This window comes from Megalobrama amblycephala, linkage group LG15, assembly GCF_018812025.1.
Source record: "Megalobrama amblycephala isolate DHTTF-2021 linkage group LG15, ASM1881202v1, whole genome shotgun sequence".
Classification (NCBI taxonomy): Eukaryota; Metazoa; Chordata; class Actinopteri; order Cypriniformes; family Xenocyprididae; genus Megalobrama; species Megalobrama amblycephala.
In genome coordinates this window covers 8,056,261-8,176,171 of record NC_063058.1, presented here as the reverse complement: position 1 = coordinate 8,176,171, position 119,911 = coordinate 8,056,261, and the positions used below count along the sequence as shown (strand labels likewise).

General features: G+C 35.1%; 1 protein-coding gene across 1 annotated transcript; it reads left to right on the top strand.

Annotated features, from left to right (window-relative positions):
* Window positions 1–1,260: 1,260 nt before the first annotated feature.
* Window positions 1,261–60,841, top strand: nup160 (nucleoporin 160). Its single transcript, XM_048159164.1, has 35 exons — window positions 1,261–1,411; window positions 2,344–2,452; window positions 14,893–15,103; window positions 18,144–18,369; window positions 19,535–19,610; window positions 19,709–19,823; window positions 19,998–20,237; window positions 20,324–20,421; window positions 22,797–22,881; window positions 23,042–23,110; window positions 23,520–23,603; window positions 23,693–23,863; window positions 25,089–25,188; window positions 27,574–27,736; window positions 27,821–27,945; window positions 33,603–33,763; window positions 38,089–38,225; window positions 40,492–40,562; window positions 40,650–40,809; window positions 41,450–41,519; window positions 42,509–42,607; window positions 43,367–43,486; window positions 43,577–43,672; window positions 44,068–44,162; window positions 44,240–44,336; window positions 48,135–48,240; window positions 48,325–48,485; window positions 49,175–49,235; window positions 49,908–50,018; window positions 52,251–52,374; window positions 52,469–52,570; window positions 52,658–52,799; window positions 55,151–55,276; window positions 59,705–59,800; window positions 60,458–60,841. Exons 1-35 carry the CDS (start codon window positions 1,321–1,323, stop codon window positions 60,539–60,541), a joined length of 4,182 nt encoding a protein of 1,393 aa, XP_048015121.1. The 5' UTR covers window positions 1,261–1,320; the 3' UTR covers window positions 60,542–60,841.
* Window positions 60,842–119,911: the final 59,070 nt, after the last annotated feature.

Here is a 119,911-nt window from a genome sequence, read left to right as displayed (position 1 = left end):
AGACCAGTAGTTTTTTTTTGTTGTAGTTGTTGTTGTTGTTGTTGTTGTTTTGTAATCATCAGTATTTGTAACTGATGTGTAATCTTACAGGTAGTGAGCATAGTGATGATAAAATTGGTCTAATATTATTAGTTTTTTTGGACACTGCTGCATTGTAAACCAAGCCAGCCATTAATGTATTACAGTAATCTAGTCTTGAAGCCATCAGTGTATGAACTTTTCTGTTTCAGGAACAGACAGCATACTTCATAATTTAGCAGTATTATTTTTTTTTTACTAAAGAAACATTGCCACAGTAAAGAAAAAAGTTTTAAATCTCCTGCAAAAATAGAGCATGATGGAAAATTTCAGGTTCAATCCATTTTTTATCATGCTCTGCACTGCATTTGCAGTTGCTCTGCAACTGCCATTTAGTGGTAAGTACATCTGCCAAAATCCTCAATGCTTTTTGAATTGTTCTATAAGCAAATAGTGTAAACAGCTTTTTTAGAATGATGCCTATATTTTGCTTGTTGTCTGAGTGAAAGTTTAGGCAGGCTGAGGCTAAATAGTTTAACACACACAGAAAAAGAAAATATTTTCTTCACACTCTGTATCATTGATTTTATTCTGTGGAACACAAAAGTAAAAATTTTGAATTATGTACTGGAGTTTGATGGTATGTTTATAAAAGAAAAAACGTCTTAGTCCAGCTCCACCTCTCTGAATCTGATGGGTGGCGGTGCAGCCTGTTCACTCTCCACCCATGGCTCGGAAGCGCTAGTGAGCAGCCTCTCAAAAAAAAGTGCTTAAAAACACTACAAGCATGGCGGATGTGCGAGCCAACCGGTTTATTCAATGTTATCCACACTATATTTCATCTGCAACCGCATTATGAACTTTTTAAAGATAGGTTTGGCCAATAACTTTTAAATCCATCATTATTGACAACACAGGAGTTATGGCTATGTTAATATTGCTCATCACTGTACATCATGATCTTATGCATGCATGAACAGAAAAGTGATTTTATTTAAAAGCTTTGTTGGTAAGTATTGTAGATAACGATCCGATCAAAATCCATATGAATTTAATAAAAAAAATAGCGACAGTTCTGTAGCTGCAGGTCTGAAACATGAATAAAAAAAAATGATGTGCACGCAACAGGTAAATCTTTTTTTTTAAAATAAATACTGCAATCTTCCATAAAAAAATAATTGTCAATTTTGATTTAATAGCGACTTAAACGTTAGGATTTGCAGAGATATTATAGTTTACTGGCCCTTTAAGTTTTTGAAAGGCGGAAGCGCGGAGCTCAGTCCCAACGTGCAGCGCGTGAAGATGGCGGGTGTTCTGGAAAGGAGTTACATAGAGATCTGTGGATTTGAAAGAGAGACTGTTTCACGATTCAGACAGATTACACTGAATCTGGGTAACTTCTTTTAATGTTAAACTGTTTTAGACACGGCGTTTTCAGTCAGATGTGCGTTAAAATAGGCTGAGCGATTAAATGGTGACTTTAGTGTTAGCAGCTCGTGTGTGACGCGATGGCAGACTCAGAACTGGCGTTGTGGGTCATACTGTATAACGCTCATATAAATGCGTAACGTTATATCTATTAAATATCTTTGTGATTTTTTTTTTTTTTATCTGACGCTATGATTTTTGCTGTCAGTATCCGAAATTACGTTTTTTTTAAGGGTGTTGTTACGTCACAAAAAGTCACAACGTGTTTGTTCCAAACCCGCACTAAATTGTTAGATATCAGGAAATTATATATTTATTTATTTATTTATATTATATTATATTTCAGTTTCAGATTTTTATTTATGTATTTGTGTATTTATTTATATATATATATATATATATATATATATGTGTGTGTGTGTGTATATATATATACACACATATATAAATAAATACACATATATATATATATATATATATATATATATATATATATATATATATATATATATATATATATATATATATATACATACATACATATCACATCTGGTTTTCTTCAGTTATTTCTTGCAGTCTAGACTAGGAAAAGGCTTATGTTGTTGTTTTTTAAAGTAATATGCCACTAGTCAAATGTTTGACCACACACCTACTCTATATTATGATTTTCCCAAAAAATATATAGTGAACTCATCAATACTATAACATAACATGCACGTAGAAGCAAAATGTAGATTACATATCTTTGTGTTCTGTAAACTAACTTCATGAGACACATTTTAAAAATACATTTGTCCGCAGGCACAATTCATATGCATAAGTGTTTTTAAAACCATGAGAAATATAAATTCACTCAAGTGTGTAACTCATTGAAGAATGTTTTGTTGTGTCCAACAGGTGTTGGAATTAACTCTGGGGGTGTGAAGTATGCAGACAGTGCTGGTGGATTCTCATATGAGGACAGTGGTAAACTCCTCTCAGTCACCAGCAACCGATTCATCCACTGGTGAGAGCTTATCACTCATTTGAATGCTGTTGAGGTTTATGTAACTCTTTTCAGCCTCCCTTCTGATACAGTTGTAACTTAATGTGTTTGTATATGTTATAGTTTCTCCAAACAGGGCTCCAGACTGCAACTAACAGGTCACATTTTGCGACCATTTTCCCTGTCGGTGTGATCAAAATTTGTTAGCAGTCGCGTTGCCGCGGCCACCATAACGATGCCCCTAACATCAAATGGCAAACGTAATGAAAGCAGAACGAAACTGCTCCACTCATTTGTGCTTCAAGGACCGTTTATCAGTTTGGAACAATGTCAGTGCAGCTTGAGGCGCGAGCTACTGACGAACTGATTTTGATCATGCGAGATCCAGTAAAGAAAGCATTTGAATTTACCACAGAATTAATAACATCGCTGTGAGATCTAGTGAAAAGCATTCACATTCTTACAGTCAAGTTCTCTGTTATTAACCATAGATATAAGATCAAACAACACTGACATGGAAACCAGGAGAAACATTGTGCCATGAATGAACAAGTTATAGAGGGCTTTCAGTCCACAAATGAACAACATTCGGCACGGACTTAATGTTGTAACACTAACATGGAATTTCGGCAGGAATAGTAAAATGCTTTCAAGTACTTCACACATCTTTTTCCAGCACTTCAAAACTCTAATATTACCATATTTAAATGCTATTTTTAATGTGATGACCAAAACATTATTTGTTCTTCCTTCATAGATTACCCCCATTTATAAAAGTTTCAACATGTAGGAAAACTCACACTAATTTAAAATTAAAAAGACATTAAATTACCATTGTAACCAATAGGTGGCTGCCATTTCCACTCCCTAATAAATATTTTCAATCGTTTGGCTTTTGAATTATTATTTACACATGAATGATAATGCTGCCCTCAAATGTTAATCTGGATCCTTGCAAACTTAAAATAAAACTGCACATTGTAATTTATGTAAGTTAAATCTATTTATTACCAGAGCATTTGTAAGTAATACAGTTGAAATGGGGGGAAATGTCAATAACTGCACTGAAGGTCGATTTAAGGTGTGCCCCTTAATTTTCTGCTTGTGCTCCTAAAATATTCAGTAAGGGACTACAGTGTTCCTAGTAGTGGTTCAGCGGATCACAAAACTCACGGTTCGGATCATATCACGGTTATTAAGTCACGGATCGGATCATTTTTCAGATCAGCACAAAAAAATTGGGGGGTTGGGCGTAACTTTGCATTTATTACTTAGCCCACTTTAACTACTCCGATACCACAGCAGAAACTTCTAGCCTAACTAATACATTATTAAAGGCAAGTGAACAGACTGTAAAAAGAACAAATACTGTACACCGATTACAAGCATAGATAAATACATCATAAAGTTACAAATAAAGTATAAGGTCTAACTAGTATTAATTTTCATGTACAGAAATGTAATAATTAAAGAGAAAATGACACTGTTCACTGTATAAATTTAATATAGATTATTCTTTGTTAAAGCTGTGTTTTGTTGTTTGATTTACATGACAGAAAACAGCAGGTATTTATAGGTTGCTGTCACTTTTAAGAGTAAGACCCCATACACGCACGCATCCGATAGATACACATCCAAATTCTCACCTCGTTCAAAAAAGACATAACCGAAAGTATTTATGAGAATACTTGCCGAGAGGGGTATTTTGGCTGACATAATGCGTGTATGTATCCGTCCAAGTGCATTAAATCCTCTTTTGCCTCTTCTAGCATTGGAATGGTTTATATCTATTTAATGTGTAAACTAGCAAGACAAAACACGTGCAAATGATAACCTTTTACTCTATTGCAGTGAAATTTGCAATTGATCCGCGAATCACATGCGTGCCGAACCATGGGGCTTGGACCGTACATTTAACAGATTAACAGCGATCCATTTAACCACTAGCTCCTAGTAAAAGATGTTAGTCTGGAGCCCTGCATTGGCTGACACTCATCTATTACCATCTATTTCAGCAAATCAGTTTAAGCGAGCGCTGACAATGTGATATTCATAATATTTATAATGTAATATTCATGAACTGGCACATTAGAGCCACATTAATCGTACAGCGTGCTGTAAGGACCACTTTTTATTCATATTCAGTGAACTGTGAGCAGGTGCGCGTGCCAGAAGGGAGCGCAAGATTCAGTTAACTGCGAACTGCGATTCAGTGAATTGCGAATATGTGCGCGTGCCAGAAGGGAGCGCGAGTGCGTGGAAATATTAACGCGAAGGTCCTTGCATCACCAGTGCAGACCACCATCAGAAGCTGAAAGCACGCCTGGCCTCGGCGATTTACCTGACTGAATTTGGTGAGTGATGGTTTCAGGCCCGGTTTGGCTAATCGGGAGCACCGGGAGAATTCCTGGTGACACCTCTGTGCACGTGCAGTCCTCAAATCAAGCAACAGCAAAAGAAGAAGAGTTCGACCAATCATAGCGCTAGGTTCTTCCCCCAAATAGCAAGTTGGGGATGATTGACAGATGCGTAAAGCCTATCATTAAAAAGAGACTGAAAATCAACACCAATAAAGATTCACGCTCGATCCCCCTTCATAATACTTCGTAAGGAGGCCATAATAATTTTTGACTCATGGCTGAAGCTAAGTTTCTCCAGCTCTCCCCAGGTTGGCAAAATAAGCATCTCAGAATGCATCAGATTGATGCTTTAAAATATGGAATATTTAAATTTTTCTTACGGGGGACCATGCCCCCGGACCCCCCTAGAGGGGTAATATCCTTCTCACCCTTTTCACCCCTGCTGATAGAAAGGTGTCAGAATACACAGTGCATCGCAGTTAGCGTATGGGGCTGCATAACCGCAGACCAGTCAGGGTGCCCATGCTGACCCCTGTCCACCGCCGAAAGCGGCAACAGTGGGCGTGTGATCATCAGAACTGAGCTTGCCTCATTTATAAAATATTATGCAGAAACCGTCCTAAATTTGGTTTTACGATCATTTCTCCGATGTGCGTACATGTGATTGATAGAATGAACGTACATACAGAAAACGAGCATACACCTCTCTTTCAGATGTGAAATCTATAAATCACAGATCTTGAACAGCTGAATGGTTTCAGTTCTCCACATTTTAAACGACACCTAATTAATGTAATTTACATATAAAACATCACCAGTCATCATCCAAATCCTTGGTGAGCTGCTAGAATAGCTTAGATTTCCAAAAACCTGCAGTAATCTGACCAGGAAAGTGCGTACATCTGCTCAGACCCTGACGTGGCGCTAAGCACTTTTCCACGTCAAAAAAACGTTTTTATAAATATGAGTGTTGGCGTGGATTTAAGCGTACGCACACTCTCAGATCAAATCTGTGCGTATGCACGCTTAATAAATGAGGCCCCTTGTGAATCGGAATCGATTCGATTTGTGAAATCTGTGTCAATACCCAGCCCTAGTCTTTGTTTTATTACAATATTCAATTTCTGCCAAAAACAGGTTGTAAATAGAAAACTGACACAATGGGAGTAGATGTAAATAGTGTTGTAATGTACAATTTGAATCAATCACTGCAGCCATAATTGTAATCTTGATATTTTTGATATTTAACTGATTGTGCAGCCCTGATGTAAAGGATAATATACAATGTTTTCTACCCTGCTTTAACTTTATTCTAACAATGTTACATTGTTAAATGAATTTGTGCATGTTAGGGATGTAACGATATTATCAATATTGTGGTATCGTGATAGCAAAATTGTCTTGATATTATCATGGTCACATGACTGTATGAAACGATACACGTCTTCCGAGCAAAAAGTGTAGTTTGTTTTTTGTTTTTTTAAGCCCGGTTCCGAAAATGGTTCTGGGGTGATGGATGAGCAAATTGCGAGGGTCGTATCCTTTAATAGAGACATCTCACCTCATGAATATTATAGCAACGAATGTACTGAAAAGCCCTTGCGGCTCACGCTACTCATATACATCAGATATCAGTGCGGAGAGAGAGAGCGTGCACGTAAGAGAGAGGTGCACAAAGGCAAGCTGCACGATTATTAATCTTTAAAAGATAGCGTTCTCGATTTTATCACCCACATGATCTAATTCCTAAATGACGATTCGCTCATGTACAGTATCTCACAGAAGTGAGTACACCCCTCACATTTTTGTAAATATTTTATTATATCTTTTCATGTGACAGCACTGAAGAAATGAAACTTTGCTACAGTGTAAAGTAGTGAGTGTACAGCTTGTATAACAGAGTAAATTTTCTGTCCCCTCAAAATAACTCAACACACAGCCATTGTCTAAACCGCTGGCCACAATAGTGAGTACACCCCTAAGTGAAAGTGTCCAAATTGGGCCCAAAGTGTCAATATTTTGTGTGGCCACCATTATTTTCCAGCACTGCCTTAACCCTCTTGGGCATGGAGTTCACCAGAGCTTCACAGGTTGCCACTGGAGTCCTCTTCCACTCCTCCATGACGACATCACGGAGCTGGTGGATGTTAGAGACCTTGCGCTCCTCCACCATCCGTTTGAGGATGCCCCACATATGCTCAATAGGGTTCAGGTCTGGAGACATGCTTAGCCAGTCCATCACCTTTACCTTCAGCTTCTTTAGCAAGACAGTGGTCGTGTTGGAGGTGTGTTTGAGGTTGTTATCATGTTGGAATACTGCCCTGCGGCCCAGTCTCCAAAGGGAGGGGATCATGCTCTGCTCATACATGGTTCCCTCAATGAACTGTAGCTCCCCAGTGCCGGCAGCACTCATGCAGCCCCAGACCATTGACACTCCTACCACCATGCTTGACTGTAGGTAAGACACACTTGTCTTTGTACTCCTCACCTGGTTGCCACCACACACGCTTGACACCATCTGAACCAAATAAGTTTATCTTGGTCTCATCAGACCACAGGACATGGTTCCAGTAATCCATGTCCTTAGTCTGCTTGTCTTCAGCAAACTGTTTGCAGGCTTTCTTGTGCATCATCTTTAGAAGAGGCTTCCTTCTGGAACGACAGCCATGCAGACCAATTTGATGCAGTGTGCGGCGTATGGTCTGAGCAGTGACAGGTTGACCCCCCCACCCCTTCAACCTCTGTAGCAATGCCGACAGCACTCATACGTCTATTTCCCAAACACAACCTCTGGATATGACGCTGAGCACGTGCACTCAACTTCTTTGGTCGACCATGGCGAGGCCTGTTCTGAGTGGAACCTGTCCTGTTAAACCACTGTATGGTCTTGGCCACCGTGCTGCAGCTCAGTTTCAGGGTCTTGGCAATCTTCTTATAGCCTACGCCATCTTTATGTAGAGCAACAATTCTTTTTTTCAGATCCTCAGAGAGTTCTTTGCCATAAGGTGCCATGTTGAACTTCCAGTGACCAGTATATGAGAGTGAGAGCGATAACACCAAATTTAACACACCTGCTCCCCATTCACACCTGACACCTTGTAACACTAACAAGTCACATGACACCGGGGAGTTATTTTGAGGGAACAGCAAATTTACACTGTTATACAAGCTGTACACTCACTACTTTACATTGTAGCAAAGTGTCATTTCTTCAGTGTTATCACATGAAAAGATATAATAAAATATTTACAAAAATGTGAGAGCTGTACTCACTTCTGTGAGATACTGTATATTAGACCTTGTTTAGATATAAACAGCTTCACAAAAAATCTTGTCAAACACAGTACCATTATTTCTGTTACAAATATTCCAATTATCACAGAAGCGTACAAAAGTGTATTATTCAGACACGCTGATATCTACTTTACCGATCAAAATAGAATAAATCACTGTATCGATTGCATTGTTACACCACTAGGCAGCAACAAATTACTGTTAAAAATGTATCCATCACTGAATCATTCTTTTAGAAACAAGTCTTTAGTCTTTATGAATCCAACTTACAAAATATTGTTACACCTTGTCTGGATCTTACATGTGTTCAAGCATCTTATTTGTGTTGAATTTGTGGTTACACTTAGGTTCATTTGTTAACATTAGTTAATGTATTAACTAACATGAACTAACCATGAGCAATAAATTTGTTACTGTATTTGTTCATCTTTGTTCATGTTAGTTATTAAAAATACAGCTGTTCATAGTTTGTTCATTTTACTTCACAGTGCATTTACTAATGTTAACAAATACAACTCTTGAGAATGTTAGAAAAAATAATAGATGTTACCTTTGTCAAGGTCCAGCTGGTGCAATTATTTTATTTTATAAAAGGAATTTTAGGTCATTTAACTAATCTCATACTATACCTAACCTCATACCTCTAAGCAACAGTTATGATTAAAGGATAAAGAAAAGAGGACAGGATGTGACATGGTTAATTTGTACTTCATTGTAATGTTCAATCATTGTTTAACACTTATGGCACTTTTTTCCAAGTCTTAATTTGGCTCTTCTTTTTTTAAAAATGAAATATCGTATCGTGGAGTTTATATCCAGGTATTATCGTATCGTGAGATTTTGATATAATTATATCCATAGTAGGGCTGCAACTAACGATTATTTCAATAATCGATTAATCTGTCAATTATTTTTGCGATTAATCGATGAATCGGAAAAAAACCCCATTAATTTCCAAACTTTTATTCAAAAACAGAACTGACAGTGCAAATTCACAGTGCAAAAAATCCTCAGAACGTGCAAAAACAGGTTGCTCTTTTAACATCCCTGAGCTGTTAAAGTAATAAAAAACAAAGAACAAATGAACTAACACAAAAAACATACACATGTATGCTTTACATCTGCCAAATATATAGGGGTTTTTTTTAAATAAAGTGCACAAAAAGATGTATATTTTTGTTTAAAGGGACATGAGCTGTCAGAACAATACATCTTTTTTTTTTTTAAATAAAGAAAAAAATCAAATCAGAAAACTTAACAGGATTTGTTTGAAAGGTAGAACTTCTTCTCTACACTACACTCATTCACTCAATCACTCCCAAATATATTTGTCAACAATAACCGATATGGGACAAAGCACAGAATAAATACATGACAACAGATCAGTGTTAATTTTGACAGCAAATTTTTATTTAGTTTTAGTCATAGTCTTTTGACTAAAATGCCATTCAGTTTTAATCATGTTTTAGTCATTTGAATTGTTTTAGTAGCTGACTAAATATCACAAGATTTTAGTTGACTAAATCTAACGGGTTTAGTTAAATTGTAATGCATTAAGAATTTCTCAAAAATTTCCAAACCCATTATATACTCCTGGAGAAAACATAAACTGTATTAACCTAGTAATATGAATAATATTAAAATTTGAACATGCAATACAGACACAGATTTAACTGCTGTGACATAAAAGATATTATCTTATAATTTAAATAAAACCACTCCTCCTAAAGAAGAACACAATGTCTTCTTTTCAATGAATGATATATGCATTCTTTATAACAACTTGCATCCAACATTCCTTATGGATTAAATATAATTAGTATATAATAAATCCTAAAGCTAAAGAGCAGTGAGTGATTTTCTTTGTCTTTTGTTGTTTGATTAATATTCACCCTTTCGAGCGTGAGTTTAAAATATTCTGAGTTTTTTTTAAGGCGACCGTTATTTTAGAACGTTTGCCTTTAATGTTTCCATAGCGACGCGTCTTGCGTGTCACGAGCGCTGAACGCAGCCACAATGACACTGTATGACAGATGGATTGCTATTATTTAGTTTTTCCTTGTTTATTTAAAATATTCACAAACTTGCTTACTCTCCGATGGTCTTTCCTCTACCTCCGCTCTGCTATTTATCTATTTATTTTTGCTCCGCTCTGCTTCGCGCTCAACCGCGCTTTTTTATACTCAAACATCTCTGCGTCTTATTGAGGCGTAATAGTCGCGCGACACAGCGAATCGATAATGAAATTCGTTGCCAACTCTTTTAATAATCGAATTTTAGCGATTTTATTGATTCGTTGTTGCAGCCCTAATCCATAGTGCATGTTTATTAGGGGTTGGAGAAAAATCAATGCATTGTGATTCTCTCTTCAATGGCTATGTGTACATGCACCGATTTTCATCAATCCAAATGAATTGAATCTGATTGCAGATCTGTTTACATGTACTCTAAACATTGTAATCTTATTCAAATATCCGTTTATATGTGTTTTATATACACTCCGATTAAAACTTTTGCGCACGCGCTCTGCATGTGTGAAGCCATATCAATCACACTTGCGGTAACGCTGGTTGCGTCAACAGACAATGATCATGTATCGACAATAGCCAGAGATATTGTCAAAAGCATCGAATCTTGTTAAGAGGATTTGGCATTTCCAATTAATATAGGCCTGTTACACTCTTCTAGTCTATTATTATAACTATTAGGTTTGTCGTCTTTTATTATTAAATTAATATTTGTGCTGAGAGGATAATAAAAGATTAGGCTAATTAGCTATCTTTGAAAATGTTTTAAACAGATTTTTAGGTCTATTATACAATGAATTATAGGCCTAATTAAAATTAAGAATGTAGGCTATAATATTTCCTAAAACTACGGTCATCAATGAAAATTAAGCGCAGCTTTACTTTAAGCGCTGACTTTAGAAAAAAACCTGTTTAACACAAAATACTATTGTTCTCATTTGTTTCACCAGCCTATTTGTACGGCCACAAGAGAAATAATGGGATAAAATAAGACAGTTATATACCGTTATCAGCATATTATGTTGAAATTAGTCTCTGAGAGAATATGCTCCGTTAATGCAGCGTCAGACAGCTATGTCACTTTTTACTTTCAATTTCTGTAGTGAATACTGACCGAGGTTGAGACTTTTTCACCGGCATAACTCAAAGTTTGTACGTGGCTTCTTGTGTGATATCCATTTGCTCCCCTTCTTGTTTTAAAACAGAAAGATTTCCAATATTATGACTAGGGCTGGGTACCGAACTCGATACTTTTTAGGTACCGATCGAATTACCTCGGTACTATCGAGTATCGAAAAGTGTCTTGTCATTTGGTACCAAATTTCGGTACCTCAGAATGGAGCCGGGGAGAGGGGGCGGAGAAATGCTTTCGCTGTCTCGTTGATGAGCAAGTAACATTGCACTACATTGTTATTTATATCTAAATATATAAAACTATGCGCGCGAGAGAGACCCTATGTGCGAGAGGGCGAGTGAATCAACGGTTTCGTTTTCAGTTTATCTCCGAATTGGACGGGTGAGAAACGGCTGTTTATGTGAGCAGCCGGTTCACTACAGATACTGTTAACAGAAAACAGAAGTGTCGCACTGCCTGCAGAAACAGCGGAACGCGCAATGTTTTTTAGACTAGTTATGGAGGGACGATACACATCAGCGTTCGTCCCTCAAGTCTATGGAAACACACGACCAGTTCGTGACAGGCTCTAGTTCGCCTGCACAAGCACAGGCTCTGGCTCCAGAACGCGAACAATTCTGCTGGAAAAGAGGTATCAGCATCCTCCTGATACTGTCATACTGCGGATAATCTGCGGGTCGGGCCAAGTAATAAAAAAATAACATTCCAATTAATTGCGTGGTGGATGAGAGATGAATCATTAATGTGTTGATTTTAATAAAGACACAGAACTCTCATATCACGGTGAGACGCAACGAACGTGCGTCACTCTTACTTTAGCTTTTTGTTAATAATAATTAATTTTTTGAAGAACAACAACAATTGCTGAGTGATTTAAAAAGATCTGCAGTGAGCCTCACATACTGAATTTTTGCATTGAAAACTAAATTTTATTAAAACTATTTGCACTGATTTGTTGTGTTGGTTAAATTTTGTTAATTTGTGCTTTTTTATTCCTTGAAGTGGCTCAGAAGATGAGTCTTTGAGTCTGAAAAAAAAGTCAACAAATTTAAAATATAAAACCAAAGATTTTTTTGAGGTAATGTAATCTTGTTAAAACAGATTTTATAAAATTGGTATCGAAAAAGGTATCGTTCAGGTATCGGTATCGAAGTCAAGGTATCGGTATCGTCTCGGTATCTAAATTTTTTTTAACGATACCCAGCCCTAATTACGTCGCATGTCAACATTGCACTGCGCATGTGCCCCAGAGACTTCTGAGTACGATTGAGAAAGTAGTTGGATTCAAGCGATTATATGGTAATTTTTTGCTGTTGGATCGGATTAGAAAAGAAATAAACCACCCCTTTCAATCCAATCGAAATTTCATTCAGATCGAGCTCAGTCAGATCGATTAAGGTGTTTACATGAACGTTTTTCAATCCGATTACAAATGGATTATTTGGGTGCATGTAAAAGTAGCCAATGAACTGAATACACTCGCTCCGCGCCAGTGGACACGCATCGTCAGAAACAACCGTATTGTGCTTGTTTCCATTTCCTCTCATACACACACTATTCAAATCTTCTATAAAATAATCTTTCATACAGTTCGGAAAAGCTAGAGTGAAATAGAGAATTTCGCTGTGAGAGAAACGCGCTTGCAGCTTGCATTCTTGCCCACTGGTAGGCCTATTTTCAAATGCTCTATGAAGGCATCGTTTATGTTGTTTGGAGTGCTGTGGGCTTATATTTTATAAATATGAAACTCACTGACAGAAGGCTGCTTTCAATTTCCATGCGCGCTTTGTGAAGGGCGTTCGCGCAAGTGGCTGTGTGTGACTCCGTTTAAGTGTTTAAATGTAGCCTACTTGCATATCAAAATGCTTTTATTTTGCGAAATTAATGTAAACACAGTCAGTTAGATGTCTTAAGGGATTAAATAGACAGGACAAAAACATCTTATATTTCAAAATATATCTGTGCATTATTGTGAATGCAGTTTATTCTTCCGCTGTCTATGATGACATCAGTAATAATCAAACAACCGTAAAGCTGAGAAAGATAAAAAATAATCCCTCACAGCTTTTGAATGAAAAACGTTCAGATACTCTTAAATACAGAAAGAACTCTTTGTTTATTGTTGTAATGTTTCATTGTTCCTCTTTATTATTTATTAGTAGGGCTGTCAAATGATTAATCGCGATTAATCGCATACAAAATAAAAGTTTGAGTTTGCCTAATATATGTGTGAGTACTGTGTGTAACTATTATGTATATATAAATACAAACACATTCATGTATATATTTGAGAAATACTTACAAGTATATGTATTTATTTATATTTTTATATAATTTTATTATATATAAATAAAAATATTTTGTACATAAATAACAAATTTCTCTTAAATATATACATAAATTTGTGTGTATTTATATATACATAATAATTACACACAGTACTCACACATATATTAGGCAAACTCAAACTTTTATTTTGTATGCGATTAATCGCGATTAATCATTTGACAGCCCTATTTATTAGACTATTTGCTTTTATGTTTTGAAGCTGTTTATAGCCTATATATAAAAATCTTAACATGTAATTTTATTTTTTTTTAAACTAGTAATTATTTAAAAAGTACTTACAGTACAGTTCAAAAGTTTGGAACCACTAAGATTTTTAATGTTTTTAAAAGAAGTTTCGTCTGCTCACCAAGGCTACATTTATTTAATTAAAAATACAGTAAAAAACAGTAATATTGTGAAATATTATTACAATTTAAAATAACTGTACTATTTAAATATATTTGACAAAGTAATTTATTCCTGTGATGCAAAGCTGAATTTTCAGCATCGTTTCTCCAGTCTTCAGTGTCACATGATCCTTCAGAAATCATTCTAATATGCTGATTTGCTGCTCAATAAACATTTATGATTATTTTCAATGTTGAAAACAGTTGTGTACTTTTTTTTCAGGATTCCTTGATGAATAGAAAGTTCAAAAGAACAGCATTTATCTGAAATACAAAGCTTCTGTAGCATTATACACTACCGTTCAAAAGTTTGGGGTCAGTAAGAATTTTTATTTTTTTGAAAAGAAATTAAAGAAATTAATACTTTTATTCAGCAAGGATGCATTAAATCAATCAAAAGTGGCAGTAAAGACATTTATAATGTTACAAAAGATTAGATTTCAGATAAACACTGTTCTTTTGAACTTTCTATTCATCAAATAATCCTGAAAAAAAATATTGTACACAAATATTTTGTACAATTGTACACATTAAATGTTTCTTGAGCAGCAGATCAGCATATTAGAATGATTTCTGAAGGACCATGTGACACTGAAGACTGGAGTAATGATGCTGAAAATTCAGCTTTGCCATCACAGGAATAAATTACTTTGTGAAATATATTCAAATAGAAAACAGTTATTTTAAATTGTAATAATATTTCACAATATTACTGTATTTTTAATTAAATAAATGTAGCCTTGGTGAGCAGACGAAACTTCTTTTAAAAACATTAAAAAACTTAGTGGTTCCAAACTTTTGAACTGTACTGTATATTTACAGTCCCAAAATGAATGACTTATCACTGTTGTAATAATTACATTTGTTTATCCTTCAGTATATACACATTAGGATGTCTCCTGTCTTCCAGGTCCACTTCAGATGACACCGTTCAGTTTGTTGAGCAGTCTCTGGACACTAATCTTCTGAATAATGCTGTCCGCTTGCGTATCCCACACTGCCTTTTGCTGCCTGGAGGAGTTTTTATACAAGAGACCCTTAACAACGTCATTATTCTGATCGTGACCAGCCAATCAGTCCATCGCCTGGTGCTGCCACACCCAACCCGCATGTACCGCAGTGTAAGTGACAGAATCTTTACTTTCATAGGCAGTTTTTTTCTGGAGATGCAGCTAGATTTTATTATTTCAGTTATTTTATAAAATGCAGTTGCCAGCCTTGTAAAGTTGCCATGACCTCCAAGAATAATTGAAGAAAGAATTGAGATGACATTTTTTTTTTCTTTCTGCTTCCACTAAATGTGGTTTATTTAGCTTAGCTTTTACTGTCCAGTATTGCTGTTGTCAATGTTGTCCTTTCTCAATTTATGAGGATACAATTTGTAATTATCAGGGTTCCAACAAGTCCTGGACAATCTGCAATTGTGCAGTGCAGTTTTCCAGTCATAGAATAAGTCAGGGGTCTTCAACGATTTTCAGAGCAGGGACCCCAGATACAAAATGTGTCAAACAAAGCTACATGTTAAGCATATAGCCTTCAATATTAAAAGAAACAACCATATTATGATAGTTACGTAAAGACAGTAAATTACAACTATGCACGCTATTGTTCTTGCACATGCATCATTTTCTGTATGTTACTTTTCATTATTAAAATGTAGATTTATGCATCATTAAAACAAACATGTTGCAATAAAATCACAATTCATTAGTTGTTTACAGTGTTACATCCCAGGCTTAAGGTTTGTCTTAGGGAAAGGGAGTAACAGTGAAAAGAAAAGATTGAGATGTTGGGGTGAGTGAAGCTCAAAATGTTTATTAACAAAAGATATTTTAGACAAAGTAAATCAAAGTAAATCAAAAAGGAAGCAAAACAGACTTCAGGAGGGGGTAATGCCAAAATAACAAAAAGTACGCTCTGACTAGTTAAGGAGTAAAACTACTTAAACTAGCAAAAGAAAACAAATAAGCAGCAGAAATGTACGCTAACTCCCTAACTAGCCAAAAACAGGAGAGAAGTTGATACAAAAATTAAATAGACACCCACCTCCCTACAGCTTCCAACATGTTTGAGCATGAAGATGATAACAACAACGAGTAGATGGTAAAACTCATTAGGCTACAATAAGCCTATTAACTTTGTAGAAAAAGTACACCGTCTCACACAATTATTTACACACACAGAACAACAAACAGAGCAGGTGAGGGACACAACACTCTGGAAGACAAGTTCAGTTTGAATGACTCTGGGAGCTTCTTTTGAGCATGCAGCCACAATGAGCATCAGGTGTGAACAATCTTGAATACCTGGTCAATTTCATTAATGTAATGTATATGGCAGATTGGCACTGTACATCTTGCGCTTAACTGGATTTGAAAGTGTTCACTTTGATCATGAAAATAAATAGTTTCACTTTATTTCTTTGGTCTGGGCAAAAATTATTTTTCAGAAACAAAAGAAATATATTTTTAAAAGTCATGGCATTTATCATTTACCTGATTGATCGTCGCTCTCACGTACTTGTGCACATCCCATAAGAAGTAGTAGTAATAACTTGCGATGTTCCAGGAAATCCCTTATATGGACAAAGGCATCCAGAGTTTGCTGCGACTTAATAAAAAGCAAAGACATTTTGACTGATGATGATAAATGCATGATTGCGTCAAGATAGGGCAAATGGATTCAAAACATTGCATTTGGACTGTAGTATGCATTTACACTACAAGGCTTAATGCACAGATGTAATTTGATAGAATATTTATGTTCCTTCTGTTTACATTAATTTAAAATGTTTCATCTTTTTACATACATTTAAAATATATTAAATTAACTGTGCATACATTTAGAGTTTCGCAGTTAAGTTAAAAATCAGAATTGTCAATTATTTCAATTTTATCTATTTATCTATTAGTTGCATTTGACTATGCCATTTCAGTGCTGATGTCCTGAAGTTTTAAATTTTTTGCATAGAAGAAATCACTTAATGTAATACATATATGTATATGATCTATAATCTGTATTAGGGCTGTAACAAACTATTATTTTGATAATCGATTAATCTGCCGATTATTGGAACGATTAATCGACTAATCATCGATTATTATACTGGTTAATCAGTATGCTTTGTTTGATTATTCCACTAGCAATTCATTAAAATACTGAGTTATACTTTTACTTATAATTAAAACAAGGAAATCACTTCAGCTTTTGAAAGTATATTTTTAATGAATTTGTTAAAAATACTGTTAAAATTATGTACTTTGTTTTTATTAAGTCTGGGAATTGTAATAATTTTTTAATAAGAGTAAAAATATCAACGTAATATTGTGCAAAAATTTCTGAAAAATGCTCCTCTGATGACTTTTTTTTTTTTTTTACTAACTATCAAGTTTATGGTCACTGAATGACTTTCCTGAGGTAAATGTAACATTTTGTGACATATTTGTTTGCAAGCTGTTTTATTGTCTTTCTGCGGTTGAAGCTGAAGATTAAGTGCTTACATTAGAGCTGGATTCATTTCAGTAAATTGTACTGTATCTTTCAATATACTTTTTAATATTCATTCATGTATATTTCGTGCTGTAATAGCAGAAAAGAGGAAGAGATAATGGGTTCATGTGCCGCTTGACCTGAGGCGCTACAGCGATCTGTCACTATGCATTAAAGAGCGCCAAAACCACATGTATTGTTTGAATCCCTTAGTAAAATTGCCAGAATTTAAAAGTTAAGACTTTGTTTTATATCAAAAGAAACCTGATCTGTCTTATCTTTCGGCGTGCTGTCTGTGTCCTCTATGCTTTGCTATGTGTTTGAATGAGAGTTGGTGGCCCTGCATGACTGCATTTTTTGTAGTTATGCTAAACGTCATGTTTGTTTTATGCTATGTTAAACTCCCACATTTTACGGGTTCCACTTCATTTGCACTATGCACTCCGAAGCACCGTGTCTTCTTCTGTTGGATTCGATCTAGGAGGGCTACATTACAGTATTGCACTACAGCGTCCCACTGGTCAAACCACGTTTTTGCAGGCCCTTCAAAGAGATCATATGAGATCAAAAAACTGTTCGACAACAAAAATATTTGTCAACATTTTTTTTTTTATTGTCGATAATGTCGACTAAGCGTTTCAGCCCTAATCTGTATGACTTTTTCTCTTATAGGATCTGGTCACTGAACTCCAGATGCAGTCCATTTTCACAGACATTGGGAAGCTGAATTTAAATGAACCAGCCCACAGTTATGTGCTCCCATTTGCACAAGGAACACAGTTGACTGCACCGTCCACATCTGCCGCCTGGATCAGTCATCAGGGGGAAGCACTATTTGCTCTTGCCTCACCATCAGGCAGCATTATTATAGTCACATTACCTCCTCATGATCAAGATGGTTTGTATCTATACAGTAATCTTTATCTGTCTAAATCTGCGTTCACACTTCCAGCGACATGATACAAGTCTTCTGAACATAATTTGTTAAAAAAAAAAAAAAAAAAATAGAATATTTCTAAATATAGTAAAGAGTATTCATGTTTGTGAAGGTCTTAAATTTTGCCCTCATAAAAATGTAGCATGTTAATCCAAAAATGCTTTGTTATAACGCCATTTAGTAAAGAACTACTTACTTTTAACCAGATTTTTTTCAGTATTTTAGTTCTTTTGTAAAGAAATTTATTCTTGCTTTTTAAAAAAAAAAAAAAATTACAGAATATTGAATTTCATCAAAAAGTTAATGTCAGTAAGATTGATAGTTCATACAACTTCATTGTGTTGTTTTAAAGGAATAGTTCACCCAAAAAATTGCTGTGTTTCCACCCAAAGTTGTGAATTTAACTTATGCAAATAAAGCACAGTGCCCATCCCATGTATTAAAGTGAATATAATCGTCACTTCCTGAGAAATTGGTACAAAATATCTGTAATAAAAATGGAAGTTGCTCCATCATAAACTACTTGTCTCAGAGCACGCAGACGAAATGCAATGTTAACTTGCGTTCAGTTGCTGTTGTTTGGGAATGCAATCATGTGAGAGAATCATCCTTCTGGGAGGGAGACTTTGGCTCAACCCTTCAACAGAATGTTAGTCTTTGGGTGAACTATCCCTTTAATTAAGCCTTTTATTCATATATATAAACATTGATCAATATAAATTCTTAGATCATCAAGCATGGTATACGCTTTGGAATCTCAACCATGCTTGCTTGGCTCGCTAGAACCAATGAGGTTTGTTGTCGCATGGTTGCTTCTCTGTTTACCATATTTGATGAGCTCTAAGTGTGTTGATCAAATTTCTCTTCAGAAGACTTGGATTAAACTGCTTGATTCATATGGAGGACACGTCTTTTTGCACTTTTTTTTTACTTTTTACAAAAATAGAGAATATTAAAAATATTTTCATTTGTGTTCTGAAGGATGAGGATGAGTAAATGACTATTTTAATTAAGTGAGTTAACCCTTTATGTCTTAAAATAATGTGCAGATTCTTTTTTTTTGTTGTTTTTTTGTTTGTTTTTTTGTTTTCTACAAAATCATGATTCCACTTTCTGTTTCAAAAAGGGACTGTGTCAATTTTGGAGTTAAAGCAGAGTTCAATGATGCAGCGGTTGGCCGGCTGGATGCCCACTGCTATCAGGTACATTATTTCTTTTGCATAAAATTTAAATGTTAATTGAATCACACACAACCTAAAACAGAGCAGAAACTGTTTAAACATTAAAATCCCATTCACAGGGGAGATCAGAGCACGTCTGATTTAGCCATCAGTCTGGCTGTCCACCAGTTGGAGGATGACACTTTTGTATTCGCCCTGTGTCAAGATCATAAGCTGCGGATGTGGTCATTTAAGGTCAGTTTAACTCCAGATTATCCATGCATCCAATTTAATTGACGTATCAAGATGTAATTGCCTTGACTTTAAATGTCAGCAACTAGGTACAGCATATGTCATCTTGTGTGCGCATTTGGCTCCAGTAGTAGTTTCATGCCAGTCACATTGATGTATAAATTGTTTGTCTCTCAGCATCAGATGTGTCTGTTGGTGACTGATATGCTGGAGTATATGCCTGTGGGTCGTGGGGATGTGAAGGCTTCTCCAGCACAAGCTCATAAGCTCCGACTCTTCTTTTCCTCATCCACCGGTCTGTGTCTCGCCATCTACCTTGCAGTGCCCAAACGCAGTCAGTTCTGTGTTCTGCAGCTTGTGGCCAATGAGAACAATCGCTACAGCCTGGATCACATCTCAACACTATTTTCAACACAGGTAGGGTTCAGTACAGTAAACATTGAATCCTTCATATGATTAGTGATGGAAGTGTACTGAAAAGTAAATGTGTTTGTGTGAAACAGGAGACACTAGTGGATTTTGTCTTGACGGCGACTGATATTTGGGCTATTTGGCTGGATAATGACAACCAGACTGTGGTGAAGTACATCAGTTTTGAGCAGTGAGTAATGCAGAGTTTGATAGAATTTGATTTTTAACTAGGGATGCGCACCACAACTAATTTCATTAAAATATTTTTTAACTGATTAGTCTAACAAACCCCCAGAAGACAGTCACAAAACAGTCTATATTCCATTTAAAATAACCTACTTAATCTATGAACTAAAGTGGAAATGAAGCAGTCAGTCAAGTTAATATTATTTAGTAAATGGATTTCCAGTCTAATCAAAAATTATATAACAAACACGATAAATGTGAGATAAAAACGAATAAAGACAGACAGTGGAGGATAGATAGTAAAAGATAAAGACAGAGACAGTGAAAAATGGAAAACACAGGGCATCAGAAGACAAAAAAAGTACCACTATTGCATTGCTCCTGGATGTACAAATGAGTTTTATAGTGTTAAAGCAAAGTCCATTTTCAAAAACTGCTGCTGAAACGGAGAACTGCACTGCTTCAAATGATACACATTCAAACACAAGTCCCACTGCCTCAAGATTTTTGTAGTTATACTTGGCTATACAATATGCTGCCAAAATGACTGTCAGAAATTAAAATGAACCACAACCGTTATGTCTGTCATTCCACAACATACAGAGATCAAAGCTGATGCAATTATAAATGTGAATTCTTTATATTTTGTGCAAATATAGCATTGAACTGACCTAGGGCTCGACGATTATGGCCTAAAATCAAAACCTTGATTAACTGAACATTTTACCTCGATTATGATTAATGAACGATTATTTTGTTTGTTTGTTTTTTTGCCCTCATAGTTCCCTGACAAGGTTTGTACTGTAAATATGATTGACTATTAAAGGTGGGATATTTTTCCTGTTGAAAGAGTGATCTGACATGACACATCTCACTATCAGCAGTTATTTTATCTATGGTTCGTAACATTTCTTACAGATTTCTGCTCGTTGTAAATCAGATAAAGATTGTATTATTAGTACATTACCAGTACGAGTGATTGCATGTGTGAATTAGTCATACCGTCTCTCTATTAATTGTGAAGCTGTGGGTTGTAAATATTTCCTTCAAAAGTAGAAAAATATATGCTATAATTAGTTTTGAGCTTCTAAGCTACTTTAGTGATAAATCACAGGACAACGCTGACAACTAGTTTCTGCGTTCCTCTCTGTGCACACTTATCTTTACGTTTTGCGCAGCTACTGTTTGTATGAGTGTTCGTGCCACAATGCAGCTGCTCGAGCACGGTAGCTCGAAATAGTATACATCCAGTCGTCTAAAATCACTTGAATGTCCAAACTGGCAAACCTTAAAACAAATAACAACTGACAAAGTTTAGTGAAGACGCAAGGCTCACCGCTCGCGCGCCATCACTGTGTGTTGATCCGGCCTTCACCTCCGTGTTGCTTTTATGACACTGAATGGACAGGGCAGAGTCATGTGGCTACACACATGGTAGTATGTTTTTTAGGGGGAAGTATTGACAGGATTAAAAAAACGAAATAACCGACATGGGAAAATGAAACCTCGGTTAGAGGTTCTGAATTTCAGTTTTGATTACTTTTCGATTAATCGTCCAGCCCTAGAACTGACCCTCGTTTGCAAAGCAGTCCGGTGTAAAATTATTTGCACAAACATACGAATTTAGCTAATTTCTTGGGCACATTACCCTTCATAAATGTGATGTCACAGTAGGAGAAAACTGGAACAGCTTGTTTTGAGACACTGTTTCTGATTTGTGGGGATTATAAAAAAGGAGACCATTATAGGGTGGTTTACACACACTGATGACAAACATTCATGTTCAAACACCACGTAAAAGTGAATTTTGCAAAATAGGTCCCCTTTAAAACAATTAAAAATATTTTGCCTTTGAAAATGAATGAGAAAAATACAATTTTCTGAAACTGTAGCATCTTATACTTATACAGTAAATGTTTTTTAGTAATGTAATGTTGCCATGGGTGGCATTGTTATCTGTATTACAGTTTAAAGTGGTTGTATAACATGGATGGTAATATGTGGAAATTCTATGCAGATGAGGTTATGCGGAACTAGATATTGTAAGCTCCATATATTGTTATGTCAGGGAGGAGACTGGGTGGAGATGAATGTATGGACAGTCTTCCATTGAGTGATTTATAAGGAGATTTTTTTTTGCAGGTTTTGTGCAGGCTATAGTGTGTATATATGTGGTTTTATAAATCTGAAAGCTTATCTGTGCAAAGTTTTATACATTTTATACAATATTTCATTAAAGTGGTTTGATTAATAGAGATGAGAGTAGTTCAATTTTAAGTCTTTTTAGAAAATAAAATAAAAAACGCAAGTCCCCACAATATATATCAATAAATATTTGCTAATTTTGTCTGACTTTGCCACTTATGCTTTAAAATGTAGTAACACAACAGGCATGTGGAACCAGGTGTTTGTCCAGCCGTCACCAGAGGAAGAAGTTCACATTGGTGAAGACCAAGACCCACGGGTAAGTGTATTTTACATAGATTCAAGCTGGCATGCGGAGCATGCCCCCGCCCAACGCAATGTTCTCACCTTTTTTTTTTTCCCCCTTGATGTGAACGCTGAAACTGCTGTCATAAATTGTGCCATTTTTGCGTTCCTTAAACAATGTTATTTTTAAACAGGAAATCTATCTTGATGTACTTTTTTCACCGCTGCGCTTCACAGCCTCAGCCATCATTAAAGCTTTACAGGTAAAAATCTCAATTTACTTTAATTCACTCTTAATGGGTCGTAGAGCGGGGGGTATTCAATGAAAGTTCCCAGAGGCCATTTCCTTTAAATATTCTTCCCAGAAAATATCAGAAAAATCAAGGTTCCCAAATACTGTTTCAGGAGTTAAATGATTAAATTAGCAGTTTAGCAGTTTCCTGCATTACAGGAAAGGTTATTGTAGATTGTACAGTTTTTAACCACAAATGACACTTCAGAGAGTACAGTTGGAGTGTACTGTTGAAGCCTGAGCATCATTTTCATCTGATCACCTCCAAAACAGTGTAGCAACTTTACATGCTGATCCAAACCTCTATTCTGCCATATGAACAGAAAAACTGCTATGTTTATACTTGCATTCATAAAGAAGAGTTGTTTATTTTCTGTTAGATTTACAAACGAGGCACAGAGCGATATTCCGACTTATCATGGGAGGAGCTGAAGAAAGAGGTTACTGTCGCAGTGGAAAATGAGGTAAGGTAGTGCTGTTTTCCCCATTGTTACCATTATTACAACAACATTTCTTGTTACCATTTAAAAATGTAATCAAACATTGTGTTCAGCTTCAGTCCAGTGTGACGGAGTACGAGTTCTGTCAGGAAGACTACCGCCTGCTGCAGGTGGAGTTCTGGTCCAAGTTTTACGCATGTTGCCTACAGTACCAGGATGTTTTGTCCACGCCACTCGCCCTGCATGTGAGCCCTTCCACAGCCATGGTCTGCGTCCTCAAGAAGGTACCAGATCTCAGCCTCACTTAATTTTGTTTAAGTGAAGTAAGTGTGTCTGTGTGTATAGGTCAAATTATATCAAAATTGTCCCTTTTTACTTTAATATACATGCTTTTCTTAATTTGTCTACTCTTTACCGCTCCATAGCGCCCCATGTTTTTCTTAATTTGAATGCTTCATTAATACACGGCTCTGTTTGATTGTCTGATCAGCCTGACATTGAAACATTGGCTCAACCAAATGCAACTTTTTTCTGAAGCCTGCTTAAGGTCATGCTTGCAATTCCTTTTATTCTGTACTCAGTACAGAGTATTGATCAGAATTGTAAAATTATGAGATTAATAAATCAAATGAAACCTAATCATTTATTTATTTAAACAATCTGTATTTGAATATGGATTACATGAGATTCTTCAGCCAGTGCAGGGCACTCCCTGACTGGTGCTAAATTACTTAAAAATGCTCTGTCAGATATAATAATGTAGAAATATTACTTTTGTTTTTGGTTTTTGGGAACTGATTCTTTGACCTTTTATACTTTCTAATAATCCCACTAATCTTAGAACATACTGAAATTTATCCAAGTAAGCACTGCAACCAGCAGTGCATTTAGTAGTCTGGTAAGTCTGTGCATACGGGGAATCACATTTTGGTCATACTACAGTTACATATACAGTATGCATAAAAGGGCATTCATTTGACATGGTTACTAATTGTATATAGTACATCAGTGTGCTAGGATTAAAGTTATTCTCTCTCATGCCTCAAATGGCATCAAAAATCTCCTGAATAATGTGCGAGCAGTCACTTAACAATTGTAAGTCCAGAGAGATACAGAATAAACATATTTTTAATGCGAGCTGATACAACGTATAATTCAGAAGCTCTTATAGCTGGAATGTGCAATTACATCTTTTAGATATTTGAAGACTTGTTTAAAGACTTGTTTAAATACAATCTATTTTTGCTGTGTGATTTATTAGACTGAACAGAAAAAAAAAATGTGAGCTCAAAATTTGGGACTTGAGAGTGAATTAAACATCATGAGCTTGTGTGCATCTGTGTTCCACTGTGGTTCTCAGTACTGTCAAAATAAAAGTCCCATTTTTAACACTTACCAGTCAAACAGAGCAAAAATCTGCAGGCTGACGGCGATAATTAAAAAATGTCTAATATTGGCTTTGGCGATATATATTGGTTGATCGCTAATCTTTTTACTCTACTTTTCCAGGGCTTTGTGTCTTTCCTGTTACCCTGCTTTGCTGTCGACCATCTTTATCTGTCCTCAGATGAATACCTGTTTTCTGAAGAGGAAACTCCAATTGCTGAGGGTAAGAGGCAGTGTTTGAGAGACTATCATTTCATAAAGTCATCTTTACTGTATGATGATTAAAATCGCAAAATGGCCTTTAACCCTCAGGGGTCTGGGGATTTTTGGGGCCCTGGAGAAGTTTTGACATGCCCTGACATTTGTGCTTTTTTCAGTTGTTCATAAACATATTAATGACAAAAGTGTCATTACACTGTATTCAGCACAAACTAGGCTACAATAATATGTGAGGAACATGTATGTACATGTTTGTGTTTTTGAAGGAATAACGTTTATGCGTGGTTATTGAAAAAACAAAAAACTTAAGTCACTGAAATAAGGCCAAAAAATATATATTAAAACTGTGTTCACAAGGATTCTGGGTATTGGAGGTTGTAGACTAGAGTTTTTGCTTCAGAATGAAGTAAAAATTATCCTTCCTACTCCTTCATATAACACAATAGAGAGATTTAAATTTTCTAAGACACTTTTTGTCAAGAAACACAGTATGTGTGGAGGCGTGAATCATCATGAATAATGGGTGATTCTCACCTGAGAAGACAAAAGAATTGCATAATAATGACCTGAAATGACTTGCATATTAATGAGGCCTTTCAGTCAGGTAGGCTGTGAAAAAACCCTCTGTGATCATGCTGATAACAGGATTAAAGTCCACTCAGGACAAAAAAAAAAATGATTTTTGTGATCTCATGCATGCACGTATTATTGCACATGATATGAAGAAAATTTTGTATAGGCCTATGTTAAATTACAGTACCAGTCAAAAGATTGAACACATTGCCATTATAATGTTTTTAAAAGAAGTCTCAAGTCTCTAACCAAATAATGGTTTTCTATTTTAATATACTTTAAAATGTAATGTATTTCTGTGATGCAAAGCGTCTGAACATTCCTACCTCTAGGGCATTTCATATAGGCTACTATATTTGTTATATTATAGAGCCTAAATGTTGATGTGCAGTTGACAAACTATACATCATTAAAAAGATCTAAGACTCAAGCTTCACATTTTGACTCTTAAAATCTTATATTGACCATAATTTCTTAATATGCTTAAAAGCATACACATTTGGAGAAATATTGATGGATTCTCATATGTTTATATCAATTTTCTATACAGAGGAGTAATATTTATTATTCTATATTTATTGTCATCATTATGAGCACTGGATGCTGTGTTTTTAATTCATACTTGCAGCCGGAGGGCGCTCTGCCCCTTTTGTCCACAAATGCCTCAGTAAAAGAAGAGGCATATCATGTGACAATCAAGGAACTAACCGAGGCAAGAGATCGCTAAATATGGCTATTCAAAACACTTTTGAAGACAATAAATACACGATTGAGATGATGTATGCATGTATTGACTGAATTTGCGTCTGAATAGCGCTGGCTCCGTGGGCGTGGCCGCATTAGCGGATAATGAGCTGAATCACAGACTTCTGACATGGCTCTCTTTTCATACAGATTACATAAACACAGAAGGTTTGTTTTCGATTTGACTTACATGTTTTAAAACCTGACATCTTAATGTTTTTTTAGACATGAGTGTAATTTTTCTGTGATTAGTATTCACTAAGTTATAGTTCATTTTCTGAGAACTATCAGATTGGACTTCGTTCAGAGGGAGACGAGAGATCATGCATCATGTTAGTTTTCTTTATTTTACAAAAAGCACAACATTTTCTTTTTGCTCTGAGTGTACACAAATGAAAGAAGATATTCCACAGATTAAAATGGTGTATAACTCTTAATTGTATGTGCAACATTGACAGAGTATTTTGAGTCTCTTTCACACTGATAAGAAAAAAACCACGGTGGTATCGCCGGCGATACCCTCAGACCTCAGAGTGTTAATGGCCTAAAAATTACTAAATAAACTTCAAAATGTTATGTTTTCTAATGTATTTCATGGACGAATTGCTTCTGACAGCTCAGCATGGTAACTTTTTAATGAATTTTGACATTGCATTGTGACAATGTGAGACAGCTTAGTACGATCATCAAATTGCTCCGGTTGTGATGTAATTATATACATTTATATATAATAATACATTTTTAAAAAAAATGCAGCATCTGACGCACTGCATTTTTCAGAGTAAAGCATAGCAGTTTCAATTTACAGTAAATGCTACTCTGCAAGTGCTGTATGTGCGATTTAGTCACTTATAATATGGGTCAACCATCTTCCCAAATTCGTAATTAGAATCGTTTATAAATCGCAATTTATAACCAAGAGAAGCATTCAGGTCTCCCTGTAGTTACCTGCCAAAATAAAAGCTCAGTGGTGTAACGGTTGAAAGCAGGGGGTGAGATGGGGCGGATTGGGGGTCAGGTTTTCCTTCTTGTTGTCTTTAGCTGATCACGTGTCTGGGTGGTCTTTTATTAGACTTGGATGTGAGCCGTGACGTCCTGCAACTCGTTCAGTGTCTGCGCCTGGTGAACGAGTCTCTTCCGGAGGACATGGCCTATGAGATGGAGAAAGCCCTTGATGACCTACTGTCTCCAGAGAAAGTGTCAGAGAAAATACTGGACGGTCTTTTGGCCAAAGAGTCAGTATCAATTGAATCACTGATTTAATGCAATCACATTAGTAATTGATCAGTTAGATGTCTAAAGTGAAATGTTCTCTTCAGAGTGAATGTGATTCAGGATATTGCAAACAAACTGCAAGACATCTTTAACCCCATTGTTGCCATGAACATGCTGCTCAGAGAACTGGACCTGGAGGCTGATGCAGAGACGGACACCAGACCCACTGGTACCATTAAATAAACCTTTTTGAAGGTTCTGTGGTAAATTATCTTGTTGACTGTGATGTTTAAAGGTGCCGTAGAACGTCTTTTTAAAAGATGTCATATAAGTCTAAGGTGTCCCCTGAATGTGTCTAATGAAGTTTCAGCTCAAAATACCCCATAGATTTTTTTTTTATAAATTTTTTTAACTGCCTATTTTGGGGCATCATTAAATATGAGCCAATTTAGGCTGCGGCCCCTTTAAATGCTCACGCTCCCCGACCACGGAACTCGCGCTTGCCTTTAACAGCATAAACAAAGTTCACACAGCTAATATAACCCTCAAAATTGTTCTTTACAAAGTGTTCGTCATGCATCATGTCTAATCGCGCAAGTATGGTATTTATTTGGATGTTTACATTTGATTCTGAATTAGTTTGATAGTGCTCCGTGGCTAAAGCTAACAGTACACACTGTTGGAGATTTATAAAGAATGAAGTTGTTTATGAATTATACAGACTGCAAGTGTTTAAAAAATGAAAATAACGACAGTCTTGTCTCCGTGAATACAGTAAGAAATGATGGTAACTTTAACCACATTTAACAGTACATTAGCAACATGCTAATGAAACATTTAGAAAGACAATTTACAAATATCACTAAAAATATCATGATATCATGGATCATGTCAGTTATTATTGCTCCATCTGCCATTTTTCGCTGTTGTCCTTGCTTGCTTACCTAGTCTGATGATTCAGCTGTGCACATCCAGACGTCCTGCCCTTGTCTAATGCTTGAACATGAGCTGGCATATGCAAATATTGGGGGGCGTACATATTAATGAGCCCGACTGTTACGCAACAGTCTGTGTTATGTTGAGATTCGCCTGTTCGTCGGAGGTCTTTTAAACAAATGAGATTTATATAAGAAGGAGGAAACAACGGTGTTTGAGACTCACTGTATGTCATTTCCATGTACTGAACTCTTATTTACCTATGCCAAGATAAATTGAATTTTTAATTCTAGGGTACCTTTAAAGGAATACTTTGCCCAAAAAAAAAATTGTCATTGATGGACTTATTTCTAATTCTGTCATTTACTTGACTTTGTGTCATTGCAAACATGTATGACTTCTTAAATGGGGCACAAAAAGTGATAGCATAATATCCAAGCCACTTTTTCACCAGGCAATGAAAGTGACCGGGCCCTTTCAAAAAAGCACCATAAAAGAAACAGTGGTAGTCCATAAAAACCTTGCAAACCTGTACTGCTACCTGGGTGTACTGGAATTGAGAAAAATCACAGCTCAATAATAGAAACATACTGAGTCTGGCGGTACATCTGATAGTGAAAAGGTTCAGCGCAAACTTTGGTTGCATTAATTGAGTTTTAACTAAAGCTGCAGTCCATAACATGTTTTGGTTAAAAATTATCCAAAATAAATTTGAGCAAGTACATAACCAGCCAATGTTCAAAACTATCTCCTTACTAGTGTTGTTTTTGGCGGCCTGTTTTAATTTTAGTTTTAGTCTAGTCTTTGTGTCAAGCGGTAATTTTAGTTTTTATTAGTTTTAGACATGTTCATACTTTTAAGTCTAGTCAAGTTTCAGTCGACTAAAAGTCTGAGCATTTTAGTCTTATTTTAGTCAGAATTATCCATGACTAATGGATAATTAATTTTAGTCAACGGATGTCTAATTTTAGTCAATGAAAAATGTATGTTAGTCTCTTTTTAGTAATGCAATTCTATTTAACCCAGTCAATATAGTATAAGTACCTAGTAGTATAGACGAAAACAAAATTTTCTTTTAGCCAAACCCATTTCAAACAAGGTTATCTTATTATATTATTGGTAACTTATAGATAATACCTTATAATGCCTTGAGATGTCTCTTAACCCTTTAAGACCTGAAGGTTTTTTTAGAGGTTTTTTTTTTTCTGAGCAACACACAAAAAAGTAAAGACTCTTAACACGAAAACTGTAAGGAGAGTCAAAAGGTAGGAATCATTTGATAGAACACTTTTTAATTTTTTAGAAAATATAAATTACATTACATTTGGACATTTCCATGCTGAAAACTGCTGATAAAAGACAAAAAAAAAATTATATATATTTTTATAATTTTTTTATTTTTTTGTTTGACATGGAATAACTCAGGAAGGCAATAAGATCAAAGAAAAAAATATTTTTTGGTGATGCTCTCCTACATGTGAGCTGCATCTGGTTCAAAATTTGTGGCATAAAGTATAGTTAAAGTGTTATTCATTTTTTCGCTGCTAGATGGTGACCACGGACGGTAAACTCAGGTTTAAAAGGCACTTCTCAGCACTCGTTAGGAGTTTTTCAAAATGGTTTAATGCATTAAAAAGCTGAGTTTCTAAGCTTTAAGATGATACCTATTTTGTGTTATTCCACGTTGGAAAATGAACATGGATGGGTCCGGGATCATTGGATACACTCTGCATCCCGGAAAGAGACACGTTTTTAGCTAAGTATGTTAAATCATTTCCTGTGTAATATCTTGTGAACAACGCAATATATTTTGTTGATTTTGGATTCATTTCGTTAGAATCGTAAGAATCTGCTTTAAATAATGATGTGCATTTTCTATGATCTGTGCGTTTTTCATGAAGTTTTGTGCACGTGAAATCTACATATTTCCCTACATATCGGTCCCGTTCTCTGTGTCAGACTTAACTTTGTTTGTTGTCATTTCTGCTAACTCACTGCAGCTGCTTCATCTAAATAATGCAGCGAGTGGGGCTTGAGAAAGTGACGTCATCTGTGTCTGCGCAGTGTGACCTGATGCAGCCCCTGAAATGAGACACAGGGAACAGAAATACTGCAAAATAATAATAATAACTTACTTAAACGAGACGAAATAACATAATAACATTTCGTCTCGTCTCATTTTGGTCAACGAAAATTAAGAGACATTTTAGCATAGTTTTTATTTTGTAAACCACATTTAGTCTCGTTTTTATTCGTCAACAATATTGCATTATACGTTTAATTATAGTCATCGTCACATGACCAGCATTTACGTTTCATCTCATCTCGTTTTCGTCACGTGATAAAGGTTCGTTGACGACGATATTTAGTCATAATTTTCGTTGACGAAAGCAACACTACTCCTTACCTTGGCTTGATTCACAATGGTAAGCTTGTAATGATGTTTTATAACTAGAGTGGTACTGGTGGGTTTCCGTGGGAAATTCAATCACGCAGCCATTCGTCTTTGCGGCATTACGTCACGTCTGTAAACAGAAAGGAAGGAGTCCCAGCTAGTAGCTATATCATGTGAGAATCATTTATAGCCTTTTCTTACAGCAGCTGAAATAATTAAACTTCTCAGGTTGATAGTGGATTGTAATCCAGAAAGATCCAAATGACAATCATCAATGACAACTGGAGATTCACACGTATTCAAAAGCAAAAGATGTCGGACAGCGGAGTGTCAGTGTACAGAAATTAAAATCTAGAGGTAACGCTAATACACACTAAATACACACGGTCACGCAATGCTGATGTTGTTAACATTAACAATTTGAGAACAAAGTATAACCGTAATAATAATTTGCATAGTTTGGCATGATCCAAGCTAAGTGATCGTTATTTAATCATTTAATCACCATTGGCAGCGCGATTTATTGTAAGCATAATGCTTTTTTTCTCAGTTGGTAAGAACTAAATTGGCAGACATGTTACTTACTTGTTCAGATGACATTTTCTGGTGAAAATTCTTATTTTGGTCATACTTCCAAGACGTAGAATCTGTATTTCCGAAGTACAGTATCCACACCGATGTGGTGACTGACAGCAAACATTAGATTAATCTGCACTGAGTCATGCCGATGCACAATGCACGTAATGATAATAATTTCGCATAAAACTGCAATTGCAGGTTTCAAACAGAAATGGCGACAAAGAGGCAAATCTTATGGACGGCAGCTTTAAATTAAGTCACAAAATGACAGAAGCCTAATTAAACTGAAATTTGTTCATTTAATTTCTCAACCAATGACATTTTTTCCCCTGTGGCCACTGAAGCTCTTTTATTCAGTGGATGTTGCTATTTATACTGTCAATGTGTTTATGGCTATACCACCAATAGTACAGCATTTCACATTATTCTGAATGTGTTCTTATCACTTAATTATAGCAGTTATCTTTGCAGACAAAAAGTGAAAATTCTATCATTATTTACCCACTCTTGTGTCTTTCCCAACTGTATAAATTTCTTTCTTCTGTGTAACAAAAATAAATTATTTAATATATATATAATATAATAAATTATTAAAAAATATATATTTTGTTCCACAGATGAAAGAAAGTCATATAGTTTTGGATCGACATGATAAACGTCATTTATTCACCCTCATGAACACTCACTTTTTATTGAAATCGGAGAGATTTCTATCGTTTCATTGACTGTCTATGCAACTTCCACTTTGACAATTCAAAAAGTTCATAAAGAGATTGTAAAACTAATCCATATGAATCGAGCGATTTAGTCCAAATTTTCTAAACAGACTTGATCACTTTATATGATGAACAGATTGAATTTATGCTTTCATCCACATATAAACATTGTTCAGCAAACATAAACAAAAAGATTAAAGGTGATCTTTGTACGTTTTTTAATGTACTAAAGCATAAAAATACCATAATATGTTTGCAGATATTTATTAAACATGCTGAGTTCACATACTCGTTTCTCTGAAAACCATTGCTACAGCCAGTTATTTTACTTTGAAATTTGCATTCCGTGTCGGAATTTCTGTTTTTGTTTCCGTCTGTGCAAGACCGCACGTTGTCAATTTACCCAATAGTATTTCGCCACCCCGGGTTGCCAGTTGGCGGAAAACACATGCAGCGAATTGCAGCCATGGAAGTCAGCGAACAAACTGGGTCAGAGATCGCAGATTCTACCCGATCTAAAAAGCCTCAGCATCCATCTAAAAATCTCTATGAACAGGAGCATATTAAAACGCAATATCAACTCATCATAAATCAATAAATCAACTAATTATCTTACAGTGTACAAGTCTCCTCGCCTTCCAATGTCCATTGAGCTCGCTCCTGTTGCGTGTCTTCAAACTGGCAACCTGCGCGAGCGTTGAGTCTGAGGAGGAGGGGGCGGGTCAAACAATATTTTGAATTTGGACTGCGGTACCCATTTCAACAACTAGCTGTCATTCTTACATAGAGCACCTTTGTCTGCTTGATGTGCGGGAGCAAACCTCTTGGGGAAGTTCAAACGTGCTGCGTAACACAGGAGAATGAACCTAATTGGTTCTTGCACATGTTAAGCAAACATGCTTGAGCTTCCGTTTACCACAACTGATGTGTGAGTTGATGAATGTTTATATGTGAATAAAAGCCTAAATTCAATCCGTTCATCATATAAAGAGATCGAGTCTCTTCAGAAAATCTGCTCAATTCGTATGGATTAGTTTTACAATTGGTCACAATCTGCATTTGTTGTGTGGGAAACAGCTGAAGAAATATTATCTTGTGTATTTGTGTGTTCTTTTTTCTTTCATGGATTAAGAAAGACAGTTGTATGATCTTAAAACGACTAAGGGGTGATTTAAAGGATGACTGATTTTTTTTGTTTTGTTTTGTTTTTGTTAGGCTGAACTATTTCTCAAATCAGCACTGATGTGATGTTTGTTGTAGGTCAGTCTTTGAGAGTGCGGATTAGTCTCTCTCAGCTGTACGGCAGCAGTGTGGCTGCTAGTCTGATCTGTCAAGCTGTGTGCCAGACCGCCATGACCCGAACTCTGCTCTGTAGAGATCTGCTCATCCTGCAGCAACTGTACCTACGAATTGGAGACAATGTGAGTACACACATACACTTAGCATGTGACTCAGTTAGAGCTGTTAATTAAAACAGCGGTGTTTTATTGATAGATATTTATTTATTTATTTATTTATTTAAGACAAACCATGTGCAAATTCACAAGTCAGCACTATTGCTGAATATATATATTTTGTCTTTAAAACTGCAGTAATCTAAAGAGTTTCAAAAATGTGGTTTGAAATCACTGGTGTTTCTGATGCCACAAACTACCTTGTAACCAGTTATGTCAACGTCCCGTGGGCTTTAGCATATCATTAACTATGACCGTTCTGAAGAAAGATAGTCTCGAGGAGGTTATCCCAGTATATTTTTCTTTTGATATGAAAAATTGGGTAGATTTAGCAATATAGTAGGTTTATAATGTATATTACGATGTTATGATGAATATGCCTTTCTCCACTGATGTTCTGAGTTGTTCAAAGCATTTCTAAGGATACTGATTTTCAGAAGACAGCTGTCTGACTCTGAAATGGCGAACAGGAACATGAATTGTGTAATATTAGCAACCGATTATTAGCTGTTTGATAACGTAGTCAAGCAAAAGGCTAATCAAATTTATTTCTGTTATGTGTCTGTTGTAAAAAGCGATACCATTGTGCAGCGTTTACCTCAGTAAGTTGAGTGGATCTCTGAGCTTGTGCAAATGAGTGGAGGTGGAGCAACTTAGCATATTCATAGATCTGCGTATACTATATGAAGCAAGGGTGTAGAGTTACATTCAAGCTATTTTCACGGGGGGGGAAAAAACGTGTGAATGTGTCATTTTTGTGATCAAAGATGAGTTTTATGGGATAAAATTGACTACAGGGAGACTTCAAAGGGCTAGTTCACCTAAAAATTTGTTGTTAATTTACTCACCCTCAGGCCATCCAAGAAGTAGGTGACTATGTTTTTCTCTATTTTGAACAGTAAAGAAGATTTTTAACTAAAACCTTTGGTGATTCATATAATACAAGTCAGTGGCTGCAATCACCTTGCGTGATTGGCAGCGTGATGGCTGTAAACTATGGTTTACAGCAGGGGTATTCAATTAAAGTTCCAAGAGGTCCGGACGATGCTATTTTTGGAACAGTTATACATTTCAAAAAGTTAAATCAGATGTTTTGTCAGGCTATTATTATTTATTTATTTATTTACTTATTTAACATTCAGACTAGGGCTGGGCATTTAATGCGTTATTTTTTTCCATAATTAAAGGTGCTCTAAGTGATGTCACGTGTTTTTAGGCCAAAACGTTTTTTGTCACATACAGCAAATATCTCCTCACTATCCGCTAGCTGCCTGTCCCCTGAACACACTGTAAAAAAGCGCGGTCTCTGTAGTCGCCACAAGCTGCGAAAACGGCAATAAAAACAAACTGGTGCAGCCTGGACCACAAATCATAATAAACATGCTCCAGCCAATAACCGACAAGAATGATTTTAAATGCGTGTTCATGACTGTTTCAGGAAGCACGGAGGGGAGGGAGAGGAGGAGGAGGAGGGAGGGTCTAGCTAGCCTCTGTTTTGCTTTGGCTGCGATGGCAGCACCCATCGTGTGTTATAGATCAGCTGACATGATTTAAACGACAAATCGCATTCAAATACTTGACAATAGGCGCCGATTTATGTTTCTGCCGGTTGGTGCCCACACTCCATAACCGAGCATGCACACATAATATCTGAGAGCCATGAGAGCGCGCAAGTTTTGTGGAGAGATTCGTGCTGCACATTACATTAATGTGCTCTCGCGTTTATGTATTACATTGATGCGAACTCGACATGCGTCGTTAAAAAATGCCATAGTAACTGCCTCAAGTGCACTGCCTGCAGTCATTTTATACTGGTTAAAATTAACGGAGAATATCTCATATTTTCCCGTGGGTGCTCAGCGAATATATAGCCTATGGTTCATGATAGGCTATAGTTAACTAGTTTGTGAATATTTTGAATAAAGCAAAAACTAAATAAAAGTGATACATCTGTCATACAGCGCTATTGTGCCTGCGTGACGCCCCCCACATTAGTAATAAACTTATTAACCTAGCTTTCTTAGTAGCCTTCAGTAAATTAACTTCTCTAAGAAATTTATTCATAAAACATCAGTTGACCATGTTTACTTTGAATTTCATATTTCCTTATTGATTAAAAAATATATATAGTGTGTGTGTGTGTGTGTATATATATATATATATATATATATATATATATATATATATATAGTTCACCCCAAAATTAAAATTCAGTCATCATTTACTCAACCTTATGGTCCAAAAGTTTGTGTAATAAATTCTATGTTGAATCAAATAAAATATTTCTTTCTGAATCTACTTTTTGTAATGTCTATTTGATGCTTTATAATGACTTCAGATTATCTTTTAGGGATAATTTCTCAGACAAATTTGATGTACGATTAATTTGCTCTTAATTAGATTAATTAATTGCCACATCATGTAATTAATTAGATTTCAAATTTTAATCGCTTCCCAGCCCTTATTTAGACACCTACATGTATGACACATAGAATGCCTTGGGACCGAGAAAACATACTGGGGGTGCAGGGTTTACCTCTTAAAAAAAGTATGGACCATTTTTATATTTTGCACAAAGTAATGTGATGGAATTTTTTAATTAATCATAACTGACATTTCTTTTCCCTTGCAGTAATAACATTTATATGCTTTTGAAACCTAAATGTTCTCAAACCTTGGGCCTAAGTCAGTGTGTGTCTGAATCATGTCCAAATATAAGAAAAGGGGAAATGAAACTTAGGGACAGCTAGACAACCATCTGAATATAATAGCCTCATGAAATTGAGTGAGCACGAACTAATAAACACATGATTTGGGCAGATCTTGTTTTACCTAGTAACATGAGGGTTTGACATCTGAAGAACCAATCATATTGTAGAATGCTTTACCATGCTCCTATCCTATATAAACTGTTGCATTCTTCTTGTTGGTGGGATTCTCTTTGATTGATACGAGGTCCTCTGGCTGTGAATAAAGCGTATTCTAAGTCATAGTCTGGAGTCTATATGGTTATTGTGCAGCAAGTTATTGTGCAGCAAGTTAGGGAGCACTAGGTTCAAAAGGGTCAAGACGTTGACCGACTCTAAGCCAGTTGTCGACTAATAGATGCAGTGCTAGAGTATAAATATTATTGGGTGTCGATTAGGAGATGCCCCCGGGTGATCAGGTATATTATTGAGTGTCGCCAGTAGACGCTTGGGTGTCGATTAGGACAAATCACTCCAAAACCCTCAGCAGATATATTTATTTAATTGAATCGCAGCCTTTGTGATTTCACAATAATACTGTGAAATGGTTTTATGTATGTCGTGCAGCAGCTGCAGCTTTAGAAAATGTTCTAATAATGCCATCCAATGGTTTTCGAGCACTTGAATGTAATCGAGGAATCATGTCAGCGCTATCTTCAAGCTTCTTGTCACATTATGATGTAAATAATGTACAATATTGTAATGTTTTTTCAGGAAAATAATGTACAATATTGTAATGTTATTTCAGGAGATCAGGTTTTCTGATCTGAAATAAGATGCCATTTTAATCAAAATAAAATGTAATATAATTAATGTGTATGACATGATGAAATATTAACATTGTAGAGGATTATTTTGTCAAGACTAAAACAAACAAAAAAAACCTGTAAAACACGAACTGGCTTGAGAATGCAACAGTGCTGTTTATGTATTTCTTCCCTTGTTGATTAACTTAAAAATTAGGGGTCCATTCTTCGTACCTCGCTTAATACATCTGAGATGATTTGACAGATGCTAGATCTTCTAATCATGATAACTGATCTCTGGCTAATTTGGTTCTTCAAACGAATTTGTGGATTGGATTAAAATTTTACCACGATTAAGTTGTCTGAGATTACTGCACATCTCGTGTTCCTTGAAAAGGACAGATGTATCAATTCCCAATGATTCCGAATTATTTAGATTCACAAGCATTTGTACAGTCATTACATTTTTATTTTAATGTTGTGATTCGCAATTCATTTCATTTTATCTTTGAAACAGATGTGTTACGTGACAGCATTAATTAAAGTTTTCATTAAAAATGAATCAAAGTCAAGATCAAGTTATCTGCATCTCCTGCGCTGCATCAGGCCACTCCCATAATAGCTGTCACCATTCAAATTAATGCACGGCTCAGAATAACTGTAATCTTGGTGAATAACTGTAATCCTGGTGTTCAGTAATCTTTTCCTCAAACAGGAAAAAAAATGTTTCTAATTTTGTTTTTCAGCCCTTTTGACAGCCGTAGTCTCTATACTCTTTGCCAATTGTTTGTGTGTGCAGGTGTTTCTTGGGGCCGGTAATCAGTTACTGCAGCTGCAGCAAGACTTGATTCCTCGATGCTCTAATCTGCTTTGCACATATCACCTGCTCAAGCAGATGAGCCTGACGCTGTCCTCGTCCGTACCACTGGACATACTGTGAGTCCACACGCCACATGTCCCAATCCATAAAAAAAGATCCACATATTTAAGCTATGGTTAGTATTGCAAATGTGTGTATATGGCTGCCTAATTACACACAATGACCTAATTGCTGAAATATTTATCATTTTTTGCAGTGAAAACTAAGATGTTAAATATTACCCTCCCATCGCTCTGATGGGCCTTTTAAAATTTGTTTTCCTCCACTCAGACAATTTTATTTTATTTATTTTTTTGCTGTAAAACTGCATAAATAAGACAAATGTTAGCTGCTGTAAATACAAGGATCAGTTGAATCAGCATTAATTCCTGTGAGGAATAGTTCTTTGTCTTTTTACCTCTAATGGAAGTTCATCACTACATGGTGCCTTATTTGTTTTTAATTTGAACATACTGTAGCCGCTTAGATTTCATATCTCTGCTTTCACATACTTGTTTTGTTTTACTGATGAACTTTAGGTTCAGTGAATCAAGGAATTCAATTTAGTGGTTGACCGACAAGGTATTTTCTCTGGCCGATGCCAATATTTATAAATCAGGGCAGCCGATGGCCGATAAATGATGCCGATTACTTATTTTTTGCCGATATGTTTGGCCGATTTTCTTTTTTTTCCCCCTTCATCTCATAAAATCCAACGGTTAAGTAATAAGATGTGATACAGAAAATTGCTTAAATTAAACATTTATTGCACAACACAAGCCTCTCTAATCAGTGCACTTAATAATTTTAAATAAAAAAGAATGTATATGTTAAATATTAAATGTGCAAAAACAGGTAATCAAAAATCAAGACTTTAAATAAACTGGTAACTTTACAACAAGGTTCATTAGTTAAATATTAGTTAATGTATTAACTAACATGAACTAACCATGAATAATACATTTGTTACTGTATTTACTAATCTTTGTTAACGTTAATGAAAATACAGTTGTTCATTGTTTGTTCATGTTAGTTCACAGTGAATTAAAAAAAAGTTAACAAGATTTTAATAATGTATTAGTAAATGTTGAAATTAACATTAACAAAGATTAATAAATGCTGTATAAGTGCAGTTCTTTATTAGTTTAACTAATGTAGTTAACTAATAAACCTTATTGTAAATTGTTACCAATAAACTTAGTAGTAGCCTAATTCATAGTAATAATACATGGCTCAACTTTTTAAGCACCTTCTCAAAACTGTTCTAAAGCATGTTGTTTTTGTTTGTTTGTTGACAGACACTGCTATAGGCACAAGGTCATAATCTTAAGTGATAACAAAAATAAAAGTTCACTCATATTATACAGCCTGCTGCTCATAACTGCTTTAAGACTTTTGCACTGGCCATGAGCGATGATGTCGTGGAGACTATGTCGGACCCACAGACACATTTAATGATGGAAGTTAACGTGCACGTTTTAGCCAGAAGTTTAATCTGAATTGCACGTGTTTCTACTTTCACATGCAAATGACTTGTTGCACTTATGATAAGCATGGTCGGCATCAATGTAATTACACTTTTGAAATGGTCTGTTTTCCCCTGCCATCGTTAGCTGAAGCTGTGTGTGACCAAGGCACGTCTGCAGAGTGTGCATTGCTCCGTCTCACGCAGCTTCAGAGGGAGAGAAAGTCTCTGGTACAGAAACAGAATTGATAACGTTGGAGCTTATCTATACAAAGCAGGTTACTATAATAATTTAGCCGCTGGGCTTGTTACCAGGTTTTCATCATCAGGAGGGTCTGCGGACATCCGCACACCCCGTCCGCATGCAGCCCAATTTGAGACCGTGCGGTCTGCGTACAACAGCGCATGTGCGAGTGACTTGAGCGCTTGAAAACAGCAGTCCACAAGATAGTGTGCATGTGCTGAATGCTTCTTTCCACCCTCACGGCCAAAGGAGTTTAGTTTGAAAGGCTTGTGCACTTAACTGTGCGCGAGATCCAGCGGAACACGAAAAATGAAGTATCGCCAGCAGATTGCAATCTGCTTGCCTCAAGAAGCATCACCACATGTTCCACAACAACTTTTAGCTGCTCGCAGATGCGCCTGCCTTTTAATCGGTCTAATTTGCAGCACAATCGGCCGATTAATAAAAATTGCCAAAAATCTGCCTGATCGATCGGTCGACCTCTAATTCAATACTATCTTGACCACCTGCCTCTGTATATATGTTTTATAATAATATTTTATCATTTTTATTTGCATGTATACAAATGATTGTCATTTCTTTTAGTTCATCTTTGATTATGAAATTAGTACTGTTTTTTTTTTGTTTTTTTTAGAAATGCTGATCTTCAGCATCTGTCTGTTCTGGAGCTGTCCGATTCAACGACTTCTACTTCCAACAGATCAGGTAACATGAATCGCCACAATATAAAAACACAAGTTATGACCGATGATGAGAATGCTGACTGTTCCTCGCTGTTGTTTCTCTCTTTAGTGTTGAATCCTCAAACTGTTGTGGAGTTGTTCTACCAGAATGTGGCCCGTAAAGCCATCATGTCTCAGATCTTCTCCCAGCAGGATGTGGAGGGCAATCAGACCATGTTGCACTGGCCACAGATGATCTCCAGTGTCCTGACACTACTCTGCCAGTTTCTGTATCCTCTTGATGTGTAGTATGCTGGACACTAGTGTTGATACCACATTTCAGTAGTCTTACCAATAAGAGTGAAATTTAAAAATTCTCTATACTAATTTTGGTACCAAAGGTACAAAACTTTTCATCTACTTAGTGTTTAATTATTTTATACTTAATTTTTAATTATTTTTAATTATTTATTTTTTATAATTTAATTTTAAACAATTGTTTTAAATATCAAGTAATTTATTCAACTTCAAAACATGATTCAGAACATACTTCAGAACAATCACTAAAAATGTCAGTAATACAGAAGAGCACAAAAGGGATTATTAACAAAAGCAGTGAGTGAGTTTTTCTTGCACAGATCAATTTTGATCAGATGTTTTGTCCTGACAGTTTACATTCCCTTAAGACATAACTGACTGTTTAAATAAATTGCATCATACAAGCACAGAGTCTCACACAACCACATGCCCCAAGTTCCCTTCAGAACACACACGCTCACATCCGCATTCTGATTTTATTATCAACTTGGTGCCTAAACACTTTTGATGTCACTCCTGCACCCTTTGATATCTTCTGTCAGTTCTTCTTGGTAAAGTATCTGGGTGATGCTAGTTCATAAGTTCAGTATTTGCCTTGCATCATTGCAATAGCTGGCCCAGCAATCCCAGTTTCCTCTTTCCTGAATGCCTGATGGGAAACTGCCAATATGCACAACTGCAGGTGAGAAACCAGTATGAGTCGATACATATTATCTGATTTCCCTGATTGTATATGGTCTTCATGAAATTACAACAGTGAAGGGACTATTGTAATGGAGTATAAATTAGGGATGCACTGAAATTTGGGCTATTGAAAATTTTCTGCTGAAAATTATTGTTATATTCGGTTTTAATGAGTACGAGTACACAAGCGCAGTATCGGGCCCGGTGCATCCCTACTTGTATCATCACTGACTGTTTAGTAGTTTTTGTTGTGGTGTAATAATTGGAACCGATAATTACTTAATTTCACTAGTACCTAAAATGTTGATGTTGTAACAACCTTATTAAAATACAAGGTTGCATGGCTCAACACAATGAGCACAAAGTTTTTTTTAGTGAAATTTTTGGCAGGGCAAGTAAAAATATGAAATCGCTGGCCACCCGGGCCAGTAGAAAAAAATCTTTAGCGTTGTGCCCTGTACGTACCACCAAGACTTTTTTTTGTTTCTTTTTATTTTTTGGGTTTAAAATTATTGCTGTCTGTCTTTCACACTCTACCCATGACTCTACTAATTTACCAACCAAAACTTGTTTGACTGGTAAAGTAAAATGATTCAAACATTGTATTCAAACCTCACTTAGAGCACTCTTAATCAGTTCCTGTTGGCACTGTTTTGACATTTTCAAGGGTGCATTAAATATGATACTGGTAGCTAATACACAGTGTAGTGCTCTATCGTTTTCTCTATCGAAGTTTGAATTATTTTTTATTTATTTTTCCCCCCATGTAACTAACATTTTAGTGGACCACTAAATTTAAGAAATGTGACTGTACAGATGGGGCTGTTTAGTCTTGATTCACTGAAAATAAATTGAACAGCTTGATTTGGATGTTTGGCCTACATCCAGAATATGGTATGCAGTTGATCTGCAAAAAAATAACATTTTATTATCTTTTTAAAAAAAGATGTAACACTTTCACTGTGGTTGTGTCCTGCCTCTCTACAGGAGTATGTTCGGTTAGTTGGGTCCTGGTGCCAGGTGAATGTGGGATCCTACCGTTTTGTTTTGGGTCATTGCTATCTGGCCAGTGGTGAGGGGCAAAAGGTAAGAAGATTCCTGAATGACCAATGGTCTGTTTTCTTTTTTCAGCCTCTGGGATCCCTCTGTAAGGAAATCTGTTTATTTAGATTAAATAATTGTAAAACTAGTCACTTTCACTACCAAACATGATTTGATAACACTGTGTTCATGGTTTGGATTCCCAGGGAATGTATGAACTGAATAAATGTGTAGCTTGAATTTAAGTCGCTTTTGGATAAAATCATCTGCCAAATGTATAAATGTAAATGCAAGTCATTTCACTTAGTGGCCATATTCTTGACTTTCTAGGGTAGCTGTTTTCCAACTTTTTTTTTTAAAGTACCGTTGCAGTCAACTGGAATGGGAAAAGACCACATTTTTTTGTTGAAATTGTTTCAGTAGCATTTTGAATCCGGAATGAAAGAAGACAACAATGATGTCATAAATTGTGCTTCTGAAGCTGAAATTGTTAAAACAATTGTTTATTTTTTCCTATAATTTACTCTGGACACTACACAAGGCAGAAACGGTCTACTCCACAGATAAATACATGAATGGGAGGAAAAATTACACTTTAAAGAGCCAAAGGCTCCTTTTTTATAGAGGCATTCCAATGCTCAAGACATGGCAGCTGTTGTAATGGAAGTTCCTCTTTATAGATTCCTTACAGTCCACAAAATTGTTCTAGATGCAAAAAAGTGTTGTGAAATGATGCCTATTTGCCAATGTTGTTTGTCATGTTTGGATATGTTTTTTTTTTTTTGGTTTTTTTTATGGTTTTAGGCATTGCAATGTTTCCAGGAAGCAGCTACTGAGGTGGATAAAGAAGAGTTTTTAATGAAACTTACAGGTTCGGATGAGGAGACGGCTGCAACTGCCCCACGATTACTTTATTACAACAAGGAAAGTGTTTGCTAGATGCACAGACCAGGATAAAATAATTATTTAGCATCTGAATGGGGATGTAATAATTGTAATTGTTTACTTGTTTAGGTTTTAAGGTTATTGGAGGATATTGGTTTGCCTGAGCTTGTGATTAATTTGGCAACGCTGGCCGTATCTGAAGCTGCCAATGACGAGAGAAGCCAGGTAACAATATTGTTTTGAGAGCGATTAATTCATTTAAGGGATGTAAAATTAAATTATTTTTTTTTTGTCTGAATTGTTTGGATTAAACCTAAAATGCAAGAAGGTGATGCTTTTAAACCATTCAAGTGCAATAAGATGCAAAAGAGAACGAGGAACATTTGTACATTTAAACAAAAGTCTTTTGTCACAGTATATAGAGCCTTTGAAAATGAACTAGTGGAAGCACTTACCAGTCACAATACTTAAAATACACATTTTCCTTTTAGATTGATCCATTTTAAGCTAAAATCTGTAATGAATATGTCAGCTACCCATACATTGTGATATATCTCAAACATAATTTTGAGAATTTCAATGTCCATTTAATATTAATCAGAAACTGACCTGCATTGTAGGCTGCTCTGTGGACTCGTGTATTCAAGCATCATCTGGATCTTGGACACAACAGTCAGGCATACGAGGCCCTGACACAAAACCCTGATCCTAGCAGGTACTATGCAGTGACCTCATTTTCTTATCCACAGTTCCATGTAAAATACTTGAGCTCTGTGTTGTGTGTGTCTACAGGCAGTTGGACTGTCTCCGACAGCTGGTGGTGGTTCTGTGCGAGCGTGCTCAACTCAGGGATCTTATCCAGTTTTCATTTGTTAATTTACATGATGAGGTAGGTCAGAATACTTACTCATACATGTGCCTTTTAGTTATTTATTACTGCATTGGCCCTGTCAGACAAGTTGTTGAAACAGACATTGAAATAAAATTCACAAAAAAAATAGGGCTGTCGACATTAACGCATGCTATTTAATTTAAAATACTTATCGCGTTAAAATAATTTAACGGCAATAAATTACTGAAGCATGTGAAATTGTGTCATTAACAGATGATCTTGGATGTCTGGAGTTTATCACTGTAGTAATGTTGCTTTATGACTAAAATTATGACTAAATGTCGTCAGCGAACCTTTATCACGTGACAACGCAACGTAAATGCTGGTCATGTGACGATGACGATAATTAAATGTATAATGCAATATTGTTGACGTAGAAAAACGAGACTAAATGTGGTTTACAAAATAAAAAATATGCTAAAATGTGTCTTCGTTTTCATTAACCAAAACGAGACGAAATGTTATAACGTTATTCGTCTCGTTTAGTCGGGTTATTTTTATTATTTTGCAGTATTTCTGTTTTACTGTGTCTCACTTCAGGGGCTGCATCAGGTCGCACTGCGCAGACACAGGCGACGTCACTGCCTCTGACATAGAGAAAGGGACCGATATGTAGGGAAATATGTAGATTTCACGTGCTCATAACTTTATGAAAAATGCACAGATCATAGAAAATACACACCATTATTTCAAGCAGATTCTTACGATTAAAATGAATCCAAAATCAACATAATATATTGCGTTGATCACAAGATGTCTCTCATCTTTCCGGGATGCAGTGTGTATCCAATGATCCAGGACCCATCCATGTTCATTTTCCAACGTAGAATAACACAAAATAGGTATCATCTTAACTTAGAAACTCAGCTATTTAATGCATCTAACCATCTAACCTAACCAACTCTTAACGAGTCCTGAGAAATGCCTCTAAACCGGAGTTTACTGTCTATGGGCTCCATCTAGTTGCGAAAAAAATGAATAACACTTTATCACCACAAAATTTGAAAAAGATGCATCTCACATGTAGGAGAGCATCAACAAAAAAGAATTTCTCTGATCTTATTGCCTTCCTGAGTTATTCCATGTCAAAAAAAAAGAAAAATTATAAAATGAAATTGGAGTTATGAGTCTTTACTTTTGTGTGTCACTCAGAAAAAAAGAAAAAAAAAAAACTCTAAAAAAGCCTTCAGGTCTTAAAGGTTAAGAGACATCTCTAGGCATTATAAGGTATTATCTATATAATGTAGGTAACAGTATAAGATAACCTTGTTTAAAATGGGTTTGGCTAAAAGAAAATTTTGATTTCGTCTATACTACTAGGTACTTATATACTTATATATTGATTGGGTTAAATAGAATTGCATTACTAAAAAGAGATTAAAATAAAATTTTCATTGACTAAAACTAGACTGTCATCAGTTTTCGTCGACTAAAACTAGATGAAAATAGTCATGGATAATTCTGACTAAAATAAGACTAAAATGCTCAGACTTTTAGTCGACTGAAACTTGACTAGACTAAAAAGAATATGAACGTGACTAAAACTAATAAAAACTAAAATTACTGCTTGACACAGACTAGACTAAAACTAAAATTAAAACAGGCCGCCAAAAACAACACTACACTGTAGTTTATCCTGTAACCCTGGTCTGTGGAAATTTCTGTTCTAACCGTTTAGCCCGATTTTGCTTATGTTTGCGATCAGATCATTTTAAGCCACTAAACTCTGTGAAAATTATCAGTCCAATGATCCAGTAAGCAAATTCATTCAAACAATCAGTCCAAAACGGTGTTAATGAAGAAAACCAGGCTGATTACTTTAGAGATGCCAGAGAGAATAGAGATTCTCATTGTGCTTTCAGTGAATTATTCATTCACTACATCATATGATGTAGTGTTTTAGTTGATAGCTGATTTATGAGACACGAGAGAAACGCGGCTATTTGACTTACAAACATGCTATATTCATTTCATTCATAGAGTTTTCACTTATTCATGTATCATATGGTAAAAATTTAAATATTAATATCAAATAGTGGACAATGTTTATGATGCAGTATTTTATTGATAGTAGGCTACTCTTGACAAAGCTCTGATTTCTGAGACAAATGGCAGCGCGGCTATTTGATTTGCGCTGTGCTCATTTTACACTCGTTTTCTTCACACACAGATTATTTCGTAGTAATTTTAGAGGTTTATGATTTTGTGCTATTCCCTGGCTCACCTGTTATCCAGCAAACACAAGGAGTGACTGCTGACGAATATTTTACCCATTATTTGGTAGAATTCATTGCAGTTCAGCTTCCCCTGCATCATTTCACACCGCAATACATTTTCCCTCAGTAATCGTTTGCCTTATTGCACTCGCTCTCGTGTGCTCTTTCGGCCACAACACATCAGACCTCACGCAAACCTTATATATACATATATTAGTCTTTCTTAGTTACAAACCCGAAAATATTCATGAAACATGAACCCAAACCTGACCCGAAATCCACGAGTTCCTCAGGACCCATTGGGCTCAGGTCGGGTAGCAGACCTCTAGGTCAGTAGTTCCCAACAAGTCTGTGTCAGACAAAAGAGACATGCAAAATGTGTAGTTGTTGGTGGGCCTCCGGAAATGTGGTTGGGAACCACTACTCTAGTCATGTCAGTCAGGTCAAGGCGGCTGGTTTAGGCAATGTAAACAAGCTCTTCCCTGTTGCACTGTACACATACTATACACTTTGAATTCTGATATTTATGTGTTTTGGTGTGCATAAATGTATGTAAATGTAAATGTGACCAAATAAACCTAAGCCACAGTTTTTACATTCATTTACATCAAAAAATTGAGTCAGTATTCCTCAATAAATAAAACACACACAGGGAAATACAAACACCAAATTTTATTCAAACCTGCGATGATTAAATGGGTTAAATGATACAGACATACTTTAGTGATTTAATCTCACTTACCAAAGTCTTTTCTGCTGACCTCAGATGATCAAATTTAAACATACAAATGACTTCAGTTAAAATTCACATCTGTTTTCTTTTTTCTTTTCTTTTTTTTTTTCTATGAGATGAATGTTGTACTTTTCCTGCTTCCTGTTCTACTCCTATATCCAGAATGGCAGAAATGTTCATTCGGGTTGCATCTTCTACTGTATGAACCGTATATAAATTCACACACTTTTACTGGAAAATGAACACATACTGTGTAAAACACGAGTGATTTTTAATTTTCTGCTTCCAAGACCATCACATCATTCTCAAGTTTTGACAAAATTTATAGCCAGCTCAGATAACCTTACTTTTGTGACACATTTAAATCCAGAGAATTCACATCAACTTTGAGTTGCGAGTCATAAATGCAGATATTTCATCATAGAATATGGCCAGGTCAACTGGCCATAAACACCCTCACTGGTCTTTCTTATTGTTGAACCCTATTATGATCTTTAAATTGAAGTATGTACGATTTTATTTTTTTTTTTTTAATGTTAAAATACATTCTCTTAACCCAGTTTATCATTCTATTAGTATGCCATTCATGGGTTTATCTCCCCCAAAAGTGTAAACCCCAGGCACCATCTAAACATTGAGAGTGGTCTGCTTGTATCCGTCAATCTCAGCGTAGCTACTGTGGCAGGTGGAGCCAGAGGGAAGCGCAAAAGGAACGTTTGCAAAATATGCCGTATTGTTGTAATTCTGCTGGGTGCCACTAGTGTCGCAGAAACTACGTACTTCAACTTTAATTAGTACTTGTATTTTTAGTAAGCCATTGTATTTTTTGTGCTTTGTGTTCTTCAGGTGGTCAGCATTATTGAGTCTCGTGCAAGAGCCGTTGACCTCATGACACACAACTACTATGAGCTTCTGTATGCTTTTCATATCAATCGTCACAACTATAGGAAAGGTAAAACTGACGGTACAGGGATTTTTCAAGGATTCAGCCAGAAATTGGACATTAAGCTAACAATAAAATATTTGTGTGTTTAAGCCGGTACAGTGATGTTTGAGTATGGCATGCGTCTGGGCCGTGAGGTACGAACTCTACGTGGTCTCCAGAAACAAGTGAACTGTTACCTAGCTGCTCTCAACTGCCTACGTCTCGTTCATCCGGACTATGCGTGGATTGTGCAGCCTTCATCTGGAGCAGCGGTAAGCATCTGAAACATTAATTCTTTGGATGGAGTGCTTAGAATAGCTCAGTAAGACTACTTTCTATTTGTTTTAAGTGAAAATAAATAGTGTGCGTACACATGTAGTTTTTGGACACTTGAGTTGCATGTAAAAAATGTCAGATTTCCATTGCATTGGATACAAAATATCAAAGCAAGTTGTCCTGTCAGAATAACCATCATTGTAGTTCCAAGTGTCCAAAATGTGTATACACACAGAACAAAAATTTTAGCCATGTTTAAAAAAAAATTGTGAATTAAGGATGTTTAAAAAATAATAATAATAATGCCATGAATACTTTTTAGCAATTAACTTCAATTACCTAAATCAAATTAATAATTTGAATAACCACCCTGTGCCTTTAAACAAGACCAATTTTCCTAGATAAATTTGTTCACAGTGTTTAAGATGTTCCAAGCATTTAGTAGTAGTTGGTACTGTTCCTTGATTAGGCTGTCTGGAAATCTAAATTGACACATTCTACTGGCACAGTTAAAGTAAAAGATGAAAATAACCACCTTAAAAATGTGTGGGGGGGACACATTGTGAATCATTATGAGTCATTGTGACTAGACTTTTGCAAAGTACTGTATGTGTATACATCTATAATATAATATTGTAAAATGTATTGTATTATAGTGTGTTTTAATGTGTTATGGCTTGACTAGTATGAACGACCAGGTGCATCACCAAAGAGGAACTATGATGGCGAATTTGCTGCAAGTCCAGGTAATTCCTCCCACCCTCTAAAATGTTGTGGACTATGCTCTTGCTTTCCCCTCTTTAAAACCTAAATATGATCAAATTGTGTATACTAGGAGTCATAATGGTCATTCAAAACACAGTTACTGTATGTGTTTATAACATTGTCTATTAAACATATTTACTACATGTCTCTACTTAGCGTTTTATTCAGAATGATATCAAAATAATCAGCAATTGCAGCCTTAGATTTGATAAAATCATTGATGATCAAAATAGTAGGTGCTATGTTTAATTTATTAGTAGTTGCTGTACTATACAATTGCAGTGTTCAAAGTAAGGGTTGAGAGAGCATTAAAAGTAACGACACAGAAACGCGTTTAACCTCATACTTTTTGTTATGTTGTTTGCTGGCTGCATTTCTTTTAATGAATCAGTCCAAAAGACTATCAAGTTATTATAACTTTCTTTCATGTCCTGCCCAAACGGAGAGTTAATGTTATGTGTATTTGACCCTCTACGGATCACATTATGAAATGAGGTTTGAGAGAACTAAATGTAAAGAGAGATCTAAAAATAGGTCTGTTAATCTGATAATCAGTTCATTTTATTTAAATAGTTTATCAGCAAAATCTAGTGTTCTATTTTATTTTTTTAAAAGCTGCATGTTTTATAGTTGTTACTGTCATGTGATCACAGTAAGTCAACAGATTGACATTCTTGAGCTGAAAGACTTGGAGAGAGAATACATTCTTGCCCGAAGTCGTCTAACGTTGGCTCAGCAGGACCCCTCCTCAGCAGCCATCGCAGGTAATTACATGGTGGTTTACATGCAACAAACACTCTAACATATATGTCGTCTTCATTTTACACGCATGATCTTTATGTGGTGTTTGTTTTAGTGTTGTGAGAAAGCACATCCCTTTTTCAGCATATTACTACATTGTCATTTCAGAAATATTTATTAAAGGCTATGTAATTGAATTGATGTCAAACTTACATTCTGTAATTTGTACAGTTTAGTTTTTCAAGACCATGAAATTCTTATCAAGACTTGTCGTTCTTAAATTTCATAGTTTTAGAGATCGTTCTCACTTTTAATGAAACATAATACTTGAAGCATGACTTTAGCTTCACTGTGTTTTTAGGTGCCCTCATCCCTTCCACATATATTTTTATGTTTAAAAAATATATTATTTTATTTTTGTTTTTATATTTGATCTTAGATATCTCCATGTTAACACTAGGAGTAATTCTCTGTAACTCTTGAACATTAAACTCTCGAACATTAAACTCTCAGGTGTCAGCTTTCTAAAGATGTGTACAGTCAGAATAAGCAGCAGTCATTATATTTGGGGTATGTCATATATGTACCCCCTTTCAAAATTGGGGCTGGTTAAGAAGGGGTTAAAAGTGCAAACACTTGCGTTTCACACAGCTGTTGGCTGCTTTTCATGTTTTCAGTTAGCCAAGCAAGGGCAAAAGTTTTGTGTGACTGTCAACGACACTGCAGAGACTGAACATTGTTTTTTGTTTGTTTCTGCTTACAAAGTGAAACTGGTTAACATGAGTTTTTGCTGTTTTATTTATAGATTTATTTATTGGCACCCTGTCAAATCAATTAAACTCTTTTGACTCATTGACTAGTAGAGGTTGCACGACTACTGATTTCTGCTAGTCGATATCTCATCAAAACAGTACTCGAGTTACTCGACTACTCGTGGTTCGTGCTACTGTAAATGAAAAGACATGAAATAGTTCTTATCAATAAATGTTTATTAATAGCCTAATGCAACAATTATAAGTAAACTCTCAAAACATTATAATTATGACATTACATATTTTTATTTCCATGTAACAGAGTAAAGCCAAATAAACCTGCGATAACCTGGGTTACATGATGATCATGTATCGATGATGATATCGATGATTTGGCATTTCCAATCAATGTAGGCCTGTTACATTCTTCTAGTCTATTATTACTAATAGATCAGGCTACTTTTATTATTGAATCAGTATTAATAAATAATTTCATAGTGTATCACCACATAACTGACATGCTGTGAGGATAATAAAAGATTAGGCTATTAGCTATCTTTGAAAATGTTTTAAACATTTTTTTTTTTAGGTCTATTATACAATGAATTATAAGCCTATAATTAAAATTATCAATAGTCTATAGTATTTCCTAAGACTGACTGCAATCATCAATGAAAATTAAGAGCTACTTCAAGCACCAACTTAAAAAATACAACCTACCAGGAAATACTATTATTCTCATTTGTTTCACTATATACGGGCCACAAGAAAAAATTATGGAATAAATTAAGACAGTTATATACCGTTATTAGCATATTATATTGAAATTCTTCTCTGAGAGAATATGGTCCGTTAATGCAGTGTCAGACAGCTCTGTCACTTTTTACTTTCACTTTGAATAGCCTACTGACCGAGGTTCAGCTTTCACCAATTCACCGGCAAAACTCTTGCGCAAAGTTTGCACGTTGCTTCTTATGTGATATCCATTGGCTCCCCTTCTTGGTTTAAAATGGAAAGATTTACAATATTGTGACGTATCTCTCTCTTTTTAAATTAATTTATGGTTAATGCATGCTCGAGTAGTCGATTGTTTCCGACAGCGCTGACTAGTGGTTGAAGTAGACGATCTCTCGACTACTCGACTAGTCTATGCAAGCCCTATTGACTAGGTACGTTTTTGCAATCAATCCCAATTGATTTTAAGAGTACTGTTGTAATAATCACCTATGAGATTATTTCTTTCAAAGCAGACAATACTGCTAAAGGTTACCATCAATACTGTTCAAATGGAGTTCCCTTATGAATATGCCCTCATTTATGAATTTTTCAGAGTGTGCTTTTATTTTTATGTGTCATCAGATTGTTTCACTATAGTATTACTATACTTGCTGCTTTTATTTTTATTTTTTTTATCTTAAACACACAAACTGAACATTTTTCCTCAAGAGTGTCAACTACTGTATTTTAAAAGGTTACTTAACCCTGGTGTTATTTCTCTTACAGGAGGTGCGTCGTCTTTAGAGATGGTCACTCTGCTTGTTCAAACAGGACTTTTTGACACATCCCTGACACTATGTCAGACCTTTAACTTATCCCTTACACCTGTCTTTGAGGGACTGACATTCAAGTAAGTAATGATCTATCCTGTGTCTGCCCATTTAAAATCAAGTGGCTTTTTTTTTTCTTCCAGATTTCTAAAGTGCAGATTTTTGTGTGTGTAGGTGTATCAAACTGCAATATAAAGGTGATCAGGACCAGACAGAGGTGTGGAACTGGCTTGCAGCCAATCAGCTGCCAACTGTCATTACTACTAAAGAGTCCAGGTTTGTCAGAATACTCTCTGACCTTGATCATTAAGATGAACTCTGCTGCAATGATTGTCTTCCTAAACTGAATTTCTCTCCACACAGTGCGACAGATGAAGCTTGGCGGCTTTTAGCTCATTATTTGGAAAAATATCCATCACAGAATGCTCAATATCATCGCTGTGTCATCAACAAGCTGCTGTCACATGGGGTGCCAGTGCCTGATTGGCTGATCAATGCCTACAAGGTGGTTGTTGTTGTTTTTTCAGCATTCCATCTGACAGACGGTGAAAAGCTATTACCGTTGATTAATTGTCACTAGCCGGTATTCCATTACGGATTTGCTCAAAACGTTTACTATATTTTTCTAAATGTCGATAAAAAAAAACTATTGCGAAACGATGGTGTTTCCATTAAAGGGTTAGTTCACCCAAAAATGAAAATTATGTCATTAATTACTCACCCTCATGTCGTTCCACACCCATAAGAACACAAATTAAGATATTTTTGATCAAATCCAATTGCTCAGTGAGGCCTGCGTCGCCAGCATTAACACTCCCTTTTTCAATGCCCAGAAAGCTATTAAAAACAGTTCATGTGACTACAGTAGTTCAATCTTAATATTATAAAGTGACGAGAATTTATTCCACAATATCTAGTGATGGGTGATTTCAAAACACTGCTTCATGAAGCTTCGAAGCTTTACGAATCATTTGTTTTCGAATCAGTGGTTCAGAGCGCCAAAATCACATTTCAGTAAACGAGGCTTCATTATGTCATAAGTGTTTTGAAACTTCAATAGTTCACGTGACTTTGGCAGTTTGATACACGCTCCGAACCACTAATTCGAAACAAATGATTCGTGAAGCTTCAAAGCTTCATGAAGCAGTGTTTTGAAATCGGCCATTACTAGATATTGTTGAATAAAGTCGCTTTTTTGTTTTTTGGTGCACAAAAAAATATTCTCGTCACTTTATAATATTAAGATTGTAACCACTGTAGTCACATGAACTGTTTTAAATATGTTTTTAGTAGCTTTCTGGGCATTGAAAAAGGGAGTGTTATTGTTGGCGATGCAGGCCTTACTGAGCCATTGGATTTTATCAAAAATATCTTAATTTGTGTTCCAAAGATGAACGAAGGTCTTACCGGTGTGGAATGACATGAGGGTGAGTAATTAAAGAAATAATTTTCATTTTTGGGTGAACTAATCCTTTAACTGTTAGGTGACTAAAACATAATTTTTTCCTCTCGTGATAAGTCATTCCAAAAATCATGGCAAAGGATGTTAGTAGGTTTAAGTATATCGCAGCCACTGCATAAACCATTATTTTTAATCAGAGACGTAGGCATGTTATCTAAGCATTAATGGCAAGGAAAAGCCCCTTATACTTGGGAGTGGCCACGTATGAGGTGTTTCTGGGTGTTTCTCCCTCATATCTCATTTCTTTGTCGTTTAGAATCCATTATTCCCGTAATTCTTTTGTCTTTTATTAGTTTAATAAAGAACTGTCTCGTCTTTTGTGCTGGGTATCGAGATGTCCCAATTCGATTCCATTTCGATTTTCAAGGTCTCAATTCGATTTTGATTCAGTTTTCAGATTTGATTTTCAATTTTTTTTATTCAGTGAATCCAATACATTTTCACTGGCCCCACCACAAAAAAAATGATAAATGAATAAAATAGTTATTGTTTTTGTTGTTTTTGACCCATGTATAGCCTACCTATATTGTAATAAGGTTATGACACCCAATATTTTAGATAAAAGTGAAATTTAACAGTTCTCAATTCCATTTGAGATAAATTTGTGTGAATTTGTCCGTTTAGACGCAAGGAGAGGTAAAGAGCTCAGAGCTGAGAATTAATTTTCTTATTTCGCAGCTCTGAGCTTGTCGGGGGTGTGTGACGCGCACAAAAAAAATCTCACATAGTGTGCGCAAGTTCTCTTTCACTTGAATGCTTATATTGGCAAAGTTTGACAACGCGTGCAAATGATAAACTTTAATGACCATGCAGCGCTGGACCGATCAGGAAACTGACAGTTCCTTCAACTGTCCGCAACGTCTTTCATGCTGAAAGGCGCAGCTGCATCCGCCATGTTCAGCACTAAATGAATGACACTGGCCCCGCTGAAATATCACAGTAAGGTGATAAGAGGATGGCATCTAGTGGAGAAGACTAGTAATAAGATTAACGTCAATCAGATATTATGTCCAATGTTTGCGGAAATAAATACGGAAAAAATCGATACGTGGCTTTTGAAAATAACTTTACAACTCAAAACTTGCTTGGTAATCTAAAAACAAACTTTTATTGAACCTAAGCTGCCAAAAGGACTTGCTTTTGACTTCTTGGTTTCTATTATGTAATAGAGATGAATACATAAGTGCAATAGATCAAAGCCTCTTTGACCCACCCATGCGTGCATTAGTTAATGCTAACATATGGAAAATATATTAAGATCACTGGACTTAAAATAACATGGTCTTTTGTGATATTCACTCTTTATTGTTTGTTTTGCAAGTTTACAGATGTGATTTCCACACTATCCCTCTTGTCTGTTAGTATAACGTACTAAACATGTGGTTCTCTTTCAGGAAGTTGATGCTGCAGCTCTGCTGCGTCTCTATCTGAACTATGATCACCTGGAGTCTGCAGCTGAGCTTGTGCTAGAGTATGTGGATGCTCTGCTTGGAAAGGGACATCAGTATTTTGGTATAGAGGTATGGAGTCCTGCATACTATTACAACTATTCACAACAATAGAGAATTAATTAATTTTAGACGGGTGAAATTATTCACCAAAAACATTACAGTCTCTGTAGTGGACATTTAAGGATCTTTTTACAAGATTGCAAATAGTGGATGTAAAAATGCATTTCCACTTAGTGGGTGTTATTTAAAGTGTAAATAATAAAATTTTCCAAATAGCAGTATGTACAAGTAGGTTGGACATAACCATTTTTAAAGTGCCCCTATTATGCCTTTTTTAAGGTTCCTAATATTGTTTTGGGAGTCTCCTACAACAGGTTTACATGCATGCAAGGTCAAAAAACATTTTCGTTTTCTCATTACATTCAGTTTCACCTCAGTTCTCAATGTTTTGTAAACGATTCGTTAGAAGCAGTTCAAAGAATCAGTCTTTCTAAACCCCTCCTTTCCGTGAGCCTACACTGCTCTGATTGGTCAGATGGCCCAATCCTGATTGGTTTACTGCGCGCACCGTGTGGCCATTCCCATAACTCGGAGGTCGGCAACCCGCGGCTCTAGAGCCGCATGCGGCTCTTTAGCGCTCCCCTAGTGGCTCCCTGGAGCTTATTCAAAAATGTATGAAAATGGGAAAATATTTTTTGTTTTCATATGGTTACTGTAGGAGGACAAACATGACACAAACATTCTTAACGTTTTCCAATACTTTTTTCTGTCAACGAAGATTTGTGTCATAGCTTGCGACACACGTTTCAGCGTGGCACGAGGGTATGCATCAACGTCACTTTCCTGTCTAAAGCACGCTCCCTCAGCTGGACTGAGTGAGTGGCAAAAGAACCTGCTGTGTGACTGGATTTAATAGGGGAAACTGAGAAAACAAACGAATTACACTAAAGGTTGGACTCGAAAGTGTTTCTTACAACTTGTCAAATAAACCTAATCCATGGATATTGACATGCAGCCAGGAGTCGTGTTTCCTGACATTTATATGTGCCTGATTTGACGCCAGGGAAATACATAAAGCAAATCTGCCTGTGAATATTTTATATAACTACAATATAGGTAGGTTTAAGTCCGCATAATCACTTATATTAATGTTATATATATCGTCATATCGTCCAGCCCTAAAACATATAGTTTTATAGTAGTTTTTGTCAGTGTTTATTTTAAAACACAATTATGCAGAATATAAGATGGAAAATATTTAATTGATGATTTGTCAACATAATATATAACAAGACAATATATATGGAATGATTTTACCTCAGAATCCAACAATTTGACACAAAATGATAAATGCAAATCCATGTTTCTCTGCCTGGAGTCCAGCTGTTTCTGTGAATTGCACCGATCCATTTGCTTCTTTTTTTCTGCTTTCAGCAGTTTTTAAATATATATCTTGGGAATACCTCATTATGTAGGTATTTGTAGCCTACTTAGTCATTTTGATAGTAGGCTAATATAGCTAATATACACTTACAGCCTGTGTTGCCTTAATATAAGGCTTATATAAGGCTTTTAATTTTTTTTGCGGCTCCAGACAGATTTGTTTTTTGTTTTTTTTTTGGTCCAATATGGCTCTTTGAACATTTTGGGTTGCCGACCCCTTCCATAACTGAATGACAGCTATCAATTCGCAAGACATTTGTATACAAGGTATGGACAGAAAAGATAGCATCGATTTTACCGTATCAATTCGAGTCCGAGTCCGACGATGAAACGTCTGAAGTACACTGCCCTCCAAAAGTTTGGAAACGCCCTAGAAAAGTGGGGTTTTGGCAATATTGGCATGAATCCTTTTTAATTTGTGATAATTTTGCACTGATAAGGGACAACACAAACTATGAAAACATATTTTATTACATAAACAGTTTATACATAGAAAAAACTTAAATTTTCAATTAATCAAAATATCCACCATTAGCAGCTATCTGAACTAAACTGGGTTCTAATTGGTTCATTGTATTCTAAACTTAATTGGCAATCAATTGTTGAAGCTATTAAGGTGTGCTGACCCAAATAATGTCAAGTTTCTTTAATGTATTTGCACCAAAAAATAAGGATTTATGCTGATATTGTCCAAAACCACACTTTGCCAGCGGTGTTTCCAAACTTTTGGAGGGTAGTGTAGTCGATCAACCAGAAACTGATTCGCAATCACGACTGGAGTAGGACGTTTCTCAATGGTAAGTGTCACCATAGTTTGCGTTATTTATAAGACGTGATAGAAGAGTCATTGTTATACTTTATGTAGGTGCACCTGTGGGAACTGTATCAGAATGCCAAGCGAAGCTGAAAACCTCTAACATAAGATAAACAAAAAATGGCTGCATCATTGTTTGACATCACAATGAGTGTTTACTGTTTACAGAGAGAATACTTAAACTACTTAGCACAGACTAGCATCTTAACATCCTATTACAATCAGTGGCGTAACTTTGTTTTAAAAAGTGGGTGGGACAGGAATGTGTGTGGGGGGGGGGGGGTGTTGTAATTGTATCATTACAATAATAAATGCACAAAATTTATTGACATAGACCTCATATTTAATATGATAGTTTTGTCCTTACATCTACTATAATACAAAATATCGTTAGTCTCGAAAGTATTTACATTAGCCAATAAATCCGCCTTTAATACTAGCTTGTCCTGATGGATGAGGGGTAAAATTTATGTTCAGCGTGCCAGAGGTTCTGGGTTCTAATCCGCCCTTGTGTTATTTGTTTAATTTTTTTCTCATTAAAACCAAAGATGTTCATCAGTGATTGTATATTAAGAGCAGGGACACATTTATATGTGCATTTTGTTTGTGGTTTCACCGTAACGAATAGAGTGAATCCAGCCGCAACAGCGTTAAAGAATTAGTTCACTTTCAAATTAAAATTTCCTGATAATTTACCTACCCCCATGTTATCCAAGATGATCGTGTCTGTCTTTCTTCTTTTAAAAAAGAAATGAAGGTTTTTGATGAAAACATTCCAGGATTATTATCCATATAGTGGACTTCAGTGCAGCTTCAAAGAGCTTTAAACGATACCAGACAAGAAATAAGGGTCTTATCTCAAAACAAAGCTCATCTTATCTCAATAAAGCTCATCTTGAACTAACTCTCTTCTTCTCTATTAGAATTCCAGCAGTGTAGAGACTGCTAAGTGTATTACTGCCCTCCACAGGTCAAAGTTTGAACTAAATTGTCATATACAATATTCTAGTGCAAGTATATAACAATTAGTTCATACTTTAATCTGTGGAGGGCAGTAATACACTTAGCAGTGTCTACACTGCTGGAATTCTAATAGAGAAGAAGAAGAGGAGAGCTAGTTCAAGATGAGCAGTTATGGTTAAAACTTGAGTGATGGTTTCTCTAGATAAGACCCTTATTTCTCATCTGGGATCGCTGTAAACTATAATTTTGACCTTCAACCGTTTGGGCTCCATTGAAGTCCACTATATGGATCAAAATCCTGGAATGTTTTCATCAAAAACCTTAATTTCTTTTCGACTGAAGAAAGAAAGACATGAACATATTGGATGACATTGGGGTGAGTAAATTATCAGGAAATTTTAATTTGAAAGTGAACTAATCCTTTAAGCGATAGATTGAAGCGCTCGTCCGTGTGAAGACTGCGCAGTGTGCACGAGCACCAAGAGAACACTGTTGCGCCACTGATAACAGCGGCTACGAACACTCAACATGATTTCAAAAACACATCCCAGAGCCAGATCGCCTATTATTTAACACAAACGAACAAACTGCTAATCAACTGGAGATGTTTCTTTTGTATTAGTATACATCTGTGACACGAGATGTTTCAAAAAGTGGTGGGGACAATATCGACCCTGACAAAAAGTGGTGGGGACATGTCCCACCCATAAATTACGCCAATGAATACAGTACAGATAGAGCTCCACTCTACTGTAATAATAAAAACGCAGAGGAAAAAAGCAGTTTTTGTATGTTGTAAACTCCCACGTTAGCCAAGCACAAACATGCTCTGATAATGCATTAGACTTCGTAAACAAAAGTCGTGCTCCATCCTTGATCATTACTCCAAGTAATAAGACAGACAAGCTGCATTAATCAACACATTTTTAGACCATATTGGACCCACATCTGAATAGCAGACAGGTTTTCCCTGTCTGCACGTGCAGTAAGTAGGCGGGCAATATGCTAATGTTTCGTTGTGACGAATGTTCTCGTTTAATTGACTCAGAGTTGACTCTTAATTTTGAGAGACAATAACTTTATATACGGTGCGCTTTAAAACTTTGCAGGATGTCTTCATTCACTTAAAGCTATGTTACACACTACATGAAAGGTAATTTTCAAAAATCCAAAATAGGGGCACTGTAAAATGGTTAATTGTTCCTAATGTTAAGCATGCTGCTCACGTTCTAAACAGTACAGTTTGTATATATTATTGTCTTTTGATTTCCTGACAGCGGCCGCTCTCAGCTACAGCATCTCTGGTGTGGCTGCCTTATACATCTATTGATCAGCTCTTAAGAAACCTCAGTGAAAGTCAGATCAATGAAAAGGTGAAACATTGTTCACTTACATTTATCACTTACACTATCACTTATATTTATAGCCTGAGATGTTTGTTTCTTGTTTAAGTTTAGAAACTGGTGTTCTAAGTTTAGAAACTGGTAGTATTGTTCTCTGTTTTATCTATTGAGATGGGTTTGTAAGTGATGGAAGAAATATAAAACTATTGATTTAAAGTTGTTGATTATAGGTATAGTAACTGTGTTTATCACAAAACTTTAATATATTCAAATATTTTTGTATATAAAGTTATTAGACAGTGTAGGGCAAAGTCCTGCACAGTTCTTGTTTGGTAAATCCGTACCGGCAGAACACCTGGACTTGTCCGACAGCAGAACTAATGTGTTTGACTGTGTTTGACCCGTTTAACATAAAGACTGTGATCTAATCCATGCCTGCATTTAAAATAAGTTAACTACATCAGGTAGACAAAATGGATGGAGTCTTGGAGTTTTGTGATTACAGTAGTTACATAGTCTTTATAACTAACATAAAATGATAATGGAAACTCAACTGCAGATGAGCCTACGCAATTTCATAAAAATCAGAAAATTTGTGATTTCTTAATTACATACAGTACTCAGCAAATTATGATGACATTTTGCATGTATGGCTTCTTGATGTTTTTCTGGCTTCTCTGTCTACAGATGTACAAGAATCTGAAAGATAAACTAGCAGAATATCACAGACTGGTGGATCAGAGCAGCAGACACAGACTTATGGCCCGTTAACTGCCGCTCAGAATTCCATTTCGAATGTGTACTTAGTATGAGTAATGTAGATGAAAATGAAGCTTGTTGGTGGTATGTAGTTGTGTTGAGTTGTTTGAAGTCTCGTGCTAAAAATGTATGGAAAACATATTAACTCCATCAGCGATTTCATAATGTGTCAGTTCAGTCTCTTCATAAGGTAAAATATGTATTTTTTTATAAAGACACTGTTAAAAACATCTTAAAATTTGTATGTTGTTCTCTTGACTTAACTGGTGTGATTTAAATTAGAAATGCAATAAAACAGTTTTGTTTAATTAAGATGTGTAATGTCTTTGTTTCAGACTAAAAGCACACCTTTATCCTCTCCTCAGGTCATTTTGACTGTAATTTTTATTTATTTTTTTTATTGAGTGTTCATCTGAGTGGTACAAGACCTTGTCGGTTTTGTCACTTGAAATTGGAATACACAAAAAAAGACTGAATTCAAGGAGTTTTTGATTGTAAAAAATGTAGTGCAGCTCGAAGAAAACAAAACTAGAGGTATTTCGCATTTCGTGGAAGGGTAGTGTTGCTGCATACAGAAAGGCCTTAAAAACTGCTAGATCTGCTTGATTTTTCAACTCTTAGAAGAGAATAAACATAACCCTTGGTATTTATTTGATACAGTGGCTAAAATTTACAAGAAATAAAGCTTCAACTTCAGACGTTTCTAATTACAGCAGTAATGACTTTTATGGATTTCTTTACTTTCAGGATTGATACTATTAGAGAGTAAATAACTGTGTAAACTTCACTACAGTATCGCATCAGACGTCACACTGTAGACCCCCTGAGGAACAATTACATTCATTCGTTAGAGGTAGAGTAGAGGTAGAATTGTCTAAACTTATTAAATCATCAAAATCAACATGTATGTTACACCCTGCTGGTATACCCTACTGACTAAGCTACTGAAACAGATGCTTCCAGAAGTCATAGATCCTCTTAATATTATTAATTCATCATTGTCATTAGGATACATAACAAAAAATGTTATGCTGGCTGTTATTAAATCTCTCAATAAAAAAACACAACTTGATCCTAGAGAACTATTTAATTACAGACCAATATCAAAGATATCCCTTTTCTGTCAAAAATAATAGAAAAGACATTATCCTCATAACTATGTTCGTTCTTTGAAAGAAATGGAATCTGTGAGGATTTCCAGTCAGGATTTAGACCGTATCATAGTACCAAGACTGCTCTGATTGGAGTTACAAATGATTTGCTCTTATCATTCGATCAAGGTTGTGTTACTGGATCTTAGTGCTGCATTTGACACTATTGACCACAACATTCATTTGAACAGACTCAAAAATTTTGTTGGCTTAGTGGAATTGCATTGGCATGTTTTAATTGGCATTGCAAATCATACTTACCTGACCATTGTCAATTTGTAGCAGTAAATGAAGTGGTGTCATATAAATAACAAGCTCAGTATGGAGTACCACAAGGCTCAGTACTAGGACCTTTGCTTTTCACCCTGTACATGCTACCCTTGGGAGATATCATTAGGAAGCATGGCGTTAGTTATTACCGTTACACTGATGTCATCTCTATATTTCTTCACAAACTGACAAAACATACCAATTCACAAAATTAACAAAATGCAGGTTTTTAAAAATTGGGTGACTGGTAATTTCCTACTAAATTATGGAAAAAACAGAGGTTTTAATTACTGGACCAAAAACCTCCTTGAATAATAACCTAGAATACTTTCTAACACTTAATGGCTACTCTATCAAGTCTTCATCATCAATTATGAACCGTATGTAATGCTCTACTGGTTGGTTGCCCTGCACACTTAACTCCAGCTTGTCCAAAATGCAGCAGCTAGAGTTCTTATTAGAACCAGGAAATATGACCATATTAGCCTGGTTTTGTCAACACTGCATTGGCTCATTTATAAAAATTGCATACATTTTAAAATCTTGCGAATTAATTATTATTATTTTTTTTAACTAAATGGTTTAGCTCCCCAGTACTTGAGCAAGCTCGTAGTGCATTATAGTCTATTGCGTTCTCAAATTCTGGCCAGCTGATAATACCTAAAATATCAGAATCGACTGCGGGCACCAAACTCTGGAACATCTTTACTAGCCTTGTTCGGGAACCAGACACACTCTGTCAGTTTAAATCTAGATTAAAACACATCTCTTTAACCTGGCATACACATAACAGATTATCACATTTCTATAATTCAAATTCGTTAAAGGATTGTTAAGCTGCATAAATTAGGTCAACTGGAACTGGGATCACTTCCCATGACACCAGAAATACTTGTTACATTGTAAGAAGAATGTCATTTACGCTAATATTAATCTGTCTCATCCTTATCCCGAGATTACTGTAGTCAGTCATATCCAGTCCGTATCCAGATCAGATGGTGGACCTGCACTTAGACTCAACCTCATCACAGCCCTGAATGACAGCAGAGACTATAGAAAAAACTAAAATGTCAACACGGCAGCCACCAGCAGAGATCCTCAGCAAAGACCACAAGAACCACAAGAAGTCCTCTGCACAGACCCCTATGGCCAGCTTTGTCTCCATACCAGCGTAATGAATTCAATCTTCAAGCAGAAGGAACTGGATGAAATATTTTGAATGTTACCGATCCACAATCTGACTTCTGACTTATGCAGCCTGAATCATAATCACACCATGTTCCTTCATTTGCCAAAGGAGAACTGGCCCCCGACTGAGCTGGTTTCTCCCAAGGTTTTTTCTCCATTTCTGTTGCATGATGAAGTTTGAGTTCCTTGCCACTGTCAGCCTCTGGCTTGCTTAGTTGGAGATACTTAAATTGCCCCTTTTATGCCATTTTTAAGGTTCCTAATATTGTTTTGGGAGTCTCCTACAACATGCATGCAAGGTCAAAAAACACTTTCGTTTTCTTATGATATACATTTAATATCACCTAATTTCTGAAAGATTCTTTAGTGGTTTGTTCGAAGCAGTTCTAAGACTCAGTCTATCCCTAAACCCCTCCTTTCCTTGAGCCTACTCTACTCTCATTGGTCAGATTGCCCAGTCTGTTGAGATTGGTCTACTGCATACAGCGCGTGTCAGAAACAAAATGCCCATTGCCATAACTGAATTACAGACCCAGAGGCTTATCCATTCTCGTCTGAAGTAGTCAATCAACAAGAAACTCAATTGCAAGCATGACTGGAGCAGGATGTTTCTCAGTGGTGTCAACTTAGATTGTGGTATAACACATTAATCAACATATTTTTAGACAATAGTGGACAATGTCAGCTGATTAGCAGAACTACAACGTGAGTTAGCCAGTTAGCCGGAGACCTTGCAGCGGCCCTGGGTGTACACAGCATAACATACAAAACTAAAAGATTTTTGAACAATCGATAGAAAATATACTCTTCAATTATTAATCATACTTACAGGTTGTGATTCAGAGGAGCAAGCTGGTCCAAAATAAACTGGGGACTGACACATCTTTCAAGAGAAAGCTTAGCTCCAATTACTATAAACACATCTGAACCAGCTGAGCGAGGTCTTCAGAATTACTAGAAATATCCAGGCTACGCTCTTAGAATTATTTTTTTATCATTTGGGTACAAATATATACCATTTTGGTATAACAATAATAATCATTAAGGTACTAATATAGCTCTTTTATGGACCTTTTGAAAGGGCACCACTCCAGTGACAGCTTTTGTACATTTTTTCTGAAACTGAACTGTGTTGGAATGGGCTGGAGCTAAGCTGCAGGTCATTGGCCCTCCAGAAGCAGGACTGCACACCCCTGGCTTATGTCAGTGTTATTAAATCTATAAATGACTCTGCACAGTTGGGTGTCTGCAGGCAGATGTCTGAGTCAGTCAATTTAATGGAAAATGTAATGGGCAAAATGTTATTTTATCTTCACCACAATGCATGCAACCAAAACTGAACTTGATTTGATAGTGATAACACTATAACACATTCACATTAGGGAATGCTCACCCAAAACACAAGCATCCCACCCCCAAAAGTCACCCATAGAACTGAATGGGAGATTATAAAAAAATATGCTCTGTTACATATTTTGTTGGCTACAATGCAGAGCACAGAAATGAAGAGGTGACACCATAACACATCCACGATGGAGAACAAATACATACACATAGACATATATAATGCCATGTTCAGGTTTGACTGTAATATTGTGACTAACTGCAAAAAAAAAAAAAGATTCTTCAGTACAAAAAAATGCTAAACTTTGACAAAGATGCATTTTTATTGTTATGATTTTATAATGTCTAAACACAAATCTAAATGAAAACTTATGAAGAGATGAATATTCATGTGGAAAGAACAAATGATACAGTGAGTAATACTCTGCAGCCATCTAGTGGCTGTCATTAAAATTTCATGTTATTTTAATTTATGAGTTTGTTTTCCAACAATCTTCCACTAAACCCTGGCACAATGTCCATGTTATTTCCATGAACAAAGTTAAGAATTCAAATTAAATATATATTATTACAATGCATATACATTTAAAGAAAACACCTCAAGTGAAGTGATAATACATGTTCAATACAGTGCACACACAGCATAAATGAGTACACCCCATCTGAAATTTAACAAATTCAGCAATTACTCCTTACTTAGAAGACATGTTAGGGTTCTTTAGACATATAATGTTTCAGCTAGTCTGCTTGATCAATTACCAAAGAAGCATGTCAAAATTATTCAGGAAAAAATATTTTCTTAAAGAGATAAAAAATACTGTGCTGCAAAAAATGAGTACACTCTCTTGAAAGTTACTAAATAAAACCTTTTTTCTGGTGTAAGTTAAAGGCAATTTTTGATCAACAGGTATACCAAAACATTTAAAGAGAAGTAATTTATTGACCAATAAAGTGTTATATAGCCCACTAAATCATTCTTAGACTTATCTTTTTCAACTGCTAGCAAGCATTGTTCAGTACTAAAGCCACATTTTCAAAACTCTTCACACATTCAGCAAAACAGAGGTCTATGTGGACCAAACTGTGAATCATTTTTCATTGCTTTCACGCAAAATGCATTCAATGAGTCCATGAACACTTTTGTCATTCATACTTCACCATCTGCAAAACACTATATATTTGCAGCACATTTTTCAAATGCTAACACACTGCTTTCAAAACTGATAAAAGCACATTCATATCAGAAAGATGTGTGATGTAATTAATGATGTAATGATGCATTTCTGCTGGAATTATTGAAATATAAAATCTTAGCAGAATATTTTCAATGAAATTAAATAATTATTCTAAACAAAACTAATTACAATTTCAGCTGAAAGATGACCCAGGTGTCCTATTTTTAGTCTCTCTTACAGTAGTACATTTTTTCAGTCATCTTTTAGTAAATCTTCATAATGATTTTGTTTGGAAACATGGATCAAGCAAGACACATTGGTGGGGAAATAAGAGATGCTGAGATTTATAACCCTCACAGTACTGTACATTCATCCATCTATCCAGTCATCTATTCCATACATTTTCCAAACCACTTGTCCTATGTAGGGTCGTGGGGAGGCTGGAGTCTTTCCCAGTGTCTTTGGTTGTAGGCAGGAAAACACCCTGGACAGATGACACACGCACACATTCATATTCACACTCACACCTATGGACAAAGTTATAGTCTCCAATTCACCTGTCCTGTATGTGTTTGGATTGTGGGGTAAACCCAGAGGAAACCAATGCCGACACGGAGAGAACATACAAACTCCACACAGAAAGACTCCTGGCACATATGTCATTACATGTTGTTAATGTGGTAACACTTTACAATAAGGTTCATTATAGTTAAACATTAGATAATGTATTAACTAACATGAACTAACCATGAGTAATATGTTACTGTATTTACTAATCTTCGTTAACGTAGTTTGTTCATGTTCGTTCACGGTGCATTAATGTTAACAAGATTTTAATAACATATTAGTAAATGTTGAAATTAACATTAACAAAGATTAATAAATGCTGTAAAAGTGCAGTTCATTATTAGTTTATGTTAACTAATGTAGTTAACTAATGTTAACTAATGAACCTTGTTACCATTGATGTTTTGTTTGTTTGTTTGTTTGTTTGTTTGTTTGTTTTTGTAATTATTGCTTCAGGACTTTGTTTTTGTTTTTTATTTCAACTTTTTATTTCTTGCAAGTAAATTACTATATGTAAAGATATAGCAAAAAACAAAATTGCTGCATTTCTCATTCTAATGTAGTTAACTAGGCTAATGTTAACTAATTAACCTTTTTGTTACCGTTGATATTTTTCTGTTTGTTTGTTTGTTTGTTTGTTTTTGTACTTATTGCTTCAGGAATTTGTTTTTTTGTTTTTTATTTCAACTTTTTATTTTTTGCAAGTAAATTAGTGAAGTTTCTAAACGTAATATAATTTCACATCGTTAAGTCAACAATTACGATGTCATAGATAATATATTGCACACCCTACAGCACTGGCCCGATTGGGCAAGTGACCTTTCCATCTACTGTCCCATGCGTCGTTAAAACTGGCCCCCGGGCCATCGGGCAGTCCTTAATGTCGAGCCTTGAATAATCATACGACTAAAGCTAAATGTGATATCTTTGCGCATACATGATTTTTGATTTTGATTTTGAGGAGCACATTTTTTATGAAATCTAAGAGGTTTCTTTCCATCCATCCCAAATCGATTCCTCTGAAACTTAAAAGATAAAAAAAAAAAAATGTCATAAAGGCATCTTAAAAATAATAAACTGAGTGGTCTCAGTTGATTATAATCAACTCGATTTATTATTTTTATGATGCCTTTATTACATTTTTTTTTTTAGTTTTAGAGGAATGGATTTTAAAGCTATACTATTCAAACAGTACACTACTGGGAATACTGCTGTTGCACAAGTTGTTACCTCGTCTCTTCATGAACAAATTTAGATTAAATAAACTCATGACCATTTCTCACACATTTTCTTGTTTTGTTTCAGATCCGCCATCAGTTGTTTAGCAGTATGGAGACCAGCCAAGACCAACTGGGAGGTTTTGTTCATGCTTTTTATTGCGCATTGTCATGAATCTCTGCTTTGATTTATGAATCCAGGTCTCTAGTTTTATGTTGCATCATGATAAATAAAATGGATGAAATTGATTGTAACAGTGAATAAAAAATATATTGATATACATGGACTCTGGAATTTATTAAATTCTGTAGCATACATGTAAAATAAAACTAAAATAAATTACAGTAAAATTACTGTAATATTATTATACTGTAAAAATAAGTTACGGTAAGGGCATCATACTGTAAAATTAAATTGCGGTAAGGGCATCTTACTGTAAAATGAAATTGCGGTAAGGGCATCATACTGTAAAACACATTTACAGTTAAGCTACTGTAAAGGGGCAGTTACAGTAACTTACTGGCAATAGTGCTGCCAGTAAGTTACCGCAAAAATACAATAAAAAGTCTAACAGTGTAGGGAGGAGCGAGCCCATCTAATCTTCCAATCAACAGCCAGAGTATATAAGCAGCTGCTTACCTCTCTTCAGTCTCAGCTGTTCCAGCATCCCTCCACCTCCCCAAACTCCACCTTCATCTCAGGTACCTTGCCCTATGTAATCATATCCTATATTTATTCACTGGGGGGGTATATCAGAGCTCGAGTTGAAGCTGCTTCATCGAGCCTCTCCTCAGTGGACAGCAAGCCAAATTAGCTAACCTAATACCCTAAAGATTATACGGGCAAACGAACACGTTAACAATATGTAAAGATATAGCAAAAAAAAAAAAAAAACGAAATTGCTGTATTTCTCATTCTTTGTGCAGTCAGTAAAAAGAAAAGATCTTATTCTTATCTAATCAGTAATGAAATACTGATTTATGTAAAAAAAAATCATTCATATTTTAAAGATCAAAGTTCATTATTTATGTAATGCTCCCTGTTGTTAGTGTTTTTTTTAGGTCAGTGTGTTATGAATAAATAACGTACCCATAGACATTGGAACAAGGGGGGGCGGGGGTGGCTCTAGGGGTCAGCCAGCTGTTTTTTTCGTTGTTTTTGTTTTCCGTTTATATATATATATATATAAATACAGAATCTGAATTAAAATGTGTTTGATGTAAGCCTACATTTCAAAGTCTTCGTAAGAAGCATAACACATACAGACTCCATGTCGGCCTATGATTCGCTCTTTTGTTGTTCTGTTTTCTTTCAGGATCAAAAATACAACAAATGAAAGCGTTTATCTGTATTTCCGACTGATGAGAACTATGCATATACATTCATAAATCAGTCATTTTTTTAATCTATTATGAGATATTTTATTCTAATGTGATCAGTGACTCAAGCACTGATGGACCAAAGAGCGCGCATTTTTGACATTTGCAGTAAAAACTTGAAATATAAATTCTCAGAAAATGCATTTAATACCAATATATTGAAACATCTGTTTATCCATTAACCTGTTAGCCAGCACCCCCGCTTTTGAAAAATCCCAAGAAATGACATACCCAAACTAAAACAGATACAGTTCATGAACCCTTTGCACTAAAAGCATAAGTAAGGTCTCATTTGAAAGCAGACACATTACAGTTTATTGTAAAGTCATAATTAATTATTGTCACAATGAAGAAAATAGTTAAAAATAGCTTTATAGCTTTAATAGCTTTCTAGAAATTAATTTTTATGAAATATCTTTATGGAAATTAAAGTGAAGTTGGCCTTTTAGCAATCTAGAAATGCACTGCAGCCACATGTCACAAGCCACATGTCTGACCATGTTACATTTCAAATCTGAAGATGATAAGTCTAAAACTCTGAGTTTTATTAAATGTTTTTCAAGACCATGTCATAAGACTTTATTTTGAAAAGACTCTAAAGTGCTAACTGATGTTTATTGTCGTCATCTAAGCATCTATTCAAGTGTATTGTCTCGTTTGTTATGTGGTGGTAACTGCCCCATTCAGTTTCAGTCTCCCCTGAATACATTCACACCTCTCCGGCCTGCTTATGGCTCAAATTATTCTTTTCTTTTGTCCCTATTATAATTACTATTCAAGATTTAATCCCTCATTTCTTTTACCAAACTTCTCACTTCACCTTCTTTGAAACTGTATCTAATGCCCTTCTTGAAAAAAAGGAAGAAAAAAAAAAAAACAGTGAGCTGTACAATTCAAAATTATTTATTTGCATTAGCTCAGAACAGGTGCATCTCTGGGCTCGCTAGCATGTTAGCTTAGCACACCAACAAAACACGACAATTTATAAGATTAAAACCATGTTTTTGCTCCAAACTTACAAGTCGAGTGTTTTAAATAACCTTCTTTGATGTGATGTGGCTTCGGATAAAAAATCAGACAGAAAATATATCATTGTATGCTATTCTGCACAATGAGAAAAGCTATCTCGATTAGCATTGCATTATAAATATAATCTATCTATTATTAATACCAGACATGTCGTAAGGAACAAAGATAAACTACAAATGGTCACAATTGTGTATTTATTACTTTTAAAAAGTGTCAATTTGCATATATATTGATGTTTTCAGCGATCACTGTATTATTTCCTGGGAGGTCACATGATATGTTTTTTTCTTCCGTGAAGCATTTGTGGACTAGTGTGCACAGAGCGCCCTCCAGCTGCAGGTATGAGTTGAAAACACAGTAGTCAGTCAAATACAGCTAGGGAAAAAATTAAGAGACCACTCCAATTTCAGAATTCAATGTTAAGTGGTCTCTTAATTTTTTCCCTAGCTGTATTTGTGTTTGAACGGACATATACACGCAGAATTATGTCAAAATGTCCTTGTAAACACAGTTTCTTATGGCTTAGGTAATGCAAACAAAGAAAACGGATGTGTATCATTATAAACGATCCGCGCATTCGGTCTTAAAGTCACAGCAGGCTTGCTGCTTTCTGTTTCATGAATGTTAACAAACAACAAAATACAAAGAGAAAATTTGCTTTAACAGAATAATTATATTCAATTTATACAGTGAATACTATGCAGTGTTATTTTACATTTGATTATTCATTTTCTGGACCTGAATACTTACCTGAAAAATATAAAACACTCATTTATTTCATTTAAATCACCCCAATCGTTCTAGAATTATTCTTTCCAAATAGAGCTATTCAAGTAATCTGTTAAATTTATTTCATATCGCAGCATATATTGCAGAAAAACAAAAATCGCAATGTCAGTTTTTTCCAATACAGCCCTACATCACATGATAACGCAGCAATAGAGTTACACTCACTGGACACTGCACTTGTTCACAATCACAAAAGTTCATTATTTGCATGTGCTTTAAAGCCTTGCCGGTTAAACATTTCATTCATATGCTGTTCTGACATGCGCTTTTTCTGAGACCAGAAACTTGAAGCGCATGCATACTAAAAGCCTGTCAAACAGCGCCCAATTACATCTGATTGCGCTAATATTGTCAAATACTCACTAGGTTTACATAAACATCGTTGGTTATGTCTAAAGTAAAAGTAATCATTTGAGAAAAAAATGAATGTGTGTCTTTTTGTTAGATGCGTGCAGGTCTTAAAGTGACAGCAGCTTAATATTAAACATGCTGCCGCTTGTCCTTAAAGGGATAGTTCACCCAAAAAATGAAAAATTCTGTCATTATTCACTCTTTCTCATGTTGTTCCAAACCTATATTAACTTCTTTCTTCTGCTGAACATTTTGAAGAATGTGGGTAACCAAACAGTTATTGGTCCCCATTGACTTAATAGAAACAATACACTATAGAAGTCAGTGGGGACCAGCAACTGTTTAGTTACCCACATTCTTCAAAATAACTTTTATGTTCAACAGAATAAAGAAACTCATTCAGGTTTGAGAGCGAGTAAATGACAGAATTTTAATTTTTGGGTGAACTATTCCTTTAATGTTAATACATTTATTATTGTTATCTTGTTACAGATCCATCTGATCTGTTCATTTTATGTCTTTTTATTTACGTATGCAATTTAATATTGTGCGTTTTGTAAATTTACATTTATTTTTTATATAATAAGATACTGTTTATCTTAAGTTATTCTAACAAGGGGCCCCCAAAATAAAATTCTGCTTAGGGCCCAATAAAGGCTTGGGCCGGTGTTACAATATATTCAGTTCCTGAAATATTCTGTTCCACTGGGTGGCGCTTACGCGAATATTCATGATATCCTTCTATTGTGGGCGTGTCCTTGAGACAACGCGCAAGCGAATGGAACTGAAAATATTAGTACACGCTCCTCAAATCGCATCGGTTTAATGGATTATTTCGAAAAGGTAATCAAATATTCCTTTGGAATATAAATCTTTGGAGCTTTGTTTTGATGGCAGTCTTCATGCCAGCAGCTACTTAAAGAATGTTATTTTTGTTTAAAATATTATAATTATGATAGGAAATGATAGTTTAGTTTCGTTTTATTTAAAGTTTGACAAGGCAGGGTATTGCAGCACAAAACCCTGAAATGTGTCAAACATAACACTTACTCAAACAACCTTCTGTACCTGATTTAAAACAATTTCAAAAGCAGTCAAATAAAATAATTCTGATAATAATCATATAATTTATTCTGTGAGGTAATACAGCACAAATGCACAGAAAAAATAGACAGCTACTTTACAAGATGACGTTATACTTGTTAGTATCACCAATGTCATAATATGGTTTTGTTTTGGTTTTGTGATTTTCCACATTACACTCATCATCTTGTAAAGTCGCTGTCTGTTTCAGACTGGATGTGAGAGCTGAAGTCTTGGAGAGCTCTGGTGTGTGATCTGGACATAATGAGTGTGTGATCTGGACATAATGAAGGCTGTTCCCGAGTGCCAAGGCCCTGTTTTAATATTCACCTCAGAACCTCACATTTAGCATTGCTTCTTTTCATACATTGTTTTGAATTTTTAAAATGTCTTTTCAATTTGAGTTACATTCATAGAGTAATTACTTCTGTACTTGTTATAACATTTAATGTATTATTTATATTGGCTAACTGGATTTGTTGTTTAAAAAAAAGTAATAATAATAATAATAAAGAAAAGTCAATTTTCAGGATAATATTTTAAAGATAATTTTGTGCATTCCAAATAAGCTTTACAGATCTTTAGAAAATGTTTTAACAATGTTTCTCATGTTTTTCAATTATTGCACATACACAATCAAGGTCAGTTACAATAACTTAGGACACTAAAGAGACCTTTCTACTGACTCTGAAAAACACCAGAATAAAGATGCCCAGGGTCTCTGATCACCTGTGTGAACGTGCCTTAGTCCTGCTGCAGGAGACAAGAGGACTGCAGATGAGAACAGAGCAATAAACTGCAATGTCTGTAATGTAAGATGCCTGAGACGGTGCTACAGGGAGACAGAAGGACAGCTGATTGTCCTTCCAGTGCCAAACCACATGCAACCATAAGTCCCCCCAGACATGTTTGAAAACGTTAATTGCCTTGGTGGAAGAGTGGAGTAACATCTCACAGCAAGAGCTGCAAATCTGGTGCTGTCCATGAGGATGAGATGCTCTGTAAAGCAGCTGGTGCCACACCAGACTTTCAGACGTTCATCAAACATCTGTGAAATTTGTTCAGTTTATGTCTCAGTTGTTGAATCATTTTGTTTGTACAAATATTTACATGTTAAGAAATTTGCTGGAAAAACAGTTGAAAGTGAAAAACTCAATGTGCACCAATATTGATTTAATAATAATCAAGAAATTAAGGTTGACATCGAATATTCACACCAGTCGCTTATTTTTATTAGGACACAGATACATTTGTAGAGTTTTGCTTCAAGTTGTCAACACTATGCAGTACTGTAGTAATGACAACGAAGGAAGCAGACTAATCAAACTATTCAAAAACTTTCTAAATCCTCAAATAAATAAAAAAGCTAAACAGAAAACACATCAGTGTAAAACAAGGTTATTCGCTAATGTTAATTGCTCTGCTGTATCCTTACATTAACTGTTTATCTGAATGCCTGTCTTGTACTCAATTAGCTCAGACGATTTATCATACTACTATGCATTGTTTTGAACATGTGAACTGTTGACTAACATTGGATATTTTATTACCTTTTTGAAATGATCCATTAAACCGATGCGATTTGAGGAGCGTGTACTACTTTCAGTTTCATTCGCTTGCGCGTTGTCTCAAGGACACGCCCACAATAGGAGGATATCATGAATATTCGCGTAAGCGCCACCCAGTGGAACAGAATATTTCAGGAACCGAATATATTGTAACACCGGGAACGTGGGAACTATATTGTGAGAGGAGGGGCGGGATTGACTTTATGATTAATTAAATCTGTATTGCACATGCATCGCCACAGAGTTAACCATTTCAGAGAGTACAGGACAGCCTCTGTCTCATTCACTTCACGTCTGTGGGCGTTATGCACAGCTCAGTGTGGCCCAGGCACGGCGCCAGGATTCCAGTTTTGGATGGGCCAGACCAATTGTGGGTGGGCCTTAAATGTAAAATGTTAAATTAAAAAAAAAACGTTATCCAATCACTGCTTAACCTAATAAAAAATATTGACTAATAGCCTACTGTTATATTGTCTGTGCGTATACATAATATAGATTTTAATAGCTTGATGCTCTAAATATTTTGTTGCATTGTTAAAAGTTTCGGTGCATATAACAGACCTATCCGCGATCGCTCTCCATGGTTCTGACCAAAGAAGAGCGCTTTGGAATCTCCATTACGCATGAAACGCATCATACCTGGGCTGCGTTTCCCGATAACATTGTCTCTTGGCGCGCTAAGAAGACTGTTATGGTATAACTTAATTAAAGGTATACTACCACTAAAGGTATATCATTGCTAGGCGTCTTCAGGGCTATCATCCACTCGCGAGGCATCGGCGCTGAAAGGCAGAGGCGCTGGCGCCCTCCTAGCAACGGCGCTGTTTTTGGTAAAACATTATTTTGACGACTTCATTAAGTTTTGTTTTATAGAAAACTCTTTTTAAAAGATATTCGTTTTGTATAAATTGTATCTTAATTTTGATCAATGTTTTATCAATCAATTGCCCGTATTTAATAAATAAGAAGCAAATATATAGCAGACAATGTAATAACCTTAGTGTAATTGACAGAATTACTCAAAAATATTTTGCTACCTAAAAGTTAAAGATTTTTTGTGTCACGCATGCATGCATGTCTATTTCCCTCATATTAAATATAAAACGCATGTGAACTGATATTTTTCCAATGTCTGGACTCCTTTATTACCTTGACAAACTATACATCATTAAAAAGATCTACCAGCTATCAATGTAAAGCTGCTTTGACACAATCTACATTGTAAAAAGCGCTATATAAATAAAGGTGACTTGACTTGACTTATGAATGGCATGTATGTTTTCTAAATGAGAATTATCGCCAGTGTTGGTGGAACGAGCTTATTTTGAGACATATATGAAGTGTTTTTGTTGGTCTGGGTGAATTTTGGAGGCCGGATTAACTGTTTGGCTAAGATTCATCTTGGCAATGCAGACTGTACGAAGAGTTTTGAAAATGTGGCTTCAGTATTGAACAATGCTTTTTTTAGGTGTGAAAATATACCAAAAATAACACAGAAATAAAAAAAATAATAATAATGGACTTGCAACAAGACCCCTGAAATAATCAGGCATTCATTGGCTTTCATTTGGTGATGAGTGATTTCACGTGTGCGAATAAAATATCAAAGCCATAAACCGATTGGTAAACCAGGTATCGTTCGTGGTCCGTGTACTTTTGCGTCCATTCCTTTTTCGTTTTTTAACCACGTCAAGAAAAACAAAAAACGAACGGTTGTTGTATTTTTAAATGCTATGGTGAATACCAAAATTTAAATTAAAACCGAATACACAAATTTCATATGCACAAAATAAATATTGACTTATTTTCAGATTTTTGTTTATTACGTTTTGCATCTTTATAAACCAAAATTAAAAAAGGACAGATTAAAGTCGAAGAAATGTCAATTTACAAGTTTTCTTTTGTAAAATTGTTGTTTCCCCCACACTTTCGAGAGCCATGTCTCTGAAACATGATAATACATGACTTAGGGTGACCACCTGGCTATTGATCTGTAGGACAGTAGATGTGATTTTGCGAGACACATGAGACAGATACATTTACAACTATTACGCTATGTAAATATTGATTTACATTTGTTGGCAAACTTGGCATATGCGCCGATTAATGTTTCTGCCGGTAGGTGCTTATAATGTTGCGCCTATGGCAACATTAAATCCTGGAGAGAAGATAGATTCACGGCTGCATGCAGGAGGACAAAGTTTGAGCGCGCAGATGTAATATCTGAGCGATAGCGCGCGCGCGTCCAGTTTTGTGCAAGTGAATCCGCCTGTGAGCGGAGAGATTCCTGCTCGCGTATTTAATGCGCTCTCGTGATACAATAATGCGCTCTCGATATTTTTCATTATAATAACGCCAGTAAACCCGGATTAAATGAACTATTAACGTGTGAAGAAAGTCGTGTCTGAATTTCGCAATTTTGTATTGGTTAAAACAAATGGATAATATCTCGTTTTTCTGTAGGTGCTCAACCATTTCCGTGTATGGCGCTTGATCGTCGCCGTGCGTTGGAAATATTTAACATCAGGATGGATGATTACATGCTTTAATCGATTTGGGCAGCTTTAAGCAGGTCTTGAGGTTCTTATCCAGTATGTAAGATGAAATCCTTGCTAGTGTAGTTGTGTTTACAGACTTTGATGAGGCCTGCTCTTTGCGCTGTCCATTCAGTTGTCATCAGAGGGGAAAACCTCTCTCTGTGATTGCGTTGGTTATTTTCACAGCTAGAATATGACGGCTGCGCAAATAAATTTTTAAATGTTCCTAGTTTTTATTATATTTCTTACTGTGGTATTGTAATTTCAGGGATGAAAAAAAAATACAGACATAAATGAAATGCGAGACTCTACTTAAGTCTTGCGGGAAGCGGGACAAAGCTCCCAAATTCGGGACTGTCCCGCAAAATGCGAGACGGGTGGTCACCCTATCTTGACTTGATTTCCACCCCGTTCTCACTCACGAGGGGTCCGATACTGCCGCATGTTCAAGAGATACTGGCAGCAAACGCGTCCAGCGAAGCGGGACATTCTAAGTGCTTAACGTGAAAAATATTAATGTGGCTTAATGGTGATATTGGAGGAGCAAATTCACTACACCTTATAAGCAGCCCACTATGAACACAATTAATAACACGTTAAGCATTTTCCTAGAAAATAAAACACAGTTATGAAGAAAACGCTAATGCATTAAGACACTGATATTAAATTACTAATAAAGATGTGCAGACAAGCAGGTCAGGCCGAAGGCAACGTGCTTTCAACGTTTCAGCGTTTTCCACTTGTAGAAAATAGTTATAAACGCATAACTTTATATTGTCCTTCCATTTTGTTTACGTTGCAGTTATAGCAGATGCTAGTGATGACATGAAAATGTGTGAGAAAATGTAGTTTCTCCCTGGTTGTTGTTTTAGTAGGATTAAGCCACGTAAAGCGTAATGTCCAGCGACACAACCGTAACGCATTGCTTTCAATAAGAAATGAGAAATATTTATTCGGGTATAATTTTGTCATCATAACAAATATTTTCAATTTGAACAGCATAGCATAGCTATAAAGTGACTCCTAATCCCAAACAATTTCTCAATATAAAACTATGTAAAACCCCTAACAGAGCCAGACAAAAAAGTCAGTAATTTAGATCGTTTTGGCCTTTATTCGCATAAAACAGAGTAAAAAGCAAAATGACGGGATTGAGACCACAAGCGGGAACTCGACCATGTTAGAGCGCTAAACAAGAGGCTATAAGGTTTAGAAATGTAATGTTTAGTTTGAAATATAAATGTACAAATAATAATAGTAATTTAATGAATGAAAATCAATCAATGTAATTTAGGCTAGCTCTTGAAGTGAGTCATTCTATTGACGCCAGAGGAAAATGCACTAGAGGGCGCTTTAGCGTCTGTGTGTATGACGCAAAACACTGGAAATTAAATTTAGCATTTTTACATATTAAATAACAACTTGTATATCATTAATGTTATTTTTAATAAAATATTTATCTTGCATAAAGAAAATTGGCTTGTATCTGCTAATTATATTCATCAATGTTAAAATAAAAAACAAAGAAACCGCATTTTTCCATATTTCATTTCTGGTTTAAAAAAGGAAAAACGAATGGACGCAAAAGTACACGGACAATCAGGGTATAATCAGAATCAGGGTATCTTCCGTTCATTCATGTTTTGATTTGATATTGAAATCAGAAAAATTAGAAAACCACACTTTTTTCGTTTTTCATTTACAAAATGAAAACGAAAAAACAAAAAATTGGCTTGATTTTTCTTTTTTCGTTCTGGGGTAGGAAACAAATAAGCAGTTTGAATATTCGATCTCTACATGTGGGCGGGAATGAAACGCCTCTTTCCGCTGATTGGTCAACCAGATGTCAAACCATGTCGTCATCAGTTGTTCATCGGTTCAGCTCAACAGAATAAAAGTCCCTCGCTCTACAGCTGTACGGATTCTTAACGCATTTATTCTACATTTTATGTCTTTCTCACGAAATATTAATTTACTTTGCAGCTGCACACAATTACCCCCATTCTACAACGTTGGCACAATGCCTGTTTTATTGAAGTGACCAAATATAAAAATCTAGCGAAGCTGCTCAACGCACTGGCCAGCGAATGTATAGGTAGGCTATACACTGAATTAAAAAAGTGCAAATCAGTAGCCTATCGATGTAAATATGCAGCAGTCATAACTTTTGTTTTAGACAACACCCTGAGTTTTGGACATGGGATGAATTTGAAATATGACAGATATGAAATATATTACATGTTATTAGTTCATCAAAGCGGTGCTATAGAGAGATGGACTTAAAATGCGAATTGGATGATTTGACGGAGGTGAACTCGTTTATGCCAATTCGAAATAGGCTATCACACATTTTAAAATAAATAAATAAAGGGAAAAATGTTAAAACAGTGTTAAAAATAACCGTTATAGTGCTCTCTTAAGAAGATATCAATTATACTTTATCAATATTAGGATATATATCGAAACCCTGAAATAACACTAACAATAATAAGACAAAGAGTATTTTTATAGCCTATTTATTGCTATCTGTCTGTGTCAGAAATTAACTGTAATTAACTGTAACAGTTGATTAATTGATTTTCAGGAGATTTTAGGATTTTTCCTAATCTTATTAAACATGTATGCTTTCTTTAATGTTAAGTTCTTAAATTTAGTAATTTAAATTACAATAAAATGATGCTATAGGTTGTTACCAATTAAATCAGTATCAAACAAAGGCTTGCAGAGGTAGCAAAGAAGCACCATCTGAAGTTGCTTTTAGATTTATGAGTTAGATTGCTCAGAGAGGGCAGTATATGTGTAGGAATTACAATTGCATAATGTAATCATATTAATGTTTTAAACATCATTTTGAATACAGAAAATTTTAAATGACAAAATTAAACGATAACTGGATTATGAAATTAATGTCGCCAGTAGGTGTCAGCAAGTCATTGTGCTTAATCATTGAGTCATTTATTTAAGCGATTCGTTCAAAACGCTGATTCATTCAAGAATATATATCAATTGGATCTCTATAATCTTTTGGGCCATTGAATCACTCAGTCAACTGATTTGTTCAAAGACTCTGATTCATTCAGGAATGAAACACTGCTCTGTGCGCTACGAGTCAGTCACACAACATTTCTGATATGCATTGGAAGTTTAGTTGGCAGAGAAAATAAAACACCATTTTGTCTGACATTCATTAGTCAAGTCAAGTCATGTCAAATTTATTTATATAGCGCTTTTTACAATTGGTAATTGTTTCAAAGCAGCTTTACATATTAGAAGCACAGAAAAAAGAGAAGTGGTTAAAAATAAGCTGTACAAGCAAGCGTGGTAATATGTAACATATACAAGATGGTGCTACATTAAGCCAATGTCGGCTGACTCCCAGGGGTGGAAAAAAACCCCTAGGAGAAAAACCCAGCGTGCTAACACTGGGAAAAAAGTCCTAGGAGGGAAAAAAACCCTTGGAAGATATATATAATATATGTAAATGGATATGGAGATCAAAATCTGAATTATACATTTTATTATAGAGATTAAAAATAGATTATATATAAATATATGTAAGCGGATACGGAGATTAAAAATCTGAATTATAGATGCAGCCAAAACTGGATCTGTAGGCCCATTGTCTCCTGGGCTACGTTGTAGTCAGGTCATTAATACTCAATATTAATGAAATAAACTCAGAATATTGCCTTAAACAAAAGTTATAACTTTAAGAAAAGGAAAAAATAGCATGTTGCCTATACATGTATTATGAAACAGAAGGATTAACTGAATATTTGACATGTCCTACACTTCTCTATGAAAACAAAACTCAAAATAGGCCTAATAGTTATGCTGTGACTGTAAAATACACACACACATACATACATACACACACATATATATATATATATATATATATATATATATATATATATATATATATATATATATATATATATATATATATATATTCATAGCCTATCTATCATTTCAAATTCATCCCATGTTGTGTAAAACAAAAGACATTTTTACACTCAATGTATCGAAGTTGTAGGCTGCCTGGGGGTAGTGTGCAGCTGCAAAGTAAATTAATATTTATGAGATAAACTAATATTTCACGTGATGAATTAATGTCTATACAGAATTAAGCCCTGACTCTTCATCAGAACGATTTGTGTCAAGCCATTCACTAGTCTGGCTAGAATTCACTAGAAAGAGATTAAATGTAGAATAAACGCGTTAAGAATCTGTACAGCTGTAGAGCGAGGGACTTTTATTCTGTTGAGCGGAACCGATGAACAACTGATGACGACATGGTTTGACGTCTCCTTGACCAATCAGCGGAAAGAGGCGTTTCATTCCCGCTCACATGTAGAGATCGAATATTCAAACTGCTTATTTGTTTCCAACCCCAGAACGAAAAAAGAAAAATCAAGTCAGTTTTTTGTTTTTTCGTTTTCATTTTAAAAAAGGTGCGGTTTTCTCATTTTTCTGATTTCAATATCAAATCAAAACATGAATGAACGGAAGATACCCTGATTTGATTGGGTCCTGTGGGTGGTGCTAAATCTGATTGGTTATTGTTTTTCAAAATAAGAGTTTTCCCATTTTTTAGCTTGTAAAATTAATTTTAGATTAATTTTTAAAGTTTTAGATGTTTTTATAAAATTAATCAGGGTATCTTCCGTTCATTCATGTTTTGATTTAATATTGAAATCAGAAAAATGAGAAAACCACACTTTTTTCCATTTTTCATTTTTTTTAAATGAAAACGAAAAAACAAAAAATTGGCTTGATTTTTCTTTTTTCGTTCTGGGGTTGGAAATAAATAAGCAGTTTGAATATTCGATCTCTACATGTGGGCGGGAATGAAACGCCTCTTTCCGCTGATTGGTCAACCAGACGTCAAACCATGTCGTCATCAGTTGTTCATCGGTTCAGATCAACAGAATAAAAGTCCCTCGCTCTACAGCTGTACGGCTTCTTAACGCGTTTATTCTACATTTTATCTCTTTCTCATGAAATATTAATTTACTTTGCAGCTGCACACAATTACCCCCATTCTACAATGTTGGCACAATGCCTGTTTTATTGAAGTGACCAACTATTAAAATCTAGCGAAGCTGCTCAAGGCACTGGGCAGCGAATTAAAAAGTGCAAATCAGTAGCCTATCGATGTAAATATTCATCAAAGCGGTGCTATAGAGAGATGGCAGAAAAGACAGAAAAAGACAGAAAAAGTGAGGATAGCAAGTAAACTGTGACATATAATAATGTTCACTGTGTTCATAAAAGTGTTTAATTTAAGAGATAAAATCTGTATGACCATTTATAAGCTAAGGAAAACTAAAAAGCCCCCCGATGGTGATACCGTTATTAGGTGTTGCCACCTAGTGGATAGCCTATTTTCTAATATGACTGCATAGTCTAATGCGTCTGCTAAATGATTGAACTTAAATGTATAAAATGTAAACAAAACATTAAAATAAGAAAAAAAAAAATGAGTGCAGCCACTGATCTATAGAGAATAGTCTATGTAGCTATAGCCTATTGATCGGTGGTATTAGCCCAAAGGATGTCATGTGCTTGGTAACAGATGTTGAGGCATTTACATTTTACATTTTAAAAACACAATGACAGCTTAAAAACAGACTTAATTATGTAGTTTTTTAAAGCTTTTTTTTTTTTTTTTTTTTTTTTTTTTTTATCTGTGCAAACATATTTCTGTGAAATACGCGTTATAGGTTGCACAGAAGAAAGCCGATTTATGACATCTACTGATATAGCGGCAGAGGACTATTATTTTGTTGAACGAACTGAAGATGACGTCACTGGCTCAGATTTGATTGACCAATCGGCTGAAAGGGGCGTGTAATGACCGCCCACATGTGGAAAACGAGTTTTGAAGTCGTGTTTCCGTTTTCTATCCGTGACCCGAAAAAACGAAAATCGAGTCAAAATCTCGTTTTCCCGTTTTTTTAAACAAACGAAAAAACGGGAAACGACCGTTTTCTCGTTTCTGCGTATTTCATTTCAAATTGGAAAACAAACTATCAAAACGTACACGGACCTACCCTGATTAAAAATTATATTCTTATGAATAATATATTTTTATAATTTGTTATTTAAGGCCCTTGGGCCATACTTACGCTACAAACATCATAGATGTATGATGTATGGAGTAGCACAAATTACACAAAAATTTAAATATGCTTTGAGGTTCCTAGAACAAGTAATATGCAATATGCCTTTAGTCAAACTATAGCGGTAGGCTAATAGGCCTATTACATCGTCATTATAATACAACATAATGCAGGATGTGCTCACTCGGTTGGGAGAAGATCAAAACCAAGAGAAAGAGAAAACTGTATTTTTAAATTCATTGTTAAAGCTATCTATCCTCTTATGTCAGATTCTTAAATTTAGTCAACAAATTCAATCAGAATGCAAAGACACGGTGTATGGCTATTATGACCAAATAAAAGGAAGTCGGTATCAATAAAATCAATTTTTGGATTGACACAGGCTGTTTAGACATGGCATGTGGATTTACACAGCAAATTATAATTGCATAAATTATGTTAAGAGATTAATGTTTTTAATGTTAAAAATTTAATGTAGAAATATGAAATGATTGAAAAAAAAAAATGAAACGTCTACTTTTTTAACTATGAAACTAAAACCGCCAGTAGGTGGCGGTAAGCCTCTAACTTAATGAGAGAGTTGAATCCTTTATTCAAACTAGTCGTTCAAAAATCCTAACTCATTTAACCTAGCAAACGACTCTGGGTAGCCTACTTGAATCTATAAAAGTTACTGAGTAACTTTATTGAACTGTTGTATAAATGTCACACTCTTGCTGGTGCGATAACTCGCATATCATAGGCTCGTGTTATAGCTAAATAAATAAAACAGAACTCGTTAGGCCTAAATGTTTTTTTTTTTTTTTTTTTTCATTTTGGTGTATGCCTATTCCTATTGTGATGGCAGTGGAGAGAGCGCTGAAAACTCTCGAGAGCACATAATTTAGTGAACAGATTTATAGAAAATGATAATTCTCTGTAAAGCAATGTGACGTAGCCTACAAATTTACCATCAACCATATTATTGATTTTTATTAAAATGAGAGAGATCGTATTAGGACTTCAAAATAATCTTTTTCAAATCCTTTATGGTTGCAACTATTTATTTTTAACACAGTGTCATTGTTTTTCTTCTTCTTCTTCTTCTTCTTCTCCTTATTATTGTTATTATTATTATAATTATTAATAATATTAATATCATGTCTTTTATTCAAATGGGGAGGCCCCGGTGAATTGATGTTCTCTGAACATTATCGCAAAAAAAGTTTTCGCAATAGGTGTTTTTTAGGCAATTCGAAAAAGGAATATTTCGCAAAACTGCAATGGAAAGTTTTTGCGCATTTACAGTCACCTGACTTAGAAGACGCGGTGTGTTTGGGGTCCGTATACGAATATAATAATAATAATTATCATCATCAACATTTATTGGGCTACATATTAGAAGACGCTTTTATCCAAAAAATGAACAAAGCAATTCGTCAAATGTCATTCATAATACAGGTTAGAAAATAATGATACAGGGCTAAGATTATCACAAATAAACACAAGATTTTGACGCATATTCAAGGGTTTGTGTGGAGTGTGGAGTGCGCACTGCATGGCAGGGAGGCGCGGACGCGAACACTTTCGTTTTCCTATCAACAGTGGAAAAAACTTAAAATACTCTATCATTTCTGGTCATAAAGAAAATAATGATACATTATTTGCAACTACTTTTATTTGTGTAAACTCAACAAGAAAACGTTGTGCTTTTATAAAATAAAATAATCAGGCGCGGTTTCATCTCCGTGAACTGAAGCGCGAGAACTGAAACAAAATAGCCTATGTAGGCTAAAGCTTGAAATGTCCACTTTAAAACGAACAAATTCGAATCGAAATCTAATACCTTCTGATTATGTAATCCATATTTTTCTCTAAAGGCACATCCGCTTAACAGCGGAGATGGAGATATGTTTTTAGCCGACCCTGATTTAGAAAACAATAGTTTATTAATAAACAATTAAATTAAAATGCCTCGTTATTTTTTCAGACACATTTATTATCATTAGCCTATAACTATAAATCCCCTTTCTGTAGGCTGTGGTTCCAGAGACATATAGCCTATGGCTCTTCTCATTCAGCACTGCGGGAAAAATATCATTTCCAGGTTATAATTTGGCCTTAGAACACCAGTAAAATCTTATTTTTTTTTTTCCATAATAATTTGTGAATATTTTAAATGTTTAATAAAGGGCCAAAAAGTCATAAAGATCTGAAAAATCGTCGACAGGCTATTTATTTTTTTGCGCAGCATTCGGTGTAGCCTAGTTCAATTTAAAATGGTGTTCAACTTTGCGTTTTAAAAATAGGCCTACAACAACCGTGAATTTGTTGACTAAATTTAAGAATCTGACATAAGAGGACAGATAGCTATAACAATGCATTTAAAAATACAGTTTTCTCTTTCTCTTGGTTTTGATCTTCTCTCAACCGAGTGAGCACATCCTGCATTATATTGTATTATAATGACGATTAGCCTACCGTTATACTTTGACTAAAGGCATGTTGCATATTACTTGTTTTAGGAACCTCAAAGCATATTTAAATTTTTGTGTAATTTTGCTTCTCCATACATCATACATCTATGATGTTTGTAGCATAAGTAGGGCCCAAACATAAACTCAAGCCCCCAGCCCCCTAAGTCCTGCCCCCTAAATCCGATATGTGCATACAGGCCTTAAATAACAAATAGACATTATAAAAAATATATTATTCATAAGAATTTAAGTTAATAAAAACATCTAAAATAAAGAATAAATGTATTACTTAAATTTGTATGACAACTGTCAATGCGTGAACATGTTTACATTTAGGATATTTCAATAGATTTTTTTCAGTCAGTGAAGCCAAATAATTGGGTGACAAATAGCATGCATATAGACTTAATTTTACAGGCTAAAAAATACAGTGTTGGGAAAACTCATATTTTGAAAAACAATGACCAATCAGATTTAGCACCACCCACAGGACCCAATCGGAATATCAAGTGGTTTTTCTGATTTCCGTGCAAGAACGGGAAAACCAAAACTCAAGTCATAATTTCGTTTTTTCGTTTTTCTAAAAAAACGAAAAAAGGAGTTGTTTTCTCGTTTTTTTCGTTTTCCTATGTGAAACCAAAAACAAATGAACGAAGGGTCCGTAATCAGAATATCAAGTGGTTTTTCTGATTTCTGTGCAAGAACGGGAAAACCAAAAATCAAGTCATAATTTCGTTTTTTAGTTTTTCTAAAAAACGAAAAAACGAAAAAAGGAGTTGTTTTCTCGTTTTTTTCGTTTTCCTATGTGAAACCAAAAACAAATGAACGAACGATACCTGGACCCGTTGCATTTGCATTGCATCAAGAACTGTTTCAGTGCATTGAGGTATAACACATAACATATGTGGTGTTGTGATGAATGATCTCATCCGTTATGCACTGAGATATAAACAAATAACGTGCATTGCATTGCAGTAAAATATTCCGTTTTGCAGGGAAGAGATTACACGCTTGTTGCACTGCACTGCGTTGCATACAAGAACTAACTCTTTCTTTGCGCATTGAAGAGAAAACAAATCACATATGCTGCTGCAGTGCAATGCATCAAGAACTAACTGTTGCATTGCGTACAATAAACTTATTGCGCTGTGCATTGAAAAAAATTAATATAAACATATGCAATGCATACAATAACTAATATGTAAGTCATGCACTGTTTTACAGTGTATACTTACATGGTATACAAAAACAAACTCATTCCTTATGCATTGAAGAGATGTACAGCATTGCATACAAGAACTAACTGACTCTTTCCTTTGTACATTGAAAACAAATCACAAATGCTGTCGCATTGCATTGAACTGTTTCAGTGCATTGCATACAAAAGTTTACTTATTACGCTGTGCATAAGAAGAAATTAATATAAAAAACTTAAAACGCATAAAACATAACATGTGTGCTGTTGTGATGAATGAATTGACTCATCCGTTATACAATGAGATTATAACACATAACGTGCATTGCATTGCAGTAAGTTATTCCGTTTTGCAGTGAAGAGATAACATGACAGGTGCTTGTTGCACTACTTTCCATACAATAAAGAACTCTTTCCTTTCTGCGTTGAAGAGAAAACAAATTACATATGCTGTTGCATTGCATTGCATCAAGAACTGTTTCAGTGCATTGTACACAATAGTTAACTGTGCAAAGAAATTAATATAACATGTTCTGTTGCATTGCAACAAGAACGTTATGCACTGTTTCTTAGCATTTTATACAAAATCTAACTTATTCTTTATGCATTGAGATTTAACACAGAACATGTGCACTGCAGTAAGTTATCCATACATACAAGAACTAACTCTTTCCTTTGCGCATTGAAGACAAAACAAATCACATATGCTGTTGCATTGCAATGTATCAAAAACTGTTTCAGTGCAATTGCAACACAATAGTTAAATTATTGCGCTGTGCATAGAAGAAATTAATATAACATATGTGCTGTTGCACTGCAATGCATACAAGAACTAACATGTAAGTTATGCACTATTTCCTTACATTTTATACAAAAACAAACTCATTCCTTATGCACTGAAGAGGTGTGCAATTGTATTGCAGTAAATTATTCCGTTTTGTAGTGAAGAGATAACAACGATAGGTGCTTGTTGCACTGCGTTGTATACAAGAACTAACTAACTAACTCTTTCCTTTGTGCACTGAAAACAAATCACAAATGCTGTCGAATGGCATTGAACTGTTTCAGTGCATTGAATAAAAAAGGTTTACTTACGCTGTGCATAAGAAGAAATTAATATAAAAAACTTAAAACGCATAAAACATAACATGTGTGCTGTTGTGATGAATGAATTGACTCACATATGCTGCTGCAGTGCAGTGCATCAAGAACTAACTGTTGCATTGCGTACAATAAACTTATCAAGCTGTGCATTGAAAAAATTCATATAAAAAACTTAAAACTAACTTATCCCTTATGCGTTGAAGAGATAAAACATAACATATGTGGTGTTGTGATGAATGAACTGACTCATCCGTTATACAATGAGATTATAACACATAACGTGCATTGCATTGCAGTAAGTTATTCCGTTTTGCAGTGAAGAGATAACATACAGGTGCTTGTTGTACTGCTTTCCATACAATAAAGAACTCTATCCTTTCTGCGTTGAAGAGAAAACAAATTACATAAGCTGTTGCATTGCATTGCATCAAGAACTGTTTCAGTGCATTGTAAACAATAGTTAACTTCTTTCGCTGTGCATAGAAGAAATTAATATAACATGTTCTGTTGCATTGCAACAAGTAATGTATGCACTGTTTCTTTGCATTGTATACAAAATCTAACTTAGTCCTTATGCATTGAGGTATAACACATAACATATGTGGTGTTGTGATGAATGAACTCATCCGTTATGCATTGAGATATAAACAAATAACGTGCATTGCATTGCAGTAAGATATTCCGTTTTGCAGGGAAGAGATTACACGCTTGTTGCACTGCACTGCGTTGCATACAAGAACTAACTCTTTCTTTGCGCATTGAAGAGAAAACAAATCACATATGCTGCTGCAGTGCAGTGCATCAAGAACTAACTGTTGCATTGCGTACAATAAACTTATCAAGCTGTGCATTGAAAAAATTCATATAAAAAACTTAAAACTAACTTATTCCTTATGCGTTGAAGAGATAAAACATAACATATGTGGTGTTGTGATGAATGAACTGACTCATCCGTTATACAATGAGATTATAACACATAACGTGCATTGCATTGCAGTAAGTTATTCCGTTTTGCAGTGAAGATATAACATACAGGTGCTTGTTGCACTGCTTTCCATACAATAAAGAACTATTTCCTTTCTGCGTTGAAGAGAAAACAAATTACATAAGCTGTTGCATTTGCATTGCATCAAGAACTGTTTCAGTGCATTGTAAACAATAGTTAACTTCTTTCGCTGTGCGTAGAAGAAATTAATATAACATGTTCTGTTGCATTACAACAAGTAGTTTATGCACTGTTTCTTTGCATTGTGTACAAAATCTAACTTAGTCCTTATGCATTGAGATATAAACAAATAACGTGTAAGATATTCCGTTTTGCAGGGAAGAGATTACACATGACAGGTGTACTGCACTGCGTTGCATACAAGAAATAACTCTTTCCTTTGCGCATTGAAGAGAAAACAAATCACATATGCTGTTGCATTGCAATGCATCAAGAACTAACTGTTGCATTGCGTACAATAAACGTATTACTGTGCATATAAGAAAACATTGCTATGCATTGGAACATCTAAGTTATGAACGGTTTCTTTGCATTGTATGCTAACGTATTCCTCACATTGACGAGATAACACATCATAACACGTTTTGTTGCGATGAATGAACTAACGCATCCGTTATGCACTGAAGATATAACATGGGTGCTATTGCACTGGATTTATACAATGTTATCTGTTCATTGCACAACGGAATAAGTGAAAGGCCGTAACATATTTTGTTGTGCATTAAAGAGTGAAGCACGTTTGATTTGTTGCATTGCAATGCACTGTTTTCCTTATATTGTATAAAAGAACAACGTTGTGAATAGAAAAGATAACACAGATGCACAAAAACTCAAGTGCATTTCGTTTGTGCATAGTTAAGATAACATATGTGCATTGCATTTCATACACGATCTAACGTAAACCGCTGTGCAGTGATTGATAACATATAAGGTATGCACTGTATGGAAGAACGTTTGTGCATTGAAGAGATAACATATGAGCAACATATGTGAAGAGATAACACTCACATATATTCTGTTGCATTGCAGTGCATTCAAAATACTAACTTATTTCGTTGCACATTAAAGAGGTAACACTGTAAGGTGCTGTTACATTGCAATGCATAAAGGAATATATATAAGGTATGTGCTTTTTCATTGCGTTGTAGAACTAACTTATACAACGCGTTCTCGCGCGTTCATGTTAAGGGCATTTTTGGGAAACGCACGTGGAATTGCAGCGAACGTTCGTAACCTCGCACGTAGAAAGCGCTCTTAAGAGCTAAGATACATCGTTATTGGGAAACCCAGCCCTGGACCATTATTTTAAAGTGAAACAGATGTTTTCAATGCATGTTTACTACGTTTGTTTTATGTAGATGTTTATTATGCTGTGTATAGAAGAAATTAATATAATATATCTGCTCATATATATATCTCACTAGTATTTCCTTCAGTAGTCACTAACACGAGTAATTATGCATTTCATGATCACGTTGAGAGTAAAAAAAATGGCAGTTGCTCACATCGCAGACACTTTAATGTTGTGATTAGTAATTAATTGGTAATTCTTTATAATTTGTCATAGTTACCTATTAGTTATTAATTATGCCAATCTCATTCTGTAATTATTGATTAGCTAATAAGGAACTATCTTAGTACTAAATTCGATATTACTTATGGCGGACCATTATTCTAAAGTATTGCCGTTACCTGTGTTGTGTATCACTTCACTGCACATCGCGGTTAAGATAGATTGTGTATGTGTTATCTCTTCAGTGCACAAATGATTCATTTCTCAAATTCATTGCATTGCACATTCATTGTTCCTTTATACAAAACAATTATACAGCGGCATAGCTTATAAGTACAAGGAAACAGTGCATAGTTTTTGTATGCATCGGAATGCAACGGGATATTTAATGCAGAACGAATGTCATTTTAGTTCTCGTATGTTACATTTAGCACCTGTTTTATTGTGTTAAATGGCTTGATGTGACATCAGGAGTGAATAAGTCTTTGTAGAAAATTCTCTGTATAAAAATCCTCAATCACGAGGACTAATTCACCAGAGACATGTTAAGAAGGTCAAATATGAGCTCATGTATGTCTGAAGTGACATTAGAGTAAGGCAATTAATCTGTATAGAAAGTTCAAGATTGAGTACTCTTGGGCCAGAAATATGTCCTTTTAGGTCAAATATACAACACTCTATGACTCATTGACAAACATCAGAAGGAATTGATGAGTATGTATAAAAAGTTCATGATCGAGGACTAATTTGCCAGAGACATGTTAAGAAGGTCAAATGTGAGGTCATGTATGGCTGAATTGACATTAGAGTGAGGCAATGAGTCTGTACAGAAACTTCAAGATCATGTACTCTTAGGGCCAGAATAATGTTCACTATATCAAATATGGACTGCTGTCAAGCTCATCTAAAATCAGGAGTCAAAGAGTTTGAATAAAAAGTTCATGATCGAGGACTAATTTTCCAGAGACATGTTAAGGTCAAATATGAGGTCATGTATGGCTGAAGAGACATTAGAGTGAGGCAATGAGTCTGTATAGAAAGTTCAAGATTGAGTACTCTTGGGCCAGAAATATGTTCACTATATCAAATATGGACTACTCTCTGGTTCATCTAACAAACAGGAGTCAAAGAGTCTGTAGAGAAAGTTCATAATCATTGACTAATTTGCCAGAAAGAGTCAATGACTATGTGAGGAATGTTCAAGATCAAGTACTCTTAGGTCACAAATATGTCCTTTAGATAAAATATGAAATACTCAATGGCAGATGTGTCATTAGAAGGAGTCAATGAGTATGTATAAAAAAGTTCATGAACGAGGATTATTTTGCCAGAAATATGTAGATCAAATAAGTAAAAATAAGTAGATCAAATATGTGTTCATATGTCATTCTTTGTAGAAAGTTCATGATGTTGGATTCTTGGTTCAGAAAAATGTTCAGTAGGTCAAATATGGAATACTGTATGGCAGATCTAACATCAGATGGAGTCAATGAGTCTGTATAGAAAGATCAAGATCGAGGACTCTTTTGCCAGAAATATGTTCAGAAGCTCAAAAATGGGCTCATGTATGGCTGAAGTAACATCAGAATGAGGATATGAGTCTACAGAGAAAGTTCAGGATTGAGTATTCTTGGGCCAGAAATATGTTCACTATATAAATATATGGACTACAGTGTGTCTGATTTAACATCAGAAGGAGTCAATGAGTTTGTATAGAAAGTTCATGTTCGAGGACTTTTGGGTCAGAAATATGTTTAGTAGGTCGAAAATGAGCTCATGTGTGGGTGAAGTAATATTTGATTGAGGCAATGAGTCTGTATAGAAATTTCAAGATTGAGTACTCTTGGGCCAGAATAATGTACACTATATCGAATATGGACTGCTGTCACGCTCAACTAACATCAGAAGGAGTCAATGAGTCTGTATAAAAAGTTTATGATCGAGGATTTTTGGGTCAGAAATATATTTAGTAGGTCAAATTATGAGGTCATGTATGGCTGAAGTAACATTAGAGTGAGGCAATGAGTCTGTACAGAAACTTCAAGATCAAGTACTCTTGGGCCAGAAAAAAGTTCACTATATCAAATATGGACTGCTGTCAAGCTCATCTAAAATCAGAAGGAGTTAATGAGTTTTTTATAAAAAGTTCATGATCGAGGACTAATTTGCCAGAGATATGTTAAGAAGGTCAAATATGAGGTCATGTATGGCTAAAGTGACATTAGAGTGAGGCAATGAGTCTGTACAGAAAGTTCGGGATCAAGTAATTTTGGGCTAGAATAATGTTCACTATATTAAATATGGACTACTGTCTGGCTCATCTAACATCAGAAGGATTCAATGAGTCTGTATAAAAAGTTCATGATCTAGGACTCTTGAGTCAGAAATAAGTTTAGTAGGTCAAAAATGAGGTCATGTATGGCTGAAGTGACATTAGAGTGGGGCAATGAGTCTGTATAGAAAGTTCAAGATTGAGTACTCTTGAGGCCAGAAATATGTCCTTTTAGGTCAAATATACAACACTCTATGACTCATTGACAAACATCAGAAGGAATGGATCAGTCTGTATAAAAAGTTCATGATCGAGGACTAATTTGACAGAGACATGTTAAGAAGGTCAAAAATGAGGTCATGTATGGCTGAAGTGACATTAGAGTGAGGCAATGAGTCTGTACAGAAAGGTCAAGATCAAGTACTCTTGGGCCAGAAAATTGTTCACTTTATCAAATATGGACTGCTGTCAAGCTCATCTAACATCAGAAGGATTCAATGAGTCTGTATAAAAAGTTCATGATCGAGGACTAATTGGGTCCAGAGAATATTTTTAGAAGGTCAAAAATGAGGTCATGTATGGCTGAAGTGACATTAGAGTGAGGCAATGAGTCTGTACAGAAAGTTCAAGATCAATGAGGCTGTATAGAAAGTTCATGATCAAGGACTCTAGGGCCAGAAACATGTTCACAAAATCAAATATGGACTGCAGTCAAGCTCATCTAACATCAGGAGTCAATGAGTTTGTATAAAAAGTTCAATATCATTCAATCTGCATAGAAAGTTCATGATCAAGAACTCGGGTCAGAAATATGTTTAGTAGGTCAAACATGAGGTCATGTATGGCTGAAGTGACATTAGAGTGAGTCAATGAGTCTGTATAGAAAGTTCAAGATTGAGTACACTTGAGCCCGAAATATGTTTACAGTGTCAAATATGCACTGCTGTCAAGCTCATCTAACATCAGAAGGAGTCAATGAGTTTGTAAAAAAATTGTTCAAGATCAATGAGTCTGTATAGAAAGTTCATGATCGAGGACTAATTGGGTCCAGAGAATATGTTTAGTAGGTCCAAAATGGGCTCATGTATGGCTGAAGTAACATTTGATTGAGTCAATGAGTCTGTATAGAAAGTTCAAGATTGAGTACTCTTGGGCCAGAAATGTGTTTACAATGTCAAATATGGACTACACTCTGGCTCATCTAACAACAGGAGTCAAAGAGTCTGTAGAGAAAGTTCATGACAGTTCATTATATAAAAGTATGGACTACAGTATGTCTGACTTAACATCAAGGAGTCAATGAGTCTAAATAAATAGTTCATGATCGATGACCATTTGCCAGAGATATGTTAACTAGGTCAAATATGAGGTCATGAATGGCTAAAGTGACATTTCCGTGCGGCAATGAGTCTTTATAGAAAGTTCAAGATCAAGTACTCTTGGGCCAGAAAAATGTTCACCAAATCAAATATGGACTGCTGTCAAGCTCATCTAACAACAGAAGGAGTCAATGAGTCTGTATAAAAAGTTCATGATCTAGGCCTATTTTGCCAGAGATATGTTAACTAGGTCAAACATGGGCCCATGTATTGCTGAAGTGACATTAGCGTGGGGCAATGAGTCTGTATAGAAAGTTCAAGATCAATGAGGCTGTATAGAACGCTCATGATCGAGGACTATTTTGCCAGATATATGTTAAATTGGTCGGATATGAGGTCATGTATGGCTGAAGTGACATTTCCGTGCGGCAATAAGTCTTTATAGAAAGTTCAAGATCAAGTACTCTAGGACCAGAAACATGTTCACAATACCAAATATGGACTGCTGTCAAACTCAACTAACATCAGAAGGAGTCAATGAGTTTGTATAAAAAGTTCAAGATCAATGAGTCTGTATAGAAAGTTCATGATCGTGAACTTCGGCCAGAGACATGTTTAGTAGGTCAAAAATGGGCTCACGTATGGCTGAAGTAACATTTGATTGAGTCTTTATAGAAAGTTCAAGATTGAGTACTCTTGGGCCAGAAATATGTTTCCAATGTCAAATATGGACTACACTCTGGCTCATCTAACAACAGGAGTCAAATAGTCTGTAAAGTTCATGACATAGTTCATTATATAAAAGTATGGACTTACAGTATGTCTGACTTAATATCAGAAGGAGGCAATGAGTGAGTTCATAAAAAGTTCAATAAAAAGTTCATGATCGAGGACTAATTTGCCAGAGACATGTTAAGAAGGTCAAATATGAGGTCATGTATGGCTGAATTGACATTAGAGTGAGGCAATGAGTCTGTATAGAAAGTTCAAGATCAAGAATGTTATCAAATATGGACTGCTGTCAAGCTCATCTTATTTCAGAACGAGTCATTAAGTTTGTATAAAAAGTTCATGATCGAGGACTAATTTGCCAGAGACACAGTGATTATGTTAACTAGGTCAAATATGAGGTCATGTATGGCTGAAATGACATTAGAGTGAGGCAATGAGTCTGTACAGAAAGTTCGAGATCAAATACTCTTGGGCCAGAAAATTGTTCACTTTATCAAATATGGACTGCTGTCAAGCTCATCTAACATCAGAAGGATTCAATGAGTCTGTATAAAAAGTTCATGATCGAGGACTAATTCACCAGAGACATGTTAAGAAGGTCAAATTTGAGCTCATGTATGGCTGAATTGACATTAGAGTAAGGCAATTAGTCTGTATAGAAAGTTCAAGATTGAGTACTCTTGGGTCAGAAATATGTCCTTTAGGTCTAATATACAACACTTTATGACTCATTGACAAACATCAGAAGGAATGGATCAGTCTGTATAAAAAGTTCATGATCGAGAACTAATTTACCAGAGACATAAGAAGGTCAAATATGAGCTCATGTATGGCTGAATTGACATTAGAGTAAGGCAATTAGTCTGTATAGAAAGTTCAAGATTGAGTACTCTTGGGCCAGAAAAAAGTTCACTATATCAAATATGGACTGCTGTCAAGCTCATCTAAAATCAGGAGTTAATGAGTTTTTTATAAAAAGTTCATGATCGAGGACTAATTTGCAGTGCATATGTTACTTACATTTCAGTTCTTGTATGCATTGCAATGCAAACAGCACATATATTAATTTCTAAGCACAATAATTAACACACATAAGTTGATTAATGAAAGTTATGAACTGTTTCCTTGCATTTTATACAAGAACAAGTTAATTATTGAATGCAATGCAATTAAACAGTTTTTTGTATTTATTGCAATGCAACAGCATATATGATTTGTTTTCTCTTCAACGCACAAAAGAGCGTTAATTGCAATGCAGTGCAACAAGCACCTTTCATGTGTTATGTCTTCACTGCACAGGTTTATGCACAAGTTAGATCGTTTATGCAAAAGCACATATCTTATGTGTTATCTCTAAGTTAGTTCTTGTAGGCAATGCAGTTCAACAGCACCTGTGTAATGGGTTAACTGTACAATGCAAAACAAAATGTTAGTTTTTATATTATACAGTTCAATGAAACAGTGCATACACCTTATATGTTATTCCTCATGCACAACGGATTAAGTTAGATCGTGTATGAAATGCAAGCACATATGTTTCCTCTTCAATGCACAAACGAAATTATTTAGTTATTGTATCTATTGATGAATGTGGTACATGTGGTAGTTATATTTTCTATTGATAACGGGATAAGTTAGTTCTTGTATACAATGCATAGATCACCAAGATGTGTTGTATCTCTTCACTGTTCAACGGGCTAAGTCAGATAAAAAGGATTAATTTCTTAAATTTATAGCATTTGATTGTTCTTTTTATAAATTACAATGAAACAGTGCATAGCTTATCTGCATAGAGAACATATGTGTTATTTCCTTAATGCACAACCAGATATATGTTATTTAGTTCTTGTATATAATGCAGTGCAACAGCACTTTTATGTGTTATCTGTTCATTGCACAACGGAATAATTGAATACTGAGGTCTTGTATTCATGGCAATGTAACACGCTTTTGTTACTCTTCAATGCAAAACGTGTGTTAGTTCTTCATTGCAAAAACCACATTGTTATGTGTTATCTCTTCAGTAGACAAGGAGTCCTTGTGGAGTTCTTTATACAGTACATACGAAAACTTGCACTGCAAGAACGCACATTTTAATTTCTATGCACAACCTAAAAAGTTAATTATTAAATGCAATGCAATGAAACAGTTCTTGATGTTAGAATGAGCATATATGAGTTGTTTTCTCTTCAATGCACAAAGTACGCAATGCAGTGTGACAAAGCACCTGTCATGCTGTGCACAACAGATAAGTTACATGCAAATGTATGTTTATGTGCATTGCATCAAGAACTGCAACACCACATTTCAGTGAGGAATAAGTTTCTTGTATAAGAAAACAGTGCATAACTTACATGTTGCAATGCAATGAATACGAGATCTAACTGCGTGCAATAGTTAACTTATTACGCTGTGCATAGAAGAAATTAATATAACATGTTCTGTTGCATTGCAACAAGTAAGTTATGTGTGATGAATGAACTCATCCGTTATGCATTGAGATATAAACAAATAACGTGCATTGCATTGCAGTGTTATTCCGTTTTGCAGTGAAGAGATAACATGACAGGTGCTTGTTGCACTGCTTTCCATACGATAAAGAACGCTTTCCTTTCTGCGTTGAAGAGAAAACAAATTACATATGCTGTTACATTGCATTGCATCAAGAACTGTTTCAGTGCATTGTACACAATAGTTAACTGTGCAAAGAAGAAATTAATATAACATGTTCTGTTGCATTGCACTGTTTCTTAGCATTTTATACAAAATCTAACTTATTCCTTATGCATTGAGATTTAACACATAACATGTGCACTGCAGTGAGTTATCCATACATACAAGAACTAACTCTTTCCTTTGCGCATTGAAGACAAAACAAATCACATATGCTGTTGCATTGCAATGTATCAAAAACTGTTTCAGTGCAATTGCAACACAACAGTTAAATTATTGCGCTGTGCATAGAAGAAATTAATATAATATATGTGCTGTTGCACTGCACATATACAAGATCAAGAACTAACATGTAAGTTATGCACTATTTCCTTACATTGTATACAAAAACAAACTCATTCCTTATGCACTGAAGAGATGTGCAATTGAATTGCAGTAAATTATTCCGTTTTGTAGTGAAGGGATAACAACGATAGGTGCTTGTTGCACTGCGTTGTATACAAGAACTAACTAACTCTTTCCTTTGCGCACTGAAAACAAATCACAAATGCTGTCGCATTGCATTGAACTGTTTCAGTGCATTGCATACAAAAGTTTACTTATTACGCTGAGCATAAGAAGAAATTAATATAAAAAACTTAAAACGCATAAAACATAACATGTGTGCTGTTGTGATGAATGAATTGACTCATCCGTTATACAATGATATTATAACACATAACGTGCATTGCATTGCAGTAAGTTATTCCGTTTTGCAGTGAAGAAATAACATAACAGGTGCTTGTTGCACTGCTTTCCATACAATAAAGAACTCTTTCCTTTCTGCGTTGAAGAGAAAACAAATTACATATGCTGTTGCAGTGCAATGCATCAAGAACCAACTGTTGCATTACGTACAATAAACTTATTGCGCTGTGCATTGAAAAAATTAATATAAACATATGTGCTGTTGCACTGCAATGCATACAAGAACTAATATGTAAGTCGTGCACTGTTTTACAGTGTATACTTACATGGTATACAAAAACAAACTCATTCCTTATGCATTGAAGAGATGTACAGCATTGCATACAAGAACTAACTGACTCTTTCGTTTGTACATTGAAAACAAATCACAAATGCTGTCGCATTGCATTGAACTGTTTCAGTGCATTGCATACAAAAGTTTACTTATTACGCTGTGCATAAGAAGAAATTAATATAAAAAACTTAAAACGCATAAAACATAACATGTGTGCTGTTGTGATGAATGAATTGACTCATCCGTTATACAATGAGATTATAACACATAACGTGCATTGCATTGCAGTAAGTTATTCCGTTTTGCAGTTGAAGAAATAACATGACAGGTGCTTGTTGCACTGCTTTCCATGCAATAAAGAACTCTTTCCTTTCTGCGTTGAAGAGAAAACAAATTACATATGCTGTTGCATTGCATTGCATCAAGAACTGTTTCAGTGCATTGTACACAATAGTTAACTGTGCATAGAAGAAATTAATATAACATGTTCTGTTGCATTGCAACAAGTAATTTATGCACTGTTTCTTTGCAATTTATACAAAATCTATCTTATCCCTTATGCATTGGAGATATAACACATAACATGTGCACTGCAGTAAGTTATCCATACATACAAGAACTAACTCTTTCCTTTGCGCATTGAAGAGAAAACAAATCACATATGCTGTTGCATTGCAATGTATCAAAAACTGTTTCAGTGCAATTGCAATACAATAGTTAAATTATTGCGCTGTGCATAGAAGAAATTAATATAACATATGTGCTGTTGCACTGCAATGCATACAAGAACTAACATGTAAGTTATGCACTTTCCCTTACATTGTATACAAAAACAAACTCATTCCTTATGCATTGAAGAGATGTGCATTGTATTGTAGTAAATTATTCCGTTTTGCAGTGAAGCGATAACACGACGATAGGTGCTTGTTGCACTGCGTTGTATACAAGAACTAACTAACTCTTTCCTTTGTGCATTGAAGAGAAATCACAAATGCTGTCGAATGGCATTGAACTGGTTCAGTGCATTGAATATAAAATGTTTACTTGCGCTGTGCATAAGAAGAAATTAATATAAAAACTTAAAACGCATAAAACAATAACATGTGTGCTGTTGTGATGAATGAATTGACTCATCCGTTATACACTGAGATTATAACACATAACGTGCATTGCATTGCAGTAAGTTATTCCGTTTTGCAGGGAAGAGATTACACGCTTGTTGCACTGCACTGCGTTGCATACAAGAACTAACTCTTTCTTTGCGCATTGAAGAGAAAACAAATCACATATGCTGTTGCAGTGCAATGCATCAAGAACTAACTGTTGCATTGCGTACAATAAACTTATTACGCTGTGCATAGAAGAAAACATTGCTATGCATTGGAACATCTAAGTTATGAACGGTTTCTTTGCATTGTATGCTAACGTATTCCTCACGCATTGACGAGATAACACATCATAACACGTTTTGTTGCGATGAATGAACTAACGCATCCGTTATGCACTGAAGATATAACACGGGTGCTATTGCACTGGATTTATACAATGTTATCTGTTCATTGCACAACGGAATAAGTGAAAGGCCGTAACATATTTCGGTGTGCAAATTAAAGAGTGAAGCACGTTTGATTTTTGTTGCATTGCAGGTAAGCATGCACTGTTTTCCTTATATTGTATAAAAGAACAACGTTGTGAATAGAAAAGATAACACAGATGCACAAAAACTAAATCATTTCGTTTGTGCATAGTTAAGATAACATATGTGCATTGCATTTCATACACGATCTAACGTAAACCGCTGTCCAGTGATTGATAACATATAAGGTATGCACTGTATGGAAGAACGTTTGTGCATTGAAGAGATAACATATGAGCAACATATGTGAAGAGATAACACTCACATATATTCTGTTGCATTGCAGTGCATTCAAAATACTAACTTATTTCGTTGCACATTAAAGAGGTAACACTGTAAGGTGCTGTTACATTGCAATGCATAAAGGAATATATATAAGGTATGTGCTTTTTCATTGCGTTGTAGAACTAACTTATACATTTCTGCATTGAAGAGATAACATATAAAATATGCAATTTTGCATTGCATATACGATCTAACTTAATGCGTTGTGCTGTGATGAATAACATATAATGCAAAGAAACAAGCTATGCACTGTTTCATTGCATTGTACACAAAAACCTTTTTTTGTTGTACATTGTTTAGCTAACACATGCATAAGATAGAGCTAGAGAAAACATAACGTGCTGTTGCATTAAATGGGCAATTACATAAGTTCTGTTGCATTGCAATAATGCATTCAAGAAGTAACATATAAACCTTGCATTGTATACAAGAACTATCTTAGAGATAACAGTGTTATAGCATTGCATATAAGATATAACTTATTCCAAAAAAGAGGTAAAATGTATGTGCCGTTGCATTGCATAAAAAGAGTACAAATAAGGTACTCTTATTATTATAGGTATAAAGTACAAAAAAGAGTACAAATTAGCTCTTTCATTACATTGTTTACAATAACGTTGTGCTTTGAACAGGTAACACGTACCGCATGTGCTATTTGCATTGCCATAAATACAATAAATGGCTCATTTCGTGTGCATTCAAAATATGAATTTTCAATGCATGTTTACTACGTTTGCTTTATGTAGATGTTTATTATGCTGGGTATAGAAGAAATTAATATAATATATATCTGCTGTTGCATTTGCAACATGTAAGTTATGCACTGTTTCATTGCATTGTATACAAAAACTAACGTATTCCTCATGCATTGAAGAGATATAACATATTTCACGTAGTGTTGCATTGAAGAGATAACACATGACAGGTGCTTGTTGCACTACATTGCTTACAAGAACTAACTCTTTCTTTTGTGTACTGAAGAGAATACAAATCACATATGGTGTTGCATTGCATTAAATACAAGAACTAACTGTTTCATTGCATACAATAATATGTTTTGCAAGGTCTAATATCGATTTTGTTATGGATGAAATAACATAAGAAGGAGTCAATGATAATCTTTAAAAAGTTCAAGATCGAGTGCTCTGGTCTGACGTGTAATCAGGAGTCAATGATGTATAAAAAGTTAATGATCGAGGACTAATTTGACAGAAATATGTACATTGGGTCAAATATGCACTACTGAAGTAACATCAGATTGAGGCATGTATATAAAAGTTCAAGGTCGTGTATTCTTTGGCCAGAAATATGTTCAGTAGTACTGTCTGGCAGATCTAACATCAAGAGTCAACGAGTCAGTATAAATGCTCAAGATCAAGTACTCTCGGGCTAGAAATATGTTCAGTTGGTTCTGGCTGATGCAGCATCAGAAGAAGTCAATGAGAATGTATAGAAAGTTCATGTTTGACCACTCTTGGGCCAGAAATATGTTCAGTTCATAATTCTGAAATGCTTTCAGTTCATTGCGGAATAAGTTAATTGTTGTGTAAATTGCGATGAAACAGCGCATCCCTTATTTGTTATTCTTCACTGCACAACGGATAACATCTTTTTCACTTTAAAATAATGGTCCAGATCACTAGTAGTTCTTTAAGATTTTCTTTTTTTACTCAGAACGTGGTTATAAAATGCATCACTTATTAATCAAGTGTTTTCTCTTATCTCCTAGTCATTCTTCAAGAACTACTAGTGATCAGGGCTGCGTTTCCCAAAAGCATCGTAACTTAAGTAGCACTTGAAAATGATCGTAGATCTACGAGTGCTCTGGAGTAATCGTAAAGTCCTAAGTGCATCGTAAGAAGATAGAGTTATGAGGTCACCTACAGGACAACCGGCAGATTACACCTTTAGTCAAGTGCAATGTGTATAACAGTTAAGGTTTTGACTGTATTCCTCTTAAATACTCTTTGTTGTTTAATATGAAAAGAAAAGGGAAGAAAATAAAAAAATAAATAAAAATACACATGATGTCATAAATAGTGCTGATAAAACATGTCTGCAATAAAAAATTTGTCTGTACACCTGTAGAAATTGGCTAGATGAAGTACATAATTTATACTACTGTCACCCTATATACCCTTTATATAGGCTTTATATAGGCCTACCACCCAAGGCCTAAAGCTCTATGAAATACTATAGGAGTTCTTCCAAGTGTTTCTGAAGTGACTGACTTTTTTCAACTATAAACTAAATTTTAAAACATAAACAAGTTTAGATATTAACTTCAAAAACACTGAATCACAGTTTGATTGATTTCACACACACACACACACACACACATATATATATATATATATACACACTATAATTAATTTAAGTTAAATATAGACACTATAGTTAAGTGAGAATGACAAAATAAAGTAAACTGTGGCATATTATGCCCAAAAATTCTTCATACAGTGGACTACCAGCAAAATTTATAGAAATTTGGAACCAAAAATTATTTAGACACTTTGACCTGACCATGTTTTGCTAAAGTGTTATTTAAGATCTTGTCATATTTTACTACCATTAAAAAAACTATAGTGAATAATCTTTAATAATGCATGAAATGTTCAAGGTGTCTGAATAAATTGTGGTTTGACTGTGTGTGTGTGTATATATATATATATATATATATATATATATATATATATATATATATATATATCTTTGTTTAGCTCTACCTCCTCCAGAAGAACATTAATTTAATCTTTTTGAAAGGTATCTATATTTATTTATTTATTTATTTATTCTAAACCACATCAGGTGACAATTATTAGGTTAAACGTTAAAGGATACGATTTTATAAGGTAATATTCAGCACTTGAGAAACGGACAGCGACTCTTAAGTAGCACGTAGAACGCGTTCTCGCGCGTTCATGTTAAGGGCATTTTTGGGAAACGTACGTGGAATTGCAGCGAACGTTCGTAACCTCGCACGTAGAAAGCGCTCTTAAGAGCTAAGATACATCGTTATTGGGAAACCCAGCCCTGGACCATTATTTTAAAGTGAAAAAGATGTTTTCAATGCATGTTTACTACGTTTGTTTTATGTAGATGTTTATTATGCTGTGTATGGAAGAAATTAATATAATATATCTGCTCATATATATAATATATCTCACTAGTATTTCCTTCAGTAGTCACTAACACGAGTAATTATGCATTTTATGATCACGTTGAGAGTAAAAAAAATGGCAGTTGCTCACATCGCAGACACTTTAATGTTGTGATTAGTAATTCATTGGTAATTCTTTATAATTTGTCATCGTTACCTATTAGTTATTAATTATGCCAATCTCATTCTGTAATTATTGATTAGCTAATAAGGAACTATCTTAGTACTAAATTCGATATTACTTATGGCGGACCATTATTCTAAAGTACCTGTGTTGTGTATCACTTCACTGCGCATCGCGGTTAAGTTAGATTGTGTATGTGTTATCTCTTCAGTGCACAAATGATTCATTTCTCAAATTCATTGCATTGCACATTCATTGTTCCTTTATACAAAACAATTATACAGCGGCATAGCTTATAAGTACAAGGAAACAGTGCATAGTTTTTGTATGCATCGGAATGCAACGGGATGTTTAATGCAGAACGAATGTCATTTTAGTTCTCGTATGTTACATTTAGCACCTGTTTTATTGTGTTACATGGCTTGATGTGACATCAGGAGTGAATAAGTCTTTGTAGAAAATTCAGGATCAAGGACTCTTGGGTCAGAAATATGTTCAATCGGTCAAACATGGACTTCAATATGGCTTGATGTGACATCAGCAGTCAATAAGTCTTTATATAAAGTTTAAGTACTCTTGGGCCAGAAATATCTTCAGTAGATCAATATATAGAAATATATTTGGTAGATCAAAAAAGGGCTCAGCTCACATGTATGTAAGCTGTTACTGAAGTAACATGGAGTCAATGACTATGTATTGAAAGTTCAATTTCAAGCACTCTTCGGCGAGAATTGTGTTAACTATGTCAAATAGGGACTATTGTTTGGGGACTAATATCGAATACACTTTGCTCAGAAATATGTTCAGTTGGCTGAACATATTTCATGTATGACTCAAGGAACATTTGAGGCAATGAGTTTGTATAGAAAGTTCATGATCGAAGACTCTTGGGACAGAAATATGTTTACTATGTAAAAAAAATAGACTATTGTATAATGAGTATGTATAAAAAGTTCATGATCAAGGACTAATTTGCCAGAGACAAGATAAGAAGGTAAAATAAGAGGCAATTAGTCTGTATAGAAAATTCAAGATTGAGTACACTTGGGCCAGAAATATGTTCACTATATCAAACACTCTCTGGTTCATCTAACAACAGGAGTCAAAGAGTCTGTAGAGAAAGTTCATATTCGAGGACTAATTTGCCAGAAAGAGTCAATGACTATGTAAGGAATGTTCTAGTACTCTTTGGTCACAAGTATGTCCTTTAGATAAAATATGAAATACTCAATGGCAGGTGTGTCATTAGAAGGGGTCAATGAGCATGTATAAAAAGTTCATGAACGAGGATTATTTTGCCAGAAATATGTTAAGTAGATCAAATATGTGTTCATATATGATTCTTTTGCAAGAAATTTGTTCAGAAGCTCAAAAATGGGCTGAAGTAACATCAGAATGAGGATATGAGTCTACAGAGAAAGTTCAGGATTGAGTACTCTTGGGCCAGAAATATGTTCACTATATAAAAAAATGGACTACAGTATGTCTGATTTAACATCAGAAGGAGTCAATGAGTTTGTACAGAAAGTTCATGTTCAAGGACTTTTGGGTCTGAAATATGTTTAGTATGTCAAAAATGAGCTTGTGTGTGGGTGAAGTGAAATTTAGAGTGAGGCAATGAGTCTGTATAGAAAGTTCAAGATTGAGTATTCTTGGGCTAGAATAATGTTCACTATATCAAATATGGACTGCTGTCATGCTCAACTAACATCAGAAGGAGTCAATGAGTCTGTATAAAAAGTTTGTGATCGAGGACTTTTGGGTCAGAAATATATTTAGTAGGTCAAATATGAGGTCATGTATGACTGAAGTAACATTTGATTGAGGCAAGGAATCTGTACAGAAAGTTTAAGATCAAGTACTCTTGGGCCAGAAAAAAGTTCACTATATCAAATATGGACTGCTGTCAAGCTCATCTAAAATCAGAAGGAGTTAATGAGTTTTTTTATAAAAAGTTCATGATCGAGGACTAATTTGCCATAGACATGTTAAGAAGGTCAAATATGAGGTCATGTATGGCTGAAATGACATTAGAGTGAGGCAATGAGTCTGTACAGAAAGTTCGAGATCAAATACTCTTGGGCCAGAAAATTGTTCACTTTATCAAATATGGACTGCTGTCAAGCTCATCTAACATCAGAAGGATTCAATGAGTCTGTATAAAAAGTTCATGATCGAGGACTAATTCACCAGAGACATGTTAAGAAGGTCAAATATGAGCTCATGTATGGCTGAATTGACATTAGAGTAAGGCAATTAGTCTGTATAGAAAGTTCAAGATTGAGTACTATTGGGTCAGAAATATGTCCTTTAGGTCTAATATACAACACTTTATGACTCATTGACAAACATCAGAAGGAATGGATCAGTCTGTATAAAAAGTTCATGATCGAGAACTAATTTACCAGAGACATAAGAAGGTCAAAAATGAGGTCATGTATGGCTGAAGTGACATTAGAGTGAGACAATGAGTCTGTACAGAAAGATCGAAATCAAGTACTCTTGGGCCAGAATAATGTTCACTATATCATATATAGACTGCTGTCAAGCTCATCTAAAATTAGGAGTCAAAGAGTTTGAATAAAAAGTTCATCATCGAGGACTAATTTTCCAGATTCATGTTAAGGTCAAATATGAGGTCATGTATGGCTGAAGTGACATTAGAGTGAGGCAATGAGTCTGTACGGAAAGGTCTAGATCAAATACTCTTGGGCCAGAAAATTGTTCACTTTATCAAATATGGACTGCTGTCAAGCTCATCTAACATCAGAAGGATTCAATGAGTCTGTATAAAATGTTCATGATCGAGGACTAATTCACCAGAGACATGTTAAGAAGGTCAAATATGAGGTCATGGATTGCTTGAATTGACATTAGAGTTAGGCAATGAGTCTGTACAGAAACTTCAAGATCAAGTACTCTTGGGCCAGAAAAAAGTTCACTATATCAAATATGGACTGCTGTCAAGCTCATCTAAAATCAGAAGGAGTTAATGAGTTTTTTTATAAAAAGTTCATGATCGAGGACTAATTTGCCATAGACATGTTAAGAAGGTCAAATATGAGGTCATGTATGGCTGAAATGACATTAGAGTGAGGCAATGAGTCTGTACAGAAAGTTCGAGATCAAATACTCTTGGGCCAGAAAATTGTTCACTTTATCAAATATGGACTGCTGTCAAGCTCATCTAACATCAGAAGGATTCAATGAGTCTGTATAAAAAGTTCATGATCGAGGACTAATTCACCAGAGATATGTTAAGAAGGTCAAATATGAGCTCATGTATGGCTGAATTGACATTAGAGTAAGGCAATTAGTCTGTATAGAAAGTTCAAGATTGAGTACTCTTGGGTCAGAAATATGTCCTTTAGGTCTAATATACAACACTCTATGACTCATTGACAAACATCAGAAGGAATGGATGAGTCTGTATAAAAAGTTCATGATCGAGAACTAATTTACCAGAGACATAAGAAGGTCAAAAATGAGGTCATGTATGGCTGAAGTGACATTAGAGTGAGGCAATGAGTCTGTACAGAAAGTTCAAGATCAAATACTCTTGGGCCAGAAAAAAGTTCACTATATCAAATATGGACTGCTGTCAAGCTCATCTAAAATCAGAAGGAGTTAATGAGTTTTTTATAAAAAGTTCATGATCGAGGACTAATTTGCCAGAGATATGTTAAGAAGGTCAAATATGAGGTCATGTATGGCTGAAGTGACATTAGAGTGAGGCAATGAGTCTGTACAGAAAGTTCGAGAACAAATACTCTTGGGCCAGAAAATTGTTCACTTTATCAAATATGGACTGCTGTCAAGCTCATCTAACATCAGAAGGATTCAATGAGTCTGTATAAAAAGTTCATGATCGAGGACTAATTCACCAGAGACATGTTAAGAAGGTCAAATATGAGCTCATGTATGGCTGAAGTGACATTAGAGTAAGGCAATTAGTCTGTATAGAAAGTTCAAGATTGAGTACTCTTGGGCCAGAAATATGTCCTTTTAGGTCAAATATACAACACACTATGACTCATTGACAAACATCAGAAGGAAATGATGAGTATGTATAAAAAGTTCATGATCGAGGACTAATTTGCCAGAGACATGTTAAGAAGGTCAAATATGAGGTCATGTATGGCTGAATTGACATTAGAGTGAGGCAATGAGTCTGTACAGAAACTTCAAGATCAAGTACTCTTGGGCCAGAAAAAAGTTCACTATATCAAATATGGACTACACTCTGCTCATCTAACAACAAGTCAAGAGTCTGTAGAGAAAGTTTATGAGTTCATCTAAAATCAGAAGGAGTTAATGAGTTTTTTATAAAAAGTTCATGATCGAGGACTAATTTGCCAGAGATATGTTAAGAAGGTCAAATATGAGGTCATGTATGGCTAAAGTGACATTAGAGTGAGACAATGAGTCTGTACAGAAAGTTCGAGATCAAATACTCTTGGGCCAGAAAATTGTTAACTTCATCAAATATGGACTGCTGTCAAGCTCATCTAACATCAGAAGGATTCAATGAGTCTGTATGAAAAGTTCATGATCGAGAACTAATTTACCAGAGACATAAGAAGGTCAAAAATGAGGTCATGTATGGCTGAAGTGACATTAGAGTGAGGCAATGAGTCTGTATAGAAAGTTCAAGATTGAGTACTCTTGGGCCAGAAATATGTTCACTATATCAAATATGGACTGCTGTCAAGCTCATCTAAAACATCAGAAGGAGTCAATGAGTCTGTATAAAAAGTTCATGATCGAGGACTAATTTACCAGAGACATAAGAAGGTCAAAAATGAGGTCATGTATGGCTGAAGTGACATTAGAGTGAGGCAATGAGTCTGTACAGAAAGTTCAAGATCAAGTACTCTTGGGCCAGAAAATGTTCACTATATCAAATATGGACTGCTGTCAAGCTCATCTAACATCAGAAGGAGTTAATGAGTTTTTTATAAAAAGTTCATGATCGAGGACTAATTTGCCAGAGATATGTTAAGAAGGTCAAATATGAGGTCATGTATGGCTAAAGTGACATTAGAGTGAGACAATGAGTCTGTACAGAAAGTTCGAGATCAAATACTCTTGGGCCAGAAAATTGTTAACTTCATCAAATATGGACTGCTGTCAAGCTCATCTAACATCAGAAGGATTCAATGAGTTTGTATAACAAGTTCAAGATCAATGAGCCTGTATAGAAAGTTCATGATCGAGGACTCTTGGGTCAGAAATATCTTTCCAATGTCAAATATGGACTACACTCTGGCTTATCTAACAATAGAAGTAGTGAAAGAGTCTGTAAAGTTCATGACATAGTTCATTATATAAAAGTATGGACTTACAGTATGTCTGACTTAATATCAGAAGGAGTCAATGAGGCTCAATAAAAAGTTCATGATCGAGGACTAATTTGCCAGAGACATGTTAAGAAGGTCAAATATGAGGTCATGTATGGCTGAAGTGACATTAGAGTGAGGCAATGAGTCTGTATAGAAAGTTCAAGATCAAGAATGTTATCAAATATGGACTGCTGTCAAGCTCATCTTATTTCAGAACGAGTCATTAAGTTTGTATAAAAAGTAAATGATCAAGGAGCCAGAGACACAGTGATTTATGTTAACTAGGTCAAATATAAGGTATAGAAAGTTCATGCTCGAGTACTCTTGGGCCAGAAATATCTTTACAATATCAAATATGGACTACACTCTGGCTCATCTAACATCAGAAAATCAAAGAGTCTGTGGAGAAATGACTAATTTCCCAGAAATATGTTCATCTGTGTTATCTGTTCATTGCACAATGGAATAAGTTAGTTTTCGTATACAGTGCAAGAAAATAGTGCATATACTGTTAGGTCTTGTATTCATGGCAATGCAACGACGCCTGTTATCTCTTCAATGCACATTCATTGGAATGTTAGTTTTTGTATCCAATACAAGCAAACAGTGCATAACTTACATTTCAGTTCTTGTATGCATTGCAATGCAAACAGCACATATATTAATTTCTAAGCACAATAATTAACACACATAAGTTGATTAATGTAAGTTATGAACTGTTTCCTTGCATTTTATACAAGAACAAGTTAATTATTGAATGCAATGCAATTAAACAGTTTTTTTGTATTTATTGCAATGCAACAGCATATATGATTTGTTTTCTCTTCAACGCACAAAAGAGCGTTAATTGCAATGCAGTGCAACAAGCACCTTTCATGTGTTATGTCTTCACTGCACAGTGTTTAGATCGTTTATGCAAAAGCACATATCTTATGTGTTATCTCTAAGTTAGTTCTTGTAGGCAATGCAGTTCAACAGCACCTGTGTAATGGGTTAACTGTACAATGCAAAACAAATAAGTTAGTTTTTATATTATACAGTTCAATGAAACAGTGCATACACCTTATATGTTATTCCTCACTGCACAACGGATTAAGTTAGATCATGTATGAAATGCAATGCACATATGTTTCCTCTTCAATGCACAAACGAAATTATTTAGTTATTGTATCTATTGCAATGCAACAGGACATGTGGTAGTTATATTTTCTATTGATAACGGGATAAGTTAGTTCTTGTATACAATGCATAGCACCAGCACCTGTGTTGTATCTCTTCACTGCTCAACGGGCTAAGTCAGATAAAAAGGATTAATTTCTTAAATTTATAGCATTTGATTGTTCTTTTTATAAATAACAATGAAACAGTGCATAGCTTATCTGCCATAGAGAACATATGTGTTATCTCCTTAATGCACAACCAAATATATGTTACTTTAGTTCTTGTATATAATGCAGTGCAACAGCACTCCTGTTATGTGTTATCTGTTCATTGCACAACGGAATAATTTAGTTTTTGTTTACAATGCAAGGAAATAGTGCATATACTGTTAGGTCTTGTATTCATGGCAATGTAACCACGCTTTTGTTATCTCTTCAATGCACAACGGATGAGTTAGTTCATTCATTGCAAAAACCACATATGTTATGTGTTATCTCTTCAGTAGACAAGGAGTCCTTGTGGAGTTCTTGTATACAGTACAATGAAACTGCAAAACTTGCAACTGCAATGCAACAGCACATGTATTAATTTCTATGCACAACGTAAAAAGTTAATTATTAAATGCAATGCAATGAAACAGTTCTTGTATGTTATTGCAATGCAGCAGCATATATGAGTTGTTTCCTCTTCAATGCACAAAGTAAATAGTTCTTGTACGCAATGCAGTGCGACAAAGCACCTGTCATGTGTTATCTCTTCAGTGCACAACAGATTAAGTTACTGCAATGCAAATGTACGTGTATGTGCTATCTCTTCAATGCATAACGGATGAGTTAGTTCATTCATCGCAACACCACATAATGATATGTATTCTTCAGTGCATGAGGAATAAGTTTCTTGTATACAATGTAAGAAAACAGTGCATAACTTACGTTGCAATGCAATGAATACAAGATCTAACTGCGTGCAATAGTTAACTTATTACGCTGTGCATAGAAGAAATTAATATAACATGTTCTGTTGCATTGCAACAAGTAAGTTATGTGTGATGAATGAACTCATCCGTTATGCACTGAGATATAAACAAATAACGTGCATTGCATTGCAGTAAGTTATTCCGTTTTGCAGTGAAGAGATAACATACAGGTGCTTGTTGCACTGCTTTCCATACAATAAAGAACTCTTTTCTTTCTGCGTTGAAGAGAAAACAAATTACATATGCTGTTGCATTTGCATTGCATCAAGAATTGTTTCAGTGCATTGTACACAATAGTTAACTTATTTCGCTGTGCACAGACGAAATTAATATAACATGTTCTGTTGCATTGCAACAAGTAATTTATGCACTGTTTCTTTGCATTGTATTCAAAATCTAACTTAGGCCTTATCTAACTTATTGCAATGCATAAAGGAATATATATAAGGTATGTGCTTTTTCATTGCGTTGTAGAACTAACTTATATATTTCTGCATTGAAGAGATAACATATAAAATATGATTTTGAATTGCATACACGATCTAACTTAATGCGTTGTGCTGTGATGAATAACATATAAGCTATGCACTGTTTCATTGCATTGTACACAAAAACCTTTTTTTGTTGTACATTGTTTAGCTAACACATAACACAACAAGCTAGTTCCTATGTGTACTGAAGAGAAAACATAACGTGCTGTTGCATTAAATGGGCAATTACATATTCTGTTGCATTGCAATGCATACAAGAAGTAACATATAAACCTTGCATTGTATACAAGAACTATCTTATTCCGTTATGCTATATGCCGCTGTTGCATTGCAATTCATGTCTCACAATATATGCATTGTAAGTCCGTGTATTCCGTTATGCATGGAAGCACTGCAGTCAGTACAATAATTAACGCATTCCGTTGTACATTGAAGAGATAACATATCACGTTTTTGCTGTTGCACTGCATTGCTTTGAATATTTAAATAATTCTCTTGTGTTTTAAAGAGGTATATGTGTTGTCGCGTTGCAGTGCATATAAGATCTATCTTAATCCGTTGTGCAGTGAAGAGAAAACACTTAAATGCAATAACTAAACTAATTATGCGTCTATGCACTGAAGAGATAACAGTGTTATAGCATTGCATATAAGATATAACTTATTCCAAAATAGAGGTAAAATGTATGTGCCGTTGCATTGCATAAAAAGAGTACAAATAAGGTATGCGCTCTTTCATTACATTGTTTACAAGAACGTTGTGCATTGAACAGGTAACACGTACCACATGTGCTATTTGCATTGCCATAAATACAATAAATAACTAATTTCGTGTGCATTGAGGACATATCACAAAACTGTGACTGCATTCAAAATATGAATTATCCGTTGTGCAGTGAAGAATAACAAATAAGGGATGCGCTGTTTCATTGCAATGTACACAACAATTAACTTATTCCGCAATGAACTGAAAGCATGCGGTGACTTACCGGCGCAATGAAATGAAAGCATTTCAGAATTATGAACTGAACATATTTCTAGCCCGAGAGTACTTGATCTTGAGCCAAACAGTTATCTACAAAACCCACTGAACATATTTCTAGCCAAAGAGTATTCGAAATTGAATTTTTTTTTTTACACGTCAGTCCTAATGGACATATTTCCGGGAGCACAGAGCACTCGATCTTGAACTTTTTAAAGATTATCATTGACTCCTTCTTATGTTATTTCATCCATAAAAAAATCGATATTAGACCTTGCAACACATATTATTGTATGCAATGAAACATGTATTTAATGCAATGCAACAGCATATGTGATTTGTATTCTCTTCAAAACACAAAAGTAAGAGTTAGTTCTTGTAAGCAATGTAGTGCAACAAGCACCTGTCATGTGTTATCTCTTCAATGCAACACTACGTGAAATATGTTATATCTCTTCAATGCATGAGGAATACGTTAGTTTTTGTATACAATGCAAGGGAAACAGTGCATAACTTACGTTGCAAATGCAACAGCAGATATATTATTAATTTCTTCTATACACAGCATAATAAACATCTACATAAAACAAACGTAGTAAACATGCATTGAAAACATCTTTTTCACTTTAAAATAATGGTCCAGATCACTAGTAGTTCTTTTTTTACTCAGAACATGGTTATAAAATGCATCACTTATTAATCAAGTCTTATCTCTATCTCCTAGTCATTCTTCAAGAACTACTAGTGATCTAGTGTTTCTATATTAGTTAATAGCTGAACAGCTGAATGCATCGAATAGCTGAACTACTCATTTGTCCCGCATTCCTTCCTGCATAGTTACTTATTAATGACGGACCATTATTCTAAAGTGTTACCGTTACCTGTGTTGTGTATCATTTCACTGCACATCACGGTTAAGTTAGATTGTGTATGTGTTATCTCTTCAGTGCACAAATGATTAATTTCTCAAATTCATTGCATTGCACATTCATTGTTCCTTTTTACAATACAATTATACAGCGGCATAGCTTATAAGTACAAGGAAACAGTGCATCGTTTTTGTATGCATCGCAATGCAACGGGATGTTTAATGCACAGCGAATGTCATTTTAGTTTTCGTATGTAACATTTAGCACCTGTTTTATTGTGTTATCTGTTCATTGCACAACGCAATAAGTTAGTTCTGTATACAATGCAAGTGCATACTGTTAGGTCTTAAAACAAGTTAATTATATTTATTGCAATGCAATGAAACATTGCATACCTTATATATTATTCACTGCCCAACGGATTAAGTGATCGTTAGTTAGTTGTTTTATGCATTTAAGAGATAACAGGTGTGGATGCATTGCCATGAATATATAAGACCCAACAGTATGCACGTTTTCCTTGCATTGAATACAAAACTAACTAATTCCGTTGTACAATGAACAGATAACACATAACTCGGGTGCTTTTATGAACTAAAATGTTACATACAAGAATTAAAATGACATTCGTTGTGCATTATAGAGGTAACACATATGTTCTGTTGCATTGAGAGAATTACATGTTAGTTATGCACTGCTTCTTTTCAGTCTATACAAGAACTAACTTATTGCTTTGTGCATTCAATTCATTGTGCTGTTGCATTGCAATGCATAAAGAACTAACATATATCACCGCTGCTGCTACATCATAATACGAATACAAATAATATGCACTGAACATTTGTGAAAATTGCACTTATTTCGTTGTGCATTAAAAGAGGTAACACTGCAGTACATTCAAGAACTACATATAAGCTAAGCACTGTTTCCTTGTATTGTATAAAAGAACAACAAAATGCAATGAATGTAAGAAATGCAATTAATTGTATACAAGAACTAACTTAATCCGTTACGCGGTAAAGAGATAACTAATTTACACCGTTGTGCATTGAAGAGCTAACACACAAGATGTGCTTTTGCATTACATACACGATCTAACTTAATCTGTTGTGCAGAGAAGAATTAAATTTTAGGTATGCACTGTTTCTATTCATTCTATACAAGAACAAACTTATTCCTTTGTTGAAAATTGAAAAGAAAACACATAACACGTGCTGTTGCATTGCATACGAGCTCTTATTAGTCTGTTGTGTGCTAACAACTAAAATGTTACATACAATGACTAAAATGACATATCTTCTGTTGCATTGCAATGCATATATTGTATAAAAGAACAACGAAATGCAATGAATGCAAGAAATTAATTATTTGTGCACTGAAGAGATAAACACAACACAGTGATGATTATTGGAAATAACTATTTTCTTTGTGCAAAAGAGAATGCACAAATCATATAAGCTGCTGCATTATTGCATTTGCATACATAGGTCTTGCATTTCATGGCAATGCATCCACGTATGTATATCTCATATGTTATGTGTTATCTCCTCAATGCATAAAGAATAGTTCTTGTATTTGTGGGGAAAACAGCACATATGTTATATTAATCTCTTCTATGCACAATGTAATAAGTTAATTATTGTATCCAATGCAATGAAATAGTTCTTGCAATGCAATGCAATGCAATAGCATATATGATTTGTGTTTTCGCTTCAATCCAGAAAGTAAAGAATTCGTTTGCAATGCAGTGCTAATAACAGCGCTGATAATATGTTTTAATCTTTTCAACGCACAACGAATTACGTTAATGCAATGGACATGTGTAATGTGTTATCGCTTTAATGCATGACAGAATGAGTTAGTTCTTGTATACAATGCAATTAAACAGCACATACATTATATGTATTCTTTTACGCATTGCAACAGCACATATGTGTTACATCATTATGCACAACAGAATAAGTTATAAGTTATTTAAGATACTGAATGCAATGCAGTTCAACAGCATATATGTTGTGTTATCTCTACACCGCATAACTGATTAAGTTTAGATCGTGTGTGAAATGCAATGGCAAGTCAAATAGTCTTAAACTAATTCCTTTGTGCATACCTTTATTAATATAGCGCTTTTTAAATCGTGTAGATAAAACGATAACATAATGTGGTATCTCTTCAGTGCACTTTCTTTTATACAATTCATGGAAACGCGCATAGCTTATATGTAGTTTTATCCCCTCAATGTACAACGGAATGAGTTATTCCTTGTACGCAATGCAACAGCGCATATGTTATTTGTTATCTCTTCAGTGCACAACGAATAAGTGAATTCTCATATATAAATGCAATGCATTAAAAAGCTATGCAACAGCACGTGACAATGCATAATTCCTTTATGCATTGTCAGCTATACAATGCATAAATGAATTAGATTACTTATCTTATTCTTAAATGCACAACCATTCTTGTTGACCTTGTATGCAATACACATACGTATGTGCGTACATACGTTGACATTGCATTACATACAGATCTAAACTAATTCCTTTGTGCATTAAAGAGTTAACACATTAAATTTGTGCTGTTGCATTGCAATGCATACCAGAACTATCATAAGCTTTTCTATGTTTTCTTACAAGATCTAACTTATTTCGTAGTGCATTGATTTCATTGGGCGCTTTATTTCATTGGATTGCATGCAAGAACTAGATAAAAGATGAAACATAACATATTTAATGTTGCACTGCATTGCATTCAAGACGAATTTATTCCGTTATGCACTGAAGAGATAACACATATGTGCTGTTGCATTGCAAACAAGAACTAATTTTATCCGTTGTGCAATTGACGGAGTTATTCATAAACGCATAAAATATGTCCTGTTTCATTGCGATGCATAAAAGACCTAAATAATTTCGTTATGCATTGAAGATTAACATAACATATGATTTGATCCACTGCATTCCATACAAGAATAAACATATAACCAAGTCTTTATTTTCCTTTATACAATAACTAATTATATCCATTGGGCAATTAAGACATACACGCATGTGTCCTGTTGCATTGCATTACATACAAGACCTGACTTATTCCAATGTGCAGTGAATAATATTATAATACATATATATATAACTATGCAAGGTTTCATTGCATTGCCAAAATGTATACATAGAGTGTATGTATACATGTATACATACATACATGCATGCATTGAGTCATGTATATATGCAATGCAATGAAATTAGTGCATAACGTGTTATTATTCAATGCACAATGAGTTAGCTCTTGTTCTTGTATGCAACGAAGCATGTTTTTTCTTCAAAGCAGCACGGAATAAGTTGATTAGGACTTTTATGCATTGCAATACGTTGTTTACCTCTTCAAAGCGCACCGAATTTGGATGCAATGCAACAACACAAGACATATGTTTTCTCTTCAATGAGCAACAGAATAAGTTGTATGCAATGCAATGAAAGAGGCATAACCTTTCAACGGATTTAGGCAATCTAGCATTCAATGCAACAACACATATTATGTGTTTTTCTTCAGTGCACAGCTGTAATGCAGTGCACCAATACATGTTTATGCTATGTCTTCAATGCGCAACGGAATGAGTTAGATTTTGCATGTGTTGTAATGCATGCGAGATCTAACTTATCCCGATCTAACATTCCGTTATGTGTATCTCTTCAGTGCACAACGAGAGTTACAGAGTTACTTCCTTAAATGCAATTCAAAGAAATTATGGTAGTGTGGCAGTGTTTGACCATACCATGTGTTATTAAACACATAGAGTGTATGTATACATGTAGAATAAGTGTATGCACAATAGAATAAGTTAAATCTTGCATGCAACGTAACAGCACATTTGTAATGTGAGATTTCTCTTCATATGTTCTTTTTCAGTGTTCAACGGATTAAGTTAGATCTTAAATGCAATGCAGTGCGCAATTGAATGTTTCTTAGGTGCAATGCGGTGCTGCAAGAACACATATGTTATGTGTTATGTCTTCAATGCACAATGGCATGAGTTAGTTCTTATTCAATGCAATGCAACAGCAGATGTGTTATGTTTTATCCGCGTTAGTCATTTGAACGCATTGCAATTGCAACAGCACACACGTTCTTTTATCTCTTCAAATGCACAAATGAGTTAGACCTTGCATGTAATTCAGAAACCTTGCATGCAACGCAATGAAACCTTGCATAGACCTTGCATTCAATGCAATGAAACTTTGCAATAGACCTTGCATGCAATACGATGAAACCTTGCATAGTTATATATAATATTATTCACTGCATATTGGAATAAGTCAGGTCTTGTATGTAATGGAATGCAACAGGACACATGCGTGTATGTGTATTGTATAAAAGAAAATAGAGACTTGGTTATATGTTTATTCTTGTATGGAATGCAGTGGATCATATGTTATGTCAGCTCTTCCGTTGTGCATTGAAGACATAGCATAAACATGTATTAGTGCACTGCATTACAGCTGTGCACTGAAGAAAAACACATAATATGTGTTGTTGCGTTGAATGCTAGATGTAGCCTAAATACGTTGAATCCGTTGAATTTATGCCCTCTTTCATTGCATTGCATACAAGAACTTATTCTGTTGCTCACTGAAGAGAAAACATATATCATGTGTTGTTGCATTGCTTGCAAGATCTAACCAAATTCGTTGCGCTTTGAAGAGGTAAACAACATATGTGTTGTTGCATTGCAATGCATAAAAGTCCTAATCAACTTATTCCGTGTTGCTTTGAAGAAAAAACATGCTTCATTCCATACAAGAACTCAATCCCTTGCATTACAATAGCTGTTCTCTGCTTATGCATATTATAGAGCCAGTTGGATAAAGTATGCAGCAATAATTGTGTGAGTGCGTTGGTATGGATGTCAGAGTGTGGTTTGTATGTGTGTTATAAAAAATGTGCGCGCTCGTAATGTTCGAGAGAGAAAAACTCCACTGCAAATCACAAATCCAACCTCTGTGTACCAGTGGAGCTTTGCTGGCATCTAATGGGGAAAATTTGGTACTGCACCCCAACAAAATCGTACTGAAAGCTTGGACACAACTTGTTTAGATTTATGGCTTTCATTTATGGCTAGCAGTTTTAGAGTTCAACATGTTTCATAACATATATATTTTATATAAAATAATGTTCATAAATCATTATCATAAACTTAAACTTATTTTTGCTTTCACTTATTAAACTTTTTTTTTTTTTTACACTTCACCAAGATTCTGCCAAGGGTCTTCTTTAAAATGAGACCAAACTTAAGACTGTGCTCCCAAGCTTCAAATTTTTTTTTATTTTTTATTTATTATTTTTTTTGACACGGACATTTTTGTCCTTTATGGACCTTTGTGAAACTTTTTTTTTAAATTGACGCACAATTTAAGTCAAATACCCAATTAAACCTTTATAAAGTGCGAACATTCAGATCTGCGTTGGCACTGCCGCTGAGCCACAGAGAGCAGTTGTCATGTTTATGTATGAAACAGTCTTTTCAACAGTATAGACAATCATTATTTCTGTTACAATATTTCAAATGATCAGAGAAGTACTGGGATAAAAGTTTATAGATAGAATATAAACACTGATGTCTACGGTAGTGATCAAATGTAAATCACCTTTTGAAAATAACTGACGCTTCAAATAAGGATTATATCAATTACATCGTTATGCCACTAGGTGGCGACAAGAGACTGATACTCACAACACTTTGTAATGGTCCTAAACAGGTTATAAATTTTCCTTCATTTCATGCTAATTTTAAATCACATGCATCATTTTCTCAGAACACTGTGTACAAAATTCCCAAACGTTTTCACAGTAGTTCATACATCCAACCAAAACTTTAATATATCAGGCGAAAACAATTGCAGCTCTTTTTTATTAGGTTTACAAAAATCACAATAATTTGTGCACCATTTTTTCAAACACAACAAACAAAACTCTATTATTTGTTAAAATCTCAGTTGTACTTGGAATGTTCTCAATTAGCCCCAAATAAATATCTGCTGAGTTAGTAATACACTCAACACAGGAAATGCAAATTTCCTAATTGTTTACAAATCTCAATTACAAAAACTATAAAAGAAAAACAACAAAAAAAGAAGAAGAATGGAAAAGGAAAGAGATGTAAGAGTGAGAGGTTTTGGAGAGGATAGAGGAAGGGTAATACTGAAAGGGTGAGGAGCAGTGGAAGAGGTAGAAAGAGATGAGGGGAAAGGAATAGATAGAAGAGGAGATGGAGCAAGAAGAGTTGAGGATGTAGGAGAAGCAAGAAGAGCTGAGGATGTAGGAAGAGGAGAAGAGGGAGAAGAGATGGTAGAGTGGAAGGCAATGGTATTAGTGGAAAGAGCAAGAGAAGAAAATGGACAGAGACAGAGACAAAAAGACATGGACAGAGGGAAAGAGAAGAACAAGGTGTAAGAGCAAGGAGGAGAGGGGCCGCACAACATGGAACATCTTCTAAATTGTTTAAACTCCCTCAACGAAATAAACTTTCCACAGTCCACAGGGTGATCAGGAGCAAACTGAGCAAAATTGTGTAGCTGTGGGACAATGTCCACTTTCACCATTCAGCACTGGAGCAAGAGTGGTTTGAGCATCACCCACATTTCAGGATGGTGTTCCTTCCAGCATATTCTTCTCTTGGAGATGGAAAGCATATGATCAAAACCCTTACAAGTAAGTCTTCTTCTAGTGATAGAAGAGGCTTGTGGAGAAATTGAGGCACAAGGATGGATCCAACATTCACTGCTTTTTTTTCCCCACAATCAAATCAAATCAACATTTATTTATATAACACATTTAAAACAACGCTTGTTGAGCCAAAGTGCTTTACATCTCAAAAAAATAATACAAAAATACAAAACACACGATGCATGACTCGTGAAAATATATGCTGAGATGTTGATTTGCCAAATTCTTTGGCCCAATGTAAATGAGAGGCAAGATCTATAAAGTTTGTTGATTCAATGATTACAGTACATTTATTTATTTATTTATTTACTTACTTACCCATTTATTTTTTGCTAAAACGCAAAGAAATATGTTCTTTAAGAACATGATTAAAGAACAAGGAAAACACATTTTCATTCATGTATTTGTGTATCTGAATTTGTTTTCAAATCAACAGAGAACACACTTGTAGTTTTGTTGTCGGTATTTATTTTTGATAAATTCATTAATAGAGAAAACTGCAGAGCTTCATTATGCAGTGAATACTGAATTGTTTTGCCAACATAAGAGTGTGTTTAGTTTGCTGTGTTAAT

Bases quoted from the DNA above. Each gene is read 5' to 3' on its own strand.
- nup160 (XM_048159164.1), top strand. From the start codon at position 1,321: ATGGCGGGTGTTCTGGAAAGGAGTTACATAGAGATCTGTGGATTTGAA. The intron at 23,111-23,519 runs GTAAAAATCTCA...ATTTTCTGTTAG, and splicing joins CCATCATTAAAGCTTTACAG to ATTTACAAACGAGGCACAGA. The intron at 25,189-27,573 runs GTAAGAGGCAGT...GTCTTTTATTAG, and splicing joins GGAAACTCCAATTGCTGAGG to ACTTGGATGTGAGCCGTGAC.